The following is a 144179-nucleotide window of genomic DNA, read 5'->3' as shown; positions in this document are numbered from 1 at the left end:
AACACAGTGTGTGTGTAAAGGGGATGGGGGTGGGGGGGTTCAAAAAATAGACCTCTCAGATTTATAGTGATTATTGATTTACAGTCATTTACAGAGGGTTACATAGTTATCTCAAGAAATGAAGATATTGATCGGCTCACAGACTACTGTCCATGACTGGAGATGACTGAGTTCTGTACTCTCACTGCATGTGGGTACCCAGCTAAGATAACTCCAAATGCACAAGACACATGATAAATAAGGTAAAAGAGAAGCCCAGAGAAACAGCTTCAAGGACATCGTAGTGCATGGCGAGAATGGGAGAATTGTGCGCATACCTGCAGAGTTTGTCATCATCTATGGATAAATGTAATTCTTTCCATAGTGTACTGAGGTTTTCTACAGTATACTTTCAGGGTTTGTGTTCACTAGCTCACGCTCGATATAAGTTATGTGATGCAGCAACACAATGACCCTTAACTTCAAGGTAAATCTAGTATAGAATGGCTTCAAAGAAAGAAAAACTGAACTCTGGTGAGGCCCAGACCTGGACAGTGCTGCCTGCCTACAAACATCGTGAGAATATGGCTGAGCTGAATCGGTTCTGTAGATTAATTCTCTTCCCTAGTCTGACCCACAGCTAAAAGAAGCTCAGCCATTATCACATTGTTAAATCACTTCTTCAATTAATAGTGGAAACGAGGTAATTCCAGAAGTTTCATATACTTCCACTTGCTGCTGCATTTGTGTAAAAAACATTTTAACCTCAAACTAACAGCTAGAAGATTCAGAGGTGATCCATTTAACAGGATTTGACCTCTTAAACTTGGGTGGCTAGAGAACAGATGCAATACATGATAGAGAGAGAGGGAAAAGGAATATTACAGTATATCTAGTATGGTAAAGGAAGCAGGTTAGAGGGATTAAAAAATTATACAGCGATAAGGGTGAGTTGAGCTAAGAGGAGGACAGAGTCCATCACCTTTGTGGCCCAACATATTGAAGACAGCAGCACTTTGTTATGTGTTCACAGAGGTCACTTCTCCAATTATACATTCACAGACATCACACAAGTGCACGCCGGCCTGCAAACACACCTTAACACCTCCTTTAATTCTTCCCCTTCTCTCCCACCCTCCCCTCTTTCCTGATGGAACGTGAATGCAAATCAGCCACGCTCTGCTGAGCAGACGGTACTAAGAAGTATTAAAGGTGACATTAAGCAAGACTACTTATCCATTGTTACACAGTAGCTGAATGGTGCATGAGTGTCTATCCGGAGCACAAGAGTGAGGAAGAGGACCGAGAATCATAGATAGACGCAGCAAAGTACTGCGTCGATAAATAAAACATTTGCCAGGCTCGTTGAAGATAGGTCACAGTGTTTCTGTGATGCTTCGATCAGTTAGAAAAGCATTGAGAACTTGCTATGAGGTGTACTGGTGTTGGGAGGAATCGGCGTGCAGCTCTTACAGCTAAAAAGCTCCTTGACAACTGGCACGTCCTGGGAGAGTGGAGGTGGCACCAGCCCCGGGCCGGGCGGCATGGGATTTATGGGGGCAGTGCTAGTCATCAACCCAAGGCCGGGGTCAAAATGTGGAGTAGAAAATGGTAGAGACTACACAGCAAGTGAAACAGCAGGTGGTGGGAAATCTGTGACACTCAGCGCACACGTATTGAGATTCAGTGTCTATTTGCTAACCTGCTATTCAGTCACAGCTAACCTTTACTGTGGCATCATTTGAGCACATGCTGGCTGTTTCATGTTCCATTTTACATTGTGTACTCCAGCTCTGAACACAGAGCAACACTTCTGTCAACAGGGGTGACACACAAGCAGTTTATAAATAACTAAACATATCAGCTACTCATGAATAAATCATCTAATGAAAAACATGAATATTTAAACTATTTTTACTTAGTGTCTTGTCTTTCTCCTCATTCTCTCTCTCCCATTTATAAGCCCTCTCACACACACTCTTTTCACACTCTTGTTCTCCTCCTCTAACCTCCACTTCAGTCTTTGAATGATGACCTGTAACATCAAAAAACAAATTTCAAAAAACACAGGCTCCATATTCACAAGTACTGATTTAGATCGCACCTGCACACGCACAAACATATTCCCATCTTTTCTTTCTTTTTTTTTTCTTTTTTTTTTGAAATGGAAATACGTTGCCCTCTCCCATGAGTCTCTCTGCACCTGCAGCAGACAGCAGCAGAGAAATGATGCCACGGTGTGCATGTGTGTCTATGCAGTGCAGTGCATGACAAGCCTCCATCCCCATGAGTGACAAAAACTTGACTGTGACAAAACTGAAATGAAAGCACAACAAAACACAGATGCAATGTGCACTTAAGAGGACTAGCATTAAGATCTTTATGTAATTTTTTTTTAGTCATACTTTACTACTGTTGTTCGATGAGATATTGCACAGCGGAGTTGTGGGAGCGATGGAAAAAGTTATAAACGATGAAGAGCTCTGATCCTGCAGTTCACCTTGCTTTCTCTGTCTCCTGTTGATGACCCCGTCATCTGTCTTGAGGCAGGTGATAATGAAAATACTGCAGGTTTGCCAGTGGAATGAATGACTTTTTTTTCTGGTGAGGTGGAGGAGAGAAAGATGGATAACACGGAGGAGGAGAGATAAGTGATCCAAAAGTGAAGCTGCAAAATCCAAACAGAGCCATAAAGTCTGATCCAGTTATTACTACAGCAAACCAGGATGGATTGTTTTCCATTCCAACTGTCTTTCTAAAGAGTGTTCACAGATGTCACTAATTGTATTATCTGTATTTATGGAGAAAAAAAAACAGCTGGCTGCTGAATAGCAATTCACATTTGCTGTGCTGCCTTTTCTATAATAGAACATTTTACAGCCAAAGCAAGTTGATTTTTACACTGCAAAGAAGTGAAACCACAATAGTCAACATCTGCAACACATCTACTGGGTTAGAAAATGTTCAGCGGTGATAACTGGCCTACACATGGAAAAAGCAGTTTCATGGGAACCGCACACATAACTCATGTTTGTATCTTTACTGGATGGGAGCTCACTTGTGCAGTGAAGAGAATTTGTTCACAAAGAGCACCGACAGGAGAATGGAGGAGCCTACAGGATCACACTGGATAAGAGAAAATTATGAATGATGATCATGACAATGTTACAAAAAGAGCACAAGACACACACAAAAATACAGTAGACTATCAGTAGTTCAGTAGTTACAACCAATATTATTTGTTTCAACTTTACTGATCTCTTTCTCTATTTTCTGTCAGATTATTTTGGTGGCTTTCTGTGTAGAGTGTTCTACATAGGTGGACATGAGAAAAAAGGTCTTAAAGTATTAATTCAGGTTGCATTTATGGGAGTGTAACGTAGGAGGCAGTGTAGACAGCTAGACCAATTAAAATGGACACGAATGCTTTTTTTTTTTAGATTTTAATTTAAAAAATGCTTCTATTCAATTACAGTACAGTCCACAGCACATGCCAAGCAGTATTCTGCACTCTGTAAACTGACCAGTATATCTGGATCAGGCAACATCCTCACAGATCATGTCAGTGTCTGAGGAAACATTCATACTGCAATAAAAATAAAATGATGCAAATCTGATCATCTCTTTTTATACCACAGTTTACAGCCAAATCAGATTTTGGTTTCATGTTTAGTTGCAACATATAGTGTTTCTTAAAAAGTATTAAAAATCTGATCCATATGAAAACTCAGATCATCTTTTTTACATCATTCACTTTATACTGATTTGGTTAAAACTCACTGGTGCTTTCTGTAGAAGACATGTGTTTAAACCAAGTTGGAAACGACAAAGACCATGGACATGAGCGTTATTGATAATCTTTTCACGTGAACCACCTCACTATCACTGACAGTTCATACTGGTGGTGGATATACGGCTGCCATCACGAATGGATTTGAACAGTCTAGCATTTCATAACTGAACAACGTGCAGCAAACCATCTGGACAATGTACAATTCAATTATGAGATGTTTATCCTTAATTGATTTTTCGGCTTATCTAGTTTTATTCGTGTCTGTGTTGCTGGGTTTTTGTTGTACTTTTTGTACTCCCCTTTTTTAATCTGTCTATCAGCCTGGGGTCACATCCCAGCCTGTTCTGACTGTAGCACATAGAGCTCAGATGAGCACACTACCTTAAAGGGCGACTTCAGCAAATTTCAAACATTTAGGGTGTAAATGTACATTAAGGATTTTAAACTTTAAACTTTTAAACTCTAAACTCAGATGATGTTATCTGGGGCAGCTTCGGAAAAGGAGGTTGACCATGATTACAAACTCCATAGTAAGAGCAACAAGATGACATAATCTGAAATGAAGTACTGAAGGAGGCATTTCTCAGCTAGAAGTAGAGGGACATTTTAATGTAGGGAAGTCCATGGGAAGTTCATTTCTTTATTTGTTTTCCTCCATTTGCCTAATCCTATCACACTCAAAAACATTGGCAACATTTTGTTTTCACAGTTTAGGGTTTTCATACGGAATAAAACTAATCTCATGAGCGTAGGGAACACCTCAACTGAAACCTGCATTTTATCCATCCATCCAGCCAACCATCTAACCTTCACCCCTTACCCTGCTAAGGAGAGCTGGACCCTATCCCATCTGACATTGGGTGAGAGGTGGAGAAGTTACCTAACTGCATGTTTTTGTATTGTGGGTGTATGATAATTAGAAACCAGTCTAACAAAAGAAGCACCAACATTGTTTATAAAAGTGTATTAAATTCTCTTTACAACAGCTAAATAATGTGGGGCGCTGAAGCAGACCTCACCAGACTGGACATATTCTGTGGATTGTTTGTTTTTCTTGCACATATGAAAACACTGACTTCTTCTTGACACATCTCCAGCAGGGCTGCTGCCAAATGTAACAGGAAAAGAGATTTAGCAATATGAACCATCAAGCTAAATGTCATGTTTTGTCCATTAGCATGATAGAGCGAGGGCTGCTTTCTTTTGCATCAGCAGTCAGTAATCACACTGTCACATCATACACAAACATCTGCAGCAGAAAACACACAAACACACAAAAAACCAACACATTTCTGCATGCACAGAATCACACTCAAGACACTGTGCATGAGGCTTAATGTTCTCAACTGGAAATTTTCACATTACACAATAAAATCTTAACTTTTCTTCTGCATCCATCATAGTGTCAATATGGTGAACATTATAAATCATCAGGATGCTTTAAGTTTCACTCTGGGCATGTTAGGATTTTGTTTAAAATGTTGTGTCTTCAGTGGCTTTGGAGATGCAAGTGTGGCCGTCGTAATATCAACTAAAGGTCCAATTATTATCTCTTCGCTTTGCTTTTATCTGGAGTTTATTGTAATTGACTGTCCATCTGGGATGTTGAAGTGAAAGTCGGGTAAAAGATGGGCAGTCGCTCTGTTGCTTTGCTGCACTTCATCTCAAAACGTTACCGCAAACTTTAATAAACAATCACCACTTAATCTGCTAATCTATTTTTCTTTCCATCCATCTTCTCACGAACAATGCAACAGCGCATTGGAGCAGCTGTGGCTCTCTCTTATTGCCATGGTAACCATGGCGCTTCAGTCCAGAAGCCATGTTTTATGTTTCATCTGCCAACAGTGCAGTGACCTAATGCTGCGCAAAAAAAGGTCTGAAGTGAAGAACTCCTCTGAGACCCAGAGATCACGAAAGTGCTCTTAAACAAAAACATCAAGAGAAACCTTCTAGTTCTCCATCCTCCCACACAAGGCCGCCAGTCTCTGTCTGTTTATCTCTGATCTTTTTCTCTTGCTCACTGTTTGACTCCAGCTTTTATTTTTTTTTTTCAAATCAATTTCTCTGTGTGCTCCTTCATTACTGTACACGCCACTGCTCTAAAGCCTTTGCACATACAGTACAGAGCACTCTCATCTTGGTGCTTTATTTTTAATGTTAAAATTTTTCCTGCAGGTTTGTCAAATGTAATTGCATTTCATCCTGCCTGTGCATAAGAAGCACACAAATCAAATCAGATAAAGAAAAAATAAAAATAACATACATCTGACTACAACAAGCTCCTGGCTCTGAATGTTTTACACCCTACTCTGCCATGGCACAACCTCGCCTCCTTTTTCTTCCTCCTAACACTGTGATTTGCACAGTAAATGTTCCCTCTCAGCAGAGTCAGCAATGGGTGGTGGTCGAAGGTACACAGACAGCTGCTGTGAGGCATGCTGGATAATATGGGTAATTTTCTCTGATGAACAGATAGGCCTGAGCTTCCCGAAACATACTCTCTGTGGCAACCGTCCCCAATTTGCATTTCCATTTCCCTGCAAATCCCCAGCAGAAAAATCCATCAATTTTAATTTGAGTTACCTTAATCATAACAGTTTATTCATTTAATGTTCTATATTGTGACAGATATTAGTAATTTTACATTGGTTCCATTATATTTCTACCTGACAAGCTTCACAGTTTATTTTCATTCTTTCTTCAGTAGTTTCCCCCCTGACTTATTAGACCATATAGAACCTCAACGAAACCAATTTAAATTTGTGTTTGTGCGTGTATGCTAATGTGTGTGCCAAGTGATCTCAGTGGAAACAACAACAGGAGACTCCTGTTTACTCCTCTTCCTCCTGTGAGTCTTTTTGTTCATTCAAAAGATACTGAAGACTGAACTTTATTCTCCATCTCCCCACAGTCAGTGAAGTCAAAGTCTTGTGAGCAGCTGCCTCGTGGCCTCTATCCAATAACACATCTAATCAAAGTCCAAACCAGTCATTTGATGCCGTTATTGCTCATATGAGAAGCATCCATTTCCAAGAAAGGAGAGTATCATAAATGTCCTTGTTGTCCTGGGTTGAACTGCCATTTTACAGTGAATACTAGAGAAATACTCAAACACTGCAAAAGGTTTAATAAATTCAATTTTTAATGTTAAAATATTAAACTAAATACATAAATATTAAAAATTAGTTTTACGATTCAAAGAAAATCATTAATTAGTTGACAGGTAAATACTCTCGTCCTCCTAGCAGCAGTTTGTTTCATTTTAACATTGTGCTGCCGTTACAGACACAGTTCCAGTTCCTGAAGCAGCGGTTCGAATAACAGACAGAACAAGCTTTACAACCGTAGCAGCCAAAAAGATCCACCAGGGGTTAACAGAGTAGGCATTGTTTATAGCATACCATTAAATAGCAATACGTGATTAATTAAAGGTCGGAATTATTTTGTACAATGAAGAGTTAAAGGAGAAACCTGGTGGTAAGAAACAGGGATATTTTCATGCCGCACTATATTTTAGCTGTGGTTTGTTGTTTTAAGTGCTAAAGGGTATGTCAGTAGAGAGTGACCATGAAATAATATCTATACACAGCATGAGTTTCAAATTCATATTTGTGGCCTGTACATTTTTGCCTGTTAAGAAAATAAATTGTTCATGAGGTCAATCAGAGGACACAGGGAAACAAAACTGTAATCAGTACCAAAGAATAAGAGGGAAAAAAACACTCCCTTAATCTTTCTTTGGGGAAGATTGTGAGTTATGAATTCTAAAAACTCTCAGAAAAACTAAATGATATCCGGGAGATAAAGTGTCTTAGACATGGCTGTCGGAGTGAATACTGTAAATTCTGCCAGATTTCAAGATGAGAGTGTCTGTGTGTCTGTGATAATAAGTGGTAGCTTGTAAGGCTGTAAGGTCAAAGAGAGAGAGAGAGAGAGAGAAAAACAGAGAGACACCCAAACAGGGAGATAGACATAATCATAGCTGACAGATGGAGACGAGCCTTTTTCCCTGGTTCTTCTACCATATTATGTTATCATCACAGTGTGGGTGTGATTTAGCATCCTCCATTCAATTTCCCAATAATAACACAGTGCCTACACACACACACAACCTCCATTCACCAACTCTGACCATATTGATATCCATCATTCAGAGATCAATAGACCAATTGACAACACAACTGACACTGGATAGGAAGTTTACCTGCTTGAATTCAGACACATTAACCTGTGCTGATAAAACAGTGCATCTGCTCTGACCACAGGGCGTCTGTCCGCTCTCACAAAACATCTGCATTAAACGAATAACAGTTTATACACACAGCTGTGTGTTGTGTTTAGTGATAATTAGTAACTGCTCCTAGGGATCGGCACCAAGGTAGCCCTTGGTGGCTGGGGTGGGGTGGGGCGCACCTGGTGGGGTGGGATTTGATCCAGCGGCCTTCTGCATTCCAACCCGATGTCAGGTTCCCCTTTGAAGTTTTTTTTCTAAAGATGATAAATGTCAAACCTGGAAAATTTAAATATCATTTTTTCCCCTATGCTGTAAACAGGAAGTGATTGTGGACACAGCCTCTGCATTAGCTGAGTGCTCCACTGCATCATTTGGGCCAATAATGGTACAGGCCGTAAAATGAGCACATGATTGAGGTGGATGGTTTTTCCAGGTCTGTCTAAAAATTCAGTTCTTAAGAAACAGAAAACTTGATTACATTTTTATAGGGAACGTAATTGCTGGATGCATTATGTTCCACGTGTTAATGGAAATCAAATCCCAGGGAAGTGGTTTGGGCTGGTGGTGGGTGTATAGAGTGCAGGGCCATCACACGACTGACCTGAATTTGACTGCAGAGTCCTGTGTGCAGTTTGGTTTAGACAACAAAAGCACTTTGGTTAAGGTCAGAGAAAGATTCTCATGCTCTCATACTGATATCACCATGAAATGAAAACAAGAAAAAAGTGACTATGTTACCGAACGACAAATGACTCTTGCAAAATGGGAGATAAAGCAGAATTAAATCAAATTAAGACATTTTTCTGTGCTGACAAAGTGACACTTCAGCAGAAAGAACTCTCCATTCGTTCATGTTATCTGTCTGCTCAAGTAATAATAACTTATTTACATAGCACTTACCTGAAAGCATAATTGACACAGTGCATCACAGTCTATTGGTGGAGCTGTGTGGACAGCACTGATTAAATTATAGAGGATAAAATGCAGTCTAATAAGGAAAAGGAACACTGTGACATTTTGGATAAAACACTTTGTTTTGTTACAAGCAGTTAGATAAGAAGGTCATTGTAACTTTCATCCGAGTCCATTCAGTACTATGTGACTTTCAACAACTCTGGTGCTGGCATAAACTGATTAGACCAAAACATTAACACCATCTGCAGGTATGCACCCCCATACTGTGAATGCTGTGATGTACCATGTGTTCTGACACCTGTCCACCATAAAAACATTTCTATGCTGACCCTAATCAACCACAACATTATCTTAAAAATCAAAAAAATTGTGGTACTCTCCAGTCAGCTTTGTTTCACCTGGCAGGGCAGGATTATTCACACCTTGGTCATTCTGGCTAGCGTACAGATTCAGGTGATAATCCACCACCTTCCAACGTGAGCAGATGTTTAATTGACACTCATCAGTTCACATCATCAGTAACCATCTTGATGCCTTGTAGCCAAAACCCAACTAGAGTCACACTGGTTTCCAGTGTTGATAAGTCTGTTGTTGTGTCAATATATCTGATATCTGTGAGGATCCCTGCAAGCAAGCTACAAGCTACAGTCATCAGCTGTGACTGTCAGTGAAGAAAGACCAATCAAATTCAAACAACACCACCACACTGTTCATCTATACATGTGGCATTACACTTCTGACAGTGTGGGTGATTTGACTGACTATGTATGATTCACTCACATTTGAGGTTGGGTCCAATTATCCTTACGTCAAGCATGGCTGTCCTCAGGTCTCCTGTGAATGAGCTGTTATTTTTTTGAAAATGTACTTGTGCATCATGTTCAGGCACAGATTTTGGACCTGTGAACAACTCAGACTAGTCACGGTGAGCTTGGATTCAATCTGCAAATATGACAGAATGCAGCTGTTTTTGGACCTGCTTTTTCTCTCCTTTAATAAAATCTGTGGTTTTATCTTTAATGCTTCCTCTTGTGTGCTAAGGTGTTGTGGGCTCAACTTGTCTTTGAACATCTATTGTCTGAACATGATGAAAGGAAAAGCAATCTTGTCATCTATGTCCAAACATGACAGCAAACAAGATGTCATTTAAAAAAAAAGTATTTTTTTAATAATTAAAATGGAACTGGGACAATTTGTGATAGTTTAGGTCAAAACAAAGTCCACATGAAATTCCAGTTTTTAGTTCAAAACCCTGACATGTGGCTGACAACGTGGCTGCATTTATGCCTTTATACTATAGCTTGCATAACGTTTTGGGCTTGGATGCATGAATTTGTGTGTGTTGAGTATATTCAGAGTGGCTCAAGACACTGATAAGGTTCGAAGCTAACAGACGGGAAACATGACTATGCATCTGTTACCAGATAACCTATGGATTATGAATGGAGTTCAGCAGAGGTCAGGTTTACTGCTAGGAGGCCTTCTTTCAGCTGCCGCTGTCAGTGCAGGTAAACCAGAGAGTGGCCACAACTCAGGCTGCACTCAGCAGTCAGCTCTGATTGACCTGTGATTTCCTTTTCATAAATGGTTCAAGGGAAAGCACAGACAGAGATGGTGGGAGTGGAGTTACGAAAACATGAGGTGGTAGAAAAAACTTCAAACAGAATCATTTTATCCTGCCTGACAAAGTGTCTGTCTGTTTGCAGATGAATAATTGTGAGCTCCTCTGAGACAAAACTGATTTCTTTATGAGCCTGGAGATTATATAAGAGATTTGTTCTGAACCGAGAGATGCATCGTGGTTAAAAAAACAAAAACTCTGCTCTCACAAAATTAGGGATTGCACAGAAAATGAAACTATAAGTGTTAAAAGAAAAGCTAAATTTAAGTCCTTCATATAAACAAACGTGGCTTAAACTGTAGGTTTTATTGTATTGAATCCCCAAATGAAATGTTTAAAATGTTACTGTACTCCTCAGGATGTAGTGCACAAACACACACAAAAAAAAAATTCATGTAATTTATGAGGAACTGTATCCCTTATAACAAGGCCTGTATAAAAAATAGAAACACAATTATAGTAGTGTCCTATAATCATGTTTAGTCTCCTTAATAAAACATTTGTGTAGATAAGAAAAATGTATTTTTTGCATCTTTCTGCACTTCAAATTTTACAGGGTTGCTGCTCCCATAGCTGGTGATCAATTCAAGATCATCAGCAGCAGCTTTAAACACATAAAGCCCCAATAACATCCACCAAAAGCCTAGCACTCTGTAGTTAGTCATAAAGGTGACGCCAACGGCAATGAATTAATTCCAATAAAAAACAAAAAAAAAATAAAATTTAAATAAATAAATGTTGAAATGTTCCCTTTATATTCCCTCTTGTCCCATTTGGATTTATGTGACCTGGTAATTAATAATTACCTATTAAAAGGTGAGGTGGGACATGTCCCCCATCAGTGGAAATTACATCCTTGCATGTCGTTTTTGGAGCTCATCAGTACCACAGTGCAGATGAAACAGGAAAAGCTCTCTGCTCTCTGGAAACTAAATGAGCAGCATGTGCTTCAGTGTGGCAGTGGGTTACAGTGGCTGACTCAGCTATAATGAGACATTAATGAAGACGTTGGGTAATCTGGGCTGGCGAGGGAGGAAGGTGAAATGGGGAAAGACAGGAAAAGGAGGAAGAGGCAAAGGTAGGGAAGCACCAGCTGCTTTTCCAGATGATCCACGAGGGGACACACAGCTGTCCTTCTCACTCAACTCTCCTCCCTCTCCATTTCCTCTGAGATGAGGAGGGAGGAGAGTCACCTTCCGGAAACTACTTCAGCAAAATGACTTTAATGAAGATACATTACAGCTAAGCCCTAATCCGTTGTCGCAACACAAATCAAGTTCCCATGTGTACGTCTCCCTCTTAACATGTGGGGAAACAGTGTTTCCCCTCTGTCTCCATCACGCCGGACAGCTCCTCACTGCATTGGTAATGTTTATGATGCTCTTGAAGGAAGAGCTGGGAGAGGCTGTTGTGAGCATGAGAGCAATAAATACCAATGAACTGTGACAGCAATGGGCAGCAACAACCACAGACATTTATCTTTAATGTGGGCTGAGACATTAGGATGTAGGCATGTATGAAAAAACAAATAAAAAGCATGTGTTATGAATCACTAAGGAAAAAAAAAATCCAAAGAGAGAGAAGAGACTAATAACATATGGAGAACAAGGCAGAGGAGGTATTGCTTGTTATAAATGAGAAATGGATTTATAAGACAACCAATTTGATCCAAGGCTGAAGTCATGACACTCAGGTCAGGTTCTTGGTTCTCAAATATATAAAAAACTAAAATAACAAAAGATTTGTTGCATTTGTTTATTTTCCTCATGAAGAACATTTAGTGAGAAGGAAAAACAGGTGACGTCAGGAAACAAGGGAGCAAACAAATGACTGTAGCACTGTATACATGAAGTGCATGTTGCAGTATTTTTCTATGCAATGTTTTAAATTGCAAGGTTGATCAATTCAATTATATGTTGTGATCGTGATATTGTGACTTTCTGGAGGCACTGATAAAGTTACTGCAGTAACAGACTTTCACATATGAACTCCGGACACATTCAAGTGAAATCAGCCTCTGACGGTGCCCGGAGACAAAGTCAGGAGAGTGTTAGAATTCCAGGCATGAAAGGGGCTTCAAGACTTTAAGTGAACTCTTTTGAAAATTCAAGGGTAGTAGTTTCTCTAATCCCGGGGTTAAATAGGTTGCACGTTTTCACTAATCCCTCTGGAAACCCCCAGATAACGTCGGTAACTGAGTCAGTTAAAAACAGTCTTGCAGTTTGTCACTGTAAACGCTGAGCTAAGGTCCTACATACAGTCAGGGGCTCAAACACACCCTAAGCTAGTTAATGGTGAATGTACCTTTTCCTTTTAATCCAATACCTGCGGTATATGTGAGGATGTCAGGTTAAATGTGGACACTTGTGGAACATTAAAGATGTGGTTAGGAACCACAGCAACTGTTTCAACAGGAGTCCAACATTAGCGACCAGCAAATGATCCCTTTTGGCTGATGCTACTGATTAAAAGGTATAATTTAAATAAAATAAGACAGATAGAATATGAATCTTTTTTTCTATTTTTGATTTTAGCACAAAATTAAAAAGTCGAAAACTGCTCTCTTTTTGCTTTAAAGAAAGAAATATTGCAAAAACAAAGAAACAGTAAAAAGTTTTTAAGTCTGTATATCATTTGTTAATTTGTTTTCCAAAATAAAATAAAACCAAAGATAACAGCGTCAAGGCCAGCAGCAGACAGGCAGGTGGTTCTGTTTGTAATACATTGGACATTTGCATAAGGGGATGTTTTTTCACATGTACACAGAGTGTGTTCACACATTTTTTAGTTACAGGTGGACTGACTGCAGGAACTGTTATTATTATTCAGATTTAATGATTTTCCTTTGAAAAAATGTAGGGCAGTATAAATGTAACACTTCTTGTGAGGCTTTGCAAATGAATGTTGATTATAGTTAAAAGGACACTTACGAAAGCAATTTGAGAGACTAATTTTTCACAAACACAGCTGTCAAAACACAATTCCTGACTGACAGATAATACCAGCTCCTCTAAATTTAAGGGTGCAAAAAAAAAAAAAAAGTGGAATTCAGCATTTATATGATTTAACAATGTAATAACTTCAAATTCAATGACAAGACTTGGTTGTATTAGCAAACATAAAATTACAGTATGTCAATAAAAGGGGGACATTGTGTGGTTATTTCAAACCTTTAAATGCATCTATAAGCTTAACTGACACCTAAAGGTTAGTTGAGAACATAAACACTTGAATGGTGCATTGAAGTTAATGTTATATACTTTATAAATATTTCCATTTTATTGTTGACCATATTTGTATTATTGTGCTGTGAGTTTAGCATTTGTGTTGGGTATAGTCATGTCTACCCGAGTCACTCTTCAACAAAAGGCAGCTCATGCCTCAGCTGGGGTGAAGAACTGTGGTTTAAGAAAAATCAGGCCTTTGAGGGATTATAGGAAGATGGTGTGTTAGGTTATACAGAGTGAATCAGCATTCACAAACATTATCTTCTAATGCCCTTGGTTATACATTTGATATACCAACACACTTGTAGTCACTCTGGTGCGGTCATATTTTCAGCTGCTAAACCAAGTTTGACCTGAGCAAAGGTGATACTAAAGTTATACATACATTTATTTCTGTGGACTCAAACCAAGCCATTTGCTAGCTCTCTATATAACAACAGGTCACCATTTTGGAAAACCTGTACACTAACTCGCTTTCCTGTGAGAAGCAGAGAGCTGACCTCTCTTGCTTTCAAGGCGGGACGGACCAGACCTGTGGTTTTAGTTTCATATTAAATATACAATCACGAGAATAGCTCAAGACTGTAAACAAATAATTACAAAAGTGTTTCCATTTTTGATCTACACCAAGATCTACGTGTATTGAGTCAGTGAAAGTAAATTGAGCCAATCAGGAGAAACCTAGTCAATGCATTTGGGTGGGTGAGGATTACTAACACCAGTGACTAATTTAAAAGGAGGAAACACCTTGAAGGGGTTACCACATCCACTGCAAACACCATGTGCTTCAGAGGAACATTGTACAGTGAGACAGGGATGACTTATCAGCCCTGTGGACCCAGCACAGGTATGAAAACCATGCATGGTAATCCTCTAGACACATTTGGCATTTTAAAACCTTTACTTAAGCAGAAAACTGAAGTAACAGCAGATCCTTAATTAAAACTGCCTGGGGGAGTAGAGGCAGAGGAGGGAAAACTCCAAACGTTCGAACACTGACGCATCTGCCCGCCACCACGAGTACAACTGCTCCACTGCTGATCCTCGCCGGCTTGCTTAGAGGCACTTAAGGGCAGCGGAGGGGGAGGAAACACTGTTACTCATCTGTGTTCCTACACACATTTTTTGGTTTTATTTATTTTTTTAAACAGCCAGTCTGAACTGAAGCCAACAGCCAAAATAGGTTGTGCAACCTTTAGGCAGAGGTTTCTCCCACCTCTAAACACATGGGCAGCTGCCTCTTACTTATAGTACATCTTCTGAGAGCAGAAATGTCAAAATCAAATCACTAACGTTTAGACAAAAGTTTCTGACGTGCTGAAGTGTCAGAATAAATTTCATAAACCTAAAGTCTTTCACGAGCTGCGGCACAGAAAGTCCCACACCACTCTATTCACTGTGCACTACAATGGATCTTGGTGTGGCACCTTGTGACCCCTTTGGCAGGATGAAACGTGTTTTCCTCTGCTACCTGGCACAAGCTGCTGTCCAGTCATGCTTATCGAATTCATCCCCAGGCCGCTCATGGCTGTCCCCCATACGCTAGGGGTCTGACATGGGCATTGTCATGGAGTTCGAATTAATGGTCATGTTATGGTTCCCATCTGGAAAGGGAAAGACAAAGACACACGGAGCGAGAGATTTGAAATTCCCTTTTGGGGTCATCATTCAGCTACAACAAAAAGACATGTCTTGATTTGATGGTTGACAGGAGGGTTTAAGGTCAAAATCTGAATTACATTTAACAGGTGTCAGATCATTGGCTTCCTTTTTATGACAAAATCTCTGCATCGTATTGACATGAGTGCTCTGTGATCTCCATCCTCATTTCAGTTCTTTTTTCTGTTACAAGAGAAAGAGCGGTGAGGCCACTGTATCCCTGCTGTCACCGACTGTGTTTGAACTTTTACAACACTATTTTTTATTCATGATATTTCGTGTCTTTATTGAACAAATCTATTAAACATTTAAAAAGTGATGGTGGAGAAAGTAATGGCAACACTGAGCTTCTAATGTCCAATGTAAACTGGAGTCAGGTTTTAGCAAACCCGGTGTCCTGTCGACAAAATGAGAAAAGTTTAGAGCTCCCTTGGCTTAGACAAACAACCGTCAATGTGATATTAAAAATGTTTAATGGAGGTCAAAACTGCAGAGTAACAGCTAAAGACTTGAAGGATTCAATGGAGCCGGTTAACATGTCTGTTCATGAGTCAAACATTGAACATGTTCCTGTACAAACGGAGAAATATACTGAATACACAAACAATTTGTTTTGTGTTGAACCTTGCAAACTCATAAAGCTGAAGTGCTGGATGATAAAAAATAAATATACTTCATACAAACAGTATTAATGTTCTTTTGCATTAACATTCCACACATTTTCATTGTGTGCATTTGTTACTCTTTTGTTTTACGTTATATTTGTTGTCTCATTTAAATCCAATTCCTACAGTATTATGCAATACCTGCTTAATAATACATTAGCTTACAAATATTTATAACGCAACATCTTAAAACTATAATAAAGATTTTGTACACAGACAAAAACACTCAAAACACAAAAGACACACAGGGTAATTTTCTAATACAATGCGTTTGAGTCTAAAGTCTTGTGCACAACCATCCTCATATTTAATTAAAAAAAATCACTTGAGGTGCAATCACCTTACTTCCTGTGCGTTTGGAGAGCACGTCTGACAGACCAGAACTTCTCTTCAAGTTTATTCCTCACGCTAACAACTCTCTCCTCTTAAGTTGGTTGTAGCATCCTGCATTGTTATTAGAAGTTTGATAGATACAGGCCACGACACAATGCACAACGGCATAATATAAAGTATTGCCTTAGTGTCAACCCAAACATTATTTCTCAGGCATTTAAAAAATAAAATTAGATTTTTCAGCAAACTACTACAAACACACATCAGCTGACACAAAAAAACCAGCAGGCTCATGGTTCTCTGCCAAGACTAAAGTCTTGCATAGAAAGATAAACCTATTCAGATCCCCTTGGAAAAAATAAACCTTGCAGCATAGTCAACAGGAACACCTTTATACTGCCACCCGTGGCTCACTCTCCTGATCTGGAGTTCATTTCACAGCTCCAAATAATCTTACAACTTGTTGGTTGAGCTCTTGCTGGCAGACCTGTAAATTACCGGCAGCGGCTGTTCGCTGAGCCACAAGCCCGTCCTCGTCCTCCATGACACCGAGTTTAACTGTGGTAATACTTAGCTGCTTTGAGCAGCACAGGGATTTTCTACCTCAAAAATAAAGTTCTTACAGTGGTTCTTGTAAAAAACTAAACGTGTGTGTCTGAATGTGAACAGTGTTTATGGATGCTTACACTGTATATCGCACATACACGCTGATATAATATCACACAAAGTGTTCCAATTCTTCACACAAGCATCCATATTTCCCCACATGGGGGTAAAGGCAACTATTGAACATTAGTTTGATTGTGACGTGTCATTTCACACATCCTGGCCACAACCTGACTGTTTCTATTTAATTGTAACTATGAAGGCATTTTGTAAACCGGCTCTGACAAAGAGGAGACCGTCAAACCGTTATGTAGCAACGGGGACCATTTTGCTTTGACTTTCATTCTGCTAATTATTCAATGCAATCTGATCCATTTCAAATTAAAACCTACGACACAATAACGTGTGACAAAAGTGAAGGGGTTTGAACATTTCTGAAGACCCCGTCTTCTCGAAAATTCCACTTTCACAACAACGGCAACGTCCCTGCTAAGACTTGCTCATTAATGGTTGTCTATGTTGCCATGGCAAAGCCCGATAACGCTCTTTGTTGTTGTGTTGCTATGTTACTGTTCCCGACAAGAGCTTCACTGGCCTTTTTACCACTTACAACCCCATTACTGCCGTACTGAATGAGTGGCAGAACACTCATGAGGGATAATACTGTAGGAGGTGTAGAATCATGAAATATAAAGGTTTGCTGCACATCTATTGTCATTTTAAGGAATACAAGAAGTGGCACACATTTCTTTCTCTTACTACAATAGACTGGCTACTTCACTGCTGGTAGATCAAAATTTGTCCTTGTTGGGCCAGCGCCCAGAAATAGTTTCCTCACTTGTACTTCTCACCCAGTTACGCAGTCATCTTTCCTCTGTAATTGTCCCACTCTGTGCTTTCTTACGAGCTTTTAACAAATCAGATTACAGGCCAGCTCAGAGTTAGTCAGACCATAGCGTGGCGCATTTGTGGGGGCTGCTACTCTGAATTACAAAAGCAGTGAAAAGCACTGGTTCAGTCTTCATAAGACTTGCACCACTTAACGGAGATAGAGTGACCAGAGTTGGCTGAGCAGCTGAAGGCACAGTTGCCACACATACATTAGATGCCAACAAATACCAATAACTCCATCAGAAACCTTCACTGTAAATCGTTGATGTTGTGCACATGATGCTTTTCTACTTTATCATTAGTTCACACATTTATGTTGCTTGACACTCACATGTATTTCTATTCTTGTTAGGACTTTCACTGCCATATTACCTTCCCTAACCACAGACTCTAATTATAAATAAACTTTACCTACCTTTATCCAAACCTAAATCCACTTCTAACCCAGATTAAAGGCAAAACACCTTGGACAGGCCTTTAGGGATCGCACCTCTAAACCGTTCTCACCCTTTCTAACATAACTAGCTGACAACCATTTTCAGTGAAACTAACTTTAAATCAGTAAAGACATCCAAGTGCATTTTTAACTAAATATGCTGCATAGTCTACACTCTCATGTTGACAAATCTGAGGAATATGTGCAGCAGCTGAAAGCTCAGGAAAAAAAAAGAAAAAAATTCATCTAGTAATGTAAAAAAATGTTTTTCCTTCCCTTTTAATGACTTTAATTCAAATGCAGATGTATTAGCTCAATGCCCTGGTGAGCAATTAAGATCATTTTCAGTTCATTAAATTAGCATTGGCTGATAAATATTGGGGGCATTAGTACCATTTGAAACTGTAAACCTGCAGCACCTAGTTGCACAATAATCGGTTTCCTCTAACAAATTTAAACGGGCCTCATGGGTCACTGTGTTTGCTTTGCGTATCAAATATTTAAAACAGCATTTATATGTAATTATTTTGAAGTTTTGTTGATGTATTTATAATCTTTCCCATACTCTGACGAAGCAGTTTAAATAGCCAATTACAACGAGACTTGAGTCTTTTTCCTGCAGTGATAACTGTAATTAAAAAAAAAATCTGAAATAAACCGTGATGTTTATTTTTATCTATAGAAGCAGCAAAATGGGTGAAATTGAGCACACTGCATCATAAGCTAAAGCAAACAGAGAGGATTAACCATGCATTTAAAGTTCACAATGCTGCAAACTGTTTTAATATTACACCAGCAAAGTGATCGATGTAAAGGGTTTATCTGAAGCTTTTGATGTTATTTTATCTGTCAGATATTTTCTTTTCATTTCATCATGCTCATATCCTGCTCACATCATCTGTCACAAGCAATAGACAGTGTAATAATGTGCAAAGTCAATTCACCCAAAAGAGCCACCTTGACTTTGTGTCTCAAAGAAGCCCTGGTTAAAGTCTTCACCCTTAGGCTCACGATGGAAGAGGACACTGTAATAACCTGGTGGAGGCAAAAGGTCTGTCATCTGCCGATAAAGAGTCAAAATCCTTCAAGAGACCTCCGAACTCCCATCGGATCAGTGTCACTTCAAGCTGATTGAGTTTGGTTTGTCCGAAAGACAGGACATTTCAACACGTGGAACCACGCTGATCCAGTTATTTCAGTGAGTGATGAATGAGTCATTATGTGCAGAGTTATGACTTAGAAACTGAGCAAGACATTAACTGAAATTATATCATGTAGGTTAAACTCTGAAAGGACTAAGAGAAGGTGATCGAAGTTAAGAATTGTAAGTAAATAGAAACTGTGCGCATGGTCTCAGTGAGCACAGAGGCTGTGAAGCCTACAAATCACTCCAGCTGCCCATGTAGGATAACATGCAGTATGTATGACAGGGGTGTATTTTGCTTTGATTGTTTGGAGAAGTCAAAGTGAGAAGCTAGTTCACAAACCCAAGAGCAACATCTTGAAAAGTTCTTCCTCCGTCTGCCCAGAGTCATCACATCCTAATCTCTAGGCAGTTTACTTACAGTTGCAGGCATTCATCGTCAATGGAAAGACCACTACTGTATGATGCTGAGGACCACTACAGATGCAACCAGAGCCGACTGGGGTAAAAACCGAGGTATGACCGAGGATTTCGGTGAAAACCGAAGCTGAAAGTCTGTTTACTGTACGACATGGGGGAATTATAAACCAAAAAGAAGCTGTTCACTGTGGTTTCCTTATTGTTAACAGTGTGTGTTTACCTTAATTTTATGTAGGTTTGTGGGCTCATGTTGGTGATTGTGAAGTCAGTTTACTGTCTGACGTGGGTGAATTATAAACTGATAGGAGAAAGGGTTGTGTTTAATATGCATTTTAAATAAAAAAATATGCCATTATCTTGAACCCAATATCACGTTTTATTTGTGAATCATAATTTTCAATATTGGGACAAGAGGCCATTATAAAATAAGATCTGCCTAAGTCAGTAGACTTATAACTCTTCTGTACAGTCAAATACCATATCAATCTTTTTTTTTTTCTCCTGCTACAGGCCTACAGTGTAGTACTTTTACTTTTACATCTATATAAGCATCTTTGGCACAAATATTTGAAAAACTCGAGTTAAATAAGTAAATTGACTGTAGTGTAGCTACTGAGATGCACAAAGAAAACTAACTAGTAAACAATGAAGTGGCCAACATTTAATGGTCCCTTACAAAAAACTAAACAAATTAAAACAAAAAACAAAAACAAACAAACAAACAAACAAACAAAAAAAAAACAGCAGAGCTTTGAAGCTGTCACACATCCGATGATAAATGTGCATCACTGAGCCTCTACTACCAAATTATACAGCAAATTTAATTAGATGGACACAAATTCTTCAGTGCTTGTCATTTTCATATGTTTTTTTTATGAAATCGTGAAATGTCATCTCATGATCTCAGTCTAATTGCTTGTATTCACTGATTCTGTGAACCAATTCAGCAGCATTTCAGCCTATATAGCAAATATTGTTTTGCTGAGAAACAAAGTGCAGCAATTCAAAGAGAAATACAAAGTATTCTCTTGGCACTGCTTTTAGAAGGGAGGGGTCTAAAAAGTCAATCTGTGGCTTGCCTGAGGTGGTAGAGGAAAATCCTGCAGTATATTACATTTGATTTCTCCACCTCTTTCAATTTCATTTCCATTTTAGAGCCAGAGTTTATCGTCTGCTATACAGTACTTTCTGTCAATTTAGTCTGAACCCTACAGCCAATTGCTTTGAATCCACTGACATTCTCTTTGCACAGTGTTAGCCAGCAGGCAGGTGAGGGTGCATTAATTATGTAACGTACAGCTAAAGCAACAGGTAGGTCCCATCATGTACAGTATTCCTGTATTTTTATCTTACCTCTTCATGCTCACAGCTAAGTGTTTGAACTCATTATCTTATCAAAGACAAATGGAATATACGAGAAATCATCTTTAGAAGAATAACAGCCCACAACAGTTTGTAATCCTTTCATCTGTCTGCTGCTCCGGGCAGATTTAATAAGGCAAATGGTTGCGGGATTATGGCTTTTGACAAGGTGCCCCATACATTTTCATCATGTAACTTCTCTCTTTTTAATACTTGTTATTGACAGGCTTTTGGCCCTTCTTGAGGGACTCTGCCGGGTCAAAATGAATTTGTCGATGGGATGTTGATTCCCCCATGTGCCCCCACAGTTAAAAGACTGGGAATTCAGGGGATTGATTTCAGACCAAGGCTTTACTGGTCTCCTGGACTCTCCTGATTGGGCTTTAGCTGCACTAAATGCTCCCTCAGGGGGTGGGGCTGATGGGAAGTGAAGCCATTTTAGGGCCTGTTGGCTATAAATCTCCGAGACGTAGGAGAAGTTGGGGACCATTTCCTTCACAATGAGAAAGTTTTCAATAGCAAACCACTATCCCGAAAAGAGAGGAGGAAAGTGAGAAGTTGGAATGAAAGCTAATGACAGAAGCATGAGAAATAAGATCAAACAAAAAAAGAAAAAGAAAAAAAGGGGGGGGGGGGGGGCATCTCTAATTGCCTTTTTAATTCACATTTAATCTTTTTGAAAACACCCCACCATTTTCTTCAAGGGAAAATTACACAATCACACTTTTTTTGTTAAAGTGCATTAAGGATTTCCACTCACTTGGCAGATTATTAAATAACAAAATACTGCATTCTACTACCGTACAATGTAAGCTTTATATTAGTTTAGCCATGTATAATGAATACAAGTTGACATCTGATCATTTACATGATAAGAGGAGCCTCATAGGCTATTCGTACAAGTGCATCCTTGATCATGAAAGCACACAGCAAGCACAATAAAATGCCCAGATTGCAAAAAGTGCCTAGAAGTGGGTGGCGTTGACCTTACCATGTGTGAGTATGAAACTACATCAGCATAAAGCTTGGACCATACCAAACAAGACCAATCGTAAATGTACGTCGTAGCAGTGCAGAGTGCATCCATGTCAAAACAGTAATGTAGTCTCATGTAACCAATTTGCATGAACAGTAGAACTTGGTTGTACTGTTCCCAAAATGTTCTTGCCAGCAGCAAGAACATTTTGGGTTGGTTGATTTTTATCGTCTCTCATACTAGTTTGAATTTACACATACATATGGTCTTCCCCTCTGAAACAGAACAAAAATGCACTCAAACCACTGTTAAAATGTTTTATCTTCCTTCCATAAGTGCTGTGATCTCTTATTTACAACAAGAGTCTGATTTTTGGTGGCTATGTAAAACCCAGGTCTGTCAAACTGCAGAGACCTGTGTGTAGTTAGTGTTAGACAGCAAAAGTACTTTGGTTCTCTAACCCCAACTAACTCCTGTGAGTAAATGGCCTATTTATGTGAGTGGTTAATAACAATGTAGTCAGAAGGGGTCAGGGAACAATTTGTTTTCAGTATCACAAAAATGTAATGTTTAGGAAAAGTGCATCTCTGATCTGTAAATGCAGTTATTCAATGTGTGACACAGAATGAAGCTGCGGTATCATCTGCAGGAACAACATGTACCAACAGTTGTGCGATACATTATAAATCTGGTACCGAACAAACACCAAACTTCAATTCTGATGTGTTCGTAGAAAATGTTGATTGTATAAAAAGGTACATGGACCTGACAACGCTTTTTCTGAGTGTGGACGACTGAGAATAATAATTTCAAATATGTGGAATATCTTAATAGGATGTTACAAATTGTGAATCAGAAGATTCCAATGCAGAACCAGCTATAAAAAAAAGTCAGGCTTTCTTGCAGGCCGAACTGATGGAGCCATCACAGTATCTGCAGTATAAAGTGACAGGCAGGGATCAACAAAAACAGGCTGACAATAATGCGGGACAGTCAAAAAGAAGTTACAAAATACAAACATAAAAACTAAACTAAGGATCGGCAGGTGACAAGTAGAAATAAAGAGAAACTTGACAAAAAATTGGGAGGGGCTGAGTGAGTTAATGACCGGGTGGGAAACAGCTGCGTGCATATGTGTAAAACCGAAAGTGAGGGGAGATAAAGAAGTTGGAGAAAGAGACACAACGTCAGGATTAAGCCTGGTCCAAGACCCAGAGAAGCACACAGTTTCTTGATGTTTCCAGAATCATACTACATTTCACTTAGTCTAAAGCAGGTTTATGTAAAGACAAATAATAAACCTTTATAGGAATAACTAAGCAAGTTTACTAGATTTTCTTCAGCTTTCACTCGGGCAACACTCACCGCGGCACCTTGTCAGACATGAGCAGAGACGACTGCAACTTGCCACTTTTTGAATTTGTCTGTCTGCATCTTACTAAATGCATCTTCTACTCATCACACAGGAAACGTAAAATTCTTAATATTGTTTTTACTATGTACTATTATACTTATTGAGCCTCATCAGATGCAGCGCCGCCCAGCGGGCCCCAAGCCCGAACGAAATAGGTGGGTTGCGGCAGTTAGGGCATCCCGTATAAAAGCACATGCCAAATCAATGTGCGGAATACCTTCTGCTGTGGTGATCCCTGAAGGGACAAGCCGAAAGCCATTGATCTTTTTTTGCTTGGTAAAAGTGAGGAAGTCAGTCTCCTTAAATTGCATTTAATGTAATCTAACTGTTTTTTTTTCCCAATTCAGACAATTGTAAAAGTGGACCAAAGAAATTAACAAATGGCCCAAAGTAAATTATTTAGTGATTATCAGAAATGTTGGCAGATAAATTTGTGTCACTCAGCTAATCTCACTCAGCAATCAACTATTTATGCCAGCACTGAGGGTAGAGAAGCACAACATTAAAGAGGAAGGACGGACAAGAACCTTGGACATAGTGAAGGTTCCTTAATGTTCAGAAGCTTAACCTGGTGCAGCGACTACATTACATTTAGCATGGTACCTAACGAACAGACAATTTCAATTTGTCCAAAACTTAAAATAGTTCCATTCATACATCCCTTTCCAAATGAGATCTATTTAAAGACAGTCATATGAAGAGAGTGTACAGTTGAAAACCTCCTGAGTCATACACATGTGTAGTTGTAAACAACCATTTTTGCAATCAGAGGTCATTTTTAGATGAGTGGAACATAACTTCTCCTCCTGTTTTGTGTTGTCAGGGAGCTGCATTTGTTCAGATACTGGAGCAGGGCTTTTCATCTCATGTGCCTGAAGAGGTTGAGAGGGTGTAGATACGTCCTCTCTGCATGTGTGTGTGTGTGTGTGAGTGTGTGAGAGAGAAAGGGAGAGATAATAGACATAAATTGAGAAAAGCCTGCATTTCTCTTGCAGCTCTGCACAGCAAACAATCAGCAGTGCATTATAAGGTTTGAGATGGACACGATTGATCCTTTCTCCTTCTACCCTGGAAGGTCTATTGCCAGAAAATGTGTCTTCATCCTCTGCAATTAATCTACTCGCCTTAATAAAAGCCTCCATTACTGAGGCAGCAACCTCGACACCCAGGAGCAGAATGTTTGCTGATGAATAATCAAACAGAGGAAAGTACTGATTGCACATCGAAAACACCCTTAAAACTGACCAGCTCCACTTTTCTGTCAAACTGTTGATTGACAGTCAACTGGATGGTGAGACTACGAGTTTTATCTTAATTATCTTCGGCAGAAATTTTAAATTTTCCCAACAAACTCATACATACAAATTGAGCATAAGATACATTTTAGGTTTAGTAAACAGACAGTGGTGTCTCAATTTCTACTCTACCACTGACTTTCAAGCCGAATCAACACATTGTTATTAAAAATACCAACAGACAATGCAGATAACAGACTCCTTTTTTTTTTCAAACTAAAATTGCCATGGCTTGTGGGGTTTATTTTCCTATATTCCTTCACCAGCTTACCAGATAAGGCAAAACAAAACTTCAGGCAATGTGAACACAGGGGAACAGGTAATTCTGCAATCATTCTCTGTTTGCTCTTTGACAAGTTACACCCTTCTGTTCGTAAGTTTTTTTTTTCTGATAGCTTTAAGACTTCAGTGAGGAAAAACTGATGTCTGGAGACAACACCTCCAACTGCTTGTAGGAATGTGACGATGCCAGAGACATAAATGCCTTTTGTTTTAACGAATGGAGTAAATAAGAAGTAAAGAGAACCTGTAAACATCTGTGTTTTGGGACTATCTTCAGCTTGTTTATTCTTCATATCTTTCACTGCCAGAGACCATTTGTTGGTTTTCCGTGATGCTAGTGTGGGATTCTGCTCTAACAATGCAACCCTGCTGTACAACTATTAGAAGTACACAAGACTACATGCAGACACTGTGCCAGTGAGAATGGATAAAATGCCACATAGAGAATTTGTTTGATTTCACATGAAACATGTCTGGGGCGGTGGGAGCATAGAGATAAAACAAGTGGACTTGTGACAGAAAGCCACAAGCCACATGATGGAAGAAAGACTTCTACCACACAATCATTTTACCTCCCTAAAATTTATTAGGCTTTGATAAAGGATCTGAGGCTTGGTGTGATCAGTGTGTTGAGCTCGACAGTATGAATGTGAATGAATGGTGGTGAAAGGCAACTGATTTGGGCTTAGCTCAATTATTAGATGAAATGAAATAAAGACACCGTTGTGACTCTTTAGTAACTGAGACTTTTGTACAAATGTATTTGACTATTGCTTTCTTCCACTTACCATTTGCGGCCGGTTAGCTCAATGGGTAGAGCAGCAGGTTGTGATGCAGAAGTCTGCAGAATCAAATCCCATCATGCCCAGCAGGTGTTTTCCTGAGCGAGACACTCAGCGCTAGCTGCCCCCCTATAGCTGCCACTGCTCCCCCCAGGGAGATGGGTTAAATGCACAGAAAGAATTGCGTTGTAACATGTATGTGCAAAATGTATATATGTGCTCATTGATAGCAATTAAAGTCTCTTCTTTGTTGCAGGCGATAAAGTAAGATCTCTACTCTATGCTACAATGCAAGGTTGCATGAAGATAATCCGATTAAATATTAAAGCAGAAATTTATTAAAAGAAAGATTTTTCTGTTCTCTGTTCTGTTTTTTTCTGTGCCCCTGAGCAACATTCATTGCACTGAATAGATGCTACATCCATGACTTCTGGAAGTAAAAGTCCAATTTAGTTTTTCTGTAGAGAAAGTTCTGTACCTGACTCCCAATTGGATCATTTCTCTGGCACAAAACTCCAGAAAAATAATCAACTTAAAACATTAACAACTAGAAAACCCCCTGTTATTTGATTGAAAACTCTACAGTACAACCCTTTGTTTGACTGAAGATTGAATCATGTCAACTGGACTTGTTTCCTCTCGAGTTCTTCTTACCAAGAAGAAAGAAATCCAGTTGACACGATTCAATCTTCAGATAACCAAACCTGGATGATTGAGAACAACCTTTTATAAGTTAACTACAAGATGCATTTGGGCAATACCTATCCAACTGTCAAGCCAAAAATTTGGTGACATCCAGTGCTAATTCAATTCTCAGTATTTACTGGGCACTTCAATTGACTTCCTAACAGCTGCCGAGACACTTGGGTATTGTAGTATTTAGAGTGGTCTGTCATCCCAGCATCAAGAACACTTCTGTAGATGTCCTTTGTTCCTGACTTTGAACAGTTGACAATTAATTCTTTACATCTGTACATCAGGGTTGTATTTTTGCTTCCTATAGTTGTACTGGTATCATCATTGGCACAGCTGATCAGTGAAACCTCCAAACAGGCTCATTTTCACTGCTGAGTAAAAGTCCAGAAGAAGAAGTTAAATAGATGTCTGTACACAGCCTTGTAAGTAATTATCGGGTCACAGAGGTGTTTAGTAATTAAGTGGAGGAGCTGTGAAGTCCCAGAGCTGGTCAGCGTGCACACTGACAGAAGCATGACACCCAACAGCAGCAGAAACAGGATGAACTGGCCGCTTAACCGCTCCTGTCGCTCTCTGCTGCTGTCCTCCAGCTATCCTTGGGCGAGCCGGGATTATAAGCTTTTTCCTGCTGACTGGCCACTGCGGCTCAGTGTCGGCCTCTGGCATCGACTGCACGTTTCCCGTGTGTCGGTGAGCAACATAGAACTGTGACAGGTACCATGGAAACAAGCATGCCACTGAGTACACTTGTATACAGTATACCTTATCCTCTGCATACAATAAAAGGCTTTACACTCAGCATCGTCAGCTCAGATGTTTGCACACGTGCACACACACAAATACATCCTTATTTTAAACCTGGTTGATATTGTTTGACGTTACTTGAAGCACACAGGTGGGTCCTCACTTTGTTATCTTTTCATTTCCCTGTTAAAAAGATGATGGACAACTGAAAATTGATTTATTTATAGCCAATAAAAAACTCCTTCAACTCATATCTCAAGAACAGGCTCTAAGCATATGGTACATCAAATACTAATCTAATCCTGCAGAAGAGCAATAAAAACTGGTTTTACTATACCTATTAAATATGTCACAGCTCAGTATGAGAAGATATTGGATGAACAATGATAGGCACCCATATAATTACTACAGCAATGACTACAAAGCCTCCACTAGAAAAAAGTAATTGGAAAAAGTTCCTGTTGTGTTTCCGTAATGAGGGTGGAATATTCAGAGGCAGGATGACAGCGTGGCGTATGGCTTACATTTGAGACAAATGAAAAGACACACATATTGAATTACATAATTTTACCTATTTGTGCTGCGAATCTCAAACTGTGCCATGTAAAGTGAAGGATGATGGTGTAAGTTAATTAAAGACGGCAGCTTTAATGTTCCCTTATGTGATTCATCTGGCTCATCCATTATACAGTGAGTGAGAATATGACTTGAGGATTCATCAGGACTGTGTGATACATGCTGGCCAATGAATTCAATGACGTTCATCCCTTCTGCTCAACAGCCAGCCAGTCAGTCAAGAAGACAGAATGGATTTGAGCAGACAAAGAAAATCCCTTATGGCACAAAAAAAGAAGACTGAAAGGGACAAAACAAATTTCTAACAGCCACAATAAAGATAAAGTCAAAAGAATAACAGCTGTCAAACAGAAAACATCTGCCATAGAGGGCTGTCACTCAAAACAATGCCTCAGAGATGTGCAACAGAGGAAATACTCTGCTGTCCTCTTGTCATTCAAGCATCTACAAAACTTTAGTGGGAAAAATAAAAGGACAGAAAGCCTGAATAAGCTGTTGATTCTGGGTTATGTAGGGAACATAACAGCAGAGCAGGTAGAAAGACTGGTCAAAGCTCCATTTGTGAAACACATTCTCATTTTAACAATAAAGAGAAAAAAAGAAGCTAAAACATGGGCAAGTGGGGATTTCCTAAACTTTTAAAGCTACAGTTACGTAACTTCCAATACAAAAATGATTTAATGAGTAGTGGGGACTGTGCTGCACAGTGTGTGAGATACGGAGAGAATAGTCTCCGTCAGATCAGTGGATTGACATTGATTTTTATATTTAAAAAAGCAGGAGCCATCATTACGAATGTCCCTTTCATGCTTTAGGGACATTTTAATGGAAGAAAGTGTCAATTAGGATACTGTAGCAGCTTTAAAGATCAACGGCTTTCGGCTTGTCCTTTCAGGGGTCGCCACACGCTGATTTGGCATGAGTTCTTTACTCTGGATGCCCTTCCTGATGCAACCCTCCTATTTTTATCCAGGCTCGGGGCCTGGTGGCAGGGCGGGGCTGCAGCTGGTCCGGGTGGGATTCGAAGCCAGACCCTTCTGCATCCCAACCCAATCCTGTAGCACTGAGCCACCAGACCCCCTTAGGGTACTCTATCTGCTTACAACTCCAAATATGTCTTAACTTTGATGTGTCACATAATGGCTTAAATTAATCAAACGGCTCCATGCTGACCAGGAAAGGTCCTCTCCTCCTTCTAAGTGGGTGTCTGAGAAGAGAAAGAGTCACTGTGATGTAGATGTACGGTCAGAGATATTTATCTATACCCTCTCTCTTTCCCTCATCTCCTCTCTCTCTCTCTCTCTATCTCTCTCTCTCTCTCTCCTCTGTTGGTCTCGCTCTACTTCCCTTTGAAGACATGAAGACACTCTCTTCAAAGTCATATGTTATTTGATTCAGAAAAGGCCAGTGCTTTTAAAGGATGGCAATTATGCCTCCCTCACTCTTCTGTCTGAAAATAAACAGCAGGAAGTCTCCAAGGAGGCCAAATAAACATCCATGCAAGTACATGATAGATACGTTATGCAGAAATCACGCATTATACACGGACACATGATGTTGACGTGGCAGTGCACCGCCCAGTGCTGCCAAACTTCAGCGAGTGTATCATTAGTGCTTTCTGAAGCATGAGGTATTATTGCTGAAGCAGCCAGCTGATTTTCTCCCACTTCAGCTGCTAAGTCCATGGATAATTGATGCATGGCCTTCAACTATAAATGCAAAGCTAACGATGTATTTTTTTTCACGCCTCTTCTCTCCTTACACCAAACTGCTGCAGGGATAGATGCCATAGGATCAGGGTCAAATTGAACATTAATAGGATCCTCTCCATCAATATCTCAGTCAGACTACTCCAGCTCTGCACAGCAACTCCCTGCATCAGTTGTCATTAAGACGAATGACTGTTAATAGTTAATTACAGAGCAAATGGAAAAACTGCGGCCCAGCTGCATTTATTCTCCCCGTCTCTCGGCACTCTCTCCTCTAAATTAACTTTAATCAAACTACACAGCTTAACAAGCAAACTTTAATTGCTTAATTAAGCAACCCAACTTTATATGTAGAGTACTTTTCAAAAAAGAATTTGGAAAGTGCTTTACAGAAAAAGCAACTACTGAAAAGTGAGATAAGAGAGACAGGAGAGGATAATGCACAACACTGTCAGAGTCTAACCCATAATGTAAAAGCTATACAACAAAAAAAATAAAAAACCCATTAAAGATTAAAAGCTCATTCAATAGCACAGAAAGGGGTTAAATTATATACAACAAGAATGTGATACACATAATTAAAAGTCCTTGTAATTAAGGTTTTTTTTGGTGGGGGGGGGTGAAACTGAGCATCCACTTACACACAGATTATTGACCATAGATGCTCTATCAGATACAAAACAACCAGTAGCTGGTTTTTACAGAGGCCAAACATTACCTGGCAGATTTCTGGTTTATTGGATTAACATGTCAATTTAGGACCATACCAGAAGTGGTGCAGTTCTCTTCAGACACAAAGACAGGCATTTTGGATTTTTAACTTTTAAAGCTCACAAACATGAGCGGATATTTTATTATCAGAGAGATTTTATAGTTATTTTATATCAATAAAATAAAGTGTTGACCTATATAGTATTGGCAATTCTTGATTATTTAAATTGCACAATACACATTTCCAAACACATTTTTTTCAATATGTTTAATTAAAATTAACTTATGTTGCAAATATTTTTATGGTTTACGTTTTTCATATTTTCCTTTATGGCACTGACATTATGCAATTTTTGGAGGTTTTTTAATCAGCTGCACTATGTAACACACTCTTATTTTGACAGCTTATAATTATAAAGGTAAAATGGAAACTTACCTCATGAGCAGAAAGATGTTTTATGTCTGTAAGTTTGTTCAGTGGAATTTTTGACCAAGTGAGGCTGATATTTTAAAGAAGATTTTTTAATGCAAACTGAGGAAAACGCCATCTCCTTCCAACCCTCCTCAAACTTCACTTTATTCTAGAACAGCTGTAGAGGTGTAGTTCAGGTCTACCAGTCACCTGAAATAGCAGTTCATTAGGAAGTGTTATGTTTGAAGACATGTAGTCAGACAGTGGTTTAAAGTGTGATGAAGGTAAATGGGGATATATTCAGATCCTCATATCAGCAGTGAGTTTGACTCAAGTAATTTTCAAAATTTTAATTGGCCAATTCACAACTATGACCAGAGTACGAAAAACGAGAAAAAAAAATCTCAAATCTGTTAATTGTTCAGTGAAAAAATTCACCAGACTTTAAAAGATATAAACTTTAACATCACTGAAAGAGTTGCTGTAGCATTTTTATCCTTTTGGGACACATCTGCTTTGTTGCCCTGTAACAGATGAGTTGCATATGAAATTCAACAGACTACTTTTCCTAATTTCACAGTTTAAGGAGATGCCAAGATGGGAGCCTATACGAGCAAACTAGTGTTTGCTTCTCCATCATTAATTTTAAGAATTGTTTCTATGTGAATACATTTCATAAAATATCTGCATCGCAAAAACTGCCTGTTTCATCCGAACCATTCGACACTTCAACCAAAGAAGTGATTCCCAGAAGAGTATTTAAAAAAAGTGTTACAGTGCGTGTGGTTGAACTCGTTGGGTAAAAAGACGTTTTTAATACAAAATCAGTTCTCAAGATGAGAAAAATCTAATTTCTGTGAAATAGTCGTTCAAAGAGACGAAGACTTTACATTGTCACATAGTTTCAAGTGGGTAGGTGTTAAGATACAGCACAAAATTAATTCCCTGTGATATAAAAGGTTCTAAATAGGCAAATAATCTGTATGGAAAAAAAATTAACAAAAATATGCCATTTCACGCCAATCACATGTTCTATGTTATAGTAACAACATGCTAAATAAGACACAAACTATCTGTTGGACCAAATTACTTCATGTGCAGTGGGAAGCTCTGGCCATTACTACAAGGACAGTGACATACAAGGTACAAGGTGACATACAAGATGGTCGGTCATTGGCCAATGTTGGACTATTTTTGAGCCCCCCATTGGCACTAGTTTGACTGGTGTCTGCAGGTACAGCTGTGGCCCCATTGGTGAAAGCACTGATTTTCTGTTCAGCTTAGCAAATTAGTGAATGAGAAGAGAACAAGGGCTGATGGTGTGTGTAATGCCACATCTAACTTCTTTTTTAGTTATATTCTTGATTAAAAGTATTCATAACAGTTTGGCATGGAAGAGTAGTGTGAAAATTCAACACAAAATTGCGGCTTTGTTTACAGTATTTAAATCTATTATACAACACTTAACCATCTGGAAGTTGAAAAATGTTTTGTTACTCATTGCTGCCCTCAGTCTGAGAAAAAGGTTGCAAGGGGACCCAGTTGGATCCTCTGGGGTGGTCTTGTTTCTCACCTGACCTGAATTGTCTTGTTAGCTGGACAGAGGAGGAGGTGAGAGAAGGGCAGAGTATGATTAGGATCTAACAATTACACCCGTCATCCTCCTAAAGGGATCGCTATAGTCGGTGTGCTGTCTGTGGTGGATGTGTGAATTGCTCTGTTCCTGGTTGAAAGGGGGCAGCGTGGAAAATTGCACAGATTGTGTCCGTGGACTCCACCTTTCTTGAGACAAGGATTCTCCACCGGAACATCTATGGCTTCACATATTCCTTTCTCATCTGTTTTCTCAGTTCAAAATCTGTACTTTCTCATCTTCAAAAGAGTGTCCTTTGTCCTTTAGGTTACGGTACACTGATTTTGGTCCTAATGTGTCACTTTTCCTGTGTTTTGCCATCCTCCCTTGTAGATGCTATTTGGTCTCTCCCAAGTAGAGCCCTGAACACAAATTATAGTTTACAGCCACCATTTTACCACCACAGCAAAAGACTGAATCTGCCATTCTGTTGCCTGATGCCAAATGGGGTGCAATTCCCCCCCCCTTCCTACACGGGTGCACAATTTAACAAACAGTATGAGACAGCATGGACAACTGACCTGTATGAGCAGTACGGTTGGAAGAGATGTTGCATGTAAGAGTCAGTGCAGAGTAAGAAATGACCAAACGTGTCCATGACATGTCCATGTATCCTCCAAAAAGATATTTTCAACACAAGCCTTAAGCACAATGCTCTTAGGCAGCTGACACAAATGGATGTTCAGCATCCCACACAACAACTGAGACTTAAACTATAAATGTTTTGAACTGCATTACTACCTGCCATCTACAACTTTGACAGTGATGAATTACCTACATGTCTTAGTCTCTGCTATTTTTTTTAATCAAAGTAATGGTTGCATTAAAAGTTCATCCATCAATGTAAAACACTGTGACTTAGAAAATGGTAAAGATAACGGAAATGACAATGCAGTCAGAATATACTAGGACAGTGGTACTTTGTAGATGTTTCACCACTGGTGGCATTGGATCTGTACTCCAGTGGGTTTGATATGAAATGAAACAGCGTGATGTTTTACTACCTACATTACATACAGCTTTAAATTCAAGTGGATTACATCAGACAGTGTACGCACAGTAGGTTTTTTAAGAGTCCTCAAATTATAAGGAACATAAATTTATCGAATGAATTTTATAAAAACCTATAATGTTTTTTATTCCTTGTACAAGGCACAGAACATGTCCAATGCTGTCAGGACCATATGTGAGGTGTAGCCTGGCTTAGGCAATCACATGTTGTTTCTGATCTATTAAAAACACATCAGTTCCACTGGGCAGCATCTTTCTTTGTTAAAAAAAAATATGGGCACTGCGATTTATGTATAAACGTCTACACAGGATAATAAGAGCCATCATTCTTCCAGCCTCTAGAGAGTAGTTCCTGTAAGGCACAGACACACAGTTCTCTTTGCTTTGCTTTGTTACAGTAGGTTGTTGTGCTGCCCATCACATGTTTGTGACTTCAGAATACTGTAGATAAACCACCTTGCCAATACTCTTTGCCATGAAGAAGCATGTCGACCAGTGCAACGGTGGCTCAGTGATGTGTTTTTAATAGGTTTTGGACAACAATTGAGATTTATGGCACACACAAACAAGTTAAATCAGGCTTTGGAGCCAGCTTTTACACTTGGAGTTGTTGCCTCTCATTTCTCACATACCCATAAAATGTTTTTATGAGCAAATGCCAAACACTAATTGTCTGAATTTCAAGCAGTTATCCATCACTACTTTCCATGCACATATGCTTGACATTTGGGCATCTTCCCCGCTGTGCTGGCTGAGTGATGTATGGCAATAAAATATGAACAAAAAATTTTGGGTAAACACAAATGACAAGACACAGTAAATATCAGCCAACAAAATATGTGCATGGATACTGTATGCTCCAAAGTAGAAGTAGAACAACTTCTCCTTTTTTAGGGGAAAACTGATGGAGTGTAGCTCTTTTTTGTCATTTAGTTTTGTATGCACTGGCTATAACAACCATCTCCGCTTACAAGTTGGCAGGTTAGAAGTAAAGTGTAGGTATGTTGAACTGAATTGCTGTAAAACTGTAAATTTTCCTGTATGTCTTTGGACCTTAACCCTTTTGTCAACAGGGAGACTTAGTGAGTAGAAATACTGTCCTTCACTAATTGAACAAGGTTAAGAAATTATTTTAGCAAGCAGCAGTTCTGCCTTAGTGTCCATGAGAAACAGTGAATCTACCATATAAGTGAAAGAAGTGCTTTCTCATGGGATTCATTTGCAAAAGTCATGGTCAAGAAATTCTATGTGAAGACTCCATCAATTTGTCGAGATATTGCTTCATCAAATGTGAGAGCAATATAAATCATATTTTATCAGTTGTCAGTGGATAAAGGTAGAATACCTTGGAGAAGTGAAATCAGCTGGAGTATTCCCCATCTTTTTCTGCCAAACTTGAAGGTAACATGCTGATTGATGTTGAAAGGGTGTGCAAGGCCTTCAGTGAAGTTACTTCGGCTTTGTTGTTCATCGTGTTTTGCTGTGCAACTTTACAAGGAAACACGGTAACGCTACAGACTCAGTTTGCATTTGATTCATACACCACCGTGCCCAGGTTTTCTAGTTCCCAGGGGTTTGCGAAGAAAGACAAAAACACACATGAGAAATGAGATCCTGCCTAAGGTATTAAGTCAATACAACTTAAGAGTCCACCGGAGCCCCATAGAAGAGCTGGCTGCACATGTTTTAATATATGACAGGTGGGACATTGATGAGCAGTCATGGAGCAACATAATTCCCCAGTCACACAAAGCATGTGAAAGGTAGAACCATAGATTTAACAAACATGTTCATCAGTTAACTGAGAACTGAGAACTGCAGAGGATGTTACAATGTAATGAATCTGAATCTCACCAAATGGCTACTCTGTGTATCCATTTACCAATAAAAGAAATTGCAGCTCTTTCACAAGACCAATTAACCCATTATCAAGTCATCTCCTGCAACCATTGAGATTACCCAAAGTACAAAAAGCCTCAGCAAAAAGTTTCTTTGCATAGCCAAACAGATTTTAGTTAGACAGATAATAGAGAAGGAAACTATTGAGAAGGTAACAAAAACCGTCTTTGCAGAAGTGTAATTCCACACACGTGAAATCGAGAACCATTTTCATCCGTCAGACTCTCTTTTAAATCTATAAATACACCTCAATACAAAATGGCAAAATAAGCTAATGGTTTAAAAGAAGAAAAATACACTGTGGTTTCAGTAGGCAGCCAAACTCAAATTGGGTCACGGTAGAAGAATAATGCCTTGGAAAATAGCCCAGTGCCCGGAAGGGCTACAATATACTGTAATATAATGACACAGAGACTGAAGCTTTAAGTAGCCACAAATAGGCGAAAGTAAAGGTGCACTACAGTCTGTTACCATTACAAGGCCTTGTCAACTCGAGTGAGCTATGATTATCTAACTCTACTTTTAAGCAAATTTAATTAAAACAATTTAATAATTAAAATTAAAACAATGTATCTTCACCAGCCCATTAAAAGACAGTAATCAGGCATTTGGAAAAAGCCAGTAACACGCTGTGTGAGGAAATGTCAAGAGTTACAGTGAACCACCCACTGTGGTTATCTTGCCACGTCTCTCCATCCAGACAGCTCCTAATCTTTTGTCACAGATGGGATGTTGTGATTGGCGAGGTTGGAATTATAGGGTGCCTTTAAAAGAGCAAATCTCTTAGGCTGTTAAAAAAAAAAAACTGAAAAAAAGCCATGAATCTCAACCTGATACTGACAGATTCGGTTGATAAAAATGTTTTAAACATTTAATAATAACAGCTGAGTCTATATTTGTTTGTATTTAAAGCGCAAATGATTTCCTCATTACTGTGGATTTTGATCCATAACAATGTCAAATTTTGCCTCAGTGTAAACAACCTTTAGGTGACTTTAAACTAGGAGCAGGATGTGTTTGGGTTTTGGAGATGATCTTTGTTATACACTGCAATTATTTTACTGGTAAGTATGTGTTATTAGTCTTTGCGTATTGTGGGAGACCTTGATTGCTAAACCAGAGGGGTTTTAAGCATATGAGCATGTGTATGTTTTTTAATGTGTGTTGTCATGTGTGCATGTGGCAGCGTGTGCATGTGGCAGCATGTAGTGTTGGACTAATAATGTTTATTTGCCCGACTTCACCTCCTCAAGTCGTAAAATCATGATCCTCACCCTCCTCTTGTTCAGATCAACTCTGTTGTTTCAAAAAGATGTTTCCATCTCATTTGCACACTGAAAATTCAAGGATGGACAGGCGAGTGAGTGGCACATTATGGTCCCTGAAGGCAACAGATGCACTTGTGGTCACATCGAAGCACTCATCTGCAGAGACAGATGTGTCATGGACTGTCACTTGTCATTAAGCATGATGAGGAAACCCGACAAGCTGACCAGAAGCTTCTACAAAAAAAAAAGAAAAAAGGGTTACCTCCAGATGGTCCCTTAGAGAGTACCAGTACATCATCATCAAAGTGATATACCACTTAGATGCTCCACCAGAAGAGGTATGACTCATGAGTTAAGTAGCTATGTTTAGCTGCTTTATCCATTAAACCTGTCAAAATCAAGGCTGTTGTTGCTGTTTTAGTGGTTGACCTTTCTCCTACTGCAGAGATGGTTGAGTGGAGCTCTGACTGAAAGCTGTTCGGCCATGACAAGACAGGGAAGACACAGATGGAGAGCATATTACTAGAGAAGGATTAAAATAACATTGAGAAGAATAATACAATGGATGGTGGAAATCTGTGTCTCCTAATAACAGGTATTATTTAGGAAAGCATTACCAATTAATTTACCTTGCAGAAAAACTAGACATTCAGATACCACTTGTTGCAGCGCGATTCACAATCTTCATCTTTTTTGTAAATCAAGTTCTGAAATACTGCATGTTGGATCTGTCTGGCACACACAATGTGGTTCGGATCTATTTACAAAACTTCCATGAGTTGGAGTTTCAAAAGATTCTGATTCTGTTTCTTAACACTGTGGTAAAATTAGGCTTGTAAAATTGCAGCTGTAGCTTTTCTATTGTAGGACTAATGTAGGACACTTGTGGTGTCAGAATGGTCTCCAGTATGTTCACCTCATCCACTTCTGTAATAAAGAAACCTACACCATGGTACCATGATATAGATTATGCATTCACTCAGAAAAGAAGTCTGCCTCTTTCACCCTCGATCACCCCCAGTCAATACTGTACTGATACACCAGCCCTTAAGAGTTATATGTCTATTTATTTGTTGTCGGAGTTCGGATTACATGCACAACCTCTCCCTATAATTCCAAGACCTGAGGGGAATAAAAAGTGTGCTGTGTTTATGCAAACATTGTTAAAAGTAAATGGTCCTCATTTATGTGCTGAAACTTCAAAGAGACAAGACTTTCGGTCACTGTTGAGTGCCCAAGAGTTTATCCAAATTTTTCGAGATAATGTAGAGTACATTTAAAAGAAAAGTGCAAGTATTTTACACTTGCAAAGTTTTTTTTAATTACTTGGTTGTGATACCTTCTAACCGTGGAGAAGGCACCGTCTGTGTGTGTTTCTCAAGGAAATGGGCTTCTCCTGCAGATCTAGATCAAGTGCATTTGAAGTTGTGTGCCCTTGTTGTGACATACTCCTCAAAAAAATAAACACCTCACATACTCCATGGTATGTTATTATGTAATAGACATAAGCCTTCAGCAAGACCTCCTTATCTTTGTCATGCCGCCCAGGTGAAGGGTGAATGGATGATCACAAAGTGTGGAACCCAGCTGTTTCTCAGAATCGATTGCCATCCCAGTTATTTTTCATGCCACAGTGTCATCTCAAAGGGGAATTGCATTTACTACCACAGATTTGTCCTGTGCCACTACCATGGAGATGTCTCCCGCACTGTAAACTGTTGTCCTCATTTAGCTACTAACAGGAAGATATTCTAACCCTCTGTGAGGTTGTTTTGTGCTCTGATCAAAGAGACTCCTGCTTCTTAAACCTGTAGTCCTTCTGCTTTAGGGTCTGAAAATAGCCGAGCTCCTTTTTACACCTTCTCACAGTAAATTTTCTTCATGGCCCGATTTTAGAAGACCTGTTCAAAACCTAGTGTAGGTACATTGACAGCTGCACATTTTGTGGGTGTGCGAAAAAAGCCATAGCACAGATAATCCACCTTGTATCACTGGAATACTGTTTTTTTTGTCTGCGTTATGTTCAAAAGAACAACAACAATTAACTCTGTAGCTTTGTAAGTGCTCTCCATTAGCATTCAAAGGCTGCTCTTCACTTACATTGGCCCTCTTTGTTTTGTACACTGGGTTCAATAGCGAAGAAGGTGGGAAAATGGTTCAGTAATATAAACTTGTCACTAATGTGAGACAAGACCAGAGAGAGTTAGACAGATAAGAGGAGGAGCTGCTGCATTTCTTATTTTGGAGGAATTGGATTCTTCCACAATGAGATGTTTGTCAAACAGATGATTACATTTTCTCAGCACAGTGGATATCTGTTGTTCTAATGGCTCAAGGTGAGACGGATACAGTGACAGAAGAAGCCAAAGTAAACATCAGTTAGCAAACAGCCCCTGTAAGGCTGCATTTATTCATGGAAGCCATTGAAGAGCTGATAATAAATATTTCAGGGGAGTAGGTAGAGGATCGTGGTACAGGAATAAAAAATCTTTATCAATAACCTTTACCCAAACGTAGAACTCGTGTACCAGAAGAATATGTAGTAGTCTTTGAGGTTGAGTGTCTTTTCACAGAAGACAACAAAAGCATGTACAGAGGAAATGCAAATACAGTGGCTTTTTTTCCCAACAGAGGAAGGCTCCCGGTCATAATGAGAGGGGCGGGGAAAGACAAGAAGAGCCATGGGCCAAGAGCCAGCTGCCAAACAACAATAAAAAGCACTTGTATTCAAAAGATCAAGCTGTGAGAGGAAGATGAAGGGCAAACCAGGGTCAGATAGATAGAAATCCTCTGTGATCTCCCCATCTTTCACAAATACTGTCTGTGGTGTTACAGGAGATGCCGAGAGGAGACAGATGGCACAGAGGGAATAATGCACAGAGAGAAAAGAACTGATAGGAAGATCAAAAAAACTTGGACCTGGATAAATACATGGATACAGACATGTAAAAAGCCCCCATCCATTCTAGATCCAAGCCAGAAGTCAAAACATCCACATTTGGTTTTTATCTTAATTTCAGGGTGTTTCTCTAATCTTTTTTGTTCTCGTTTTCAGGGTTTTCCCAAACATAGAAAGGCTTAAAAGCATCTTAAAGTGTTTTTTAGGGCCACAAACCCACACTGCAACACTGCTATCTGTAAGCCTATAAATTGGAGGCCTTCACTCCGATTGAAAGTCAGTCTTTCTGTTGTTGAAACTCACGCAGAGTAAAAGTTAGTTAAACCTTCATCACCATCATCATCTCACATCAGTTTCACAATTTCGCAATTACACTTAGATCATTGTTTAATTCTGAGCCAGAATCTTCAGTAGTTGGAGCAAGGAGGTGGTGGTGATGTGCCAAAGTCGGTGGGCTGTTAATATGTAAATACATGTTTGATATCTCCTGCTTCTGTGTAAATTTATATATCTACATTTTCACTGCGTATTCTGAGCATTTTTGGCACAACAATTTCTTTAAAGATGGCTGCCACAACTAGCCTGCCACCCTTAAGTCTCTCTTCTCAGCCTGCCCTTTTTGTTATGTTCCATAATCATCTCAGTGTGAAGAGGTGTGTAATAAACAGCCACTCTTGGAAGATATTCTCGTACATGCCCACAAACACGTGTGCACATGATCAGGGTGGTACCAGCTCTACCTTATTTTGAGGAAACAAAAACTTTTGGAAGAGAGTCAAAACACTTTCTCATCCATCTATTATCTGTTTCCCCTTATCCTGTGTAGGGTCGCAGGGGGGTTGGATCCTATCCCAGCTGTCATAGGTCGAGAGATGGGGTACACCCTGGACAGGTCACCAGTCACCTCAGGGCCAACACGGAGAGACACACACAGACAGACAACCATGTACACTCACATTCACACCTACGGGCAATTTAGAGTCACCAATTAACCTGAACATGTCCTTTATGGAATATCCGGAGAAAACCCCCGCAAGCATGCGTACATGCAAACTCCGCTAACAAATCCACCACCATGCTGCCACACACTTTCTCATGTTAAAGTCATTTTTTGTCCCAAAACTCAGTGTCCTCTGTTCCAATAACTTAAGTGTAATATTCTGGGTAATACACATATATTTTCATTAAATAACTGGTATGTCATTTGATGAAATGAATACACTTAAGTACAAATACTGCTAAGTACAAATGATTGTTACCATCTTTTTTTCACAAAGATCATGGTCAAAAATAATGTGCAAAAATATTATAGCTCAAAATATTTTCCTAATAATCAAAGCTCTCAGCCACCATCTCACAGCATCTATGCTCTATGTGTGGTTATCACTGCATCAACTGTTTTTCTTTGTAGTGATTTTCCATGTTTCCATCTCATCTGGTCATCTTGCATAGCGTTTTTTTTTTGTTGTTGTTGTTTTTTCACATTTTGCCTCTTTCATGTGTCCATGTTTGTTAAGAATCTCTTGGCATTGTCATTGTCTTATTTTGTTCATTTCAGAATTTGGCTTTATTTTGTGTCACTTTGTAGTTTTATTTCTTTTCCCCGTTTCCTATCATTATTAAATTTGCATTAATTTGTTGATTGCATCTGTGGCTTGCAGTTGCTGTGAAGATGTTACTTTACTAAAGATGAAATTTAAAATAACTTTGCATCTGTGTTACATGTATATGGCTGTTTCTGATTCTCACACTGATGTGTTGACACTTTTGTTGTCGCTGCAGTTTTATGTCTCTGTAGAAATTCTGGACATAAAAATCACTACAAATGTAAACATTTAAACCAATGTGTTTATAGAATTAAACCCTTGCTGGACATTTGGATAAAGCTAGTTAACCTCTGGAGCTTCTGTGGAGCATGGCTCCACTGCTGGACCAATGAAGAAAGGGGCTGGAGGTGGTGGGGAGGGGCGAGGTTGGGCTGTGGTTTAGGTGTGAACTGAGCCTTTCTCACATTTAGCATGGTGAGGTGGAGCCCTGAATAAACTAGAGCAGCTGCCCCCACCTGCTCTTTACTGCAGCTTAAAGATGAAGGAACGCCGAAACCCACTGGGGCTTTGAAGGAGGATGCTGTACGCTGAGTACAGAGGAATACATAAGGGAAAGTATTTAAGACTAACACACCAATACTTTAAACTGTTCACTTGTCTGCTGAAGCTCGCTGACTTTTGCCTCCTCTTAAAAATCAATTAAAGAACAGATTTACCAAGCATTATAAAACTGTGACGACTGATGAGCATTTAAAAATCTTTCTGCCTCTCCTTGTGTCTCCTCTGCTATGGATCAATAACCCTTTTACACCGTCTATAATTGAAATGCAAGGAGCCTGAGGTGATTTAGTTGGCTTTAATTTCCTTGTTCATTATGAATACAAATATAAGCTCAAGGAGATCAGATCTCCATTCATATATAAATGCAAACAGGCACATGCACACATCCACCTATAAAGAACATCAGGGCAGCAACTAATGCTTATTTTAAGTGTCAGTCCTCTGATTGTTATCCAAGATTTCTTTATCTGTAGACTGACAGACACAAGGATGATTACGGCTTCCCAGGAAGCACATTTTCAATCACCAAAACCTAGAGAAACTCAGTATTATATCAAAAAACACAAATCTCAAATGAACATTTAAGACACCAAGACAAGTATATATTTGACATGTTTGCTTGATAACTGACTAAAATGATGAATCTTTTGTCTACTCAGCTTCAAAGAACATAAATAGTATTTAAGAATCTATAAATCGTAAAAAAGCAAATTCAGGAATTAGAAAAAAATCCCTTTCAAGGAAATTCGAGGAAATCTGCATTTATTAAGGTATAAGGTGGATGAGAAATTAGCAGGTTCCAATTTAATAACAGGCAAAAATGATTTAACCATTTCCCATGTCTCCCCCTGCCTTGGTCACACCTGGAAGCCTGTAGACTTTCCCCTCAAAGAAAGGCAAAATTACAAGAGAAAGAGGGGAGAGTGGTGCCAGCATGGTAAAATGAGGAGGAAAGAGCAAAAGGAGTGCAGGACCTTGTTAAAAGCCCCTCTGTGACAGCCAAGGAAAGGCTGCAGCTCTGAGTCATTAAATGTAGCTGAAGTTGGTGGGAGTGACAGAAAAAAGAGAGAAGCAAGAAACACAGGCAGGGAAAGAGGAGTATGACATACATTAGTCCTGTGTTAGTGATTGGTCACACAGTTACACAGAGTGGCATTAGCCACCATAGATTTCTAAACCAAAAACATCTTTGAGCAGCTACTTTGTAAAAAATACAACGCAGGAACAAGAGGTGTCTTTGGTTTAGCACACAAATGTTAAAACAGGTTTTAATACAAAAATGTTTTTGTCATCTCATTTCATGCCACTCATAGTTTACCTTAAGGAGTTTATTACCATGCTGAGGAGGTGGACGTGTGCAGCCTTTCACCTGCAGCTGCTGCTGCTTCTTCTGTTACGCACTTGTAAAAATTAAAAATGACTGCCGTAGATAAAAGTGTTGTCAGTGCAAACCTCAAGGACCTGAGTTTTTTGTTGTTTCCTGCAAATGCTTTGCAATAAAATGCCCCGTGTCCTTTTCCAGCTGAGTGCTTTTAATGTAAATCAGCAGCAGTAGAAAGCTTTCAGTTTGAACTGCACCTCTATGCCTTTCTCAGGTGAGGGCTGCCATCACCGAAGGCAACCATCACAATGAGCATTTTTAGTGCCAAAATGTTCTACAATGTCACTACAATGATGGAAAAAAAACAGACATTTGTGACTTTCTCGTGCTCCATGAACAGCAGCTTCACATTAGTGTTTGACCTCTGCAACATCAATATGTTTACCTCATTGAGTCTTCAATGATTCCATCTTTGTTGAATATTCAGTCACGGACACCGAGTCTGGCAAAGAGCACAAATGAATAATTCAACTGCTGAAGCAGCCTATCAGAGAAACTAACTCATCTGTTGTTTGGATGCCATCTCAGATAGTGCTTTAAATCCAAATGCTTAATGAATAAAAGTGTAGATAAAATAGCTTAGCAGCCTTTACATTTGGAAATAAGCTTTCTCATCCTTTAAATCCCCAGACAGCACTATGGGTTCAAGAAGACACCCAGTTTGATTTCAATCCAGGAGAGTAGCCCTAATACAATTCACGAAACATTCAAGCCTCAAACAGTTTTCTTTGTCATATTAAAAACACTCCCAAGGCACCAAGTATATTTCTTTGCTAAAAGGCTGTCAATAAGGTGGGAAGTTAATTTTCATTTCTGTTTTATGTTAGTTTGTGATGAACTTCAAACAACAATCTCAAATGCTAGTGTCCCGGTTTTCTGCATTTCTTCTCAAATGATGTATTAGTTGAACATTTTAATGGCATGAATAGCATGCTTGAAACAAAATTTCCTTTGATTTGACAACTCAAGTTCAGTTTTTCTACTTTCCAGGCAATTTGGGATGAAAAAGGGGGAGTTGTATCTCTGCGCCTTCTTCCCGATGCTAAAAGCACTGCTTTTAACAAGGGAAAGGAAAATACGTCTAATCCGAGAAGACCCTGACAAAGATGGAGCCATCCTTGCAAGCTTTTGAGCGTTTTGGAGTTATCCTACTGTATCAAGGATGGACATCTAAAGCTGAGTGTCAGGGGAACAAAAACACTGCAGGCAGAGGACTCTCATTTGACATCAGTTCTCCTATGGCAGCCATGTTCCCCGGGATGATGGATGTAGGGATAAACTCATCTCATCGCTAATTATTTACCTTCCTCCAAGAACTGTTCTGTCTGGGGGTTAGAAATAGCACAACCTTCTGCTCTGACCATGCAGTAAACAATGTAGAGTGATGAAGGTGACTGATCCTCCTCTTTCTCTCTCACATCACTGTAGAGCAAGGCTGCCATACATGCACCCCACAGACAAAATGTGGCAGGTTATATTTCTACCTTTCTAAGGTCGTGTGGATTTCTTCAACACCTCCTTTTTTTTATCTTGAGTTTTTACATTGTTGCTGCCATTTAAGGCTGTCAAATTTTCAAATAAATTACATTTAGAAGAATGAGAACTAAAATGTACTTTACTTGAAACCCACAAAGGGTTTGAAAAGACAGTGCTTCAAAATGAACATAATTGTGTTTTTTTTTTTCATGGGTTGTCTTCTGTCTTACTTGAATGACAAGTTAACAGGTGATTTGTTGTCCAAGTCTTAAATTGCAGTAAAAAGCCTTACAGAGCCTTTTTTCATAATTTCCCCCCTTCATCCAAAGGAGTCAAAATGACCTGTTCAGCACGGATTACATTGAGGAGAATGAGATCTAAAATATAATTTATCTGAAACCCACAAAGGACCATTTGGACTAAGATTATGCTTCAAAGTGAACACGATTCTATTTTTCCATGGCATCTCTGTCTCAATTGAATGACAAGTTAACAAGTGATTTGTTGTTCAAGTTTTAAAATGCAGTAAAAAGCCTGGAGAGCCTTTTATTCACAACTTTTCCTTTTGTCCAGAAGAGTCAAAATGACCTGTATAGCATAGATCACTACTCTCCTGTGTTCTGCATTACTGTAGGGGGGTCCCTGCAATTTATGAATGCCCTTCACTGGAGAGCAATATACGGCCTGCTCCACTAAACCAAAGTGAATTTTGGACATTTCTTTTTTCCCTATGTTTAAATGGTACTTTGGATTTTGAGTGACAGCCCTTTTGTAAAACACATGTTGGTACTAATTATCGTCAAGGGCTTCAGTTGTAAGCCAAAATATTAACCAGAGCAAACAGGTCAGAGTGCTATTTTACAACTGTATGGTGAGTAATGAGTTCTTACCTTATTGTTACCTGCCAGTATTATTATCAAGGCAACATCTACTGAATATGGCAGAAGCAACAGTAGCAGTCAGAATCTTAAAGTATAAAATCTGTGTAGGGAGGTGTTTGACTATCGTTTGAATGAAAAATAAAGACTGTGTCTATGATGGTATGTCCTTGCAGTTATAGGGTTGTTGCAAAGACAAACCAACAGCAATAAAGCTACATGTGACTGTCAGTGACTCAACTTGGCTTAGCCTTCAGATCAGGCTGAATCAGGTGCATTTTTGCACAGAACAAAAACACCTTCTACAGGGTAATTGCTCTACAAATGCTTTCCAGCCAGTGGAGAAAGGGGGACTGATTACAGGGATCAGGAACTCTTTACAGGGACATTTTTCATGTGAGTTTTGTCTAAAAATGTACTTACTGTAAGCTTTCCTTTAAAAATAGGTGGTGGAGACCAAGCTTTACTGTAGACCTAAGTTTAAAAATGAGGAGACACCTTGCAGGAGGTATTATATTCTAATAGTGGAGGTCTGTGCCCTCTACCACTTCTAGCACATCTGATCAGTTATTCATGTATTCAGGGTGGAAGCAGCTACAAGTGAGAGCCCAATAGGTCAGAGAACAGGGGTGGGGTTGTGTGGGGGGTTCACTGGTGGTTGATAGACAGAAGGACTAAGAAGACAAAATAAGGGGAGAAATGCTCTGACTCCTTCTCATCCTTCACTGAACCTATTATTGGCTCCTGCAGAGGAGGACAAAAGCTCAGGTCCTGGTGCTTCACATACACACGCATCAAAAATAGCCTCAATCTGATCCAAATGTCATTTGAATGTTTGATGGTACCAAGGCACTGAGGTGAGGCTTAGACAAGAGAGCTCTGATTGGGCATGGCCTGTCATTTTGACATGGAAACATCACATTGGAGAATGGCAAATGCGTATAATTTGAAAATCTGAGCAAATATACATTTTAGTGTCAGATAATTAGGTTTTCAAATCCTTGCTCTTTTTACAGTGAGTGGTGATCGGTCACTGAATAAACAGTGGTTGGAGTTTTACTAATTCATTTATCATAAAGGCTAGTGCAGATATACTAATACTGGGATACTGGGAACCCACACTCACATATTTAAACACACACTTTTCCAGTGTAACTATTGTACCAAACTGTGCATAAAGACTAATTATTATGCATCACTGAAAGGTTAAGTACAATGTATCAGTCATATCTTCAAATCCATCAACAATCAGCCTGTTTTCATATGCTCCACTTACACTCGTGCAAGGCACACTTTGTGGATCAACATGCATTGTGCAACAGAAATACCTTCACCCATACATGAATGCTGCTAATGCACAGAAACCCATACAATTCTTTGAGCTTTGACAAAGGCCTTCAAGGATTCAGTGAAGCCACTGTGTTACAGCCTTGTTTCCTCAGAGGAAAGAGCCTGGATTTGTATATTTACCCTTCATTATGCAGATGCATCACTAAGCGCTCTCATGTAATGCAAATGCACACATATGCATGTACAGTACACAAACTCATTTAGTAGCATGTTGTGCTGTCTCACAGCTTTCATTTCATTTTTGCATAAAGGGATTTGTGAAGCGCTTCAATTGTGGATAGATCAACAATCAAAGACTAATGAATAATGCACATCTGAAATCCCTGCTTACAGTACATATTGTACTTTTACAGTACATTAACATATACTTAATAAAACTGGGAAAATTATATGTTTCCAAACAAACTATAATATAGCTATAATATAATAATATACTATAATATATATAGAAGAAAAAAATTTTTTTTAAACATGAACCAACAGCGACAGGAGCCTGCAATGAGTTAACTTCCTCCCTTCACATAAGGAAATGGGAGGGGAACTGCACTGTGACATCGCTGCTGAAAGTGAAACTAAAAGCAGGAGAACTGTGTTTTTCTGCCTTTTACACGCCTGAAAGTCTCAGGAAAGACTTCATACACCAGGTAAAGTTGAATTTTGCCAATTTTAAAATCTGTCTTTTATGTAAGTTAAGATATTTTGGCAATTTCAAACACTGACATAGTTGAATCACAAATATAGATTGACTTTATGTTAAGTATTTCTCGTTATATTTTTAGCCATGGCATCTGCAAGAAGTCTGCTGCCCGAGGAGAATTTTCTTTGTTCCATCTGTTTGAGTGTGTTCACTAAACCTGTGTCGATTCCCTGTGGGCACAACTTCTGCCTTGATTGCATCACCGACTACTGGAACACTACAGATACTGTAGTCCAATGTCCACTTTGTAAAGAGATGTTTTCCACCAGGCCAATGCTACGGGTTAACACTATCATTGCTGAGATGGCTGAAAAGTTCAAGCAAAAAGTTCCAGATGATATATCCGATGACTCCGAACAAGCAGGAAATGGACATGTGCTCTGTGGTGTCTGTGCAGGGGCAAAGCTCGAAGCCGTGAGGTCCTGTTTAGTGTGCTTTATGTCTTACTGTGATATACATCTGGAGCCTCACCTGAAAATTTTAGCTCTGAAGAAACACAAGCTTATCCACCCAATTGAGAATCTGGAGAGCAGGATATGCAAGACCCATGCTGAGCCTTTGGAGCTATTTTGCAGGGCGGATCAAATATTTGTATGCGAGTCCTGCAAAACCAGTGACCATAAAAACCATAAGATAGTGACTCTAGAGGAGGAGGCTCACATGAGAAACACCCAGCTGGGAAAAAAAAAGAAGGTCACCGATAAGATGATTCAGGCTCGTCAGCAGAAAATTCAACAGATTCTAAACTCTTTGGAGGCCAGCAGAAATAATGCAGTGAAGGCGCTATCATACAGCATGCATGTGATGACTGCTGTGGTGGACTACATAAAGAAATGTCAAGCTGAGCTGACTGAGGTAATTGAGACGAAGCAGAAAAAAACTGAAACGGTGGCAGAAGGCTTCATTAAAGAACTGGAGGGAGAAATTATGCAAATAAAGCAGAAAAACTTGCAGCTTAATCAGGTTTCACTTGTCAATGACCCCTTGTTGTTCCTTGAGAATTTCCTCTCTCTTACCATCACTGCACCCCAGGTTAACGACTGGTCCAATGTGACTCTCAACAGTGAACAGTTTGCAGTTCAAGAAGCCCTGGACAAGCTGCAGACAACAGTTCTGAGAGAAATAAGTATGCTGTGTGATCCTGACTTGAAAGAAAAGCAGACGTATGCGGTCGATGTAACTCTGGATCCTGATACAGCGAACCCATGTCTCACGGTTTCTGAGGATGGGAAACGGGTCTCACATGGAGATAGTAAGAGGAATCTCCCAAACAAACCAGAGAGGTTTGATCATGTCCTGAATGTCTTGGCAAAGGAGGGTTTCTCCTCAGGAAGGTTCTACTATGAGGTCGAGGTTAAAGACAAAACCAACTGGGATTTAGGAGTTGCAAACCATTCCATCAACAGGAAGGGGGACATACGATTAAGCCCCAAGAATGGATACTGGACTGTCTGGCTGAGGAAGGGACAGGAGTTTACAGCCAATGCCGGCCCTGCCATTAACCTCCATGTGAGGCAGTTACCTCAAAAGGTTGGGGTGTTTGTTGATTATGAAGAGGGTGAAGTTTCCTTCTACGATGTGGACACCAGGGCTAAAATCTTCTCCTTCACCGGATGCAACTTCACTGAGAAAATCTTTCCCTTCTTCAGCCCCTGTGCAAATGATGGAGGCAAAAATGCAGCCCCCTTGATCATAACCCCCGTGAGATACAGCAGCTGAGCTTTGGTTTTGTTACGTACAGGATCTTGTGTTTGTCAGAAAGTGGGATGTTTTTATTGGTGAAACTCAAGTGTGTCACTTCGCACGTTCCAACCATCAGTGTCAGTGCTGTGTGTCGCCTGTCACACAGACAGCTGTAGATCTCCAACAGTGTATCTACGCAGCACGTTCACTATAAACACAGCTCTGCGGGGCGTTGATGTCTTACAAAAAGAAATCATTATGAGCTGCCTGTTAATTTAGATGTTACTGAATAGCATTTCTTTTGTGCTGCATGGAGTACCATACTTTATCAGGTCCGTTTATTTCATTCATAATGGAATAAACTTAAATCCCTCTTCATTATTCAGTTCTCCTAATGTGGCATCGGCTAGAAATTATTTTTCCACATATTAATTCAGTTAAAAGTGGTAGTTTAATGAATCAGTCAGAAATGTTCGAGCCTGGCTGTCACATTATGTCCAACCTGCCTGATTAGAAAAACATTACTGTGAAAATTCAAATAAATTTTAAAAATATGTTTTTCTTTTAGTTGTGTGCCTTTTTGTGTGTCATGGTGCCAGAATCTTGAGCATGTGGGCACCAAGCAGGAAATAGGAACAGCCTGACAGATTAGTTCAATTGATATAAATTGTAAAAGACCCGAACTTATTATGTCGACCACGAAGGTGCTTGACCCACTGGGAGCAACTTGTGGTTCAGTATTTTGCCCAAAGACACTTGGGACACGACCAGTCACTGACTTTGTGATTGGTGGATGATCACTCTACCTCCTGAGCCACACCCATTAAGGTTTGGGAAACATTGGCACAGCATCAGTAGCTGGATAAAAACCTTGTACGGTACTTAATAATTATGCAATCTTTTTTAGTGTCAAGCAAATAAATAAATTATGTAATTATGTGATCTACCAAACAATCAAGTAATTATTTCAAACATTTGTAAGAGCAATAAAGATTACTGCTGTAATTGTAATGTTTACTTTAGGTCTGTTGGTAAGTAATTAAACATGTATCTATATAAAAATGTCAAATTGTGTCAGGACTCTTTTCTTTTTTTCTTCGTTACTTGCAAAAAACATTTTACCTGATAACTGAAAGAAAATGTAGCTCTTCCCTTTATACTATACTGCAAGTGTGCTAGATTTACTGAAAAGTATCTGATGTTTGATGGCAAATAAGTGAAGAGAAAAGTTGATAAAGGTGATTTAGGAAGTTCCAAACAGCAATCTTTCTTTATCTGGGCACACACTTGATAATCACTCCTAACAATCTTAAAATCCTGTCAACAAAGAAAGTCGCAAAACACTAAATAACTTCAACAGGCAATTAAAGTGCATCTGTCACTTTGCAGAATATAAACACAAATTAAACACTCTCTTGACAGCCTGAGATTTCTACACCATACACTTTTGTGCAATTTTGTAGCCGCCACTTGCAAAATAATAATCCATCATAATCCATTTGATTTCTCACCCAGTAAAATTTGAAAAACAAAAACAATGTTAATTCTGCTTTTGTAAACAGGGAAATGTGATATAAACGATTTGACATGGATAATTGCATGGCATGTCTTCCGAGATAACAGCTTATCAGCAAAACAAGTTTAGAAGTATAAATTGGAAACCTGAGTTAATGTCATGCAACCGCGGCTTTGTCTTCCTGCTACAGAAAGACAGAGGTCAAAACAGGTAATGAATGAGAAGCAACAGGTTAACAGATATTTCAATCAGGAGAGACAAACATGCAACACAATATTACGCGAATAAAAGATTCATTACATGGTGAGAACGAGAATAAAGAGGGAATGCACTTCCTTACTAACCTAAGCTTAGCTTCATTATTATCAGACGAATAAGTGCTGTGCGATTTGTCCAGCAAAATGCAGCTGAATTTTTGTTTCTTAGAACAATCTTCAGTTGAAATAGTGCCAATATACCAAATCTTTACTTAGTACGCTATTTGGGGGGCTAACCAAGGTTTGTAGAGCAAAAGTCTCACTTTTGAATTTTGATATGCTGTCTTTGCACTATTTTCAGTCAAAAACAAGACTTCCAAATAAGTGCAGTCTATTTTTATTTGTGTTTTACACAATGTCCCAAATGTACAGAAAATGGAGTTTGACTAATTCTCTGAAGTGTCTTTGTGCAACAGAAGTATAAAGTTGCATAGGGCTGTCACAGTACACCTACAGTGTCTAAGCTAACAGGCTTTCCACTGCTGATCAGCAAAGGGGTTTGATCCTTGATATGTGCTAATAGATTTAATAAAGCTGTCCAATTTTCTCACCTCTGTCATCTGCCTTGGTAAAATTTAAATATTATTGAAATACTTGATATCATCGAACTTGTCCAGTAAGCTAAAAAAAGGCAGCAGTCAACTGTCTTCTTTTTAATGTATGCAAACTTTCCGGTCAGCTTTTCTCGCAGTCCTTTCATATTGTAGCTCTGACAAAGGTTAATGTGCCTCACAGTGCATTATAACTGCATTTCTGTTTTTTTTTTCTTATGTTTTTTTTATTCGTCATACTTCAGTGAAAGTAGAGGTTTTTTTTCCTCAAAAGGTCACAAAATGATCTTCTGTGGTGTAAATATAGTAGCTCAACTGTATCAGAAATGTGCTCCAGTTTACTACTGTCATGGAAACAGGCTCATTATAAAAAGTGCTGGCACTGTGTTCAACAAAGACATTTTCACCAGCCTAAGGTTTCTGTGTCAGACGTTTTCAAATTAAAAGCATAGAGTGTGCATTGTAGTGCTTCTAGTGCAATAATACAGGTGATCAGGTGTTGATTTGTGAAGCAAACCAAGAACACATCATATCTAACTGCTATTGATCCCATCAATGACTGAAGTCATTGTTATCCCACTCAGTGGAGGCTTTTTAACTGCTCTTTCTGTTTATCCATAACAGAAACAAAGAGAGAACGCCATCCTGGACTGCTGTGAAATGCTGATACCCATAGAAAAACAGATAATTCAAGCAGTTTATACAGGGTCCTGAGGCAGTCTTTGTTATGCATTGTTTGAGGAGAAACACTATGAGGAGGAGTGCAACTCTGAATAATGGAAAGTGTAATATCTAACTTTACATGGAGCCTGCATAAATTAGAAATTGTTTAGAACTGAAATGATGCTAATGTATTGAGTTGCTAAACAAAAGGAAACAAAGCTTCCTATTAAACTGTGCCTCATGCCTTCATTAATTACATTCTAGTGTTTACACACTGTAGTTGTATTCATTAATACCTAAACACTAATTGGAAGTATTTCCCTATGTTCTCTAAAGTATAATGACAACTGGCGTACGGTTGTGCTATACACCTACAGAGTTGTGAACAATGGTGTCTACATTCAGCTCTGCGACATCTCATCACCATAGTTCTCAGGCCTTTAAGCCAGCGGGTTGTCTGTTCATCCACACCTTCCTCGCATTCTTGTGAACACAATATCCCTGAAATGGTTTCAGCACAAACGTCCCCTTGGACCCATGCATCAACTTATTTGAATATGAATCTGAAAAGACATGCATGTAAATTGCAACTTGCAGGCAGCATAATATAAAATTAATCAAATAGTGAATTAGATTTTCTTTTTAATATAATAAGATATGTAATCACTGGCCCCAGAGGATAAACCCCACTGACTTTGGTCATACCCAGGCATTTTCTGTAAAACGTAAGGTCACATATTTGCTTTTTGAGGAAATTTGTCCCACCATCTAACGGATTGTCACAGATTTTCACACAGACATTCACGATGTCCAGAGAACAAAAATTACTCTGGTCATTGCTAGGTGATTTCATCCACCAACCAGTCGAGGTTTTCACTTATCTGCCAGGTCATTATTATTATCATTAATATTACTACTCTCAAAGTTTTACATGGTTAAATAAAGGATACAAAGACATTACCCAGTGAAATATGGAAAAATCTAGATGAACTATTTCATAATGATTTATTCGAGAGACATTGCTTCTCTCTTGACATTTCCTATGCACAGTACACAGCCCAGATACTTGAACTGGCTTAATGATATACTTGACATCATGTAAACATTGCAAACATATCATTTGGTGTGCTTATGTGGATGTGCCAGTTTCTGCAGGCACACATGCCCTTTTTTTACAGTATGTGTAACTAATGAAGTGCCAAATGTAATGAGATGATTCTAACCATTAGGGTCCCTCAGGGAACCTAAATCCACTTGACTGTTAATGAATAGGTGCTCCATCAGTTTTCCTCAGAGGGTTGCAGGACCTGACTGAAGCTGGAGATGACCTCGACCCGAACAGAATCCGACCCTCTAAGCCAGTAAATCCACAGCTCCCGCTGTTGTAGACCGTCATCATTTAGTGACAGTCCTTCAGAGAGTGACTTTAAGTTAGCAAGCAGCAACAACTGGAGTCATAACAGGGAAACACTAGGAAACACTGATCATCTGTACCATTGATCTGCACTTACTGAGCTATGGTCGTTATGGAACAATGCGTAGTAGAATCCTGTTGTTACTCGACTATTATTAGCTTTTAAGCACCTGCTACCTCACACCTGCACCACGTACTGTGCACCAACATGTGGCTATTGTGACTGCATAGGATTTAATTTATTAGTCAGGAAACTGGAGCTTTTAAAACAATAAATATACTTCTTTGCCTTCATCCGTGGAAGTAATATGCAGCGAACAAGTCCATGTACATTTATCACTGTCACACCATGGGCTGATGGTGCATATTGACCTTGCCAGTTGATAAAGGATAAGAAAGGAATAGCAGAGTCCAGCTGTACAAACATCAAAAACCATAGTTCTGGGAGCACATTCATTTTTAAAGCGACTGTGGGGCTGCATGTGTAGCATCCTGCATCAGCACTGCACGCAACAGTTTAGCTACTGTACCTGCTGCCTTCAAGGTCTGGTAAGTTAAGAAGTCCTTCTACTTTTAAATTCACCTGTCATGTGGCAACTGTCTGTTAAAGCAAGAGCATTACGCTATTTATGGATATACCATTAGAACCACAAAAATTATATAACACTGACAGAATAATAATGCTTATTGAAGAGGGTTTGGAAAACATTATTAGGTTTAGTTTTTTAAAACCGCACACTTTCAGTCATTTGGTTTTGCTTATGCTTTTGAAAACAATTTAAATAAAATACAGTTTGTTTTAATTTTAAGTACAGAAGTTATCAGTCGCAGCCTTGAGTCGGGAAAATTAATTTATAAGACAGATTTGTAAATCTAGATTTTGTGAAACTGAAAACATCTCAAACATAAACTATACAGCACTGAAATATATTCGTTGATCATATACTTTATACCATAAATCAGCTGCAATTTAATAATTTTTAATCAAACATATTAGAACCCCTGTTTTCACCCATTTTCATTATCATGGCCAGTAGAGCTGAGGCAAAGAGAAAGGTTTTTACATGGGACAAATTTGCAGGCAAAGCAATTTTTTTTTTATCCTTCACTTCATGAATAAACTAAATGTCTTTTAAATGGAATGAACCTTACTGTATTGTCATTTGAACACATAAATCATGTGTGTAAGGGTTTCCTCTCACTTTTCCTTGAAGCTTTGAGTAAATGCAAATGAATGCAGTGAGGTGCATCAAAATAGCAGTGTACCTATGCTACAATAATGCTGCTTTTATTATAAAAGAGTTTATAATGGACTAAGTCTCTAACTGAGAAAAATACTAGCTGAGTGACTCTGTTCTCTAGCTCTAAGATGGAGGAAGAAACTGGCTGGCTTTCCAGTGACAGATCAGATTTGTGCTCCACAAAGGCTTTGATCTTAAGGCTTTCTGACAGGGCTTTAATCTGAGCAGAAAACACACACACACAGACACACAGACACACATACACACTCACACACACACACACACACAGGTCATCTGTTTATGGTTTACAGAAAAGTCAGGACACCAACACTGCTACAGTAAACTCCAAATGATGTTATTGTTGGTTAATAATAGGGACATTTCTTAAAAAAGGGAAAATAAAGTATAAAATAATACTAAGCTCATCTGTTTTTCTTCATACAGAAATTGTGATGGGTCAGACCACACTGAAACATTGGGAATATGGGACTAACTGTGGAACTGTGTAAGGCAGATGTTTTCAGGCTGAGGTTGACATTTGAGGGAGGTAGAGGGTGTCACATTTTGTGTCAACTTTTAACATTGGCCAGAGATTGTCAACTTTTCCTGGAAGTTGCTATAGTGTTTTAATTATTTCTGGATGCCTTTCACTATGATAGTTGTCTGCCATCCGTGTCTGCAACTAAATACTCCTGGATGTAGAAATAAAAAAGCAGATGAAGCCAAACTTTATGGTTCCTGGTAAGTTTCCTTCTGTGAATGTAGTACAGGCCGTCTTAAGTTCCTCTTTGTTTTTATTTTGGCCTTTGTCATCTGCTGTTATTGGGATCCTCTGCATTGTATTCCGTGTGGCTCTTCCCTGCTGCAGAATAATGGACATGACTTATCTGCTTAAGACTACAATCTGCCTCAAACTCTGTTTGACTTTTCTACAACCCCAGCAGATTTTACTAAACAAAAAAATACAGTGAGTAGGGGAAGTAATGTGCAGAACATCACTCAGTACTAAAATTAAAAGTGATAACTGTCTTCAGCCATTCATCTCTGATGTAATCTCCCTAAACAATTTGAGGTTTACAGGTCTTGATACAATCCCAGCTTGTGCAGGGTGGGAGCAGATGCACCCTGTATAGTGGAGAAATAAGCTGTGTCTGAATTGAAAAGCAAAAGGTGACTTTTGCTTGCTCAAAAAGTCTCAAAGGGATGGCACTGGCAAGGTCAGCACTCTCGCTGACTGGGGGTAAACAATATTTGCCCCACATAATCGATAAAGTTTGCCCGCAGTGAGAATGAAAGAAACAGGTGCCATGTGCAAGATCGCCCTACGTGGATTACCTTATCTCTAGCTCAGGGAATTAAATCTCTAACAGAACCAACAACACACAGATATATCTTCTTTAATGGAGTTGTTGACAAGTGTCTTTGGATGAGAACAATAACCTGTTTAGGTGACCAGTGTGCTACGTTTGGATAGAGGCCCCATCAGTGGGTTATCTCAGCCCTGCAACTACTGATATTAGTTCATTTGTAGCCCCTGTGTGTCCGTGCCAGATTGTAAATCTATAAAAAGAGACCAATTAGTGTCACCTCAACAAATGAGAATGGTGAGCAACACCTCTCTGTCTTAAGGGCCTTTTTTCTTTCTACTGTTCATAATGCAGTTAATTAGAAACCCCTTCTCTAATTAGACAGCACTGTAGTCCTGATTAAAATTAGTTTACTGGGTGAGACTTTGCACATGGCACACACATCCACATAAGACACCTTTCTGTGTATGACAGGTCAGTATGTGTGAAAGAGCCAAAGGCTTCTGAGTTTTTGATTGGCGGGACTGTTGGCATGGTGAAAGGCAGGCAGATGTGAAATCTCCACTGTACGGCTTCCTGGTTTTAATCGTGTGACCTCCAAACAGTCCAGACAAGCAGAACCGCAGGCTATAGCAAGCTAATCAAAAGCACCAAAGACCAAACAAGGCTACCTCTTTCAGAGTGTCTCAAAATAACAGGATTATAGCTTATCTCTCTCTGGCAGTTATTTGATGCTGGTAGCATTTAAATTACATTCCATCCCGAAACATCCGACCAGACAAAGTGAGAAACTGTAATTCAAGGTTCGGCCCATGTAGCACACACAGACTTAAAATGAAGTATTGTTGCAAAGCTTGTGAGGGCAGATTCCTTTACCCTTTAGTTCCACGAGGGTAGTGAGGTAGTAGTGTCAGTATCTGGAGGCAGGCTAGTTCCTTTCCTCTTCTTGCCATTAACAACTCTGTTTTACCAGGATACTCTGTCACCAGCAGGCCTGTTGGAGCATAAGTGTTGATAGCTGCTGTTGGCTGCTGGGTCAAAGGGCAGAGCACTGAGTTCTAAAAGGCAGCAATAAAATCCATGTTAGATGGGATCACACAAAGGAGAACAACGAACAACAATATCTATCTTGAAGAGCAGCTTAAACCTCCATTTCAGCTTGAACACACCTCCTTCACCCATTCAGAAAGCACTTTCAAACACCAACTTCAATGCCCCTAAAGCCACCCACAAGACAGAACTACTTGATGTTAAGGGGAAAAAAGCAAATAGTTTCTAATGCACTGGCCACTGTGGACTGGAACTGATATGTAACTATTCATGTACAGGTAATTAACAAAATTCCTATAATTACACTTATCATCCAAAGATAAATTTTAGCCTTTCATAATCTGACCTTGTGACACTGGTTGTCTATGGCTTTGTACTGAACTAAATAGACTGATTGTCTTTTCACAAACTCATCATCATCTCATGAACTGCGTGGCCCTTAAACACATACTCCTTGCCCTCTTCGCTTTGAATACAATAAGCCCAGAACTGTTGTTTGTCATTTAACAAATGTAGTTGATGCAGTGACAGGGGGCATTAACTGCACTTTACAATTTTGCTTCTCATTGACCCATTCAAACACGCATGGCAGTGGCTGCCATGTCAGGTGCTCACCTGACCCACCATGAGCAACTTGGAGTTCACTGTTTTGGAAACTTGAAGGACACTTTGACAGGTAGCCAGGACTGGGGATTGAACCACTGACCCTGTGGCCCCTGGATGACTGCCTTACAGTCTGAGCTACACCCCTCTTTAAAGAATTCTAAAGGTCACATGTCTGCTTTGTGTAATGCAACAGCAACGCGGCACAAGCCAGTGTCTTCTTGTGCCAGTGCCTGGATATATGCATATATCTGGATAAATGCAGAGGGTTGTGTCAGGAAGGGTATCTGTCGTAAAAAACATGCCAAATTAAACATATCATGTTAGAGTTGTGCAGGACATGTATGATGGTTGTAAGAGCTGAATATCCGTGGTGAGGTGTGCTGTAGGTGTGAAGGTCTCCTCTGAAAGGCAATGGAATGAAGGTTAGCTGCAGCAAACAGAATATGTGTGTGAATAAGAGGGACCAGACAGGATGATGAGTCTGAAGCTGGAAATTCAAGACGGGATGTTCAGTGTTGTTAGTGGTTATGTCCCACAGGTATGATGTGAGCATCCCCCAGAAGTTAGACAGTGGTGATTGGTGCAGATTTCAACAGACATATTGGTGAAAGGAACAGAGGTGATGAGAACGTGATGGGCAGGCTTGGTCTTCAGGATAAGAACGCAAAAGGACTGATGTAGACTTTGCAAAGACGATGAAATAAAGTAGAGGAGTCAAAGGTCAAAGAAATAGCATATGATGACTTGTATGCTAGGCTGGACACTAAGGAGGGAGAGGTGGATTTGTACAGGTTGGCCAGACAAAGAGATAGAGATGGGAAGGATGTGCAGCAGGTTAGGGTGATTAAAGTTAAGGATGGAAATGTATTGGCAGGTGCCAGGAGTGTGATGGGAAGATGGAAGGAGAACTTTAAAGAGTTGATGAATGAGGAAAATGAAAGGGAACAAAGAGTAGAAGAGGAGACTGGTGTGGAGCAGGAAGTAGCAAAGATTAGTAAGAATGAAATAAGGATGGCATTGATAAGGATGAAGAGTGGAAAGGCAGTTGGTCCTGATGACATACCTGTGGAGGTATGGGTACAGAAAACTTTCTGCAGCATTGAAGGTCCCAATGAGCACAGTGGCCTCCATCATATGTAAATGGAAGAAGCAAGTTACTCTGAAAGAGCTCCAGTGTTTCTCTGTGGAAAGAGGAGGACCTTCCAGAGGAACAATCATCTCTGCAGCCTTCCACCAATCAGGCCTGGATGGTAGATTGGCCAGACGGACACCACTCCTCAGAAAAAGGCACATGACAACCCGAAGGAAGGACTCTGAATTCTCTGGTCTGATGAAACAAAGATTGAACGCTTTGGCCCTAATGACAAGTGTCATGTCTGCAGGAACCCAGGCACCACTCACCACCTGGCCAATACCATCCTTACATTGTATTGTTTGCAGAACTTTGAGGAAAATAATGAATTTAATTTTGAAATAAGGCTGTAACATAAAAAAGGTGGAAAAAGCTAAGCCATTCCAATACTTTCTGGATGCACTGTACTTAGGGTCAATGGTTCAAAGCAACATCGAGTGTGGAAAAGAGCTGAAGAGACGAGTACAAGCAGGTTGTAACAGGTGCAGAAAAGTGTCAGGTGTGTTGTGTGATAAAAAAAAAAGTATCAGCAAGAATGAAAGGACGTGTTCAAGACGGTGGTGAGACCAGCGATGTTGTTCGGCTTGGAGACAGTGGCACTGAAGAAAAAACAGGAGGCAGAGCTGGAGGTAGCAGAGCTTAAGATGTTGAGGTTCTTTTTGGGAGTGATGAGGACGGACAGGATCAGGAATGAGGACATCAGAGGGACAGCTCATGTTAGATGTTTTGGAGATAAAGTCAGAGAGGCCAGATTGAGGTGGTTTGGACATGTTCAGAGAAGAGACCAAAGAGGAGATTTATGGATGTAGTGTGAGAGAAGAGGATGGAGAGGACAGGGTTAGATGGAGGCAGATGATTCACTGTGGTGACCACTGAAAGGGAACAGCCGAAAGGAAAAGAACAAGACATGCCTGCTTTATTCATGCAGTAATAAATCTCATCTGTCATCTCATGTTAAGACTTTAAAAATAACACCACCGTGTCACTTTTAAGACTCTAAATTATTCAAATGGCCCAATATTGATTTTTTTGTCTTTTAAAAGGGAGACAGATAACAGACAAGGACACAGAGTCTGGAAGAATGTGAAAAAAATCTGATCAAAATCAATAGACAGATGTTGCATTTCCCGTATCAATCCAGTATCGTTCCTAAAACATGACAACCAGAGGATGAGACACAGTGAAGTCCAAATTAAAAAAAAAAAAAAAAAACACAGAAGATGCTCTGAATCTCAGTGAAACTGTTATATCCTGAGATGCTGGAGTCGAGTTTCTGGATCTTACCTCAAATGTAATATTAATGTGGGTGGGCAGACACACACACACACACACACACACACACACACACACACACACACACACACACACACACACACACACACACACACACACACACACACGATGACTTCATAATATAAAGGAGTCTGGGCTTTAATGCTAATCATCTACCTCTGCATAATAAATTTTAAGCCCATAAACACGTCTGTTTTCACCTTTCACCTTTCACCTTTCACATTATTTATGTTCTTTTCAAGAGCAATAAATAAATTCACTTTCTTTAATAATGGCCACAGCAACAAAATGGAACTTCTTTCCAAGTCCAAGGGAACAGAATGAAGACCAAATAATCTCTAACATATCAGCTATGGAAATTTAGGGAAATATATTCTTCCTTTTTGTACAGTAATTCTGAAGGCTTGGAGGCCACCAGGTCCACATAAACACCTCTTCTGTGTGTCTCTCTTGGTTGAATACAGTAGGTGTGGATGATGGGCAGTGAGCCCTGCTCTCAGGGCCTGTCAGACATATTGATTGTTCACAGGTATCACTCACATGATGCTGTTTACTTAAAAATGGCATGTTGCATGTGTGTTTGTCATCTGCAGTTATCTGCATGTGTGTGTGTGCAAGGGTTTGTGACAAATTAAATCATTTTCTACCCTCACAAATCTCAATCCTAGAAGTATGATTTTGACAGTTTTTACACTGATGATACACACTTGCATTTCCATGGAAAAATGTACATAACCAATGTGATGAAAATGTTGCAATAAAGGGTCAAAATAATTTTAGATCAATCACTAGGTTTTCTCTTTGATTTATGGCTAGTGCAGCATGCAGGGGGGTTTGTTTTGTTGTTGTAAATGTGGCAAAGCCTTCTCCTGAACCACTGAGTAGAAATAATTTACATGACAAATGACAGAGGAAACTCTGTCTTTATTTAGAATGAACTCTTCCAAGGTGTGTGCTCTGACACACTTGCTCTATTTGTTCAATTAACTTGTTTCATTAATTTGTTTACCATTAAGGGCACATATGTAAACATGTGATCCCACAATATAGTCAATAACGCAATATGACAAATATGTGGCATGGGGAGAAATTAGTGACAATATAATGATATCACAACTTAGATTCTTCACTTTTAAAGATATGCACAAAACATTTTATGCAGACATGTTGACTTCTTTTCTATTCCGTCCTCTCTATCCCTTTCTCATCCGTGTAACTGCTGCACATCAGGATGCTGAGCAGATGCTGACATAAGATTGGCTTCATGCATTTATGGATGCAACCCAGTCTCTATATCACTGTTATGTCTCGGTTCCATATATTGAGCAAGACCAGGCCTATGATGTGTTTACAAGGGATTTTAACAGTTGCCTTCATTCAGTATTAGACAGGGACAGATGGAGCCTCTCGGCTTAGTCTTCCACCAATCTGTCTTGTGTTTCACTGGCTTCTGCTGTATCTATATAGGGAAGGTTTTTACAGTATATGCTGTAAGTACACCTATCTATCCATCTATCTATGTATGCTATCTATGCTTTTGTTGTGTTATTCCTCCAAGAAAACAACCCTTTCTGTCTGAGAATACTCGGGTTTTTGTGCAGGTGCACTTTCTGCTGGCAGTCTTTCTAAACGAACACTTCAGCACAGGTTTAATGGTTTCAGAAAGAGTAATAAAGCTTTTCCTTACAGCTGTATTGTACTAATGGGAAAAACAGGCCAGGAATACTTCAAATTTATGGGAATTGCAGCAAATGAAAGGACACACACTAACACAAACTAAATCTTCGGGCAGTCTAAACTGTTGATATTAGAAGTATTAGTCAACAGCAATGTGCTTTTATGATAGAGATAATAGTTACAGTAAAGTCATATTTTCTGCCAGGGGGACAAATATCCCGTACCTCAGGTGCACTCACAGCATTAGAGTTGAAACCTCAGTATGAAACCACATGTTGTATGTCCAACTTAGTTCTGTAACAGGTGACCAGTGATACAAACATAATCTTATCACATTTCATTCTAATCTGGAGAATACTGAGAGTGAAATGATTACATTAGTATTCCAACTGGAGTGGAAGCAAAGTTCAATACTGGCCACTTAGCTCCTCTAGGTCATTTTAAAAGCAACAGACACTTTTCCTAATGGGTTGAATGTGGTGAGAGGAGCTGAAGTGGAGCTCATACCCAACTGCAAGCACAAACTGCACACAGCCCAAAACCCATTTAACAACAAAAATACAATTAGGACATTGATGGTTTTATTTAGTCCACCACAGGTTTTCAAATTAAGAGTTGTTCCAACAAACCCAAAAATATTCAGTTTACAATCACATAAGACAAATTAAAGCAGAAAATCATCACAGGCTGGAAGTCAGAAATGTTGCCAATTTTGCTTGTAAATGGGACATAAATAATTAAATGACTAAAATTGTTGTTGATTATCTTTCTGTTGATAGAATTCATTTTTAGCCCATGATCTCAGCTGTAAAATGTCTGTCTATGTGAACAAGTGAGTTCAGCACATCTGCGTGTGCACCTTCTCCAACTATGTGCATTAAACAAAGCAAAATGACTTTCTTGCCTTTGAGATAAGATGCAGTCTCAGCTGACAGACACGCAGCCACAATTTCATGCCAAAATGATTATCAAAATTGCAGAGCACCACCTGATATGCATAAACACCATTACCGCAGCATCAATTGACTCCACATTTAGCACAAAAACATGCCAATAATTAGAGAATGAACAAATCAAAGTACAAGGAAACAACTTCATCGTTGCAGGTATTTCCATTGTAAGCGCCACTAGAGTCTGTGACACCATAAACGTGTTTATTTGCACACCCTCCTTTGAGCACGGTTTTTCCATTTGTTTTGGAAAACAACATCCTTATCGAAACCTTCCTCTGACAGTACGTGTGAATACTAATTTTCATGCATGCTTGAGTCTGCACCTGTATTTCTCCCTAAAAAGTGGCCTTTGTTGTCTGTGTAATGCAACTGTCTGGGGTTACATCAAACACACCCACGCACACCCTTTCACAGGCTGCATCAGTCATTCCTTCCTGAGATGTCTGCAGCCTATCAACATCCACCTGTCAAAGATTTTTTCTCTCTCTCTCTCTCTCTCTCTCTCTCTCGGCCCTCTACAGACCCAGCAAAGTGTCAGTTCATCTTCTGTCGCTGATTTGCCAGTGCTGCTGTCAGTCTACACGCTGATCTTCGTCAAGTTTTTATTCAAAGCACAAAGAGAGGAAACCAGAGGGGCAAAAGATCAGAGTTTGTTAAAAAAAAATGAGAAAGAAGGACAGAGTAGACTAGCTCGCAAGGGTGCTGCAGGAAGTTCAGAGGCTTGAAAACAACACGTAGCACTGCATGTGCCACCCCGATGAGTCTACCGTGAAACAGCAACCTCCTGCCTCTCTAAACAACCCCTTGTAATGTTTGTGTTCTATTTACCCAACTGGGTGCACTCTGGTCTGTTTGAGTACTTTTTGTATGGTAGTTTACCTGGTAGTGTTTTTGTACCCACTCTCCATCTGTGTCCAGGCAGACGAATATGTGTATGTTTTCTCCAAAGGCCTTAACCTGAATTGCCTACACAGCATGGTGGACTGGGGGTGGGCAGACATATTTTCCCAGGGAATTACAAACACTCTGAAAGGAAGCCATATGAGGTTATAGTGGTGTACACAACCAGAACAAAAAGATACATTTGTGAAGTAGTTTTATCAGCAATTAGCAACTTTTGGAAACTGGTTTCCACCCCAAGTATTTTCTTCATATAGAACTATACATGAAATGATTTTTGAGCACGAGTACTGAACTCCCTCGTTGTCCCATAAACATTTTCAAGGTGCTTGAGGCAAAAAAGATTTTGTGTTGGAAATTGTAAAAAAGTGCATTTGGTGAATAATTAATGTGCCTCTGTAAAGTCCTATTCCATTGTCTTGAATGTATTCTCTGATATAGCTCCTGTATATTTTATATTCACATAGCTTCCAGCTCCAATTGTGTATCTCATTCATTTTATTATTGCATGTCAAAAGTTCACTCAAAAAAACCAGAACAGCAGTGGATGGAAAAAACTCCACATACAGGACATACTGAACGAGCTAAATAATTGTCACAACTAACTATACATTTCAAAACTGATTAAGCTGTTTATTATTTTTTCAATACATTCACTTATTGTCATGTTTATAAACTATATCTTATTACAATTTCTCTACTCCATCTTTTTCTGCCACTGCAGTGCAGATGAGAATACTCTGTGATAACTGTTCTTTCATTAGAAACAAGCCATACGTTAAATGGCCTATTTCCTGTGATTATAAATGAACACCAGAGAGTGGTTTTAACTTTAGGAATAACTACTTTCCTCTGTCCTCTCTGCTTTGGCAGCAGAAATAGTCAGATAGTAATAATTGTCTTCATATGAATATGTGATGCCCAAGAACAAAAAGAAAAAAGACATTCTATAAAAAGTATTTTTGGAGCTTTTCCTTAGTAATTGACCGTTTTTTTCCCACATCTTGTTCTTCTATTCTTGTTGGCTGACAGTTCACCCAGTAGATCCAACTTTCGTAGCATATCTTACAGTTTCATCTCATATTAAGCACTTAATTTGTGTCATTTTACTTGCTCGTAGCCAAAGGAACATCCAGGCTTCACAGATCCAATTGATAACCAGCTGTGTGGTAGATACCAGGCATCAATGATGGCCAATCTTTGGCCCAGTGAAATCAGATACCCCCTCTCACTATCCAGAACAAATTGAATGAACTGGTGTTTTAACAAAATATTAAATAAAAGGTATAGAAAGTGGATTGTTGCAAGAAACAGGCAGTTTGCTCAAGCATGGAACATCTCAATTTAAGGCTATGGATTTATCAACCCATCTGTCTTCTACCTTAATGCTGCAGAGTTTTAATGACCAGAATCTTTCTAAACAGTATAAAGCAGCAGCGTGACAACAGATCGTGCCAGACACTCAAAGACCTACTCCAGTACAGACTGCTTTACAGGGTTCCTGCTTTAATCCTGTTAACCTTTTTTGGCAGATTTAAACATTTATTTTCTGTTTTTTTCTGTTGGTACAATTACAAAATTGCCACTGGAGTGACAATGCTTTAAAAACAGATGACAGATGTGTAACGCTATGGTCTTGGCACCAAAACCAAATGCAAAGCAAATTTCAAGGTGCTGCCAGGCAGGTAAAAAGCAGCTTACACTGATTTTGATAATCAGTAGTCAGAGAGTTCTCACCTTTAAAATAAAAGTTTTGGAATATTCCCATAACTATTTTAGCTGTTAAAAACACAAATTGTGATGGTAATTAAGCACACATCAAATCTACTGTAAAATTAGTCATGTGTTCAATGACAGTGTAGCCGAATCAATACGTCAAATACGTCAAACACAGAGAAAGATGGTGGGATGTAGAAAATCGCTTAAACTAGCACTCAGTAAAAACAACATGTAATAGTAACTGATACAATCAACTAATGGGCTGCACAAATCCATAGACTATGCAGCATAATGTCTGCTGAATATGATACCCCCTTTTGTCAGTAAAAAGAATCAATGCCAGACTATAAACCAATGCAAAGTCATTGTAAGGAGAGAGACTCTGAGTAAAAATAGTTTGACCTTTGATGGTTCTGATCTGACTTGCATAAATGCATAAATAAATAAATACAGTACAATAACCTTTCATCTGTAAAATATGTAAACACCTACGGTAGTATAATTAACTAATATTGTGCAACTATAAAGACAAGAGCTCAAATCATTACATTATTCATCAGTCAGTCAGCAATCAACTCATTACTTTGATTTCCATCCAGTGCAGTTCTAAGGACTTAACATGTCAAACATGAATTTATATCCTTGTGTTGCTGGGCAGAATACTCTTTACTCTTTCCCAATAAATCATCCTGCATTAGCTCAATGAGTACATTTTATCATTACAACTGGACAAAATGTAAGCATTAAAATTCATGCTTGATTTTCCATCAAAATAATTAAACCACCAGCTCCTCCTGAAGGACATCCCAGGACATGTCTGGAATACCTCTAAGTGGAGGTATTGAAACAACAGCCTCATCTCATGGATTTGATTGGAGTTTTCCTTGTTATGTTCTCCATTAATTGATTGGTTTGGGAAAACATTTTGTCACTATGAAGAGCCCAAAGTGACACCTTCAGCAACTCCAAATACATAGATTTACTTGCATTATTTATGTCAATCACCTAATCAGTTCTGATAATTAGTACTTTGAGGTAGTTGAATCATTAACATAGCACCATATGCAGCCACATATGTGTCATACCTAAACATCTTAAGTAACTGACAAAAACTGTAACAATATAGTTCCTTCTGAAATGTGATGTTAAAAGTGTAATCAGCCCCCCAGCCCCAAAAAACACAAAAAAAACAAAAACAAAAACAAAAACGTAAGTAATATGTGCTGAAATTATTATTTTTTGGCAGATGACAAAAATGCCAAATTCAATAACTGGGATTTCACAGTTGTCTGATGTATTATAAATAAAACTGATCAACAAATAAGGAAAGCAATCAGCAAAGAAAGAAGAAGAGAAATTATCTATTAGTTGCAGCCTTAGCACCACATCGTATGCAGACATGACACAGGATGCTCTTATGAAGGATTTGGTTAAATCACATATCATCAATAAACAAAGGCATAAAACATTTATTACATTAATTTTGGAGAGAAGCATGTGCTGTAGCTCCACTCCAGGTTTTCGAAATTGGAAACTGAACATTGTTTTTTTTTTTACACCAAACAAATCAAATCATTTGAACCATGATGAAGAAAAGAGTGTCAGCTCATTATAGCATCACACCAGGTTCCCCCATTTCCCTTCTTGTTAAAATGACTAATATTTCTACACTGCACCAATTCTTTACTGCACAATTTGTCTGCTCTGTGAAACCTATTCCTTTTGGAGTAAATTAGCTGTGTAAATGCATAGATCATTGGCTCTTGTTATGAACACATGAGCACGTTTAAAAGCAGAAAATTGGCACACATTAGCAGGAGAACTCATGTGCATCTGGAAGTGTGTGTTCAAGAGAGAGAACTGGTGAATGAGAAACTATAGCCAAACTGTCTCCGCCAACCATAAATTACATCTACTATACATAAGTGAAGTCATCCATCTGGAGCAGAGAAAGGTCCACTCATAGACATACAATATATATGCAACATTGAGTGAACTTGCTTTGTTTTTGTTTTTTTACATAATTTCTCACAGAGCCTCTGTGGTTATTCCCCATGCAGCTTTGAGGATTTGACTCCTATGACAACGAAAAATATTAAGGACAGTGGAGGAATTTAAATGAATGCATGAACTCAGACATCTCTGCACTAGTGTTTGAAAATATGAGATAGCATCCTTTATGCAGCTCCTGTCCTCATAAATATACACTATGAATCAATTTAAACCCGATTCATACATTCTGATCATAATGTAGACCCAAAGATAATTATATGTTTATCCATACAGGCACATATGAAGAGAGGAGGCAACGGGGGAAACTGTCACCATATATTTGCTTCAAAGCTTCAATCCTTCATTTTACAGTAATTCTGTAATGGAAATATTGAATATTGCACAGCGGTGGGCACACTCTACTGAATAAGCTTTATCAACCCCAGTTAGGTTTTCATAAGGTACCTTTATTCTCGAAGGAGTAATTTGTTATTGCAAGATTGCAGCTTTTATTTTCCGTTTATATCTAGTTAACACTTGACCTGCCAGAAAGTGACCAGAGAACAAACAGTATTTTCCTCATTTTAAAATGCAATGCAGACAACCATGTGTTTGACCATCACACTTCACCATTATAAAAACTATTAAAAAATATATAAGCAATTAAAAACTCTGCCCGCTAACATTTAAATGACTGATACAACATATGGCTACATAATTTCAGGACTTCAGTAGCTGCAAAGCTTTAATTCTAAGATTCAAAATTAAATTCTGTCTTCACCTCTTAGACACAGATATACATTATTATTTTGCAAAGGGAAATATTGAAATGATATCACCTTTAGACTTTATTTCAGCCCCACATTCGCAAAAACAGCAATAGATTGACACTTCAGGTCATCTTTAATCAGATAATTGTCTAAAGGCTACTATTTGCAGTAAATTCTTCTAAGGGGTCCGAACCTTTCACTGAATGGCTTAAATGAAACGTCATGAAAGGTCATCACTGGAATTAGCTGCTTTCCGCCCAGAGAAAACCTATTCGGACAGTGTGACAGCTGCACACTTTGTTTTGAACTTATATAGGCAACAGAAGAACACAGCTGAGGGCACTGTAGCAAGTCACATTGATCCACTGCCTGATAGTCCCCTTATATGTTTGTGGGCCATAATCAAGTGGCACGTTTCTTGTTGCGTCATGTGTGGTTATACTGTAGCTGTAGAATATTAGCTCCCTGTCACTTGCAGCATCTATGATGCCATATTTGGAAGTTTGCCCTTGAAACCAAGTTATAAGAACATTAGGAGTAAGAAATAGCAAGTGATAAATCAGCCACTAGAACAAGTCATTGCTCTTTTCAGAGTCCAGATAAAGACACACCATCAGTGAAGTTTGCAGATGCTTGGCTATAATATCAAACCAGCTATAAAATAAGCAAACTAGGCTGAATGACAGACAGCCCCAGTAGATGAATAAACAAGGTGGGTGATGGCTTGGACTAAGCAATGACTGCTTCATCACACCGCGCACTGGAAGCCTCAACCGAAGGATATTAACCTGGCTTTTCACTTGGTGCCTTTATTTTTAGCAGCAGGAACAATAAGGGAGGGAAGTAAACAAAACGAACGCCTTGTTATTATCTCTGGGCCCTTCCTGGAGATTTGTCCTTCACCTTTAAAAACATAGTAAAGACCTGGGACAAAAACAAACTCCACTTCTGTAACAATGTTGATTTCTTTTGGCAAAAAAAAAAAACGTTTCTTAAATGCTTCATGAATTTATATCCTCACAGACCCTGTGAGCATGTAAAAAAGCAGTGTCGAAATCAGCACCTCTGATGAATGTATGAGCCGTCTAAGATCCAGATGTAAAAACACATCCAGAGCGACAGTCTTCAGTCAGTGGGCAACATACTGTGTGAAAGGACCAATGAGGATGTGAAGGAACATTCATTAATAGTTTCTCAGTCGGCCCACACAACATCTGTCTCAAACACAGACAGACCTCAAATAAGCAGAGGAGGAAAACAAAGTTACTGCTACACAGTTGAGTACAGTAAAGGTAGAAAGAATTGACAATAAACTTGCACGTTTGTTGTTTATTAGTGGCATAAATTCAAGACCGTGAAACAGAACATTCGTGTCTGATGAGGTGGAAAATGCTGATTAACAAAACTATAGACCTTCCAGTTCAGTGGTTCTCAACCTCAAAGCCCACACTCCTGCTTGTTTTCCAACTACCCCTGCCCTATCCACTGCTGATTGCCTGGAGCTGCTATGTTTAGTCAATTGGAAGCTGGATAATGCTACAGTATCTTGTATGATGGACCAGTGGTGAGAACCCCCTGTTCCAAGTGATTTCTGACCTTCATTACTACTGCTAATCGAAGTTTCCTTAATGGAATGACACCCCGACCACAGAGTAGATGACCCTGACAATAATGTTGGGCAACAATGCTCCCTAACCCTGGTTTGGTAGTGGCTTTTATAAAGCAGAGAAAAACAGAGCTATAATAAGACTGAATACTAGATTTACATAAGGTAAGCAGGTAATGTTGCTTTCTGACTTCTTTAATATAAGTTTAGAAAGTCCTTAATATGTCGATTGAGTTGAGGAAATCAACTAACACAGATTCAAGTTTTCATGCAAACTATCACCAAGAACAGCTGGTTACACTGATTTAAACTGTAGACTAACCTAAACTACTCTGGGCTTCTTCCTCTTTATTAGTATCAGCACAGTCTGGAGGTGACAGGACACTACAACAGGCAACAAGGGTCCTCGACCAGACCTGAACTGGGTGTCCATGTGGTCAACATCTCAAATCACCAGGACATCACATAATTGTATTCGGTGCTTCTACACTATTACTGTAAGTCTACAGATTACTGTGTTTTGTTTATAATTAAGTCCAGAAAGCCTTAAGGTGCTTGTGAAGATTTTAAAAAAAGATGATCGTGGTGAAGACAACAAAATGTTTTTCAGATCCTCTAAGCCAGAGCAAGTAAAGATATTAAGAAATATATTAAAAGCCTTTATTTATTTGCGCTGTTAGTTAAAAGACCGACCAGTTTCGACCTCCCGGTTTGCTGGAAAAAGAACCACACTGAGAAGTGTACACGGTGCCATGAAAGCCTAAAGAATTGGTTATGCAGAGTGGGGTATCCATGGTGACACCATAACCCCTGGTGACAGGTATCTGTTGGCAATCGCACCAGCTGCTATTGTTCGGCTCGACTGTTTCCACAGAGATCTGAATGAAGAAAAACTGGAAACCTCAGCTGCTCCAGCTGTCAGCTCTGTGTTGTGCACACACAGCGAGGCTGCGCGAGGCATTACACACAGCGTCGCCCTCGTACACAGAGACACACACACACTTGAGCATGCAACCAAGCACGCTGAGCCACACAAGTGCACACAGGCACACGTAAACACAAACACACGCCTACATGCTCTCTTTGTTGTGTCTGTATCAGACTCAGCCACATGCACTTTTGCATGCAACAGTGAAACATCCGCACATCTTCTTTGCCAATAATGACGACTTATCAATTTCTCACCTTTCTGTGAAAATAGGCTTAAAGTAAACACTGGAGCCACTCAGGCTGCTTTTCTATAAACTGTCCTTTGTGTGGACTGTTTCTGTAATTGCAGATTTTATGGTATCAGGACATTTATTGAGACACCAGAAGCTGTGTGAATGAGATTGCTGATGTGAGACTGCCTTATTTGTACAGATTTAGCAGTTGTGAAGAGTGGAGAGATCTAGCAAATGCTGAAAAGGCACTGACAATGTAGTCATGGTACTTACTCAATGTTCTGTGCTATGAGGAGTATTAAAAAACAAATGAAATAGGCTGGAAAATACACCACAGGAATGAGGCATTTTCTTAGTACCAACGCTGTAAAAACAGGTGACTAATGTTTTAATCTAAAACCTCAAGATTCTAATGAATCTTTCATTAAGTCGCTAATGAAGGTTAATAAAATGCAGACTGTTGAGAAAAAGAAAACACAGTTTTAATGTAATAATGTTATAAATTCCCAGCTGAGAAAGTGGCATTTCACTATGAGACTTCTTTCACGAAGCATCACCGTGTGTCGTATTCAGAGAATATAGTTTTAACTTTCAGTATTCCCCACATAAAAAATATTTTCTAGTGACTCATACGAGTGGTACCACATCCCCACTGACATTTTACATTTATAACGGGCTTCGTGCTGTGCTTTTTCCAAATGCCTTACTTCATTCTTATGCTCTGTGTCTATTATACGATGCTCTTATTGTGAATTCATCATGAATCCACTTCAGTGTCTCCCTTTATTCCCAACCTTGATAATATTAAGCAGGATTCTACAAACCGTCCTGAAACTAAAAGTCTAATATTTATTTCCAATCTCCCCTCCATCATTAAGTATCTGCTGTCCATCCACACCAGTTCATGTTTACTTAGAGGGCTGAACAGGATCAGAGTGCATTCAAGCCAGAATCATGTCATCAGTATTCATTACATCAGTGACAGCGAGAATATTCCTTCTCAGCCCATTCTGTCATTTCCCCAGGCCTCCGGGAATCCACTGAAGGTTAATTTATTTAAATCCCCCATCCACTCATCTCTATTCCATTAAACTCTACTAATAAATCTTTGGTTTTCCGTGTAATCTGTTTGCTGCTGTCAAAGGCCCGAGCCTCAGCCACATTTTGCACACATGCTCGTTGATGTGCGCTCGGAAATAACAAGGCAGCCGATAAGGTCAATTTAAAATCACTAGATGTCACGTTCTGGCTGCTAGTGTGCACACATGTAACTGTGCGCAGACATTTGCCCTTTGAAGGTGGCCAAAAAGCCTGGTTTAATTAATATTAGTGCAGTTCTTGGTAGGGGGCAATAAAACCAAAAGGCTGAACCCACTCAAAGCCCCGAGCTGCTCAAGTGTCCCAGAGGTCCTAGAGTCTAAGCTCATGGTCTGAAACACAATTTGCCCTCTTTTTATCTGTAATAAGCACAGGGTCATACCTCTCTACTTACAATAGAAATGATTAGTCTCAGCTGCAGGAGGACCATGGCTATACGGTCAAGCACTATATCATCATTATGGCATGTTATGTCAGTGTTCCACACAGATGCTGTTATGATTATGACTGTTAAAGAGCTCGCCTGTTGGTTTAATAATGGCTGGTGCCATTTTCAGTCCGCTGGAGAGGAGGTATCAATGATGTTTTTATTTGATGTTTTCAAGAAGGTTATTCAATGAAAGGCTCAAATTAAGTTAAATCAAGAGGAAGGAGAACATCATAGTTGCAGAAGTCTATGATTCTTTGAGAATAATTCTGTGGCCTTCACATGTTGCACACTTTACTGCATTGTAAAATTAGTTTAAAACAGAAATACAATTTTTTGACCATCAGGCTGCACATTAGAGCCCATAACCAGACAGTGAAAACATATTAGAAAATGTTGATAAATTCTTATTAGTATTAATGCCCTATTCAATTAAAGAAATACTTTGCCGAAGCCCAGTTGGCAGTAATTACAGCTTTAAAATGTCTTAGGTAAGTGTCTTCAAGCTACTCCTACCTGAATTTAGGCAGTTTATCCTACTCTTCAGATCCTGACAGATCCTCTCAAGCGCCATCAGATTGGATGGGAAGTGTCAGTGAACTGTGATCCTCAGGTCTCTCCACAAATGTCTTGTGGGGTTGAAGTCCGTGCTTTGGTTGGACCACTGAAGTGAAGTCAAAGAACTTTCTCGAAGCCATTCCGGCGTTGTCCCGTCTGTGTACGCCTTGGATCATGCTCATGATGAAATGTGAACTATCACCCAGGTTTCAGTTCTAATGCACCCTGAAGCATCTCTGTATGTCTCAGCAATTATTATTTTGTCATTTCTGATCAGTCTCCCTCTCAGTGCTGCTGAGAAGCAGCACCATAGCATGAAACTGCTCAAAGACTTGTTTTTGACTTCAGTTTGTGCGGACGGGCGACTTCAGGAAGAGTCCTGGGAATTCCAGACACCCTTCATTTCGCGATAATTGAGACTTCTGTGCTTCTGTGAACCTTCAAAGCTTTAGAAATTCTTTATACAGTTGGCCACAAACTGTTTTTTGGACTAGGCTTGGTTTGTGTCCTGACAATCAATGTGGGACATTATATACACAGGTGTGTGCCTTTCTAAACTATGTCCAATCAATCAATTTGCAACACTTGGACTTCACACCTACTCCAAGAACAAAATACACATTTTGGAGCCACAGCTAGAAGCATTAGTCAGAGAAGGGATCCATGGTGGGGTATCCATAATTTACATGCTTATTCAACATAAATGAGAGATTTCAATATTTATTAAATTATAGCCTATAGTATGTAGCTTGGTGGTAAAAAAAAAAAAAAAAAAGTTTCCATTTTAAGGAAGATTTTTAGCCAGAAAAATGTGAAATAAGTAAATGGGTGTGCATGATTTCTAAATTGGATTTAAGTGTATCAGCTATATGTCATCTGCCTGTTAAGGGTTTGACTGCAGCAGACATGGTGCACCAGGGACAAAATTGACACATTTATTCTGTGTATTGTGTAAAAGTAAAAGAGTCAAAGGACATGTGGGATGCCTAATGACAAAAAGCTGAACTTTTTTGCTGTGTCCTACTTTGGTGACATGTTACATGCATGACATCAAAGCAGCAATGAACATGCAGAGCTTTTCATACAGAACTGTGAAAACGTGACACACATGCTGGGAAATCTGTTTCCAAGTTACATTATGTACAATGAATTTCGACTGTTTGAAAGCCAAGTCTCTAAATGCTCTGAGAGTGATTAATATCACTGGTCAGAATTTTCTCAAAATCAGCATACAGTAAAGCAAAATTGTCACACAGAGATGTTAAATATCCACTTTGAAACACTGTCTCTAAGATTGAATAAAGCTAGGCTAGCACAAAATATTAGAATTACCACATGTCTCTCATATTACCCACCATACATGTAACACTATCTATGAGTTTTCCACTTTTTCCATCCTTCCACAGTTTTTTGTTGCATCAGTTTCTGTCAGCCAGTGCATCTGTGCAATTTTCAGCATCTCAAAGACATCAATATAAATGTAAAATATAACACACCTCCCTATTTCTAACCTGTTTCCATCAGTTTCCCCCGCAGAAACAAATTTCCATTTCTTGTTACCGAGGCATCCATCACATCCAAGATGCCAGTGTTCCTTTACAGAGCACAATGGACCAACATTGTGCTTTAAGTATTTTGGTTGATTATGCCTGTTTTCGGGACTGTGTAGGTGTTTGCAGATGTTGCTTGACTGGCATATTGCTAGTGACCCTGAATCCTGTTTTCTTAGGATTAACCATGACTAATGGGGTCATTTCCAAATATACAGTATTTCAGCTAAGGTTTGAACAGAGATTTCTTTATTCATATTTTTTCTGTACTTTCACTAGTGAAACTGGGCATCATGTCATGTACACATTGCACATTGATATGATATTTGATGGGTGAGGTTGTTTTCTTACATTTCTGACCCCCTGACCAAACTTTGCCCACACAACCTGTTATTTTATTCACAATGGAACATAAACAACATATCAGATGTTGAAACTTTTACCATTTCAAGGAAAATATTAGCTAATTTTAAATGTGATGGCAGCAACACATCTCAAAAATATTTGAAAAAGGTGAAACAAAAGGCAGGAAAAGTAATTGCCACAAATCCAAAACAAATGGAGGAACATTAAGGTTAACTGGCAACAGGTCGCTGACATGACTGGGTATAAAAGGATCATTTCAAACAGGCAGAACCTCTCAAGTGTAAAGATGGGCAGATGTTCACTAATCTGCGACAAACTGTGTCTAAAAATTGTGGAACAATTTCAGAAAAGCATTTCTCAACATAAAGTTTTCAAAACTTTGTAGATCCCATCATCTAGAGTATATAATATCATCAAAAGATTCAGAGAATCCGGAGGAATCTCTGTGCGTAAGGCACAAGGCCGAAGGTCAAGGTTGGATATGCGTGATCTTTGGGCCCTCAGGCAGCACTGCATTGAAAACAAACAATGATTCTATACTGGACATCACTGCATGGGCTCAGGAAAACTTCCAGAAATCCCTTTCTATGAACACAGCTTACTGTGCAATCCACAAATGTAAGTTAAAGCTGTGTCCTGCAAAGAAGAAGCCATATTTGAACACGATCCAAAAACGCCGTCGTGTTCTCTGGGCCAAAGGTCATTTAAAATGGTCTGAGGCAAAATGAAAAACTGTTCTGAGGTCAGATTAATCAAAATTTGTTTTTGGAAACCATGGGCGCCCTGCTCTGCCCACTGAAGAGGAGAGGGACTATGCAGCTTGTTATCAGAGGGGAGTTCAAAAACCTGCATCTCTGATGGTGCATTAATGCTTATAGCGTGGGCAGCTTACACATCTGGAAAGACACCATTCATGCTGAGAAGTACATAGAGGTTTTAGAGCAACATATGCTCCCATCCAGACAACGTCTCTTTCAGGGAAGACCTTGCATATTTCAACAAGACAATGTTGAACCACATACTGCATCCATCACAACAGCATGACTTCGCAGGAGATGAGTCCGGGTGATGCACTGGCCTGCCTGCAGTCCAGACCTTTCACCAACAGAAGACATTTGGTGCATCATAAAACAAAAAATCCAGCAACAAAAGCCCAGAAATGTCAAGCAGCTATAATCCTGCACCAGCCAAGAATGCGACAACATTCCTCTCCTAAAACTCTAGAAACTAGTCTCCTCACTTCCCAGATGTTTACAGACAGTTAAAACTAAAATAGAATTACAAATGATTGCATTCTGTTTTAATTTGAGTTTTACACATTGTCTCAATTTATTTTTATATTCGGGTTTGTATGTTTGATGCAATCTTCCTTCAAATTTTGAGAAAGTAACTTTCTGGGCTACAGCACATTACATGACTCACAACTTCAATGCTGGCCACTGCACAAAAATGACCACACAGCCATGTTCCTCTGAGCATGATCACCCTGCAGCATGCCACCAGCACATTAGCTGTTGTTGCCTTGAGTCTGCTATCACCAAAGTACTAATCCCTCTTCTGTGGCATCTCTCCCTCTCTGGGCCCTCTATAGCATTTCAATCAATCAGGCAGGAAGCACAATGAGCTTAAGCTCTTTTTTTTCCCCCCCATACGAGTGTGATGATTACATATGATTGAATCTGAATGAGAGTGAATTATAACCCCTGGGCGATGACACAGGAGAAAGCTTTAGTGCCAAAACTCTTCTTTCAAAGAAGAAGCTTTTTCCTTTAAAGCTATTCAAGTATGCAGTTAGTGAATAAACTTGGGGAAAAGGGTAGCCAGATGGCTGACTGTCATTCTGTAAGTCTTTGAGCCCACAGCGCTCCTAACTTAACTGAGATGCGATGACATTTCAAATTCAAGTGAGTTATATTTCTTTACCCTACTTGACTTTATGGTTTTTATAGAAAAATATATCCTTTTGTGACTAAGAAAGTCGTAATAATATTTTTAAAAATGAATAAATTTGGAATTACAGTATAATGCAAAATGGAAAATAATGTCACATGCGGACCAACTCATATCTGTGTTCTGGGGCTGGAATTGGGTGGACATGGTATACAGTATACAGAACAATAATATGCATATTTTGGTGAAAAAGTCATATTGCGATTGATGTGGACAATACTGTGATTTCCAAAATAAAAAAATCATTGTATCATCAGTCTACTTGCTTGGTTAAGGAAAGTGCACAGGTTAGTGATAGTTAATAAAAGTATAGTTCTCAGCTCAAATATTCACTAGCGCAAAAGATACAAAAACAAACAGAAAATGTAACGTTTGTGATGTAACCACATATTTTCACAAATTAAATGGCAGTAGTTTTCATTAAAAGGAGTAAAAAACCTGATTGGAAAGTTGTTTGAAATCAGCACTCACTCATTTTCAGCTAAAACTTTATTAGATTTGTCAATCAGTTAGTTGGTTAACAAACAAATCATCAACTATATTGATAATTCATTAATAATTTAAATCAGTTTTCAAACACAAATATTAAACATTCTTTACTTGTATTTCCTCCCAAGTGATTTGCTTTTGTTTGCCATATCCCATGATAGCAACTTGAATGTCTTTGCATGTTGGACTATGGGTTGAATACATTTAGATACAATATCTTAAACTTTGGCCTCGGACTATTTGCTATTATGATGGACTTTTTTGTATTTTAAAGCTTTACCAAATGATTAATAACCTTAATCAAGATTTTAAAAAATAATAATGATCAGCTGTTTATAAACAATGAAAAGTATCCTTGCACACGACCTTAATCTGTTTTTAAAACAAAGCAGCTTATGTTTAAAAAAGCAATACATTTATTATCTTTGATATGTGTTTAACAAAATCACAATATTTATGACAGCTCTGCAGATAGTATCATGGTGACAGCTCATCTGTACACGGTCAGTAGAATATGTCACATTTTCTACTGTATTTTCCTCCCCAGTATTCTGTGAGAAGGTACCTGTTCTGTCGACAATCTGCAGGGTTTTTCACTTACTTTCAGACTGTCTCCGCTGTCTCGTTTGGTTTGTCTGATCTGTCTGCCGTCTCTTTGCCGACTGTCAGCCAGGATCTTACCCTTGTTCAAACTGCACTTTTTGGGCCTCCCAAGCTTGGCTATGTTGCCAGATCTGGGATTTAGTATTTCAACTGCCCACTTTGTTAAACATGTGACGATGTGACTGTCACTACTCATAGATTAATTATTTCAACTCTACACGGATAACAAGTTGATTGCAATCAGAGACATTCAGTGTAATTTTAAATGAAATTTAGCAACTAGCCATTTTCTTTGTTTCTCTTGTCACTTTATTTTTCAGATTCTTTAGACTAAATGATTACTCATATAATTTCGTAAAATGTCCATTGCAACCTCTAATGTGTCAATTATGTCCAAATACAGGCTCCAATGCTATTTTCAGTTTATTTTCAGAGAAGCCGGGACAATAAAATTTTGAATGTTTTAAAATTACTCCAAAAGAGTGTTTTGCTATGAAACATCAATTATTCAACAAACCATTTGGCCACTGACAAGAGTTATTGCGTTCTCTACATTATTGTTTTTAAATGATGTAACAATATAATAAAGTTAAACTAAGCTCTCTGCAGTGACTCTGCATGCAACCGGCTAAGCGCTAAGGGCAGCTCAGTCCACTTGTCCTGTGTGGACATGCAAAAGAATCACAAAAATTTAGTTAAATTGTTTGGATGCCCTGGATTTTTAATAATACGTACTAAAGAAAAGCAGTGAGTCATTTCATGTCAGTACAAACAGAAGGCAAAGTGAATCATTGTCAAAGTGGATCTGTAACAATGATAAGTAAACCATGTGGCGTGTTGTACAGTGAATCAGAACCACTGCGGGACAAACAGATGGCTTTTTTGGTGAATGCTTGACCACTTTCCTCTTAGATTTCATAATCAACATTTAACATTTCAAGCATTTAGCAAAATGTACAAAAAAATACTTGTAATAATTTGTTGCTTTGACTGCAGGGGCAGCATTAACAGAAACATGCTGTACAGGCTTGAGACATTGTATCAGTCAGTCTCCGAATATTTGCTCTGACAGCAGGCAGAGGTAATCCTCGCTCTACTTTTCAGCCTTAAATGAGGTCCAAAACCCAACACAGGCTCACTGTATCGCTTTAGTGAACACCTCTCTCAAACAAACAGATGATTAATTTGGATTTGCAACACCTTATGGCTTTGCCAGTTCCCAATCATGTCCTCCTCTCCAGCGAGAGCTTCCTCTGCCATCCCCCATTTACTCGTCTTGTCATTTTGACCTGTTGGAGGAAATGCAGAATGGCAGCCCAAGTGCTCTACAAAACAAAAAAGAAACCCACTAAGACTATTTAAGCTAGTTATAAATTCTTAGCTGTTTGAGGCAATTCTTGCTTGTGGAAGTGGGGATAAATATGGGCAAGGAGCAGAAAGGATTAAAAACCACCTCTGCTTTGGAAATGTATTACAATCCCACCTCAAGCTAGGGGAAAAAATGTCATTTAAATTGATGGCAACATTCACAGGATGGCACGAAGAGAATCAACCTTTCGAGACAGGAAATGACCCGGTCACCGACACCATTACTGCAGTAAAGGAGACGGATAATCAGGCTGCACATAGATTACGGTTTAATGTCTGAGGAATAAGTACCGAAGCCAGCGAGAGCACATTTAGCTAACAGTACAAAAGACCTCGCAACACCAATATCCTGCTCCTTCAATATCCCAAACTGGATTGTTGGGTTTAAACCCTGTGCCTGAACTGATTTAAATGATAATCGCCGACGTCAAGGCTAGTCTGACGTTTCATACCGGAATAATTTAATTCTTTGAACACAACAGGTTGTTTCAAACAGGCCTCAGATTCAAAGCTTAAATTTGTTTTCTAATTAGCATTAGGTTTGAAATTTTCAGCCCAACGATTTAGTTTATTCAAAGTATTACAACATTTTATACATTTTTATTAGGAGGGACAGACGCTTGGGACATCCAGACATCCATATTCAGCCTTCTAAATACCTCACAGCCCACCAATAACCTGCCTGTCCAAACCCTGCGGGTTATTTCTGTGTGTTGAGCCAACAAAGACCCTTCACACGTTACATCTACATTAGTCCATGTCAAAGACAGGTGATTTGATCTTCCGTTACTGGTAGTGAAAAAAGTCCCTGCAGAGTCAGTCAACTGCAACGAACAAAAGTGTTCGCACAAAGACACACAAGGACATTTTAGGATTAATTACTAAATATGTGCCGATAGAAACATTAGTCAACATCACAAACTAAATGACAATGGCAGTGTAACTTCATAATAATTAAAATTGAATCTGCTCTCTATGAATCAAAAATGACAAAATGTTGCCATTCAAATGAGGCAGAGTGTGTTCAGTGAATGAATGTGAAGGTGTTTGCCGTGGCAAATGGAAGTCAATAATTACAAAATATGTCAAGATTTGCAAAAGCTACATTAGATGCACAATGTATTTGCTGTGCAAAGGCAAGGCAAACAAGGGACTCTCAAATTTTAAAGGGAAAAATGGTAATTACAAGTGCATAATTTTTATGAACAGTAAACATGAAGTATGCATGTTTGGATTGGATTTATTTTTATGTAAAGGAACAGAAGAAACTGAGTTAGCAGTGTCCCATCACTAAATAAATTGCAGAAATAAAACGTTATATTGACATTGACACAAAAGCTAGAGTCAGTGCCACTGAATCAGGTCAGTCTCAGCCCGAATATCAATTCAATCACAGGTTGGAATGTGGCTCACTGTTTGTCTCATGATTAATCCCAACTTTTATAGCACAGAATAATTGTTTCCTGGATAAAACCTACTGATTTACTAGAAGGGATTTTCTGTGACATGGTCATGAACAAGCAGGAAAACTTTTACACTGGACCAAATGAAAGGCTTACAATAATGAATCTCTGAATCTTATCCATGCAAGGCAAACAGATGTATGTCTTTCTAGTATCCCGTTGTACTAGACTTTACACAAATTCTGCACTTGCCGTCTTGAAAGTTGCACTACTTCAACCAAAGAATCAGAGCTGCACAGTTTTAATTATACTCAGGATTACTTGAAGCCTATTTCTCATCTTATCCAAACTATAATAACAAAAGAGTGTTGATATAAAAAGACAGCTTAAGCTGCTTACCCTCTTTTCAGTCAGGAAAGATCACCTGGGGACAAGTGAATCATGCAACATGATTATTTGAGAAAGGGCTGGAATAACTGCATAAATATGTTACAAAAAGAAAAGAAAAGCCCTAAACTTAAAAAAAACATATGAATTTAAGGAAAAGCTTAAGTCACAGATTTATATCTGGGGAGGGCTTCAGTGTTTAATTGATCCTCTGAACTGTAATATACTGTAAAGCACCTTCCAGCTCATTCCCTGTAGCAAAGTGCGGAAATGGCTCTGTAGGAGCCAAGATGGTCAGTGCAGATGAATGTAGCAGTGATTCGTGGAAAAGCCCTCCAGTGGTGCACTCTGTGCCATTTTATGGCAGTTAAAAACCGCAGCCTCCAACCACATTTGCACTGAAAACTGTTTTGAGAGAAAACCAGATGTGATCTAGAGAAACACCAGAAAAAAACAAGAAAGAAAATGGACCAGCTTAAACAATCCAGCAGTCTTGAATGTGTTTCCATCAGCACTCACTTTTAACAAGTCACCTCCGCCACTATTCACACCCTTGTGTAGAAGACACCACCTCCATAGTATAGTAATGCTAATAGTCTCATCCGGTGTGAGGACCATACAACTGCTTGGTGTGACATTGTATTTTTTCCCGTCTGATTTTCTGGAGCTGGTATTCCACCAACGCAATAATGCGTCGTGGGCGGCATAACAGATTTGTTAACAGTAGGAGAAAAAAACAATTTAAAACAAATGAAATGAAAATGCTGGGAGCTAAATGATTCATGGCATGGGCTAATGAACCGATGGCCTTCGCCAGCTTGACTATTCATTTTCATGTAGTTAATATCGTCAATATGAAAAGAAGTACTGAACACAGGAGCAAATGAGATCTGCCAACAAACAAGGCACAGCGCCTATATAAAACCTTTTCCGTGGGGGCACAGCAAGGGCTGAAGTTCATTGTACATTTGCTGCATGAAGTCGAGGTTAAAATATTTAAGCTTGTAATATTGTTAGTTGTTTGCTAGACTGAGAGAAGGAAAAACATCTTGTTGTTTCAGCTCCTTACAGGCAGTCATAGTACATTGACCTTGTTTTCACTGAAACCGTTCATTTGTGTAACCACAATGGAGAAGAACTGCTCTGGGCCCTTCAGGCTGTCGTGAGCAAAGAACAGAAGAGCAGCAGTTGGCATCAGACCCCTGCTTCTTTACTTTTCAGTGGCACTGCAGCAAGAACGCGAGATAATTAACAGTGACAAAAAGCCATCTAAATAAGAAGAGGGCATGGAGGCTTGTCAGGTTTGAGCTCATTTCGCCTTACAAACTCCTCTCTAACTGCGCTCCTCCCTTGACGAGCCAGTCGAATCAAATCAATGCCAGAGGCGGCGCAGCACGAGGTCCTCTGACCAGAGCCAACATAGCACGTTTAAAATGAGTGAAAAAGAGGCAAATGCCTGAGCCAATTATTGTGAGGACTGTTGCGAAGTTGCTGCCAGGCACAGACGACAACAAAGCAACATTAAAGCAGATGTGTCTGACTCTTTATTTGTGCCACTCAGCTAAAGACCTGAATGCCACCTGACTTGGCACAGCCCAGAACATCCTGCTGAGGAGGCCCAAGGAGCCCATTATTGAGAAGTTACCGAAGCTCATAAGTTTGGTTGTTTATATTGTCACTGAAAAATGAGGATGTTGGTTTGGGCTGAATTCCTCCTGTTTTAAAGCCCCTAAGAAACAGAAATTCAGTGTGAAGCAGCAGAAAAGTTATAAAGTTGTTGCGGACGATAGATCAATTTTGAATGGTTCACAGAGGCAAAAGTTTTTCTGTTCTACAGTCGTCTGCAGTGAGCATCAGATTTAGCTTGCAAAACCTGACTCATCCTACAGGCTCAGGTTTTCTACAGTATTCAAGTCAGTGAAACTGAGAATGAACTGAGCCTGACAAATATGCAGCTTGTTTAGATGGGACTCCTCCAACACAGCAGCACAAAGGCATGTTTTTTTCACAGAATGGCAATGCATTAAAAACATACTGTAAGTAAGTAATTTATGACCTTCAAAAGCCATAGTTAATTTAAAATGCATTGAAACATGGCTTATCTGACAGCTACACAACGAAGAGTGATGAGGAAAATCAACCACTAATGCTGTGTCTTTTTACATCATTTAATTAAACGATGTGCTGTTGCTGTATGGGAAATCTTGTTTATGCTTGAAGGGCCTTTTACAGAAACTGTTTGGTTCACACCTGTAGTTAGTTTTACCTGTAAGATGTAATGATAGGCATTCACACCTGGGACTGGCCCAGAGCAATTACGTTTTCCTGTTGTTGCCCTCTGAGCAGCTCTACTGCAGAAACGCGGGCAAAATAACCTTCCTGCAGGCAATCTCAGTGGTTCCCAGTTGGGCAGGGATTTGAACAGGAAGCTAAACTCCAAAACGTCCAATCCTCGAAAAAACAACCTATCATTCTCTGATACGGCTTCACCTGCAATGCACATACTTTTAAAGGTTTACAACACATAATGACCCTACATACAGGTAAGATAATGACTTTCTTCTGCCTCATCATATAACCTAGTTTCAAAGGTCTGTACAATCACTGGTCTTTCAAATGTGCTGAGAGCTAATACAAGATTTCTAGGCTTCTGATAGCTCACTCTTCAAAGGCTTTATGTCAGCCTGTTGCTCTGTGGGGGATTTAAGCATCAAGCTCCCCAGTGGAGTAAGTGTGCCCTGGGCAGATCTCCCATCTCCACACTGGTCTGTCTAACTGAAGTACTGGAGGTGTCGGTGGCATTTCAGTAACACGCTTATCACAGGTAGTCATCATTTAGCAACAAGTTCTGTAGGAGTCTAGGTACAAACTAGTTTAAAATGTCAGACAATCTGCTAACAACTTGTGGCTAAATGCTTTGCAGAATACTTATAAAATTCCCACATTTGCATGTAAGTGCACTAGAGGTTATGAATATATTTTATTTAATACAGCCACAATATGCAGCTTGAGTTAGCAGTAGCATTAGACTCAAAATAAATCCGTTCTGCTTCACCCAGCCCTCCCTCTACACTGTACTTTTCCACCATCTGCTACAGTCCACCACCCTCATCACAGCCCTTACTATTATTTTATTTTTATTTTTTTATCAAATTACAATGAACAAAAATGCTACAAAATTTTCTAATCAAGCACAGATCATTGACTCTCCCAACTACTTGTGCTGTTGTGTGAGTCTGACTATGAGGGACAGTAAGGTACAAACCATTTTTTAAAAAAAGGTAGAATGATGTCAGATACTACAGCTTTCATAAACTCTTTTCTGTAAATTAGGTCTAATCTTTGAAATAATGAGCTATTACATAAAACTTATGGAATAGCTCACATTGTGGCATAGTCAGTTTACATACGTTTTACACACAAGCTCTAACCATTTTATATTCCACAAGGAAACAGAGCCCATAGGGGTGTTCATTTCTCTTTATACACTGAAACTAAATCACATTTGTATTTGTACATGTCAATAATTGCAAGGATGGATGGAATGATTTGGATTTTCTTTTCCCAGAAACAACGTAGGTGCTTGTAGTCTCTCCCAAGTACCATATGGATGTGTTAAATGCATGATGTTCGCAAAGAAATGTACTTTTGGCAATATGAGGATCTGCATCACTAAAAGTCCAAAAGGCAAAGAAACAAATAGGACAGACCATCTGCGCTGTTGATTCTGCGTATCCTCCGACGATTGATAGCTCAGTTAATTTCAGTGAACTATGCATGATAGTAACCCTTCACGAGAACTGTCAAATATCTATCAATATTTGCAAATAAACTTTTATGCCTTGATATTTACCCTTTTAATTTAGTGGTGGTTGGAACAGAGCACTAATGAGAATGCTGGATAATTATAGTACTGTATCAAGCCTAATCTTAATGAAGGATAGTGTTTTTCTCCCCAGCTTCTGGCCCACAGAGATACTTCCTGCAGGCCATCATACATTGTTTGTGATCGCTGTTTCTCTCTTGAGCCTTGTGATGAGCTCCTGAATGATGCCACAGCCCCACATGCCTGATAACCATGGTGATGGCTTACCCTTGCCCACATCCTCATTAAAAAAAGTACAGGACAAGGAGTAAGTTGGGTAAACAAGCTGAATCTATTCCATTATTGGCTGTGGGCTCCTCTGCCACACCACCATTAATTATCAGGCCTTACAGAAAGATTAGATGAGAGAAAACAACAAGCCATGTGCTAGCACCCACTGCCTGGAGGTGTGCTGACTTTTTAATTGCACAGTCATTCCTCATAAAGCTGAAACATGACCAAACATATTCAGTCACGTAATGTATTTCAACAGTCACAGTGGAGAAATTATTTAGTTTAATACATAGGAGGATATTTTTTTTAAGTATATTGACACAAGTGAAGTTATTTTGGTGGGAAACAGGAATTCCCCTCGTAAAAGTGTTGTAAACAGATCTGAATCCTGGAGGAGGGAGTGCCCCTCAATAACAAACGCTAACTTGAAACCACATTAACTGAAGGGTGTGACCTTTCTGTTGTGACAAGCCCAGAGCCAAGGAAATATTAATGAAGACTTTGAAGTGCATTTCAATATTCTACAAAGTTACACTTGTAGTCTTGGATTATTTGAATAAATAAACTATAAGCATAAAGGTGAAACTGCAAGGGAAGATATCATGTCTTAATCTGTGTTACACAAAATGAAAAACATGTTTAGCCCACTGAGCGTGACCATGCAACAGTTAGTAGCTTATGGTTTGGCTGGTTTTCTGTCTTTTACCATCCTTCCAAATGTCCATTGCCACAAACATGATCTGGGTTTATTCTAATATACCCACCCAATATAACAATAGCAGCAACAAGAGCAGTTGATTATAAATGAATACAAATCATAAGGAAATCTAATCTCTTACATATTCTGCTAAGGGAACCCCATGTTAGCAGGAATGTCCTGAATGAACACAAGTCTTAGCTAAAAGTTTGGCTAGAAATGTACCAGGACTTTGTTTTAGTCTTTTTATTTCTAAAAACATCTTTGATGTAACAAATGTAACAAACCAGAGGGCTAACTTCATCCTACACATTATAAAACTGTGAAATCAAAATTGTGTATGCTACAGAATCAGTGGCAGAGTTGCATTATTTTCAAAGGCCAGTTTGTACCCAGTTGGGTTTACTGGGGTGGCCAGACCTTAGCCAGCGGACTTTAGTTGGTTTTCTTTTTTGTGTGTGTATGTAAAATGTAAAATGTTTAACAATTTTTTATCTCTGTAACTACTGAAAAATGTTGTAAAATTTGTCAAGCATTTATTAGCAATGACAATATCATGCAGTCTGTTAATCTGACATCCAAAGACAATGGTTGGTTTTCCAGTTGACAACTATTTATAAAACTAAGTGCCTATAGAAAATGACTGTGAAATTTGTCTTACAAAAATGTAAAAAAAAAAAAAAAAAACATCTGCAGCCATTCGTTAAAAGCTTACAGGAAGAACTCTCTAGACAGTGTGTACAAGTGGAAGTGGAAAAGGTTATCGCTGCCTTCAAGGCACACTGCCACAGCATTAAGGCACAGTAGACATGCCTTCTATTGATATGATAGTGTGTCATCACTTTGAGGCTGTGAAAAGATCTTCAAAGTCATCTCATCCTTCCTAGGGCAGCAAGGAAGGTAATACAGGTGCAACAGAGTGCACAGAATCAATCTCTGTCAGAGATTCTTTGAAAGAATTTCAGCACTTTTAATAAGGAACAGTAAACGTCATTTATTATTGATACCTACAATCAATAGAAGCTGCACGCTATTTGTTAGAAACCCTGTTTTATAGTAAAAGTGGGCAAATGACCTGGAAAGAAAGAAAACATTTATTATATCAGTGATGTAATAAATCACGGCGGTTGTGCTGGTCTCAAACACTGCTGCTCTGGAGGCAGTCCTCCTATTATGTACTGGTTCAATAGCTTCCACCCTTTGGAGCTCCTTTCCTCTGTGGTTTAATTTTTAATGTAACGCTTATCTACAGATCAGGTTTATTCTATAATTTTGCTGGTGCAGCAAAGGTTAGGTTAAAGTGTTTCACATGCTTTTACAGAGGCAAGGAGTTGACAAATGAACACAGCATGCTAATTAATTAACCCTATGACAAAGTCTAGCCTTACAACAACTTAAAGGGACGACTTTTCCTGTGGGCACACTGATAACAATCCTTTGTACAGTAAATGTGAAGATACAGTATCTTAAGCAGTCAGTTAGCTGCTCTTAGTGGTGAAGGCAGAAAACAGAGTGGGAACAGCCACAATTTGTTTCGTCTGCTAATTAAAGCATTCCCCTCAATGCTGAGCTATTCCTTTAAGCATCCATCCAGAAAAAAAAAAAACAAAAAAAAAAAAACTGCTTAGACAGCTAACAGCTAACAGTAGGCACATGAGAATACAGTAAATACAGCCTGGAGTACTCAGGACACCTCTTATTATGGTGCATCCATTTTTCCACTTCCTCCCTCCTTTATGTTTAGGGCTTCTCCACCTCATTTAACTCCTCAAAACAGGAAACCACAAACACTTACTCCTTCAGTGCTATAAATGACTGATGTGAAGTTGCCACAGCCAACATGCCTCCGAGTGCAGCTATTAGTGAATACAGTACACGCAGGCATATGCCAAGCTGAAGGTCACCTAACATAGAGCCATGTGTACATGTGTCTGTGTATGTGAAGACTAAGCTAATTGATTGAAAGCAGCTGTGTGAATACTGATGGAACTTAGGGAGTAACAGATGCGAGGCTTCAACCCTAAACTGCAGTTTTAGGCTGACAGTGAGAATAGACAAATACAAACACACTGATCAGCCAAAACTTTGAAACCAGCAAGTGGTTTGAATGCTGTTGTGAACAGGGGGCAGTGGGAGATGAGATGGGTACACAGTGGTTCTCTCTTTGTACACCCATCCGCTTATCCTATTTAGGTCAAGGGGGGGAGCCTATCCCAGCCGTCAGAGGATGAGAGGCGGGGTACAATTTAAATGAATAATAACTTTATGATATCTCTTTTGCCAATTTAACAGAGAAGAAAAATACAATTCAGGACATGGACTTAATTCTTAGACTTAAACTGTCTGTTGTTAACCTTATTTGGAGTGGCCTACTGTATTCACAAATACCTGTCGTTATACTGAAGTAGTATCACTAAAAAGAGAAATCCTTGTCGTACCTTGGGTAGTATGTATATGTGATGCCCCCATGTAGCAAATGCCCTGCAGAGATGACTCGAGTTTCAATAATGAGGACTTTGATGGTAATGCAAGGGACAGTGTTACAGGATCAGGTTGAAATGAAACAATCTGTGGTTTAAATATTTTATAGACTAAGCGGAAATGTGTCATGTGTCATGTGTCAAGCTTCCAGTTCATCCATTATATTTGTACTATATATTAGGCATATAACCAATTAGGAGCATGAATCACCATCTGCTTACATTTAAAGAAAGAATTAATGTTGGCATGAACACATGACTATTCAGAAATGGGATTTAAGCCTGTACTGAGTGCAGTGTAAAACTGCTTAAGAGAAATACAAATTCTAATGGTCTTCACTCAGGAGGGAGCAATGTGGTTGTTGTCGGTATCATGCTGCATTTGCTTTGGCTTGACAGTCCACCCAGTTAGTCAATCCTGTGCACACCTACAGTGACATCACCCTCCTTATATCTGCCAATGGCAACAGCAGATATCATTTAGCGACAAATCAGCAATGAAACTCCACTGCTCAAATTCTGTTTTGTCTTTAATAAATCAGCTTGGCAACACCCATATTTTCCTGTGGCCTTCAGAAAGGGAATTTATCATTCAGCTGCTGACCAAATCTGGCACACCCCAAACAGTGCTGGCAACAGCAGGGGAGGTTACACATATACTGTTGATTTATTGGCATGATATACTGGACATAGCAAAACAAAATATGCTCCACGGGACATAAGCCATTTATCTTGGAATTGTCACAAACCAATCTTCAGCACAAGGACAAGCAGAAATTGAAAAAGGGGACCACAGTAGCAAGTGGACCAAGTAAGAAAGCTGTGCCCTCAAGGCCACTCCACACCCGTGCACACAGGCATCCTGAACTGAAACTACTGGGAAAATCCCTTTTCTTTGAATCGGGCTTCAGAACAGGTCTCCGGAGAACAAGATGTTCACATCGAAACAGTCGGAATGACACACTGGCACCAAAAGCCTGATGCCTCCAACAACAACTACCCCACTGTCATCTAATACTTTATTTAGATGTTTACAGATTTTATTAGGCCAAATGGATGGCATGATTTATAGACTTGGGTGGCTGTTTTGCTGGGAGGAGAGCCACAGTGTGCCGCTCTGTAGCTCTTTTTCAGTCCAAAGTGCAGGCAAACACATTCAAGCCAACACATTGGGAGAAAAGGAACAGATTTCATCCAGCATATGGAGTCTCAGTGGGGGCCTGATAAAGCAGACTGCTGTTTTTGCCCTGTGTACCTGCAAAAAACAATTAATCCTCAGTCCTCCCTCCCTAGCTCATAGCTCTTGTTTGGACTGGAGTCAGCAGCACAGATAGACGATGGATAAAGGGGAAATGCTGAAAAGGTGTAGTTGGACCACTTCTCACATCACATGAAGCCATTTTCTTCTCCTGTGACCCAGGAGAGGCAGTACCAGTATTACTATGGCCGCAAGAAAAGACTGCTCACTCTGCCACAATAAAGAGCACAGGACAGAGATGGGGTGAGGAAAGGGGTCATCTCATACTGTGCCAGGCCATATGTTCTGATCTCTCGATTCATTTCAGGTGACCTCAGGTTTTATGAAGTACAAAAACTCTGCGGCTGACATTCCTCTGGATGTCTTTCATCTCCCCAGCTCAGACCTTGTCAATGGACGGTTTGTTGTTGCAGTACAATGAAAGAGGAGCTCTAAGGTCTTATGGCATGTTTTCATTGGATACGAACAAATAAGTCAAAGACTTTTTCGAAAGCTATTTAAGCAGATTTGGCAAAACTCTGACATTACTTAGAAGGTTGCTCATTTTAGACTGTAAGTCAAAGGTTTAATTGCCTTCAAAAGCCTGTATCATTGCAGTCAATGATGCAGGGCTTAGTTCTTTGGAGTTGAGTGGTATCATGGTGACTCATTACTCAACAGTGATTTTTTTCTAGGTAAAAGCTCCACAAAAAGGTAAGAAATGAATGCTGATGCTCCCTTGGGGCTCTCTCCTATACTGGTTTTTTGCAGCCTACAAAATATCTCAGACAAACTGCCCAACAGTTCCTGAAATATTACCCATAAAACCAGTGGCACCGTAAACCTGGTTCTGTCTGCTGATTTGTGAATCCAATTACCTTCCATACTGTAATGCGCGTGTTCAGTGCAATAATGTAAGTCGGCTGCTGCTGCTGGCATCTTGTGAGCTATAGGATTAAGCTTGTGCAGAGACCAACATGCAGCACCCAGCACAATTAACCTGAAAACTGAGAATTGGAATTTCTTTGAAGCAACTGGGGTGCAGCTTTTGAGGGTATAAAAAACAGTTGACCTATTTTTTTATTGTGGGTTGGCTCACTCCACTACTGAACAACATCAACAACTATTAGATGAGTTACATACATTTATGGAGATCATTAGGGCCAGCAAAGACTGATCCCTGACAATACCTATGTTACCATTAGCGGGACATATTTTCTGTATATGAAACATCTCAACATCCCCTTAGTGGATTGACAGATATTCACAGACTCTCAGTCCCCAAAGGATGAAGCCTACTGACTTCAGAGATCCACTGAATTTTCTTTTAAATCACAGCACAGTTGGCATTTGTTGTTTTCAGTGGAATGACTCAACACATATTAAATGGACGGCACTGATTGTTGGGGTTCAGAAATTCTTGTTTCCCATCTGGGTGAACTGTGATGCTCTGGTGACCCGCCGACTTTAAACGTAAACTTAAACCAAATTTAAACTTGTCCAGATCTTAGATTTACCTGCAAATCAATTTCCATCATCATCATGTATTAACTGCTCTTTGTGATTGCAGGTTTAATTAAGATGGGGAACAAGGTAGTATGAAGATGGAGAGGTACTGTAGGTGGTACCTCCTCACATATAGAAGGTCCCGGGTAAGGATCCAGACAGCTGGCTTTTCTGAGTGAACTTTGTATGGTCTCCTTATGCTTGCACGTTTCCCTTGGGTACTCCAGTTTCCTCCCGCAGACATGCAGTTCGGAATATGATGTCTCTTTCTCTGTGGGTGCTTCCCATTACTTATTTCTCTATTTCACGGTCAACCCAGAAATTATTTTCCGGTAATTCTCAAGGAGCATCTGGTGTGCACCTCAGCTCAGACTCCAAAAGCAAAAGAAAAACAAGTTTAGTTTGACATTTGTTTCTCAGTGCTATAATTAAAGGCAGCAGTAGGTTAATAAGCTCATGATCGGAATAATAAATGATGGATTATCAATAAGTGCAGATCCTAGTATAAAACTTTATATACACAACAAAATAAAGCCTTCGGGTTTGTATTCTTTGTGTGCCTGAGCACTAACGTTAAAAACTGTTCTTTAACACATCATCTGACAATATTAATTCCAAAGGTTTTTATTAAAATGCAGATGCTTGTGAAGCTGTTTAAGGAAAACATTGATCAGAGATGATCCACAGTCACACATCTGTTTGACATTAACTGTGCACCTGTACTATAATTGGCATTACCAGTACAAATATAAAGTCTAAGGCAGAGATCACCTGTAGATCCTGCTGTCATCAGAAATGGACAGAGGAAGAAAGAGTCTGACGGGGGGGGGGGCTGGTGAGACATGAGTATAAGTAAGTAAAATGTATATATACCACCTTTCACTGACAAAATCACAAAGGGCTTTACAAAGTGTAAAAAAGAGAAAATAATACAGACAATATAAGATGCAAGTGCGAAGACAAAGGAGAGAGATTAAGGTAAAGGAAAGGACTCTCTGTCTTCATATATCAGGCCTGCGATAGACTGGCAAATTGCCCAGAGTGCACCCCAGCTTTCTCCCAGTGATGGCTGTGGGCTCCTGTGACCCCTAACAGGATAAGTGGTTTAGATATTGGAGGCAGGATGGGGAACATGGTAGACTAGCCCTCCTTGCTTTGTGAGGATGTAGACTTGTTTCAGAGCAGAGACTGAATGCTCTTTTGATGACATTATTTTTTTCCAAATGGATGTGATAATTTATTCATAAATAGCAATGCCAAGCGTTGGCAATAAGAGTTCATTAAACACATTTACACATTTCTGCATTTATAGCCAAAACGATCCAGAAAAGAAATGTATGCAGTGATATTGGGATGTAATATTATATTTAAATCAGTAATGGAGAAAGTGGTGAGAGGAGCATTTGCTGACAGCACTGTGAGGATACAAACTGAAGGTACACAACAGTTGGCATCAGTTGACATCTGGAAGAGAGACAGGCTGCTGACACGAAGATTATCTCCACCGGAGCCGCAGCGCAGTAGGAGCTGCCCAATGAAGCCGCGACGCTCCTTGGGGAGCAGGGAGCCCAAGGTCTACTTGGAGAGACTTTCAGAGATACAGTGGAAATTATGGATCAAACTGCATGCACTCACTTAGCACACACTGTCAAACTAAAAGACAGAGAGGTGGAGAGCACTTCCTTTAAAAGGACTGATGATACGATATGAAGCAATGCAGCAATGATGAATCAGACCCCATGGGCTTCTGTCACCTGCAGGAGGCCATGGACAAGCTCTTTTGATGTGAAATGTTTATGGTGAAATAAAAAAGGAGAGAAACAGTGTATGAGAGAGTGTGAGCGAGGGGAGGTCAGACAAAAGGAGGAAAAAGTACAGGTTCTTACTGTGAGTGTGTCATTTTTCCTTAGTTTTCTTCGTCCCTCTGGCTAATAAGTTATTTTTAACTAAATTTAAGTCAGTTATAATAAGTCTAATTTAACCCTGGTCCAGCATAGGGAACAATGTGCAGTACTTTTATCATAGTTTGTCCTATTTGCAACAGTACCAGATGGGTAACTTGACGTCAGAGCTTTGATGTTTTCTCCATTTAACTGTACGTCCTGCTGTGCTAGTGAAGGTCTTTCCAAAAGTCCAAGTGGGGTGAGGGAGATTTGGTAAGTTTCTCCACATACGGTAAACTTGTAATTTTATTTTATCACACCATTTCTTTCCCCAGGCTCAGAAAATAATCAGAGGGGGGATCTGAACTGTTTGTGACCTGCAGCCTGTAGCCTAAAGAGGGATTCGAATTGGACTGACCGAAGTGCAGGTGTCCTTAACTCACAGAAGAGGCCAAATCAATGTGGGCAGCAGTGAAATTCAGACAGCAAACCCCACTGGGAAGGTGTTTGGATGCAGAGCCACAGGCAGAGGAAGGACGTGAATGTCGAAGAGAAATCACATGGCGAGAAGGCTGCAAGGACTCCCATAAGCATGAGTGGTGAATAAATGAGCCCTGACAGAAACTGTAGGAGCTGATGTCTTTCACTGGATTTTTCCTGCTTTCATCTTAACTGGATGTTATCATTTGCCTTGGTGTACGTTTTTAAAGACGCATAACAGCACTGCCGTGCAAGTCAGACACCGTGAAGAACTTTCACCGCTTTGTCATGCATTTCTTCCACTGAGTCTGCATTGAACGGAAGTCAGGGTAAAGGATGTTGTATTATCAGTGGATGTCACCAGTTATCACATCCACCAGCCAATATCCTGGGGGAAAGCGTGTATGAGTACTGAAGATGTGAGTCAAATAGACTGCAGCTTGCCACCCAAACTATGTACTCTGTGATACTGATAAGGCTTAAGAAACAAAATAACTGAAAAATTGCAGTAAAATGTACAAACTCATTTGCTAAGAAAGCAAATTGGAGGGTGAAGTATATCGCCAGCAGACAGGCTGTCATGGCAGAGATGCCTGAGCGAGCGAGGAACGAACATAGTGCTGACTTGAAGGTGCATTTCACTTGTCAGAAAGACAGAGAAATACATTAACAACTCCAATGAAAGCTGTTTTGCTTTGCTCTTGAAATGTTACACCATTGATGTATCACTTTCTTGTAAATGCTGACCACAATGCATTCCACACGAAGATTTTTTTAAAAAGCAACTTAACATATTTTGGTCAGCGAGATGTGCTGAACTCACAAAAATCCACAGTTATCCAAACAGCAGGAGTCTGACTCTGGCCAAGCTCAGCAGGATAAACACTCAGGTACAGGACGTCCTTTGAGCTCACACAGTGAATCCTTCATCACGGCTCCAAAGACATATTTGATAGAGCCTCGTATATGAAGGGGTTTGAATAGTGGGGGTCTGTGTGAGTGAGAATGTTTACAACAAGCAGAGCAAAAATTCCAGTGTGTAATTCCCAGAAAAAGTCCCCTTGGGCAAATGGAAAATTACCAAGCTGCCATGAGGTTTCTCCTTTTTCAGTAATTCTATCATAAATCTAACTCCCAATCTGAAGTCAATGTGACTCCACAAACAATCCTTCCATGGTGATTTGACTTGCAGAAGGAAACCAAAAATCTCCTCTCTTTCAATGAACCACAGAGAGATGTTCTTCATTCAATGCCAGACTGCCCCTGAGGACAAAAATCCCTCAGCACCCAGAGAGCTTCAACCACACTATTCACATGTTTGGCTTAGAAAGCTTTGACATCCTCCTCTTCAACATTATGGTTTGTTATTCAGTCTTCAAGCGATATTTGTGTCATGCAAGTGTTCGTGTCCCTATTCATCTTTAGGCTGCCATCAACGGCCCTCAAGGCATCCTGTGTCTATTATGTTGGAGACATGGCTGCTTTTCAGACGTACTATCTCAGCGGAAGCTGCTATTTCCCGGGCCAAACCATTGAACCACAACCTCAGTGTTCCAACATTGTTTCTACGGGGAAAATGTCCAAAATATCCATTCTGTAGAAAACAGGATTTTATACAAACAATGTCCCAAGTAAATCTATCAAGCGGTATAAGGCTTATTATAAGTTATTGTACTGGCCAATAAATCTTCATTAGAATAGCGCTTTTGTAAATATTTTAGCTAAAATGTCAAAGTTAAATATGTGATTAATGCCTGGAACAACCCACATGCCATGTGGTGGCAGATTAACCCAGTCTACTTAAAATTATGTTCATATATTATTTTACTGTTTTCCCAGTAGATTTTAGTGGAAAACCAATATGTCTGTAAGTAATATTTATTTTTATTTTCTTTTAAATACCACGTTTATGCTCAAAAGATGTTTATAATGGGGCTCCATGACAAAATAAGGCATTTTTTTTTAAATGTATCTAATATTTATTAGATACATTATTTATAATAGTCATCATTCACTATACTCAATATTTCTCATTTAGAAGAGACCTAGTTTTCTAGGTCACAATACAGTGGTGTTTTGAATCTGCGCTTATTGAGATGACACATTATCAAACATGCTTGAAGAAAAATGAGCTTTTCTAGCATGAGAGCCTTAAAGTGGTTAAATATAGTGGGGCTTATGAGGCATGTTGTGTCCAAATCTAGACCAAAGTATTTTGGCCTACTTTTCTGCCAATGCCAAAAAGACAATATGGCAAAGTAGCATGATAATGATCTACTGAGCCTACCAGCATGTGGAGCAGGTACTGTCCTATGACAAGCACTGAACGCTGTGATACATCCTAAGCTGGCAGTCTATTGCTGTGAACTGATAAATGTGTGTCAGGCATTTTTAAATGTCTGAATGTCTGCAGGTAATGGGCCACATGGTAAATTAGAGTGAATAGATGTTGAGGTTAAAGTTCCTAATATGTGGACAGTGGTTTGTTTTACTGCCATAGGTTTGTAATCACTGACTTGTCATTAGGTCCGTCAGGTTTAAATATATTTATTAAACTCACATATTAATTTCTATTCTGGCCCCAGAAATGCATAATTTAACTAGCTTGATTGTTCTATATTTTGCAGTCTTCATGCTCTGTGCAACAGCTGCAGTGGACACAGGCACATTCTGATGTAGTGTGCTTCATCCCAACAGTAATCCATCATAGCTTGTGTTGTGCTATTTCCAATTGTTTATCCTGGCACTGTTGGAAGGAGAAAAATGCCAGAATCGCAGCAAAATCTCAGCATCACTTTGTCTCTTGAGAGAGGCCACTGTGCAGAGAAGGCAATAGTCACAGTAATACTGCTTACAGTGTCGCTGCTCCACTGTGACCACAACGATGCAGGGAAACTCGGTGAGGGGGGGAGGTCCTGCATTAGGGTTCAGATTTTCATATTTCCAACAAGAGGCCTGGTGTTATGTTGTGTTGTCGAATTCAGGTGAAATCTATCATCCATCTCGGGCTCAGACTGTCCCTCCTGCCGCAAAGAGGCTTATACTGACAGGCTGAGGTGAATTCGGATATTGAAGTAGCTAAGTGAGGGCTTCTTTCTGAAGATGATACTGAGAACAAAAGTTGCCTGGTCTTCTTATATTTCTTCTCTTCTACAGCATCTTGTGATGATTTCCTTTCTTTTTTATCTGACTCCATTGTGTTCTTATCCTAAAACACATCCTGAGAAGAACTGATGCAGTGTCCTGATTGCACTGGCCAGTGTTTAAACACTTTTACAAAAGAATCTTGTATTTATAGCACGATAATGTGAATAATTGTTGTCTGTGACCACCATTTCTATTCTGTCTTCTTTCACTGTGCTGTGAAAATACAAAACATTTCTGGATGGGCAGTTGTTCCACCTATTTGTTTACCCCCCCCCCCCTGAACTGAAAACTGATTGTTCAGCTTTGCATTCTTCAAAAAGGTCACAAAGCTGAACAATCAGACTGTCCCAAACGCAGTTCCTGGTGAACACAGACATGAACACTGAACATTGGTAGCAGGTTAAAATTACAACCATTTCCTAATAAAAGGAAGTCACAGGGAAAATAGCCTGACTCGTGAACCACTAAAAGGTTTCACTGAGCAACTGTTCAATTTCTCACACACACAAAAAAAAAAAAAAAAAAGTCTGCGCAGCCAAATCGACAAGAAATGTCCTTTTCTTTCAAATTTAACCAAAGGAGAGAAACTGCATTGTGGCATTACCACATCAAAATGTTCTTTACATCCACATGAAATCTGTCAATGACAAAATATTTCTTTTTTAACAAACTGATGTAGTTTTGCACACAGGTGCAAAAGCACTTTTTTGTGAATAGGGCTTTTAAATGCCACTTATGTATTCATAAAGGTAATAACTGTAGCATCAGATTTTTATTAAAGCACCGTCATTATGGTAGCATCTGCGTCTTTTACGCAAAATATTATATTAAAAACCATCATTAGTGTACAGTTTAATATAATGTATGCTTCTTTCTTTGTCCATTTGCAGTGTAATTGCTTTACATAATTGCATTTTAATATTAAGAAAGAAAAAAAAATAGTATTGGAGTGTTTGAAATTTTTGCAGGGAACATAAGTACAGTGCATTCAGAAAGTATTCACACCTACATGTAATTTTTTTAAATGTATTTTATTTTGTTTTAATACATTTACAAAGATTCAAACAAAAGTCTTTCACATTGTCATTATGGGGTATTGCCTGTAGAATTTTGAGGAAATTAATGAATTTAATCCATTTTGGAATAAGGCTTTACCATAAGAAAATGTGGAAAGAGTTTAGCCCTGTGAATGCTTTCTGGATGCAATTGTGCAGAAATAATTTAAACCTTCAAATCTCAGGCTATTAACAATCATAATATTAATTAATACTAAAGAAAAGAATTATGGGTAATTTAAGTTAATTTGTAGAAATAATTAAGTTGTAATAAGTAAACTGTTCATTTAAAAGAAATAATTGAGGTATATCTAAACTTAAATACTTAAGTTAATAAAATTTTTTAAAATAAATTTAATAGTATGTTATCAATGACATGACACAATTAGGTTGGCCCAAAAAAGTAGTGCAGTGAAACAGTCCTGAAGTCGTTCATCAGACTCTTGTGTAGCTCCTGCACCTGCTGCTGCAGAGTCCTTAGTTCCAATTTCAACATTCCTTGCATGGCACTTTATCTCTGAAGTGATTAGGAACAAACAGCTCCATCAATCAGGTGGTGGCGCCCCGGAGAGCGCCAGAGCTGATCCAAAACACCTCCAGGCTGCCAAGTTTCTGCTGATTCTGCTGACACTCACAGTGCTGTACAATCATTCACACTGCTATTCAAATGAACTGATCCTGGTAACGGCTTATCCCACTTATATACTGAAGGTTTAACCTGGAAGAAACAAAAAAGGCACACGAACACGAAGACATCAGCTGGGTGTACAGGTATGCAGCTGACTGTCTCTCCCGCTTATCCATGTGTCACAACTATGGCCCATTTCAATGATTGAAATATTTCAAAATAAGCAAAATCCAATTTGTAAATGTATATTTGAATAATACTTAGTAGCTCCAGGTTGGTCATTTCATGTCAGTAACAAGTTAGTTTGATGGAGTGTTCGTGGTTAGACCGGTTTCGTTTGGGATAAGGGTGGTATTTTCTTTTGCTTTCACTCAGGCTGAGTGACATGAGAAAACAACTGAATTACCATTTTAGACAGATAGTGATTGTAGTTTAGGATACTGTTTTTAAAAGGTCTTTTTTTCTACCTCTCTACAAACAAGTTCTAAATGATACAAAGAAGACTGACATTAAACAGTAATGCCTTCAGAATATAAGCTGCGCCTTTGTGTGGGCCTGAACACAGTGGAAAAGAAAAATCAAATGTTGTAAAAGAAATGCTTTGTAATGCTTTCCATCATTGTTTCTGTCAGTTCTTTGTTTTCCTTGCTTTTCCACTTCACCCCCCAGTCCTTCTTCATGCTGCACACAAAGTTAGCCGGTGTTTAAAAAAAAAAAAACTCGATGCAACAGGTCATCAAGGTCCTGTTTTCCCGAACACACACAGCAGTGTTGAGAAAAAACTCTGCTAAGTTAACTTTTTGATTTGATTCAACTTCCTATGGAGCGATGCCCTCACATTCTTCAGCCAGTGATGCCTGCTGGTCTGTACACGGCCTAGGTGAGCTAGGTTCCAGGTGTCATCAGCAGATACATCTTGAATTATTAAATCTCCAAATACAGCCAGGTGGTGCTTATTTTAAGTGCTTGAGGAGATTTATAGTGGTCACCACCTCAGGCAGAGACGGATAATGAAACTCATTTACTTGGGGCACCAGCTAACTTCCAATCCACGGTTTTCCAGCAGAGAACCACGGCCTCCGACTGGGAGGTGCTACCCCTCATCCTAGCAGGTAGTCTTTTCTCCTCTCTAATACCAAAACAGGTCCAGACAACTGTTGTACTGTTTGGCTTTGACACTCGGGTCATCTGTTGTTCGTTGATGTCAGGATTGGAGGCTAAACTTGTTTGTGTCTTGAACTTTACTTGTCCACTTTCTCTCATGTCTTTCATCAGTTTCACGCAAAAAATGCACAGACTGTTTAGAACCCAATATATTTCTGCATTTTGACCAACCAGGCTTGAGTGATGTCCAACGTACATCATTTTCAGCTAACACAAACTACAAAAATTGGATTATAAAGAAATACTCACATCTTCCATGGTGATCAGAAGAAGTTGTTATAAACCAAAGATGCGGACAGTGATTTGGTTGTGTAAAAAAAGAAAAGCCAGTAGTTTGTTAGTGACAGAACCTAGAATTAAGCTTCACAATGGGATCACATTTCCAATTCTATCCATGCAGCATATTTCATAATATAAAATAAAAAGCACAGGGACATAAACAATTGTTATTACACCGTTTCGGTCCCTGTGGGTTATTCATCTGAATATTCTGCTTTTCATTATTGCTTTCATTATTTACTTCTACTTATTCAGTCATTTCATGAAAAACCTACCAGCCTATAAGAGTGGATGAGCATTAGAATTCACAGTTTGTCAAAACAAATACTATTCTACCATTTGTTGAGGCTCTAAAGGATTGTCAAACCACACTTCAGAGCAGTAATTGCCGAAGCATACTGCAATATATTGCGTCTATTTACTTTATTGTCACCATATTTGCATGTAATTTCCACTGGGGGACCATGACAATTGGAGAATATAAAAATGTTTCTCTTTCATCATATTTCTTAAAAAGGCTTCAAATGACAGGCTGTGTTGCAAAAGAAATGCTTCCACCTGCACAACTACTTACATGCAGAGTAGAAAACCTCCATTATAATTAGCCAACTATTGAGACTTTAAAATGGTAGCAGTTCCATATTTTTCTTATGGCCAGGCAAAGCTCAGAAACTTGAACAAACTCAGCATGTTGGCCCAAAACTGCAGTCCGTGACTGACCCTTTACACACTTATCTGCAATCACCAGATGTCTGTACTTTCTTTCTTCCCTTCTGTGGTGACTTTCCTTATGAAGATGATTGCAGCCCTGGAAAGCTTTCCGGTATCCTGTTATTTCTGTTTGAAAGACTGCAATAATACAGGTGTTAAAAACAATGACTAGGGAACCGTTGCCAACTTGTCTCCATCAGTAATTGAGCATTTCGGTTCAATTCCAATATATTCATTCAATCTAATTAGCACGACCAACTATAGCAACATCGCACAATGACAGGGAAGCAAAACAAAACCGGGGAAACTATTGAATTAGGAGGAGTTGTTCAGAACTTCATAGCTTCATGTGACCACTACACGGATGCAATCAAAACCTCTCACATTGCCCACATTCAGCCAGGAAAGAGGAGCCCATCAGAAAAGTTGCCAGCAGTGAAAATGCACAATGACAGTGCTCAATAGCACAGCTGTCCACTGACTGCAGTGGTAGTAATTGTGGAAAAGCACCATTATGTGCCAATTCTCTTGTCAAATTGTCTCTTCAACTGCAACAGGAACATTTGTTACACCTCTCTAAAAGTAAAAAAAAAATAAAAAAAAATTCAAAGAACTGCTTTCGTTGATGTAACATTACATCAGATGGACATGAGGTGCTCAAATACAATAGTGGCAGAGTGAAAATTACAAACTCATTTAGTGCCGAACAAACCATGAACATACGTTACTGCCTCAACCAAAATAAACATGTTTTCGTTCGCCTATTATTTTCCAGGTGGGCACATTGGAATGAGGTTTCTAATGAGCTCAAATGTCCCAGGAAGAAGGTTTCTATCACAAGCCACCACAAATCTAAGCATTAATAAGACATAGGAAACCGTTCAGGGATTCAGTTTCACTTGTCAGGTTGCCTGCTCAAAAAGAGTTTATTAATGCCTTCACGTGGATGAAATGAATTATGAAAATGTATCCTCAAGAACCAAATTTAATGAGACTCCTTGAAAACTTGTCAGAAACTACTTTAAATAATAAGAGTTAATCTGGTCCAGGCAGCAAAAGTTAAAGTTTTGAATTACCATTGTGTGACAAACAATGGCCAAGGCCATGTGTGAAACTGTCTGCTGACGTTGAATTGGGTATAGGTCATGTAGCTAGACACCATAGAAGAAAAAATAAATACATGAATAAATCACAAAACCTTGTTTGAATCTAATAATGAGCAGAATCATAGAGAAACATAAAGTGGCTTAGAGAAGTCATCGCAGTAAAATACAAGTCTTATTACATTAAATGGCCACTTTTACATCTCCACAAAGTAATTAACATAAAAGTGTTCAAGCCACATGCTAAAATCCTGTTAGCCAAAGTGAAATGCTACAGGAAACTACAGTGCTACATACTCCATCAACAAATTACTAATCATGATATTAATTTCATAACTGATACATTCTCATGTCCTTGTAGGATTACAGAGTGAAATTACTGAACAGTTAGAATTGAGGAACGCACAAAATAACTGGCCTTTGTGGCCTCCACACCGCCACCAATGATTGCTGTTGCACTGTGCTGTGTGGTGTGTTGAGGCCCTGGACAGGTCGCCACAAAGGCCACGGTCAGCAGATCCAAATTCATTTCGGATTCATTCAGAAATAGAAACGCAAGTTCTCTTCAAATGTTAACCATATTTGTCATGGATCATTTTCTGCATCATACTAATGATTTTTCCCTAACTTTGAACAGGTGCTGTGCCTAAAGAAAAATTAACATCATTTGCACGTTTAACAGAAAACATACGTGTACTCCATTTTATTTCCCATTGCAGTTTACTTTTGTGTATATAAATGACATTTCTGGGTGATGGGATTATTTATTTTGCTCTTCCATTGTTTTATTATTTATTAATGCCTCCTAGAAAACAAACATCCTGGTATTATTAGCCTTTTGATAAACTACAGTATGATACCCAGTTTTTTCTGTGTTGAAACCATGGCAAAAAATATGGCTCAGCACAGTTTTGTTGCAGTATTTATACACAGCAGTGACAAGGACTAAACCAAGGCATCACAGATTATGCATCATAACTTAACACATTTTAGTTACAGCCATCAGATGGTGATCGGAAACACAAGTAGAAAAGTTCATAGCTAGTTTTTGTAAATATCCTGATTACAGTCAGTTCATAATAGCACTGCGTCTTAACGCATGACAGGCATAATTCTCTGGAAACCGCTATATCTGTGGAAAAAATAAATAAACTGAGTTTAAAAGCAACTCTTATTTAGTTTCCCCCTTTGGCTGTTGTTAAGAGCACTTGCAAAGCTCACAGACTGGACCACACGCAGACGTGAGGAGAAGCCTGTGGTTACAGAAGGCAGGCTCAGGAGTTAAACAGCCAGGAGACTACATGTCTTTCTGGGCCTTCGAGGCGCTGCTACATGATCCATAACCAGGTTACTAGAGCTGCACAATCAGCCTTTCAGCAGCATATCCTCTTGAATCCTCCAGTCCCAAACAGTATTATTGCCAGTGGTGCTCACGGAATGAGAGCATCCTTTATCTCTGACTCCTATTTTCACATTTCATTATGCTCCCTCTTTTCCCCATAGCCATTGTTACGAGACGCACACTTACTGCTGAATTGTTAGCAAAACTGAGCTTACGTTTCCTCATTTAAAAGGGAGATTTCTTCCAAAGATGACAAATCTCTTCACACTCTACAATATCTCACTCTGCATTCAGTTGTGTTTTAATTTAGCTGTTCTACCACCGTTATCCCGGGGCCACTGTGAACTCAAAACAGAGAAGAGAACTACTAGTTTTTGACTCTCCCTCTCTGTATTTCTCTGCATTTCTGTCAACGCTCTCTGACAGCCCCTCCCTCGTGAAGACAATCCAACAATGTCTTGCTCATTGATCAGAGAGAGGATCGGTGCAGTGTGGAGGTAAATGCCTGTCGCAGGGAATGATGGACCTTAACTCAACCGTGGTTGCTCCCGAGGCCACTCAGCCTCCACTTATAGTGATGGATGCAAGGATGTTGCTCATCACATTCTTGACAGTAGGGAAGACTTTGTTCCATCACTGAGTCAGGAAATCTCACAATAAAACATTTGATTTTTTAAATACCCTAAAATGGGTTTTTCTTCTGTAAACAAAGTTTCACAGCACATACTGTACTTCTCACATACATTTTTAATTTTAAATGAATACAGTTTCTCTTTTAAGCTAAAGAAAGTAAATTTTTCTTTTAATCAATCTACAGAAAATTAATGGACAGTTTTTAACAAGCAAATAATCAAACAAACAAATGGCAAACATGCTCTAAGAAATCACTGATTTCAGCTTCTCACATTTGTTGCTTTCTTTTAAGGCTTCAACTAAAAAGAGGTGGGTGACTAAAAGGCTGCGAATTCAATCCCCAGTTCGAATGGAATAAATGTAAACGGTACAAGAGGAAAACCTGTGCTTGACCCTACCTCATCAGCACCACTGTGATGCTCTTGAGAAAACCCCAGCTACTGGAGAGGTGCTCAGTGGTTGTACTGGTCCAGGTGTTAATGTGATTGTGAAAATGTGTGTGTGTGCGCGCGTTTTTGTGCTCATGTACTAATCTGAAAAAAAAAGAGAAAAATCTTGAGGTGTCGCTTAACCAAGAAATAAGTTTTGTGTTGTGCAACCAACTAAAAAAAAAAAAATCAGCTGAAGGATCCTTTATGAGCTTCACTGATAAAAGAAACACTAACAAGATACAGAACTAGTTAAATCTCACTCTGTGCTTAAATGTTGCTCTCTAGGGTCTGATGTCAATAATGCAACATTTGTACGTTTACACAATCAAGTCAAATTTTTAACAGATTAACAGGGAGACTGACTAAACTTCACAGCTGTAGAGCTGCTCCTTGAGGAACAATTTGCTTGCATATACTCAGCAATTGGCCGGCTTGCAACTGGAGGAATTAATCATCAAATTATGAGCACTTATCAATCATTAGACCTGCAGTAGCAGCATAAATTAATCACAGCCCCATGAGCCAGAGGCAGCTAAAAGCAGGAACAAATGCTCAAACAAAACAGAGCGCTGTACGTAGGCCTGTTGACACTTAGAGGTAGCAGTTGCTCATTGATTGAAGTTGGATTTTACAGCAGTTAGGAAACAAAGTCGGCTTTTTTTTCCCCCTCACCTGAATCCATACCTTTCACTGGGATCAAACTGCATTATGTTGCTTCTCTGTTCCATAGTTTCACCTCGCAAAATATTTTCATTTGAGAGCAGATATCAACACATGAAAATGGTTAAACCAGAATCCATAAACGTTTCTATTAAAAGGGTTTTTGCAAATGTGTCCTGAATTGATAAATTGTTCTCAGGTGAAGCTGGATTGTCGCTAATGAAGGGGAATCTGTGAAGCGTCAGATCAACCAATGATCAACCACCTCTCTAAAATAGCTCAGAGGTGCATCTCAAGAACAGGTTCTTGAGTACAACACAGTGTTAAGATCTCTGACAACTACATTTCTAATACTGTGTTTTTCCTTTGTGCTATGCAGTGCCGTTAAAAACTAAATACCAGTCAAAGTGTAAATCCAAATTCTGTCTAATCTTTGGCAATTAATTCTTTTTTATCAATTGCGCAACAGAAATCTTCTCTTGCAAAGGTGGTGACACTTTACCACTGATTCCACACATTTATTAAATTTTTCAAAACCGCTAACACACGTTATTTGGTGACCCAAAACTTTGATGAGTTGACTGTGACAGACAAAATTAAGACATGTGTATCCAGTTGATACAAATTACTTAGAAAATTATAATTCCCTAATGTGCATCTGTGCAACCCCCTTTGCACAATTCTTCAATCAGTGATCAGCCGATATCCATCTATAAAATATGCTCCTCTCTGTCATTTGCAAATCTGGATCAAAAGCGTGGACTGATAAAAATAACCAGCATGATCTATTTAGAAGAATTAAGGTTACATTTTGCATCAGATTAGTTCAAGCAAGACTAGTCTTTGTATCTAAAAAAATTACTACTTAAATTTCTTAAATTAAACTTTTTGCTAATAACATCTACTTAATTTTGCTAGTAAAGTCTTCTTAATTCAAGCATTTCCCTAGTTATTGTTTTGTGTGTGCTGTACTTAACTTTAAGTTAACTCAGATTTTCTGATTAGCAACTGTGCATTTCTTATACATTATAGTTAAAATATCAAAAGTGGTATTGTGTGTTTAAAATGCAACCCAGTACAAAACCTGAAGTAAGGGACACTTTTTGTTAGGTGCATACACTCCTCTATAGTCACAGTACCTTCAAATTGCACAGGATTCTAAATCCTACCCACTGCTCATTACCTGGATCAGGTGTGTTCAGTGAGTCAGAAGATGGAAGATACCATCTCCAATCAGAGTCAAGTGGGCCAATACAATGTGAATTTCTGAATATGTGAATATCTTTCAGCTTCAGATTCAGTTCACACCTGATCCAGGTAATGAGCAGTGGATGCCCTACCCACTGGGGAGGCAGTTTTATTTAAACGGAGTAAAATCAACAAGACGATTGGTTGTTGTGTGCATGCGTCCAGGACGATTGTCAGCTATTAGGTAGAAACATTCTGTTAAGGAAGAAAATGCACAATTCTAAACAAATGCAGATTCACTTCTAACTTAGATATATTTAGGTAAAATACAAATGTATTTATTATTAATAACAGAAATTTACATTAACTAAATTTAAATTATCTTAGATTATTTTTTTTCAGTGTGATGTTGATGGGAACCTGTGGCCAAAATCATAGCACTGACTGGACTAAATGTAAAATTGCAAAGGTCGATCTGAGGTTGAACGGATGATGTGAGGAAAACTGCAATCCAGCAGACATACATATGAAGGCTTAGTCCAGTGGTTTCCAAAGTGAGCTCTGGGGCCTAAAAGTGTTCTTCCTCAGAAAGAAATAATAAAAAGGGGTTGGGAACCTCCAGCCATCCACGCCTATCAGATTTGCGGCTGAAGAGTCTGACAAAGTTAGCTCATGCCTTCCAAACCAAATAAAATGATTTATTTCTGAAGTTCCCCTTTGCTCACAGGATGAAAAATGGGATAAACGATATTATCAATTCAAATGAGCTAAATGCATTTGAAAAGAGGTAAACTAATCCTGTAATAAAGTCGAGAAGGGATAGAAACTTTTGAGTATCATGAGCCTTCGCCACAGAATAATCTAAAAATATCATGATAAGCCCAGAACGACGTCACTGTTAACTTAATCTTCATTGATGCTGGGCAGTAAAGTATATTTTCTCGCTTTATTGTAGGAAATGTGCACTTTAGTTGATTATTTCCATTTTCTGCCACCTTATTCTTATACTCTACCGCATGTCTGAGGCAGATGTACATTTACTCAGCAACATTTCGTACACAACTTTAGTTGCTTGTTACTTCAAAGACAATTGACCCCTGGGAGCATATGTAGAGAAGCTACTCTACCCAGGACATAAAGGAATTAAAGTCTGCCCCACATTTACCAGCTGCAACTTTAAAATGATGGAATTTCCAATCCAATGACATGATAAATACTATTTTTAAATTAGCCATTTTAAGGAATTAGTCATTTTTGTAAGTATATTCTGATGTTTTCATTTTATTTAAAGTTTTTGAATGAATACTTGTAACTTACTGTAGTATTTTTCTATGCAGTGGACATCTATTTTCAATTTTCATTATTAATTTATTTCACCTCTGCAAATGGGAATGCATGAACACATTTACATTATCACTAGATAAAGAGAGAGCTCTACAAATATGTCAGATCTCGACAAGACATCATCATCGCATCAGGCGGTGAGAAAAAAAGATTAGAATAGTTATTAACGCGGAGACAAAACAAAGCTCCCCCTCAGAACAGATGGCAGACAACTGACAAACTCATCAATATTGTTCATCACAGTAAAACCTGAACTCCAGTCTGAGTTTGGCTTACACCAAAGACCAACAAACACAGGTGGCAGTTCCGCAACTGAAACATTAGGTTTTTCTGGTATTATAAATGGACAGTTTAGCCTGTCCCACTGCAAACTTTAGAACAGTAGCTGACATTTGTTTGCATGTCCACTTTATATCAAGCACCACAAATAATGTGTCAGTGCAGGAAACTGTGAAAATTTGTCCCTAGAAGCTGAGAAGAAAGACTGTTTATTCATTTTTGACACCAGTGTGTTGATGGCCAGTGCTCCCTGCACAACTCACACCTGCAGATCTTGTTTAGTGCTTTATAGAAAACCCTCCATACCAGTTTCCTCTCTCTTGTGCTACTGAATGAATGGCAGGGTTTAGGAAAGCCTAAAACTGAGTGTATCTCCACATTATCCATGCACTGTGGAACCCTAAACTGATTGATTGATTGATTGATTGATATTGTACTTTAATGGTGCAGATCCTAAGTATTTACATATTTTTGAGTAACCAAACTGCCAGAACCAGTGAAGTGGATGAACCTGGAGCTTTTGGAGCAATGCAAAATTGCAGCATTGCAGCAAATAAACACACTGAGCAATGAGCATGTGTTATTTTAAAAATGTCCCTAAGAAGCAGTGGATATGGAAAAAAGCTGACCAAAGGATGACTTGTCTGTACTGTGTTTATTAAAATGATAAACAGATACAAATTATTTGAATCAACCCACCCACACAGCACTTTGTGTTAGAACATAAAAGTTCAGTCCTGACCTTGGGAAAAAAATCATTGAAAAAAGCCACATCCATTGTCTATGACAACTGAGCAAAGGCAGAGGACTGTGAGATGCAGGTAAAGCTGTTAGTTCTTTTAAATGTAACATTCATTTTACAATATTATCATGTTTATTTATTTGTGTCAAATTGGCAAGTTTCGTATAATCTAATACCAGTTAGCTTACTGCATATATATGCAGCAAGCTGCAGGAAGGTAGCACTTCATTAGTTTTTGTTTAGTCTCAATAACAGAGGCTCTTTACCTAAGTACTACAACTTCTCATAATGATATGAAAGGGAGGGCCTTGTCTGAATAAAACACATGCATTCCTCAATGAACTTAATGCACAACAGAATATTTATTATCTCTCCTAAAGCTGTGATGTAGTTCTGCAACAAGTACCGGGTTAGATACGGGGATCTATTTTGTGCGTAGAGAATGTAGGGCTTTGCACTTTATTTGTGCAGTATATCATACTTCACCATGTCAGGGCGACAGTGGCTCAGTTGGTAGAGTGGCTGCCTACTGACCATTGGTTAGGGGGTTTGCTGCACCCCGCTATTCCGGGCCATATGTCAAAGTGTCTATGTCACTGAACCCCCAACAGCCCAATCTCCATCCCCAGCCGTGCTGTGGCGGTCCCAAGCCCAGTCAAAACTGGGGAGGGTTGCGTCAGGAAGGAAAAACTGTCGTAGTTTATGCACAAGTGAAAGCAGAACAAAACCAATATACAATGGTTTTTATTAACTAGCATGTGCACTACAGAGGTGGTCTCAAATCCTGCACAGAAGTTGTAGACTGGCTGGAGATGCCCCCCTTCTTGTACCCAACATGAGCTTCATTACCGCCTGCTTGGCTGGTTGCCTAATAGACAGTCCATTGGGCACATGAGCAACACATGTTAACCTAATGTGTTGTCTCCTCCCAAGTAGTAGGCATCATCTGCCGTCTGGTGTGTGTTTGATTATGGCCACAGTGCATCTTTAGTTTTTCACAGTAGAAGCTTTTGTGGATATTTTTTCTTCTCACCAAATATCCGACATTAGTCACAACTATGTGCTTGCACTGGAGTTATTGATTCCCATATGTGGAGTATAATTACACATTCATCATAAAGGCTCATACTACAAAAACAGCAATAAAGATCTAGATGTTTTGCAACAAGCTTTTCTCTTCAAATATGTTAAGGCAGAGGTGCTTAGTGCATTTTGGAAAGAAGTGAAGTTGATGTGTTGGTTGACACCCTCCCAGCTGAATTACAAACCATTTATAAACAACACAGAGCAGGTGAAATTATTTAAGAGCTTTTCAAATTGAAAAGTTAGATAAATGCTTGGTCAACAGAGGACCCACTATTTTCTTTTTCTCCTGTGTGGAATGGTTTTGTTTTTTGTTTTTTTCCAAGGTGATATTCTGCATTTGCCACTTGACACCAATGTCTCCTTGAAAAATGATTTTGAATTACTGTCCCTTCACCCTAGAACCAGAAAAAGGTCAGAGATAAACAGAATGTCAGACATTCCCTAAAGTGGAAAAGAATTAGGCACACGGTGAATCCATCATGCCCCACAATGTGTCCTCAACATTGATTTTTAAACAATGTTGATGTAATTACAGAAATAAATGAGGCATCCACTGTTCACAGAGCACTAATGTTGAGTTCTCAATCTGCACAGCCATTTTCTGGATATGGAAATGAAATGTTTACAGCTAGTCTCTGCAGCAGAATGTCAAAGCAACATCACATATGAAAGACATTAAATTAAAAGCACAAAGTATGAATATATGTTCGAAGCAGCATAGCTTGAAATAGACTTCACCTTTAAGTGTATAAACTGCTTGAAAAAGAAAGGGGCTTTTGAGATTAAGTTTCGCTAAGAGGTATTATAACTTCTTTGACCTTTTGAATTTGTAAATTTGTTATGTTGCCTCAGAATATCTTTGGGTTTCCAACAACTAAATGAGAGCACTTCAAATTCACAGCAGAAGATCTCAGTATGTGCTGATTACTTACAGCAAATGGTTTACCCAAGAGGGAAAAATGCCCAATCAATGCAGTAAATTATACATTGAGTGTGTATGTAAATGGCCATTGTATAAGTTTCCATATTAAGATCTTTAAATTCAAAGTGCTCAAACCACACTGGTAATATACTCCGTGACAAGTAAATGTAATACTAAGGCATTATTAGTGGCTAAAAACCTATTTAGTACTGAGATCTTCCAGAAAACATAACATTTCCTCTGAATTATAGTGGAGTACAGCTACAAAATATTATGAAGTGCAAATACTATGTTTCAAATTTTTAGTTAATTAAATGCACTTAAATAAATGCGTTTGTTTACTTTCTACCATTACTGCAAGTGTGGGAAGTACTGCAGAGTATGAAGTGAAATGCAGCCTGGACTGCAATGTAATTGAGATCTTAATTAAGTCACTGCACTGTGCAGAAGTGTTGAATGAGCCAAATTTAAACACTGGTATTGATCATTTGATGCCAGTGTCACTGAGGAAGGCCAGGTGGGATTTGGTTGGGTTGACAGGAACGCATAGCTGAATGCAGGCGTCGAGTAGATCAGAGTGGCGCTTTTTCTGTATGATGTTCTGAAGCCTGAGACAATCTATTTTTATACAAAACGAGCAAGAAAAGAGATTTAGAATCCCCCACTGGGTGAGTAAGATGTGATTCGTGCATTGGCTGCATTGGCCTTCAGCGATTGTGCACAAATGTACTGTACAACCAGACCGGCCTTTCTTTCAATGTTCATGATTCCACTGAATAAAGGCAATCATAAATAATCTAAATGGCTTCCAGATTGAATTCAATTACCTGTTTCACCCAGTAGAAATGAATAAAAGCCACTATGTGCTCTTATTCTATTTGGATGTCCCCGGGGACGATGTTTGTGTTTCTTCAATTTTCAGACAACGGTTTTCTCTCCATTGCTGGCTTAGTAAGAAAGTTTATTTAACCAAATGCTAATTTGACATAATACCTAACAGATGCAGACCTTCTGTGGTTTTTATAGATAGCACTCTGCATCAACAACACAAGAGTCCTCGGCAGCAAAGTGAACTGGGCTGACTTAAAAGCAGGGGTATAATAAATCAAAGTAATTCCTGCCAGAAGATTTTCACTTCTTTCACAAATGAGGAAAAATCTGCACCATTACAGAAAACGTCACAATAGTTATTTCTATGAATTTGATCCACCCTTTTTCTTCAGGCACATATTTGGTGCATGGTGACTGAATGGTTAGAAAAGCGAACTTGTTAGTGGAAGACTGCTGGTTCAATCCCCCAGACCAACAGGGTTGTGGGTCTTTGACCAGCAGTTCAGACTCTGGTTTTACTGGGCAAATTCCAAGTGTGTAACTGTGTAGATGTGATCAGCCAGCCTCTCAGTGGAACTACCTTGGACAAATAAAGGTCAAAAGAAGATTCACAGAGGGGCTAGTTCATTATAAATGTCATATTTAAAGTTCAATTTCTATAAAGAACATTGTTTATTAATGGTAACTTGCCATGTTACACTGAAGCAACCTGCTGATATTTGACCATACCTAGGCAGAAACCCTCCTGGTGTGTTCCCATCATTAGTACAGACATGAAATCACAAAAGTTAACCTGATTTTGAACATGGAATTATATGATAAAACGGTGAAAGATAGGAATTGTAGATATTCTCTCTGAAAGTTGTATAGATTAAACAGAGCCACTTAATATACTTTTACGCTTAGCGTGAGCTTTAAATCACAAGTGGGTTCCAGTCTCTCCACGGAGTCTTCACATCGTCTACACAACCTTCTCTAAGCAGAAAACACTCGGGATTTGTCCTCTGTTCTAGATGCAGGGTATCTGCATTTAGCTGAAAATTTGTATTGCCCCTCACCTTGCGAGCTGCCTTGCCAAATCCACACTGTAGCATGACCTACACTTTCTAACGTAAGAAGAGGTTTTCAAGAATATTAGTCAGAGAATAAAAGCATAAAGGAGCTGCTCAGGGACAAAGATGTAACTTCAAAGAGAAAGTCTGTCTTGGTTGGTTAAATTACAAGAACTATGTTCTCTCTCATATGTTAAACATGACTAAAAGCAATTGGAAACCACCAGCTTGGTTCATTCCAAAGGTAAAAACAGCTACCGGCACATTTTACTTGCTGCGCAGATGGCCTGTTACTGCACATCGTTTTTGTTTAATCCATCCGAAAAGTAAAGATTAGAACTTGATTTGATTTTATTCAGAGACACGGGTGGCATCACTCATTTCTTCAAACTCACATTAAGAAAATTAATACACACATATCCCAATACACAGTGCATTCTGAAAGCTTTCAGAACCCCTTCACATTCTTAAATTCTGTGATGTTGCGGCCTGATACTTTTTTTTTTCTCATTAATGGATGAAAAAGGAAAAACTGAAATATCAAGTGTACATAAGTATTTAGACCCTTTGCAACAACACTTGAAATTTAGCTCAGGTATGTCCCATTTTTCCTGAACATTTACTGAGATGTTTCTACACCTTGATTGGAGCCCATCTGTGTTAAATTATATTAATTGGAAGTGGTTTAAAAAGGCACATACCTCTCTATAGAAAGGCTCACAGCTGACATTGCAATGCAGAGCAAAAGCCATGAGGTTAAATGAAACTGTCTGCAGAGCTCAGAAACAGGATTATTGCAAAGCACACATCTGGGGAAGACTACAAAAAACTCTACTGCACTACCGGTTCCAAGCGCACAGTGGCCATCATTTTCAACTGGAAGATGTTTGGTACAACCAGGGATCTTCCAAGAGCTGGTCACTCATCACCTGCCCAATACCATCCCTACAGTGAAGCATGGTGGTGGCAGCATCATTCATGTTCGTGTTCATTCAGAATCCTGACTATTGAACAACTCTGGAGAGACCTGTAAATGGCTGTCGACTGACAGTCCCAATCAAAGTTGATTGAGCTTAGCAAAAAAGGATTTGCAAAAAAACCTTGACAGAAAATCCCCCAATCCAGGTGTGCAAAGCATGCTGCGTCATACCCAAACGAGTCGAGGCTTTAATTGCTGCAAAAGTGCTTCAACAAACTACTGAGTAAAGGTACTGCACTGTTTTTGGTTTACTTTAAAATTACCCTCTACAAATGTTATCATGCTCTTCAAAGGTAGTCATCTGTTATCTGTATCATAGCTGTGGACCAGTAAGTACCTGTTATATTGTGCACCATGGGGATTATGGGACAAACCAACCCAAGCTGGTGTTTCTCTTCTTAAAGTCCTGTGTTTTGTTGCCCACACCTCCACAGTGACTGACTTGCTGCAAAGTCTCCTGTGATTTACATCACCAAAGCATCTCTGGCACCTGTCAGCCGCAAGATGTCGTCCATTTTCCCAAGAATTTTGCTCATATTAATATGCCAATATGTGTCATGTGACCTGCTAAACCTAAACTATGGACTGATAGTGAGTCATAACCAGCCATTCAGTTGAGTGAAAACACTTGAATCTACTGCTGCTGAAATTAATGAACTGTGGGGTTGTCATTCATCCAGCAATGGGAGTGTCACATTTGAAGGTTGATGATGTTTTAAAACCTTTGAAACACATTGTGTAAAAGACAGGGAGCAGATGGTTATGAGCTCCAGAATTGTCTTTTTAGTTTTTTTAATATTTTCATATTATTGCGTGTACATACTGTATCTGTGTGGTCTTCTTCCACTTTCTCACTGCCTCTTCTTTTTGTGTCATTGTGCCTTTGTGCTATTGGTCCCCAATGCCATATCATCATTCATTCTCATTATTTCCCATCATCTGTTTTTCGACTCCCCTCTGTACATTCTTGATCATTACTGGTTACCAAGTGATCATTTAGACTAGGAACGTTGAGCCAATTCTCCACCCCGTCAGAGCCCGACCTCATTAACTGGGCCCCACATTGTCCCAGTGAACAGGTTGACATTTAGCAGTTTGAGTGATGTGAAGTAATAGGGAAAAGTGAACGAAGTGATAGTAAGACAGAGAAAGTGAGGCTGAGGCGTTTTATGTTCCAGGAACCTTGTGGTGAGGTCACTTATTTTCTCAGAAAGGGAGGAAAGAGATTGGCGTTTTGTCAGTGGTAGCATTCTGTAAATTGGATTAAATCTGCACAGAGGCTGGTCTGTCTCTGGAGGGATCCCCCCAGCACGAATATTGATGCAAGGGCTTCATGCAGGGCACATAATAACATCTCTTAACCTCCTTCTATCACTGAATCCCTGTCAACAGCACAGGCCTAAAGCCAACACTTCCTCAAGATAGTGGTAGATTTCCTTTTATAAAGTACTAATTCCAATTAAAATGCTGCAAAGATCCTATTCCACAACAAAATCGGTCCGTGACAGTGAGTGGGCACTCTAATGGATTCTGGCAGATGTGTTTTGAAGCTTGCTAGTCATGATATCGGGCATCAAACATGCCATCTGTGCAGATAAGCATTACATACATTGGCCCTTGGACAACATTAACACAAGTCTACCAAACATGGTGAAGGATTTGAGAGAGAAAAAAACAAAAATAAAATGCCATGTTGCCATAAAAAACAGACAAGGGTATTTGTGTTTAAACACTTACTTCTGGCTGTAACTTTGTACCAAAGATGGCAATATCGCTAAATATCAATTAAATGGGGTTAGAGACGAGAACACTAGGAAAGATGCACATTGAGGAGAAAACAGTAACTAAACACTGATTGTAGATTAAATGTAGACTGAAGCTTAGAAGGTAGAGCATTCATCCACCAATCCCAGGGTTGTTGGTTTGATTCCCAGCTCCTCCGGTCACATTTCAAGTGTCCTGAAGCAAGACACTGAAGCCCATGAAGAGTGTGTGTGTGTGTGTGTGTGTGTGTGTGTGTGTGTGTGTGTGTGTGTGTGTGTGTGTGTGTGTGTGTGTATGAGTGCAAATGGGTGAATGAGAAGCAGTGTAGAGCACTTTGGGTACCAATGAAGTAGAAAAGTGATATATAAATGCAGACCATTCACAATTAGGGTCTTCATATTTGGCATTTTGCAAGACTCAAGACCCTTGACTTGATTGCGTTTGCTTTCAGCTTCAGTCCTTATATGTGCACGCAGATTACCTGTCCCATTAAAAACTAGTGAAGTTTGTAAAGCGGTTCAGGCTGATCTGTTGATTTGTTTACAACCTGTCTGAATGTAGGGCTGCTAACAACCAAAATAAAAATTTGTGAAGGGTCATTATTTAAACAATCAAATACCTTGGCTAATAAGCTGCTTCTGGACCATAGGATTTGGTTTGACCATATTCCATTGACAACCGACGATTCAAATGTTGCTTCATCATCACTGATGCATGGTAATGCTGTATGTGATAACTGCTTCTCCAGCTTGGTCACACCCACTACAAACCAGTATGAAGAGTCCAAATCCAAACAACACAGACAAAAATTAGTCATGAGAAATCATCCAAACTATTCAAACTAAAACAGTTTGTATAGAGAATACACTGTCCTTTGAAATGATCTAAATAATGACCCAGTAAATTTGCACATATATAACCGTTGCACACACAAACTCATTTAAAATCACATCATCTCTTTGCTTATGGCTCGGCATGCTCCTTCTGTGGTAATTATGCATCAGACATACTCCAGGTTCATTACCATCACTTTCCTCCTCCTGTAACATTCACTCACAACTGATAGAGGAAACCACTGAGGCATCCAAATTCTACCAATCCTGCAACCCTGCCCTGCCCTCCACCTCTCACTCTCACCAATTAAGAGGGTGTGGTTTGCAGCCCTGAACTTGACACTTCCTATCTCTCTGCTTTAATTATGTCTGAGTCCCTGAAGGCCACAGAGAGGACAGGGTCCAATTAGTCGACAGAGACGAGGGGGGTGGATGACGTCATGCACACACATGCTAGAATCCATCAGAAAGTGCCAAAAGGGCAGCTCAGCTGTTTGTAGTAAATGAAAAACATAATCCGAAAAAGGGCGAGAGTTATGAGCATGGGGGTGAAGGATGGGAGAGATCAGAGCTGATGAAATAGAGATGACAGATATGAGGCTAAATGTAGCTAAAAAAAAAAACGCAGCCATGCATCATCAGTTAGTGTGTGCTTTAATCATTCTCAAGGAACATCTCATTTGATTCTCCCTTTATCTAGCCCTGTTTTTATCACTACTTCATGTTTGATCTTTATTGCAAACTCTTCTCTCGCTCAGTATCACCCCCTCGATTCCTATCTGCCTTTTTTGTCTCTGCCTTTCTCTCTCCTCCAATCTCCCCTAATCTCTGCTGTTCCCACGCATGTGAGCCTGTGATCGTTCTGTAGTATGTTGTATGTTTTAAGCCATTTCTGGGAAACTTCCTCCCCTCTCCCCAAAGCCTGTAGTTTTCCACTTTCGCCTTTAAGCCTATAGTCGTGGAGCAATAAAGTGCAGACCAAGCTCCTGGTTTTTGATCTGTGAACTGCTGGCCTTCAAACAAAAGAGCACACTGCATGTATTTGCAAGGCTATCTTTACCCCAAATGAAAAGGGTTCCTCTCACTTTTGTGTGATCTGAGGGAAGAGTGTGCATTTCTGTGTTCACTTATCTAGTGCTACATGCTGGTACACTTTGATAAGCCCACATCCGCCGCCTCTTTTGGACAAATACAAACAAACAAAAGTGGTGAAGGTGCATGTCTCTATGTCGGCATAGACAATTCACTGAAAGCCCCTCCAGGATACTGTAGATGGAGCTCCAGGGGTTAACTTAGATGAAAGTAAGCTCTTCTCAAATCTCCTCGCAGGGGACAATGGCACTGTTATGAGAATTTTGCCAGCAAAATTGACAATGGAGAAGCCACCTCTGGACACTAACCTCCAAACTTGCGAACAAAAATGCAGTATCACATGTACTGCACTTTCTATATCCCCACTTACACTTTTCTTATATTTCTCCAACTCTCTTCTAATTCCATCTACAAAATGTATGAACCCAAGGACTCCAATTTATCTAAACTTCTACCAGTTCAGGGACACTGAGACAACTGGCTAATAAGGGTCACTGTTTTGTCTCAACCACAGACAGAAAAAAAAACACTTTTTTAAAATTGTGTTTCATGTGCTGCACTGCAAAGGGCAACCTTCTTTCTGAGTGTTGCAAAAGCTCATGCAAGTCAGAAGCAGTTTCAAGGCTTGGGAGGGACACTGTGACTTTATTATTAGCACTCAAGCTGGAAAAAAATGACCTGGAAGAAACACACACAAATATAACCAAGGCAGACTATTAAGGGAGTGCAACAAGCAAAAATATCTCTGATGGTGTTGTGATGAGAGTTATTGGATTTCCACATTTATTATAATCTGCATCATTAATTTGCCGCTAACAAATTCCAGCACAGAAGGAAGGTCACATGTTTCACAGAGCTCTCTCGCTATCCTCATTACGGGAATCATGTTTCCCTTTATAAATTCCTCAAACTGTACAGTTCTTTCCTCAATTAGCAAAAGCTGTCACTGCAAGTTCACCAGGAGAAGCGCACTTGACGTCCCATCAGAGGAGCTTTTTTTCCCCCTCAGTAAAATGACTGAATTTAGTGTGCAGAGAGATGTTGCCCATCAATCATGTGGCCTCACAGTCAGGAAACAATCCAATCTCATTGATGAATGGCAAGCTTCTGACTTGTTTTCTCCCCAGTAGATTCCAGCTTGGATTTTTCATTCTTGATGAAAGTATATGTGAATTAAATTTTAAAAAGCACTAGGGGGTTATTGGTGTCTAGGTAAAGTATCCCTTTGCTTCTCAGTAGCACTGGAAGAGCATAGCAGAGCAGGAGGAAGTTGAGTCCCATGCTACTGTTTGCTGAAGTTGCCTATTGTAGCTTTAAGATGGTGAACCTGGTAAGCAATGTCCAGTACCTGCTGACTGCCAGTGTGTTTACATGTTCTTGTACAACTCAACTTTTTTGAGATGTGTCGCTGCCATCAAATTCAAAACGAGCTAATATTGTCAAGGAGGTGGCAAAATGTCTCAGTTTCAACATGCGATATGTTGTTTGTGTTCTTCTGTGAATAAAATATGTGTTGATGAGATTTGCATTCTGCTCTTATTTACGTTTTACCTGCCAACTGCTTGGGAATCGGGCTTGTATGTTAGCATGTCGGCATTAGTATTTATCTTAGTAGTAGAACCTCACATGTAATCTGACTGTAACCATACTAACTCTTCTTTTTGTTTACTTCATCCTTGTCCGTTTTTAACACTGGTTTGTGAAGCACAAACAAAAGTAATAAACTTCTCAGTTGTGCTGACCAGCACATCTGTCCAATTTATCCCCCGTCTTCCCTGTTCCCTGTGTTCTCGCAGCCTCAGCATCCTCCCCATCGTACTTATTGCATACCAGAAATCCTGGAAGAAAGCTAATGGTTTAGGACCATTGATCAATACCCTATCTTTATCTCAAATTAGGACAGGCCTGACTTCAGCTCCGACAAAGAGCAAAAGATGTTCTTTACGTGTAGCTGACTTGTCACAGTGAATAATGGCCAACAGGAAAGGAACACAAGTAGTGTTGTCAAAGTCCTGACTCTAAACAAGTTTCCTGTGTGTGGGAAACTGGTCATAAGTACAAGCTATGAGAGTGACAGTGAATTAGCAGACAGGGTTTAAAGGGTAAACAGATGTGGCTACTAACATTGACGGTAGTTTTGCACCACAGCCAATTTAATTTAATGAGAGGAAACTGCAAAAATAAAATCATCATGGGAGAACAAAGGACTTTAAAGCTTTTGTCTTAGTTAAGGACTCAGGAGCTTTGAATTATAAGACAAAAATGAAAGCCACTGCTCTCAATAGCAAAAAAAAAACCTTTAGAGCAAAATAGGGGAATTTTAGGTAGCTTCACAATTCCTTTGTGTGGTATAAATATGAAAATCAGGGTTCCCGTTTGATGTTTGTTGAATTCCCTCTGATTCTAAAATTTTAAACACTGATAACCACCTGTTAAGAGCTATATGACTCCAGCTGGACGTTACAAGGCAAATTGTATTTATTAAAAAAATAAGCTGAAGTCATAGGTTGCAGCTAGAAAACCTGTATCGACATCCACATTTTTACAATTTCAACATTTTTCAAATGCTTGCTTTCAATACAACCTACACCAATCAGCATCAACATCTGCACAGGTGGTCTTAATAATGTCATGGGTCACAAGGGCCAGCAGGGACACATGTTTCCAGACTTATCTTTAACCTTCTCAGGAACATACAGCTTAGTATCATCAGCATAACAAAAACCACCCACCTCATACTTCAGAATAATCTGGCCACTAGGATATATATCTGCAGAAAACTAGGTTCTAGCTTTGGCAGTCAAGTCCTTTAACTATGTAATATTAACAAAGCTGAATCTCATAGACATATTGTGAGGAGGCTTTTTCTCCGTATAGTTCATAGCTGGGATTTAATATTTGTATCGCCTCATGAGCATCAGTGGTCCAACAGGGATAGAAACTGGGAGAGCACTGGAAACATCCTACACAAGGTATGTCACAGTAGGTGCTTCTGTTTTTTGTATGTTTTCTAATTGTGGGAGGGGACAGTAGGGTGTGCTAGCTTCAGTCCTTACTCAACACTACCTGACATGGGCATGAGGAGAGAGCTTACGGGGTATTGGTGTTGAATAAAAATAGCCAATCATGTGCACTCCACAAGATGGTAAACTGTATGTTAGCAGCTAACCTTTCGAACCCGAGGAGATTTGGACAAATTCCATCTCTTCCTAAAAGAGCAGCATGGTTCCAAAATACAGTAAAATTCACAAGGACACTAGAGCAACAATGACATCCGCATTGTTCCACACATACAATGTGCTTTTTGAAAGTGCAGAGGTTTCTGGTAAACACACATTATCCCCGGACACACCTGTTCACACTATTTCCTATTATGTGGGAAAAGAGACGAGAACAATACAATGCCATATGGTATGAAAATGCACAGTTGTAAAGTGGCAGAAGCAAAAGCAGTTTTCTAAAGGGTTGTGCTGGATGAAATAAAACCACACAAAAAAACAGCAGCAGCATTCATTCATCACAGCCAAAATACCAATTTTATTTGTGCATATAACACTGAGTTTTTTTTTCATTCCTTCTTGCGTCCAAACATGGCTTTAAAGGGCTTCTAAGAAGCCTGAAGTAACAAAGGTGTAATGATTTCTATTAATCGCTTTGCAACATTGGACAAGAAAATTCCAGCATGGTTATATGCTTCTGTATGCAGAAAAAGTACATTTTCAGACTTAAGCTTATACAGGAAAGTAGGGCAATGCTATGTGAAAAGCCTGTAACAGTATTTTCAAGAGCGTATATTACATTAAATAGAAAAATTAACCATGGACCCGAGATCTACATTTCTCCTTGAAATGTACAGATATTACATTTGCTCTGCTTTGAAAATGCAGCACTGCAGAATAAGCAGCAAAGCACCGTATAGAAAATTCTTAGTTCTCTGGTTTAAGGCTACAGAGCTAATTTGTTTTGTGAGTTGTACGGAGAATAGATGGAACAGGATGGAAAGCGAGTCACATTAAAACACGTGCTGAGGAGTAACACATCTTACCATCAGGGATATCAAGTACCAGGTACAACATGCACCAAGCCAAAACTTGTGATAAAGCACTGTGGAGTTATTAGTTTAAAGGAAACATTACTTGATTGGCTCTTTGCAATCAAACAGATGAGTTGTGCATGTTAAGTGCAAAGGCCAGAAGCCCGTTTGAAGCCCTGATCCAGGAGCAGAAAATTACTAGAGGAAGTCAACATTCACACTGTGATGGAGGAGGGAAATACAACACCATGACACATCTGAGTCCATTCTTCTTTCCTGGTTGCACAGCAGGAAAACAGCCGCCCAGCAAGGCACAAAACAACTCTGCACCACCTCCCCAGCACTGGATTACTCTTACTATCTTTACCAGAACTGATCCTTCTTTACAAGTGAGACCGGCTCCTTTCCTTTCCCATGGCTGCACTTCAGTTTGCATTCTTTTCTGTGGGATAAAATACCTCATCTTTTATTTAATCAGGAAGCAGATAGGAACTCGTTTTTGACTTCCTACTAAGAGCAGATGGTTTTTATTATGTAGTCAAAGCACTCATTGGGTAAAATGCTCGTGTTTTATGATCGTTTCTCCTCGCTAAACTTTTTCTTATTCGGAGAAATATTAATTATCAGGATCCAACACAGTTAAACCATGACAGAGCTGTGACAGGAAATATTTCACAAAGGCCTTAAAAAGGACTAAAGTAACACCAGAGCAGTTTGGTACTGATGGAAAGCTTCACTAAAACATTTTTCCAATGAATTATTTAATTTGCGGTGTCACAGAAGAATTCCCTTGTCATTTCTCTCTCTGTCCCTCTCTGTTCTCTCCCCCTCCTTGTGAATCTGAGATTTTTTTCCACCTGCTTCTCTTAAAGTTTAGACCCATCGTGCTCTGCTGCAGTCTGCAGTGATAAATCGGGTGCAGTGGCTATTTGTATAAATTTCCATTACGTCTTCTATATTTTGCACCTGAAAAGAGCAGCACTTTAAAATACATATTGCATGAGACCATATACATAACTTTACCAGTGCTGGTTGTTTTCTAGTTTACCTGCACGAAATTGTGTTGTAAACCTCCAGCTGGGTGTGGCCTGACTAGGTCCAGACCAGCAGGACTGGACAGCGATCAGTTGATGAACTCACACATGGCCAAGATAAGAAGGTGAAGATAATTTTTAATCTATCTTTAGAGAGAGGCTGTTTGTGAGACCAGTCGGGCTTTTGTTTACAATTCCTCTTGTTCACGGAAGCTGGAACTCTTGTTGGTCTACAGGGCGATGGCACAGATTTGTTTAGTTAATGAGTCCCTACTGACACATTTAAGACATGACAGGCACTGTCATGCTTTCATTCGCTCAAGGAACCAACAACCCAGTGCCAGAAGCAGACGTCTGCTTGAAAGCTGGCAGAGGCTCCTAGCTGCAAAGCAGATGCCCAGACATAACAAATGGATCCCATCAAAAACAGAATAACAAAGGCAGAAATTGTTAGAGGAATAAAATCAGGGTTTGACAACAACTCAAGCGATTCCTTTATTTAATGGGTAGAAGCCTCATTGTTTGTGACCAAAAAAGCATTTCAGGGTGAAAACTGACTCCTCATTTAAATGCTAAAAAATACCAAATGGAAGAAGAGAGTCCCACAAGAAATGTGAAGAGTGCTGGCCATAATTAATCCCTAGTTAAAGAACATTTTAATCAAGGGTTTTTGGAGCATAATTTATCAAACTTGTTAATTCCGTAGCTGCAACCTTTGGAAAAACAACAAATGAACATGTTGTCCCCTTTGTGCAACTAATTTAATTTACAAACAGTTAACAAAATAGTTGCGTGTTGAATATATGAACATTTCTTTTTACATAATGAAAGATGTAGCGTAATCCTGAACATTAAGCATTTTTGGGAAGCTGGAGCATACTGTATATAGGTATATATAAAAAAATAAAAATTAAAAAAAAAAAATATATATATATATATATATATATATATAATTTAATTTAATACACTGAAGTAAGTTTCATCATGCCCTATAGATTATCAGCCCTGAATGAAGAATTCCTTTGCTGTGGTGGCAGGACCAGGGCACATGCTTAAAATAGAAAAATGATTGAAAATGTTTAAAATCATTTTGGATTCTTTAATTTGCTGATAAAATATCACGTGTAAGAAATGTCAGTGATGTAACTTATGTATTTGTCCAGTGGTTTGGCTCACTGCTGATTACCTGCATCAAGTGTTCAGTCAATAACTCTTTTAATCAATGAATCAGTCTCCTCCCTCTCCACCCTAATATTAAATGGTATCTGATAAGATTCTGATTGACTGAACACACCTGATCCAGCTAATCAGCACTATGTAGTACAAAGCCAGCTGAACAAACAAACAGAGCAGGGGCCCTTGAAGACCAGAACTGAGAACCACTGATACGGTCTATCATCTTAAACTGTGAATCCCCAAACATAATAAACAGCTACTATGTGGAAAGATACAACTTCATGGTTGCAATTGTAACAAAACTATAATCTGTTAATATATAGTGCTCTGTGTGCTGAAAGATTTACAGCGGGTATCTACCATCATCTCAGTCTGGCAGGTGGTGGCACCTGAGTTGTGGCAATAAGTTGTCTTGATGTTAAAGTAAACATCAAACATCTTCATAAAGTATTGTTGACTTAGAAACGATCATCACTCCCCTTATATATGAAAGTGCTGGGAGCCCGTGCACTTAACCTAGCAACGTATTGCCACATGCTCTCTTTGCACCCACTTCCAGTTAGTGAGATGGGGAAATCATTCCAAGTCTTGTCTCATTTTCCCACCTGCTCATAAACGTACATCACGCAGCATCGTAGGAAGAATGCAGCTTGGCAGCACCTGCCTGCATTTCTCTCCCCAAAAAACATTAGAGGAAATAAATACATGTCACCAACTTAAAAAGTAGAGGAAACCAGTGAAAAAGTTTAAATCATACCTGACAACAGTGCTGAAGTAATGAGGAAGAAAGGCAGAGCAGCAAAAGCAGGGAAATAGAAAATGAAGGAGAGTTTGACAGCTTTAGTTTAAGTATCTGGATGCAGAGTCCCAGCTTGATTTCTGAGAAACAATAAAACAAAAAGTCTTAATCTTTAGTGTACAGCTCAGCTTGTTCTTTTCTAAAATCATTTGCAGTGATGGAAGGGCCTTCCAAGGGAAAAAGCGGACATTCCTGTTAAGAGAAAATTGACTTCGCATCGATAGGGGATTGTGCCTTTAACCACTTATGAACATGCTCTTTCATTCAGGCCTCTTATCTGAAAGCTACCATTAAGTTGAGAAGCAATTAGCCTTCTGTGTCACTGGCCGTTCCTAACAATGAATCATTACCTGTTTTCATTAGAGGTGGAAAACACTTTCCCATCTAACTGGAGGTTTAAGCCAATAATATTGTTGCAGGGAGGCTGCAACTACTTTGATGAATCGACACTACCCAGTGAGTGATTGTTTGTAACACGTCCAGAACAATAGGTGCTACTTTGGGCAGTGGATAGCAGAGAGGTGCGAGCCGGCTCTTGTTGATAGCGAATCGTGTTAAGTGCGAGCCAATTATGCACTAACACAACCTTGTCCTGGCCCAAAAGAGTGGCAGGACAGGAATGATGAGGAAAGAAGATATGACTAATCAATATTTCCACAACACAAACAATAGGATTGAATTGAAAACACTGTTTTCAGAAGGTCAATAAATGTCAAAAACATTGTAGTGAAAACCACATACCACTTATTTTTAACAAGTTTACAGGAAAAAATCTTCAAAGAGGAGAATTTTTTGTTTCAGAATTTCTCCTCTGCTCTTGGTCACACAATTGCACTCTTCACCAGATGGTTTCCGCTCTAGCTGTTGTCTGTCTAAAAGTACATTGGGTAAAGCAGAAAACCACCAGAGCCAGGTGTACACTAACCTTAAGTGTAAAACAGTACAAGTATCAGCTGTCAAAGAGAGCAACAACAGGCCTATTTTCACATTTATGTAACAACTGTGCAGTTACAGTAGAGCTTGACAGCTAACACAGTGAGTTGAAAGGGAAAAGTTCCGTTTTCAGCAAATAATTTTGTTTGGTTTTTTTTTTTTTAACGGGAGATTTTAAAACAGAACGTTAGTTGTTCTACAGTCAATGCTGAAAAACTTATTACAAGATGTCTATTGAAGGACTTTCAACAATGTCGGGTGACCCACATTGACCAACCCCTTGTTTATGAGCTAAGTATAATGAGTCAATTTCCATTTTCAAATACTGTATGTGCTTTTAACCTCAATACTTCAAATGATTTTAATTAAAAAAAACACCTAATGTAGTTATACCATATCTGATTTGGGGGTATAATGTTCATATTGAATGAAGAAGAAACTGCATTTCTGGCTCTTTCTGCTTGCCTTCTCTTAAAAGGAGTTGGCACTGTGGCAAAAGTCAGTCAGCTCCAAGTTTGACAAAGCTACAGCATTTTGAGCCATTGTATATTGTTACAAAACTATGACAAGTTAACTGTCTGTATGGCAGCAAATCATACAACATGAGCCAGTAGATATACTCTGCCGGTTAAATAGGAATCTGTGTCGCAGCAGTGTGTTGGTCCACTGATCCACCTGTAGCTTCCACAATAACGTATCAGTGATAATGACTGAATTTAATATGCAATTGTATAACAGTCCCATGGGTCTGAATTATGAGTAATATGCCTTTACTTTTGATACTTTAGGAGTTCTGATATTCTCACTGTCGACTTTCACTTGCAACAGATTATTTTTGTAATGCTACGCTGCAGCTTTTATCTTTCAGCACTGACTAACACATTCCTCCTGCTGTGGCTCTGTAAAACATATTTTCTACATCTTCACCGTCTTCTGAAGAACTTTCTTCTTTCTGCCCCTAACTGACATCAGTGTAATGGTCGTCACTGGTTATTACCTGTTTGCACCATAACCAAAGTGTGAGCTGTGGAGTTGGCATGATCAGGTTCACAAGTCTCTCCCAGGTCTTGGTGCAGATTTAACCGTAAATTTAACTTGTGAATGAAGCACGAGTCTAAAGACAGAAGTCAGGGAACAAAAGGCTCCTGTATGCAGGTAACATGACAGATTATGGCGCATTCAAGACTGCAACATGATTTCTTGCAGTTTGTGAAATGTGTACTGATAATGATCAAACAGACACCATCAGTACTTGCATATATGCAACTCTACTGCTTATAAAAATTACAGTACTGGACACTTTGGGGGTGACTAACATAACAGATTGGTAAAAACATACTGGCCTGGCCTAAAAAAGACGAACATAAAAATATTTATATAGATATTCAACATAAACACACATATCAGAGGATCTGTGTTGTTATATCATAAAAGGCTTTATCAGAACCATTGGGTGTGTGAAGACCGCGTCCCTGCCTAACTGCCCGCTGTGAGCACGCTCGCCACTGTGCAATCCCTCGTTAATGTGTTGCTTTACCATGTTGCTGCAGTGTTGGTTTCTAAATCGGCCACAGTTATAAAAGCACATAGCCTGTGGTCAAAAACAGCACCTATCAGGGCTCCTAACCTCTGCTGCAAGTTGCCTAATGAAAGCCAAGAGATTGTTTTGGTCTAGCTTTCGATTTTTTTTCAATGTGGTGGATATTATTATTAGTATTGATAGCTTTAAGTCTTCTTGCACCTTCATCACAGTTTTTAACTTAGATGCAATTTAAATTGCAGCTTTTTTCTTTTAAATTAAAATAAGCTGCACAGGCTAAGTTAGCAGTCGGTTAAAACGTCAGAGTGTCACTTGATGATGATGATGATGATGATGATGATGATGATGAATAACTTACATAATCAATAATTCTATACACTTTAACCACACAAACGACACAGATAGAAATGAGCCATGGTCATTAATGACAACTGGATTCTTTTGCTATTTGCTCATCGCTGCTGCCATGAGAGTAAGAGATAAGCCACTCGCCCTTTAACATTCTTGTGTCTCTCCTCTCACCACTTACCTTGCTGCAGTTATTCCTCCCCACACTGGCCCAGCAGTAGCTTCAAGCAAACCATAAATAATTCATCGCTTGAAGCAGACACAATGAATACCAATTCTCTCATATAGCCCAGCACCATCATCAAGGCTGATTGCTCAATCTGAGGTTATTACCATTATTGGTGGCAGCATATCTACAATACTAAGCGCTCAGTTTTTCACTGTGGACGCTGAGGTTGGGACGAAACCTTCTGGAAACACACAGATTATAGAATATATGAGCACAGTGTAGTGAAACATTCGAGCCTATCAGTCACATGATGAATCTGTTGCTGTAAACTCAGTTTATCTGTCTGCTGATAAGCCAAAGTAAGTCACTGTTTGCTGGTGGTTTACTTTTTCTAAAGTGCAGACTCTGCATAAAATGAATTTGATATCAGCCACTACTGGAACAAGCACAACATTAGGTTTGACACTGTGAGGACAGGCAGACGCTCTGAGCCACGAGATGATACTGTTGACTTTAACTGCAGACTTTGAGTTAGAACTACAGCATAGAGAGGGTAGTTAAGGTGTATTCCATTTGTACTCACAATTTCTAAATTCCTAGTCAGAAATTTCAAACACAATGACCCCCACTGAAGTCGGATCTGTGACTCGGGGAAGTCAGACGAGCCTGAGAAAATTTCAGTACAGCTGCTCGGTTTGTCAGCAGAGGGAAAGCTGTAAAAATCTAAAGTAATTAGTACTTTGTTATGTGTGTCTCCATGTCCACTGTGGATATGTTGCTACAGCATTTCTATGGACGTAGTGAATGCAGTAAACTGGTGTTGCTAACTTGGCTACGACAGGTTTAGTTAAACTAGCTGGTCAACTGTAGTCAGCTCTGGTGTGATGTTGTTCTGACCTCTGACTTCCAATGTCCGAGGTAAAGGGAGGACATCCTGATATGGCATGTTTCACGTTCCACAGTTTTTAGCTGTAACAAGCTGAACAAGCTTGGACTAGCACTGCACAGCTAGGGATGGTAATGGGCTGTTGAGGGTTCAGTGTCTTGCCCAGAGACATTTTGACATATGGCCGGGACCGGGGATCGAACCACTGACCCTGTGGTCCGTGGACGACTCTTTACTCTGTTAATATTATTACTTTGCTTGATTGCTCTCTGTCAAAAGTAACTCATTACATTACTTATTCTATTATTATTTCAGTGGGTTGGCAGAGTCAAAAGTGGAAATGGACATTTTGTCCAGATGCAACCACGAACTCCGTTAGTTCTCTGTTGCTTGTTGTAGCTGCTGTTGATGATTAAAATCTGGTTTTGGCTGTTTAGCCATTAAAGGTCTTCCTCCATCCTCATCTTTGTTGGTGTGGCTCCACAAGCTTTACACTGAGGGCTTAAAAATGTTCTAAGAGGTTTGAGGTCTTGTTTATGTGGAAAGAATCTCACGACTATCTGTACACAATTTACATGTTACAATAATCTTTCCACCTTTTTATCCAAACAAAAAAAGCAATGGGAATTTTTCGAGCCCCTGAATGGAGGCAATTTCATCTTGCAAGCCAGCTTACTGCTTATGGTGCTTTTAATAATGATGTGTGCACGTGTGGTGACTACGAATGTTAAATTTCATATTTTTAAATCAATCTTTGCTGTATTGAGAACGAATTGTTTCAATAATTTTATTTGTAGCTTTTTACACTACTTGTTAATGGGAAAGGTAATATTATTATAGTAATGTGTTATGACCAAACGCTGAAAGCTGTATCATAACAACTGGAACAATCCGATGTCTGATGTATACAACTAGCATTTTATATATTTAGTAATTTTATTTTGAACTCTTGCAGATTAAAACTTCCTTGGACACCTCTGCTTACAATCAAAAGGTATCATTTTCTCTTGCTCAGCATACTTGACCTCCTTTGATGTCTGACTCTCAGATGACTCCTAATCCACTTAATATCATAACAACTGGAACTTGTGAACAAGCGGTGGCTTCAAATGCTGACATTTTACTAATGGATGCCTCCATCAAGATATGCAAACCACAGACATCCTGGGCAACCGCTTGACTCTTAAAGTCAATGGCAACAGTTTCTTGTATTTTCTCTTGAAAGTTTAATTGAAGATCGAGCCAAAGAAGAAAAGATTCATGACTTGGAATACACAGAATGACATATAAATTCTTTTATTCATAAAGACTTTGAACTTCTCCTCCAGTAAGCTCACAATCAATTTCAAAAACCTCAGAAAAGTCTGCAAGTAAATTGGCAGTTTACAACACAAAGCATGAGTAATAACTGATTCCTGCCAACTGAAAGACACAAAGCTGTGTGTCAACAGCTCCACATCTGAATCGTATTTTGACTGCGATTGTGACTGATTTCTTTTTATTTTGTGAAATGAATAGTTTATATATAATAGACAGCAGTGAAATATGTCTCCAAGTAGGATTCCATTCCATTTTTTATTTTCACTTGTGCCAGATTCATGAATAAATTAACAATTATATTACCGATTTCTGGGAGTTTCAGGAGTTGTGTTTTAAAATATTGCCCTCTCAACAAGGATTTGTTTTTAGATACACATGTTGTTAAGCGCTACGTATGTCTCTTTATTCCCAAAGCCTTTATTTTTGTTTCATTCCATTCTGAATGTCTTTTGTATCTATATCCTGACACGATAATAACCTATATTTGCAACACGTTGACATGATAGAGCACTCAGACATTACTCAACACACATCCTGGTCTCCCTTGTGCAATTGGATTTTTCTCCCTGCATCAGCACAAAAAGCTCACAGACAGACAGAGAAAAACGCACCAGCACAAATACACACATCCTCAGGCAATATCTTTGTCGGCAATAGGGACAACAGGTGTCCACTGCTGTGGTCCTGCAGCAGCTCTGTGTTGTGTAGGAGGTCAAAGGGTCAAGTGAGTCATTTCCCAAAGACATTTCATTTTTAAAGTTGGTCCTTTACAAACATTTCTTCTAGACGTTGCTAACAGGCACCAGCAAATACATCTAGTGATAAATGAAATGCCGTCCTAACGGGATAATGAGGAGATGCTTCAAATGAACATATTTGCAAAGTTGCAAAATGTCCACAAGGAACTGATTTATAAAATACTTACGTAAATGCCTGCTCTTCCCAAACAATTTATGCTAGAAGCAACAAAAGAAGCAACAACATCATGCATCATCAGTGCATTAATACTAGGCACAGATGGTGATTTAGGTTAAAGATTAGAAAAGGCAAAAGGAAGTTGAAGCATGGGGCAGGACATTTAACCAAGATATTTCACTTACAGTAAGCAAAGTGCCATTGTTGCCTACTGTATATCTACCCACATGCAGTCATCAGCAAGATCTTCGTGTGACATTTTTAGTGCAGCCAGCATCCACCTCAACCATCACTTGAGGAACTGTGAATTCTCCAAACTGTAGACCTTGAACACAGGTCAGGCAGCGATTATGTAAGTATGTCATTTCTTAGAGACTGTGTTTAGACCTTCAGAAATCTGCTATAGCAATGGATGGATGAGTTATTCACAAACGCATGTTGTGCAGCAGCTACTTTTCTATTGTTCCCAAATATATGAAGCTGGAATTCAGCAAAATGAGCGTACAGTACAAGTACGCATAGCACATCATGAATATTCCAACTTGATGCAAGGATGTTCTTGATGACCCAGATTGTTTTTCTTTTATTATGGCAGGGCCACCCAGATTCACACCTGGTTTTCATCCCATTGATTTAAACACTTCATTCCGATTTCCCATTCAAATTGATCTGGAGGTTTATGTGATTTTCCGCACACCGATACAGGCGTGGACTGGCCATCTGGCAGGGGGGGCTTATAGGACACAGAGAGCCAGAGCCAGCCAACTGTCCCAATGGTTTCCTCTCTTATGTTCACACACACACACACACACACCCAAACACACACACACACACAGCAGAGTGGAGGAGGAAGCCAAATAAACGCAAAAGAGGCACAGAACGTTCTGAAGAGAACTGAAATCTTTGCAGCTTGAGACTGCAGAATGTGCTAAATGAGCTAACACGTTTGCTGTGGTGTGCTAGCATTAGTTGTGCATTAGCACTGCCACCATCCAATCAGCAAGAAGTCTTCAAGACGCGAACAGCACCAGCTGAGATGAGGCAGGAAGACTGTGACATAATCATCCTGTGGATACACGGGGACGACAGGAGCGAGGAGCTGTTGAAGAGGCAGCAGTAAAGATAAGGAAGCATCAGGATCAATAAGTAGCAGCTGACTCCATTTGCTCAGAGAAAACACTTCATAGTGAATGGAGAGCCTGTAAATTTGAGTCAACTCTGAGGAAATTAAATTAGTGCTTGTAGAAAGATAAAACGAATTCTCAGAACAATCTTGTCAAAATGTAACAACATAATTTTTCATTCTTGATATACAGCTTGTGTGGTGTGTGGTGTGTGGTGTGCATCCAGTGAGAATACTCCAGGAATAAGTCCTGCACCTATGTGTATGCCTTTGTCTTGTTATCACTCATGCATGATTGTATCAGTAGATAGATAGATGGATACATAGATACTTTCTAAATTCACACAGTTTACTGTTGCAGTAGAGTTAGAAGTAATTTAACAATCTTGTGTACGACTGTATTTAGTGTCTTTAAAGGAAAAACTACTTCAAATAGGTCTTCTCTCAAATGAGTTTGTAAATGAATGTACTTAATTGGTCAATTAATATAATTGACTCTCTACTTGTACCTGTTGTTTGATCATTTACGAGAATAAAGCATCACATTTTCTTCTTCATATGATTTAGCTAAAAAACCTCACTACTAAGAGTAAGTAATGAAAGCAACCAGATAAATGTAGTAAAGTAAAAAGAACAGTATTTCCCTCTGACTTTTAATGGAGTACAAGTGACATGAAAAGTACATACTCACATAAAGTACCTCAAACCTGCACCTAAATACAGTATGAGTAAACATATGTTATTATATTCTAACCATTGGTAGTATTTATTGGTAGTAGATGCATTTATTGAAGGCGAGTGCAAAACTTTCTAATCTGTACAAGTAAGGAACTGAACATCATGTCAGTGTGAGCATCTGTTGAATTGTCCCAGAGCATCAATAATTACATAACACTAACACACAGTAGTTTGAAACTGGGATTTCTTACATTTTTCACAAGGCAAACTGGTGAAATCCCGGCTCCAGTGATACTGTAATAACACAAACTTTGAATTTTAGACACTCTGCAGCTGTCTGTCTGTTCCAGAGCTTTGTCTCGGAAATCAAAATCTTGAGTGAGAGGTCTTGACACTGAGTGGCTTGAACTCATCACAGGAGCACATCCACTGTTTCCTTACCCACTGATTATGTAGCTAAGCATGCTGCTCATCTCAATCTGGACCAGCTGACTGATGGGTTTCCAAACTCTGCATCAGCCAAAGCTATTAAGTGGTCTGCTGGAGCGAAAGGGCTTTACCGTTGCCGAAGTGGTGCAATTGGCTCAGCAATTCCAGCCTGCTATTGTCTCAGACCTTTGTGACTAACTTAATTTCTTGCCAGACAAGCACAAGCACGTATATGCTGACACACACGACAAATAACAAGCAGGAAATACAGCAAATCCTATTTCTAACAATGTCTTTTGTTCCCCCTCATTATGAGAACAGAATTCAGATGGAAGAGGTGACCCAAAAATGAATGAATTCCCCCCAGAAAAAGCTCTTTGTCTTCGGCTGCATGTCTTATGCCGCAACAGCTTATTTTATTAAGAATCTGCTACAGAAGTCATCCATCATGTCTTTGAAATCTCCAAGCCCGTGATGTTTTTTGTTGATTTTTTTTAGATGATTCTAATCCACTCCCACTTTGAGATGATAGCAGTAAATCACATTTGATGATTCAGTGGCACCGTGCTACTGACTCAATATCAAAGACGCATGGAAACTGTAATGCTCCTCTGATTTCTCTTCAACACTTGCTCTACCTGCTTCTACATTATTCATGGTCACATTTAAGTCTTAGGAGATAAAGCCTGTCTTTACATTCATGGTGACAGGCTGGAATGGCCCTCTGTGATTTAAGTGCCTGACATGGTTGGCCAAACACAGAACTGGATTTCCCAGTACAGAACACACTGAACGCAGTTATTTCCCATAAGACCTTGTATACACACAAGGGGCTCACAGCAGCTGAGATGAGACAAAAGAAAAACTGGAAAAGAAAAGGCAACTTTCTGTCTTTTTTGAAAACAACAATGAGCTTTTGAAATGAGTGAAAATCTGAGGTTTGGAACATGTTGTACTTATCTAAATAAAGCTTCTCCTAACTTTAGAACTGCAGTAATGAACACATTTTTTATTTTTTTCAGTCATCAGCCACATCAATTTTGCGAGTGTATTTTTGCCCTTTTTTTCCCAATGCCAGGGCCACATTCAACCTCTTTTTAAAGACTGTTCACAGATTACCAGGCCCGCCCGACTCCACCCACTCATTTACCTGTGTTAAACTATCTCTATCTTTTTTCTTTGTTCATCTCTTTACTCACCCAAGATATGTTAAATAAACCCCAAGTCCTTGTTTTTCTCAAACTAAGCCTGTTTTGTTCCCCACCTGCAGTAAAAATTACTGTTGTTTGCATTTATATTGTGTTGTCAGCTGCATATCTATAGCATTGGTCACCATTTGGACGACTTCTGTCTAGGTATTACTTTGACAAGATTTTTCAACAGGCACAGTGCAGCCATCTTAGCAGAGATGCGTGGGACTAGCCAAGGGAAACAAGTTGGTAAATGTTATCAGGTTCAAATGAAGGTAAGGGCAAATACATGCTTGGGAAAATGGACTCCACTTTCCTCAGAATCTAATCTTGAGCCTTGGGATTTAACGCCACCCAAAAATGGTAACACGTTGAGTGAAAGATACAGGTGACTTTAGGAAAGTTGACACAGTGTTTAGTGTCCACAAGTGGACACTCAAGCGCTGCTTCATTTGCTCTGCAACCAGCACAGCGAGGCCAATAAAGCCGCTGTGCAGTGTTTGTCGTAACACGCCAAATCAGACAAAATCTCCAACATGAAAGACTCCTGCGCACTAGTTGGGCTGTAATGTTTATTAATTTATAACATTTTGGGCTGTTTATAAATTATTTAACAAATCCAATCAAATTGAATAAACATTACAGCCTTAGTCAGTGTGCAGGAGTCTCTGGTGTTTTTGCTGTAAAAAGTAAACGCCATAACAAAATAAACCAAAGATTGTTGATCCAGGCTTCTCATTTAAACTTTATAATGTGTCTGTATAACTGAGGAAAAAGACTGTTGAAAGGAACTAAAAAGGTTTCAGTATATTTAGACTGTCATCTCTGTCTCCTCGTTGGGAATTTGAATAATTTATTTATAATTAGTAGATATTACTCAGTGTGGATTCATAATTGATGGTCAACAGCTTGTTTGTGTTGTCTTAGGTGGTGAAAATATCAAATCATACAGGCTTAAAATCATCTAGCTTTTCACTACACAGCCATCCTCCAAAAGTCTTTTGTGACTTTACACTGAAAGGAAAAGATGGTAAAATTATCTGGAGAGCTCAGTGCACCTGCACAGTCAGGTGATCACGATCTGTGGGTTATCACTAAAACAATCAAATTAGTCAGTTCAGCTGTAAAATGAACATTTCCTAATCGTTGACCTGTATATGGAAAGTTTTTGTAGAACTCAAAATTGAGCGTGTTTAATGCATTACAATACAGCGTACAGCTGAGGTCTAAAAGGGAAATTAACACAGATTTGGTTGGAGTTGTATGAAAGCATAGAGAAGAAAAAGTGGGGAGAGCTGTCAGTCACGTACTGTGTCTGGTCTGTCCCATCCATTGTAGTAAGAGGGGTCTTGCTGCTGTGCTGCTCTGTCTGGGGGCCTTATCAGGGCTGTAGAGCGCCAGGCTCTGTGCTGCCGTCTCTATTGGCAGGGTGATATAGGGAAGACCGGCCTGCCTTCCCAGATAAACCCTCCCTCTGTTCTCTCTGCAGTCCACCAGGCATCCTGTTGCTGTAGGCGTTGTGGAAAATGCTCCCACAACCATTAGACATCAACATGTCTGCTGGTGACAAGTTTGCCTCCAAGACTGATAGATAAAGAATGGTGGGGTGGTGGCAGAATGGAAGGTAGCAGGTGAACAGGTAGTAGAGTGGGGTAATTTAAATTTAGCAGAGTTTATAAATCCTATGAGTTGTGAGCAAAGGTTGTCATAAGTCAATTTGTTGGTCCATGCCAAAACTTTCTAAACAGTTCTCCAATTACTGTATTTCATCAGATTACTTCAGGTCAGTAGCATTATCAGAAAGTATTTCATACTTTTTAAATACAGCTACTGTGTATAACTTATGACAATTGTGTTCGAGATAGGTCACAACTAAATAACTTAACTTGCACTCGTTGATACTAAATGGTTAATCAGTGATCAGTTGCTCAAAGAGCTCTGTGTGAGTGCAAACAGAGAGATTGCAGTACAGATCAGCCACAACATTAATACTACCTGGTGGTTTTAATATAAAAATATGATATGTTTTTATAAAAGTATTATGAACTAGTGAATGTTGAAGTATCATTATGAAATAACGGCTTGTCGGCTCATAAAGTGCTTAAAATCAGCTCCGCCTTTACCAGCAGGGCTCTTTGACTGTTTGAAGTATTAAAATATCCCACATGCCTCCCTGGAGAGTTTCACTTGTTTTAACACGAGACAAACAGAGCTGTAGTGAAACTGGCTGCTGTTTGCAGTCGAATTATCTGTAAAAAAGTCCCTCTGTGGAAATATTTGCGGTGCAATTGTATTTATTCTATTCAAATGATAGTATTGTGTTAGGAACTGGAAACATTATTTTAGGACTGAATATCAGTCTCGAGCAGGTGATAACAGATTCTCTGTGTGAACTAATGAGGGCAGATAGAAGAAGGTGTGATAGAGAATACAAAGGGAACCCCCAGAGTTCAGCATGGAGGAAAAGACAGAAGGGGAATCCTAATCAACTTCTTTCATGAAAATGTCTTTTAAACTTATCATATATGCGACAACACACAAAGCTGTTATTAGATTGACATTTACACACATTTAATTTCCCCATTTACATGGTAATAGATTACATGGCCTACCTAGGTTAAGTAAATCAGACGCACCGGACATTTGAAGGGCTTTCTGGATTTTTTGGAAAGCAAAAGAAATTCTAATGATCAATGATCATGTAGACAAAAATAGCAAAAATCCAGCAGCTGTAGCGAAGGAAACACTTTGAACATCAGCCTTAAAGGGTCTGTCAGATTGTGAGTGCTGCCACTACCCTTAGATCCTACTAGCCTGTTCTCCACAGGATTTTTTTTTTTTTCCTTTCTGCTTATCCTGTGAGTTCAGGGTCGCCACAGCGGAACATTTGTCCACATGTTGGCAGAGTAAGTTTTTTTTTTCCTGAGGCAACCCTCCCCTACTGGCCGTGGAGATGGGGATGGGCTGATGGGGGTTTCTTGCCCAGAGACACTTTTACATGTGGTTGGGAGGAGCGGGGCACGAGCCTCCGACCCTATGGAGGGTGGGCCGCCACCCTACCAACTGAGTGACTGCTGCCCCACTGTACTCCACAGGCTGCTGTGCACCAGTTACCAACTTAGCTTACCAAGGCAGCTAAATAGAGTCGGGACAAAAAAGAGGAAATGGTTAGCAATAAAGCACAATTGATAAAAGTTTTACTAAATACTGTTATTGGCATGGTTATTTTTTTCATCCGTGTTTTTTTTATGGCATCAGCTTAGGGTTTGTGGCATAATCCCTGCCCCCTCTGTCTAAAACTCATTGTCCCTAAATAGATTGAACCATATACTGTAAAAAAAAAAAAACAAGACTCTGTCTCAAATTGACCACAGCTGATTAAGAAGTTGAATCAGTTGCACCTGTAAACTACCAACTCAATTTATCTCACTAAAAGACAGACACAGTCATTTCTCAGCTACACAACCGTGACCTTTTTGGATGAAAAACAAATCTAACAAGTGCAATCACAATCAGAAAAGCTAATCAATTAAAAGGTCACAATGAACAACAGTGTGACATAAAAGAGCCACACTGAGCTGTTGCATAAAATTACTATAGCTAAACAAAGGTCATTTAATTCAAAACTAGTAAAAAGCCATACGAACTTTGACATCAGCTTTCTCATTTGTTCTGGTACGTTCCTGTTTATTGTGCCATGTTACAAAGGAAACATTTTTTGATAGCAAATCCATTGTAGTGGCTGCCATTTGGTTCTAGAAATCATCTATTCACCAAAAGAGCTGCTCCATTAGAGTTTGCCAGGGAAATGTGCCATCTGCGGACAATCTGAGGTCACTGTGAATGTGGGCAAAACATCCACTTCAGAGCCACAGTGCTGTTCCAGGCAGTGAGGAGGACATTGAACTGGCAGATTAGACCACCTGGCCCTGCCAGACTGTCAGACTATTTATACTCGGGACAATAATTTGCACCAGGACTGCTCAGTACCATTGACAAGGAGATCCACAGGGGGGAGGCTCTGTGTGAAGTTTACATGGTGAAGAGAAAGTGATCTAATATAGATTCATATGCCCTTCTGTCGTCTTTTCTCGTTAAGGCTTTTCCACAGGAGGAAACCAGTGACAGTGTTTTCCTCTGCAGGCTGTCACCTTCTTTACCAGAGCTGTAGAAAACACATTAATGATGTTTAAACGGCTTCAGTCGAAAGATGGAAGTACACACACTCCTAGCTGAAACAGTACTTGAGTGCTGCAAAAAAGAAAAGATGAGACAGTATATCTGTGATTATATACTGTAAGACATTTGTAGGACGCTAGTTGTTCTTTTGACAAAATAGTCCATATTATAAAGGGAACCATGAAACTAGAACCCTATTTTGAATGTCATCATTGTTTCTTCCTAGAACAGTGTCACAGGGTGAAATCTCATATGTATGCTGATGACACTGTCATAGTATTTACAGATAGTATAGTATGTATATATATATATATATATATATATATATATATATATATATATATATATATATATATATATATATATATATATATATATATATATATATATATATATATATATATATATATATATATATATATATATATATATATAAAACGTTGTCTTTATTACAGTAATACTACATGGTGACGTCAGCTAAATTTCTGAATAAATACATTCGGCAACATGATCCAACTTGTGAAGGTGTCTACGGCCTTAATTCTTTAACAATGTATCAGATTTGATTTTAAAATAAAAGAAATCAGCAAGTATATTTGTAAGTATGAAACCATATAATGAAGTAAAGTAAATACATGTGCGGGATGTGTATCAGTAGGAAAAGTGCAAATGCTTCAAAAGAAACCTTTTTGTAGTTACTTTCGGTCACTGGGTACTGTATTAAACTGAAATTGGAATGAAAACACCATAGTGTATATATTAGGATTTCAGGAAAATTAATATAAACTATAGCAGTGTTTGTACCACATTGTGCATGAGCACATTTCATTTGAAACCCCAGCTAAAACCACAGACACAGCTACTTAATTTGAAAATATGAGAGAGTGAAAAGGGGAGTATTTGGTGGAGCTATCATTAGTCAGCCTTTTTAATTAATAGACATCCTGTCCTTTGGCTCTCCTTTGAAAAGAGGAAAGGCTGGCGCTAGAGAGGAGGCAGACGAGGCTAAAGACATTGTAATTAGTTATTGAGTGGGACTGGTGCCTGCTGCAGTGGACAATGTCAGCCAGTGTAACATGAGAGATTCATTGGGTGGATGACATAAGTCTATTTGCTTTCTGTCACCTTTCAAGACACCCGTGGCAGTTGTAGATAGTGTCAGGCTGTCTGGATTTGGCAGGCTATCATCAACATTCTTAAGTCCTAATAAGTAAAAACAGAGCTTAACCTTAGATCAATGAAACCTTATAGCTTTGTGATAATAATAAACCAATCAATAGTTCTCTGCTCCTGTAAAGAGGCTTTTCTTTTTCACATGATTCACCAACAAGTCGCAGTATTTTCAAAGTGGTTCTAATTAATGACGTCTGCCAAATAAAAGTTCAAGGTTCCTCATTAGGCTACAAAGTGGAGTCAAATAAACATGATCCAGTGAAGGAGCAGCATATGTTCAGCTAAACTGATCTAAATACCAGCAACACTGCACAGAGCGAAGTAGCAATGTGGCAACGGGAATATTCTGGCAGCCACTGCTGTTTTGCATAGAGGAGGAAGAGGAACTCAGTGTTGCTCAGCAGTGAAAACAGGTGGGTGGCTTGTATATGTTTGCTGCAGTACTGGAATATGCATTCACAGGCTGCGTGTTTGTGCATGTACAAGTACTTGTCTGCGCTCCCCCAAAGTCCACAAGTGCAAAGGAGAGAAATATGCAGAGTTGGCAGTGTGGATGTGACTAATGCCTGATGCATGGACACTTGTAAAGTTTCTGTTTCCCCTCTGGCTCAGTGCTGGACAGTGATCACAGGGTAGAACTGCAAGTGCTCCAGGAGTGGTGAAAAGTAAGATTTGGAGTTATAATAGTGGTGGGTGCAGTGACAGCCAGTATTTATAGCTCTAGTGTCATTATGTCACACTGTAAAACAGCATTTACACTGTGCTACAGTTTGATTTGGACAGGAAACTCAAACTCTACAAATCTAGACACCTGTCCCCCTAAACTATGCATTAAAACATAATGTCTCAGAAGGAATTGTCTGACATGTTGGGGAATACACTTGTTCAGCTTCTGGCAGAGGGTTGATATCACTCTGATGTCTGTCTGTGATGCTAAAACCAGGAGCAGTTTAGCTTTGCGTAATAAACAGAAACAGTGGAAAAAGTTAACTTGCTTCCGTCCAAAGGTTACACAATCCACCTACCAGCGGAACTTAATCTGCAGCAAACAAAAACCTTTTGACAGTAACCACAACATAAATAATCTAAGCTTTCTTTTCTGATCTGGTACTTCTCTGTCTTTTCCCAAACCATTACAAATTAAAAGATTTTTAGGAAGATTTTATGACTTCCCACTAAGGTTCTGGTTTGTTGTGGCAAACCAGACCTTTTAGGAAAATAAACCACCATTATCTTTTGAAAGGTGTCTAGATTTAATATTTCACATTTTCTTTGCACACATGATCGGTCATGTCTTTTCTGTTTTGTGTAACACTTTAATAAATCATCTTTTATAAATAAGGGTCAGTTGAATCCAGCACCTCTGGGGGGATTGTTATGCCTTTATTGAAAACAACAGTACAGAGGTGATGAAAAATGTTAGGAGGAGCAGGGCATGACCTTTAATGAGGTCTGACCTTTAATATTCAATAACTAATTTACTGATGTATTATAGATTTGATAAGCCAATAATAAGAATCCTAGTTAGCCAGGTTGTAAGGACTTATTGTCTGGTTATCATGTCGTCATTGAAAAATCTTGCACAGTCAATAATAACAGGTCATGGTGCTTCTCCAGACACTGACAGGTTGAACTTTTCAGTGAAGTTGTTCCCTCGATGAATCAAAGAGGCGAAAAGACAAGGCAAGTGTCATCCTGCAGGAGATCTCACAACCTGGCAACCCTACAGGTGTTTGGTAGTACTGACTCATAAAATATCACGAAATCATATTAAAACTTATAGATGTGCATGGGTGACTTATTAGAAATATAAGTGTTAGAAACTAACACATTTATTTCACCCATATCTAGGTAACGTCCCTGCAACTGCTGTCATAGCATCCAAGTTTTTGCCCTGTTATTCACTGTTTGCGATTTAGTTTTAAATGGCTTCTTCCTTGGTATTTTAAGTTGGCTCCATAATTGCACGTTAAAGCTGAGCTCATTATTTAAAAGTAATAGATGGTCAAGATTTTTTGATCTGTGCTAAAAACAAACCTCCTCAAACATTTTAATGACAATGACTTGTGAGATTATTTGCAGAGCTTAGTGAGATGTGTTTATTTCTGTTTTTGGGAGAGGGGATTTGGAGTAAAGGACAGAGAAAGGCAACTCTGATGGAGTGAAGCGATCATTTTTATGCTTTCTCCTGAAAATGAGTGTGCTAGTTTTTATGTGGCAAAACTTCGCTTCATTAAAGAGTTTCAAACCGCACCAACCTCATTACCTGGCACTTTTATTTCAGTCCATGCAGTGCAGAGGGCACATCCACTCTCAGTCAACAAACCCTTGATCACTGTGATAGACATGTTGGTTTGGACTTGCGGCAGAGAGGGTCCTTTTTAAATCTCGGGTCAATAAGAACTCTAATTGAAACACACCAAAAGGTTTCGCTGAGGGAGAAGTGCCATGTTATTAACTGATCTGTAGATAGACTTGTTGGCTTTTAAATTGAGAAGGAACGGAGGAGACTTGATGCTAGATAATCCATTGTTCCCTCTGGACACAAGACCGACTTCTTGGTTTCATCCGCAGCTAGAATTATAGCCAGCAGGCCTGGTATCACCCTGACTGAACCAGAAATAAGACTGGAAGAAATCTCAGAGAGATGACTCCGAATATTTGACACTAATAACTTGACAGTTTTAATAAATTCAAAATTAGCGGTGACTCATGCAGGCTCCTGGGCAATAAATGCCCAAAACCGACAGTAAATAAGATCTGCAAACTAGTGTATGTCTACAGAGAGGAGAGAGCGTCTCTCTTCTCAGTGTCGAATGACATCTTACTAATATCTGTGACACTGCACGTGGGTGTATATATGTGTCGACTTGTGTCGAATTATGAGAAGCAGAGACAGAAACGGAGCGAGAGTCGAGTTGAGCTCGGCACATATGGGACTCCAGTTTGTTTGGCAGACGACCTTTTCACCTTGAACGTCAACCCCCCCCAGCAAAAGAAAAACAGGAGAAACCACTGTGCAACACTCAGACTAGGATCCATGTGTTTAATTTTGTAGAACTTTAATTTCCCTCCTTGTAAAGCAATAAGTGGAGCACATCACATAGTTGTCAATATGATATTGAAATGTATCCAGGGTAAAATTAGAGTGTGGAATTAATCAGTAACAAGCCAATATGCAGGTCCCTGATTCTATTTTCTGTACATACGGCAACATAAATCATTGTGAACCTCATTAAATGCCCGGCAAGCTCGAGGTAATTTCCCTGGGAGGCCGGTTGGCTCAAAGCCACAAAATCCACACGAATGTCTCTGGCCTCCGCAGGGCCTGGCAACGCAGAGAGGAAGAGAGGGAGTGAGACACTCAGACAGAGAGGCAGATATAGACAGAATCAGATAGAGGGGTAGAGGGAAGGAGAAAAAAGGATGACTGGGTCTTGAATGATGAGCTCTCTCCCTATCTCTCTGCAGCCACTGATAGTGGACCGGAGAGCAGTGGACCTGCAGTGATCGCACTCTGCTCCAGACTCATTTTATATAATAACAACTTCAAGCTTGCACTCGTGCTGTCGGCACACTTCATACGGTACTTTGTTTTATCACTATGCTGTTAGCATATGCTGCCATCAAACTCATCTTTCTCAAGTTCAGTCATTAGTTTTCTGTCGGTGTACAGCATAGATGCTACACCCGCCTGATGTCAGCAAAATCTGAGGAACAAGAAAACATCCCATTATTGTGGTAAGTTACACCCACTTTTAGACTTTCATTGAAACCAGGAAATTACTATAGTCAAACACCCTTACATCAAAGATCTAAATATTTCAATACACAGGCTGCTTCTCTGCATTTCATCTTCACTATTGCTGCTTTGTTTTTGTTTTTCATACTGATGATACCAACCACTTGTAGAGTCACGTTTTACAGGAGGACAGAAATTCTCAGCAGAATTGTCACAATGAATGCATGAATTTAACTGGATGTCACCTGTCAGCTAATTGCCCCAGAGCCAGTGAATGAGTCATGAAGATCGAATCAAGCAGCCAGTGACTTAAGTTCACTGTCTAGAGTCATCGTCACATATTTATTATAGCCGTTCATTGACAAGCAAAGCCAGACAGAGACCGTGGTAATCAGCCAAATGGACTTTATTAGTCTTGATTTTTTTTTTTTTTTCTGTGTAATGACCAGGGAGAGAGAATCAGCAGCAATTTTGCCACAGTTTTGTTGACACTGTGGGTCTTTTAACTAAGATCGACATATGTGAGCAGTGAATAGAAATTCAAGTAATTGCCAGCTCAGGAGCAGCTGCACGAGCTGATGAGAAGAGTTTAACCCTCTCAGTTTCTTATACTGTAATATACAATATAAATGCAATATGATGATTACATATAATCAATAAAAATTGTGTTTGCTGACAGTAATAATTACATCTTTAAAAAATGTATGCATTCTTTTTACTGATGAGGTCAAATGACTCAGAAATTTGTGGTAACATATAATTTAAACCCAAGTGATGTGATCATCTCGGATGTGTAGATATAACTCTGATTAGAGTGTTAAACACATCCTACACAGCAAGATCATTAAAATAAAACCTCAGAGCCAGCAGTGGGATTTGTACACCATTACAACTAAGTTGGAGTTGCTGCTTTCTGGTAGGTATTTTTCAAAAACACAACATTCACAGGTCTTTAATGTTCAATGCAATGTAAAACATTCTCTGTCTTCTTCCCAGTAGATGGAAGGGAACTGCTTCATTAGCTGTATTTCTTCTGCCAAGGAGAGTTGACCCCAAACTCAAAGCTAGGCTGGACCACAAGGAAGCAGCTTTCATATGGGAAGACCCCCTCTAACATAAAGTAAAAGACATAAAGTCTCAGTCCTCTCATTGAAACAACATCAACTTATAGCCTGCATTAAGCATTTGATCGCTGCTCCACCAGATACAGACTGCAGTGTTATTTGTGTGACATGCAAAAGCTTGTCACAAATCCATAATCCTGTTTTTCATTACTGTGTAAATCTTGATTTGCGCTCTACTGTTTTTAAGCTAAAATATTTTGTTCTGTCTAAATCCTATTTTCCAGCTCTGAAGCTCTGATATGGAATTTGTGACTAGCTGTGCCTGAATGACAGCCACTCAGTTACAAACAAGTTGGACATTTTTCTTTCTTTAAGTGAACTTTCTTAGTTAATTTGTGATACAATTTATAAGTCGTGGTTAAGATATCACCCGAGGGCGCAGAGCCTGTCGTAAAAGAACAACTCTTTAAAATCGGATCTTTTCTGCTAATCACAAAACAAGCTGGAGCCAAACACAAATTCAAAACCAAAATGGTTGTTTATAGTTTACCAGGGATCACACCACCGTATCAGACAAACTGCCTCGGGGAATCATTTGAATTGGAATTTCCATGTTGCAATCAC

At 39.2% G+C, this 144179-nt stretch overlaps 1 protein-coding gene across 1 annotated transcript; it reads left to right on the top strand.

Annotated features, from left to right (window-relative positions):
• The first annotated feature begins 47325 nt into the window (after positions 1-47325).
• LOC137134500 (E3 ubiquitin-protein ligase TRIM21-like) lies at positions 47326-49246 on the top strand. The gene is made up of 2 exons (XM_067519416.1): positions 47326-47432; positions 47568-49246. Exon 2 carries the CDS (start codon positions 47570-47572, stop codon positions 49202-49204), a length of 1635 nt encoding a protein of 544 aa, XP_067375517.1. The 5' UTR covers positions 47326-47432; positions 47568-47569; the 3' UTR covers positions 49205-49246.
• Positions 49247-144179: the final 94933 nt, after the last annotated feature.

The sequence above is a fragment of the Channa argus genome, chromosome 10, assembly GCF_033026475.1.
Source record: "Channa argus isolate prfri chromosome 10, Channa argus male v1.0, whole genome shotgun sequence".
Lineage (NCBI taxonomy): Eukaryota > Metazoa > Chordata > Actinopteri > Anabantiformes > Channidae > Channa > Channa argus.
The sequence above is the reverse complement of the archived record's forward strand: the minus strand, read 5'-3'. Positions and strand labels throughout refer to the sequence as shown.

Excerpts from the sequence above, each read along its gene's own strand:
- LOC137134500 (XM_067519416.1), top strand. The coding sequence starts at position 47,570 with ATGGCATCTGCAAGAAGTCTGCTGCCCGAGGAGAATTTTCTTTGTTCC.